Below are 136,660 nucleotides of genomic sequence, written 5' to 3' on the forward strand. Positions count from 1 at the left end.
AAGGACTGCCTTTCCTCTCTCTGCCCCAGACAATCTCAAGAGCTTATGAAAAATGACATATGTGTGAAGCGGCGTGCCCTCCAGGTGCATGCTTAAGCACATGCCAATTTAGTATCTATATCTGCTGTCTACATCCTGCCAACCTTCCACAGAGTTTCCTGATTCCTCACTAAGATTCAGCTTGTGTTTCCAATGCATACACTTAATTTCAGTAAATACCAAACTCCCTTTTATTACAAATTCCGCAAGCAAAACCCATACAAAATACTCTTGTACAAAACTGCATTTATACAGGAATAGACAAAAGTTTTTTTTTTTTAATAATTACCTATATATAAACACTTCCCTTGGACAATGTGCTACATCTAAAAGGAGAAGAGCAAAATGAATGAGTGTTTCTTTGTAGACTTGTAAAAAAGAAGTCCCCTCTCCACCCCCACCCCCCCAAAACCAGAAGCTGCTCTGCAACCTTCATGTGCTAGAAGTTAAGATACATCACACCACCTTAGCAGCAGATTAATAAATAAAGATTAAATAGTCTATTTTACAAACCCACAGAGAACAGTTGTGTTAAAAAACAAAAATAAAAACACTTCATCCTGGGAACGTCTCCTGCTGATTAACTCTTGAAATGGGACATTTGTGGGCCCTGGACAAAACTACAAGGGCCTTGCGCAGGAGGAGATCCCAATGGGTCATGCCCCGAAGATATTCTTCTTCCCCACCCACCCTGTTTCTGCTTTCGACTTCAGCCACCTGCACTCAAAAGAAGGCATTGCCAGAAGTGTGGAGGAAACAGCAGCCCGGACTTCTTAACCTGAGCACTAAGAAGTACATGTCCAAAACCGTTTGGCACCATGACTGCATCTGGGGTTTTCAATGGCCATGTTTCCGTAGGCCCAACGAACAAAAGGGACTAAGTATCTCATAGCTTTTATTAAGCAAACTTGACATAACCAACCACATAGTGGCAAGTGACAAAACAGCTGCTTCCAGCTGCAAGATGCACACAACATTTGGCTCTTGATCCTAAAAACTGGGTCTGTTCAGATATCAACATGGTAAAGTGAAGGGTGGGGACTGGGAAGAGAGAGCAAGAGAGGGGGCTGGCCTGCGCGACTTGGACAGTTTCCTTAAAGGGCTGCTTCCTTAGGCTCACACTTCAAGTCGGTTTACAGTTGCCTAGTAACTGTTTTCATGGCCTGCCAAAATATAAAGATTGCTGTGTGCGGTTGGGTTATCAGTCGGCCTGCTTTCCAACACCACCACCCTGCGAGGGAAACACAAACGGGCAAGTCAGCAGGTGCGGCAAGCATCGTGGGACCCTGCTCTTTGAGGGCTTTTGCCACGGGACCACTCCTGGCCAGCCAACGCCAGCCCCCCCCCCCCATCCTGGCACCCGCGTCTTCTCACGACATTGCTCATGCACGTGCACACGTGCTGATATCCTATGGATCTTTTACGCTTGAACCCGGGGTGGGGCTGGCAGCTGCAGAGAGCAGCAGGAGCATGTAAGGATCCTCAGGCTGACCCAGCCCCACAGGTGGCGCCGAGTCGCACTGTCCTTGGCGTTCGCACCAGTTCCCTCCCAGTACTCTCAGAGCCAGACCGCCTGCAAGGAGCCCTTGAATGACCAGGACTTGGAGGGGAAAGAGGGGTCGCGGGAGTGCTCAGGGGGCACTGTGGCAGCTCGTCAGGAAGGGCTTAAGCCCGCCTTCCCCATCCTTGGCCGAGGCATGCTGGGAGCTGGAGTCCAACACATATGGAGGGCACCAGGTTGGGGAAGCCAGGCTTGAAACACCTTTGCCTGAACCTGTAGTTCTTCTCTCCTTTGCTTAGGATTGTGAGCTCCTTTAGGTACAGGGACTGACCCATCCATTAATGGACAACTCATGTCGCCTACTCTTAGCCCTTTGCTAAGAGTAGGTGGCAGCTTACTCTTAGTCTAGGGCCAAAGTACTCCAGACATGCCCAAAGACACTCTTCTGAGGATCCCTTCACGTTTTCCAGGGCTTGGAGCCAGTTCATACAGTCAGAGCTGAATCAATTCCTAACTATGGTCTTGGTTTGTACCACTTCTGGCTGGCAGTGTGGGATTTTGTGTTTCATATGAATGCTCAGAGATATCAAAAAGTCCTTGCATGTAGAAAACTTGCATGTCGGGGAGCAGGGTCCCACCTGGCCTTTCTCCCTGACATGCTATCATTCTGTGGGCAGTGAGTGTGTCACCACCACCACCGGCCCCCCATGGGGGAGCTTTCAAACACGCTACTGATCTTGGCCTACCTGGAGAGGAGCCCTGGGCACGTCAGAGTGCGTTCAGCACAGGCCCAAAAGGCTCGGCCCATGCACCACGTGAGCCATGTGCAGGGCTGCGTGAAGCGCCTCTTTGCCCCAATGAGGCTTGCGTCAGAGAACATCCTGGCATCTGAGCCCCGTGGGTCGGGCCTGTCTGTATCAGGGCACCCGAAGCCTGCTCCCCGCACCCTTCCCCGTGCCTCAAGGTAGGGCTGCCTCAGACCGGCTCCTGGGAAGGATGCCAGCTTCTCCTACTTGGATGGCGGGGGCCTCGACTGTGCCTGTCACAGAGGTTTACTGGGATGCTCTGGGGACCAAGGCTACCGGAAAACCTTTGTGCGCCACGCAAAGGCAGGCGGCTGCCTTAGCCACATAGCAGCCACAGCCAAATGTGCGCGTGTGCGCTGGTCATGAGGGCAGGACAACTCCACGGCAAAAGAGCCTCCTTGCAAGGGGGGGGGGGGACGGTCCAGGGCCCCTTCCCTAAATGTCCGGTCTCCATTTTGAAGAATCAAAGACTGACATTACCTGTCAGAGCCCAATAAGCGGAACACCCTTGTTTCATCCGAGATCTCCTGGGTTACCTGCAAAACAGAGAAAGGGGCAGAGAACATGAAGAAGCGAGGGATGACAGAGAGGCGGCATTCTTGCCCACCCTGAAAAAGGAACAAAGCCAGGCACGACTGCAAACGCCAGCCGACTCAAACAGGCGGGGGCTTTTAATAATAACGTATACACCAGGAGTCGGTTCAGACAGAACGTTCCCACCCTGCTAAGCTGGAGTGTCGGGTCTGTGCACTTCTTCCTCGCCTCCTCCCAGGGATTGCACACTTGCTTCATAAGGGTTGTTGCAGAGAGCCAGTGTGGTGTAGTAGTTGGTCTGGGCCTGGGACAACGTGGGTTCGAGTCCCCACTCGGCCATGAAGATCAGTGAGTGGCTTCTGGCCAATTGCTGACTCAGCCTAACTCACCTCACAGGGTTGTTGTGAGGATAAAACTGACAGCAGGGGGATCATGTATGCTCCTTGGAGGAAAGGCGGGATATAGATATGACATATAAATAATAAGCAAAGAAATACTTTAGTCTTGAAGGAACGGAGCGCGACTGCATTCAGCACTGGAGGCCAAACTAGGACTCCCTCGTGTGCATTTAGTAGGTGGACCCAGCGAAGGAAGCCCAGTTCTCAAGCAGGGAAGGGACCTGGCCAGCAGCTGCTCCCCCAGGATGCTTTTTGACTGGAGATGCTCCAGGAATCAGACCTTCTGCATGCAAATGATGGGTTCTACCACTGGCAATGGTTGTGTCCCAAATCAACTGGGAGAATAAGCGCATTACTTACACAGTCATGGCAGGCCTGACACCAGAGCTGCTGAGAACTTGTTCAACAAGAGGAGCGAGTTGTGCGCAATAATAAATACTACAAACTTATCCAGCACCTTGCATAATCTCAGTGGGCCTTACAACAACTTTGTATGGCTGGTCAGAATTATAACCCCCATGATGCAGATGGGGGGGGGGGGGCTGAGGCTGAGGGAATACCAGCCAGTTAGTGACTTTGTGGCTGAGGTGTGATTTGAACTGGGGACTCCACGGCTAACAGCTGGCCCTCTTAGTCACAATGCCAGGGAACAGGTCAGACCATTTGTCTGCCTAGTTCAGTTTTGTCTTCTCCGGCTGGCCTTCCCTTACACCAGAGTGGAACACACCCCACTTCCCTCTTTGGCCACTCCAAGGCACCGATATTTCTGTGTGTGTCAAGAGTGCCGATGGCTCGACAGCGGGATAGAAATGCCTTGAATAAGGAAAGGCGAAGGGCCTCCTTCAGGATAAGGCCCGCAGGAGTCCTTTGCGCGGGGGTGGGGAACCTCTTTCATCCCCAGGGCCAAGTTCCATTTCAGAGAAGCTCTCAGGGGCCACATTCCTGTGGTGGGCAGGGCTGAAAGCAAAAGGGGCGGGGCCCAAACCACCGCCATGTTGTAGCTTGCAGTTCTTCCTGCCGGTAATGAAGCTTCAGGAGAGGCATCTCACCCTTTTAAAACAACGTGCTCAGAAGCTGGGAAACCACCAATCAGTGGCTGGGGGAAGGGGTGGGGCCAGAGGAAGGGGGCCCTCTGGGGACTGGAGGTTGCCCGCTCCGGCCTCTGCACAATCCCCTCTTTGTCTCTGAAGGGCACAGTCGTAAACAAAGGCAAGGCAGGAAACAGCGACCAGGCCCCCCCCACACTTACTTCATCAGACTTAAAGCTCTTGCCTTGCATACCGTGCTTCCAGAAGGCCAGCACGCTGTCCTGAAGGCACACTGCAAGAAGAGACACAGGACAAGGCTGACTCACCCAAAATGTCTGGGATGGACTCACTGAGCACGGGGAGGGCTGGAACTGCAGGGAGTACCCCTGTGGCACTCCTACACCAGGGAGAGGTCCACTAAGTGGTGGGAAGGAGAAGGGAAACAGGCCTTCAAGATGAGCGAGTCTTTGGTGACGTCCCAGAAGCTCCCAAGGGGCTGTGCTGAACTTCTGTTTAATGAAGTTTAGTGCCTGGTGTAGCAGCCCTAGTTCCTTGATAACACTCACGTTCCACATTTCCCTGCAGCTCTGACTAGGGAACTCGGTCTACAGAATCCACTGCAAGCCCCCAAAATCAATGGATCCAGACAACCGACGGGCCACCCTCGTCAACTCTCACCTGCCACCTCCAGTCAATGAGCCGCTTGGATGACAAACTACCCCCCTCGGATATCGGAGGGATCCCACAGGGGTCTCAAGGATTTAGGCAGGAGGAACTACGACTCTGGTTGTAAAGGGTACTTTTCACGCAGGAGAGCCCCTTGGCATTCGAACGGTGCCGGCTTCCTCTCCAGCTCCTCCCCCCTTATGTGTCCTGGACTGTGAGCCCGTGGTGTGTTTTACTTCCATACACTAGCAGAGGGCTGGGGAACCTCACGCAGCACAAGGCCAGATTCAAACCTGGGAAGGGTCTCAGGCAAGGTAAGAGGGGCGTGGATGCAGACAGCAAGGGGGGTGCCTAGGGCTGGGGGCCACGGCTGACCTAGCCCATTATCACAAGCAAATCAGACCCAATAAGTGACAGTGGAGAAAGCGCTTGCTCACCGACAGATTCAATGCAGAAATCAAAGCTCAGCTCCGAGGCCAGCTTCTTGCTCGACTTCAGCTTACCGTGCAGATTCACAATTTTCACGAACCCTTGAGAGAAAAGGAAGGAACCACCTCAATGTCAAGCGAAATTCCTGGAAGGGCCCAGAGGGTGCCTCCCCACAAGGAGAAGGGAGCCAGGAACAATGAAAACGCCCCAAACGGGTTTCCGTGTGAGTGCTCCATCAGCGCCCCCCCCCCCCCCCCCCCCAGCCCTGGATTTGCTAAAAGTTTCCAAATAGGACAGCTGGAAACCATAGAGACTTACAAGGACACACGGGTCAAATTCCCCTGCTGTTTTCAAACAAATTCCCAATTTTAGATTGCATTGCTTTTACATTTATATTTTTGTAATGGGAAGTATTTTGTGTTCATTGGACTCTATCTTTATGTTGACGTTCATAAAAAACACTAGGATATACTAAGGATATATATATAGGCTACCACTTAGCCAAAGGCAAACACTTTGAAGTTCTGTTGAGTTCAATGCAGAATTATTATGGGTGTCTCTAAGTCGATTCTACGGAACTCAAAGTGATTCACTTCACCTTGGGGAAGTGGGGGTGGGGGGCAGGGAAACTGCACAAAAGCTGGGAAACCACAAAACAATCAGTGGTCGGGGAAAGAGGCCAGGCCAGGGAAGGGGACAAGGTCTTCTGGGGAAGCCTAGAAGGCCAGACTGGGACCCCTAAAGGGCCAAATTTGGGTCCCTGGTCCTGGGGTTCTACACCTCTGCTCGACAGTCCGTAGGGCTCAAAAACATTACTGTATGTAATGAATCTGCCCCTTATTCTGCTAAGGGCACAACTAAATATGACAGAGGAGTGTGATCAGGACCTCCTGGAATTTCAAACAATAGATAATAGCAGGCACAGGTCGCCCAAATCCTGTCCAGGACTGTGTTTTTTTTAAAACCCTTCCCCCAATTAAATCCCTATCCTCAATCCACTATCAGTGGTATGTTTTCTCTCGCGGGGCAAGCAGCAGCTTCAGAGGAGGGAGAATCAAGCCCTGTCCCACCACCGCATCCCAACCCCAGGGCAGACGGCACTTCACGTCTAGCTCGGCCCCGAAGAGACTCCGCAATTCCTGCAGGCCAACTTCTTAACAGTAACTCTTCTTTGGCCACTAGGGGGCACTCTCAGAAGAAATTCACCACTACAAGCACATTCGGGCAAAGCATTTGATCGTGATGGTTTCACCACATCAAACCCAAAATGTGAGGATAGGGCCCACTTTACCACAGATTCTGCAGGGCTTCAAAGAACAACAAAAACAATACTCCGTGTTGATGTGGGACTGCGGAGAGGCTTTAAGCCACCGTTCCCCAACCTGGAGCTCTCCAGCATGGCTGCCTAGGGGATAGTGGGAGCTGTAGTCCAGCACAGCTGGAGGGCACTAGGCTGGGAAACACCGGCGTGAAGGCTGGTTCAAAGCGTCTCATGTCGTGTGCTGCATTTCAAGGAGTCAAAGCACAGCACATGCAGCGTCTCAGAAATGCTTAACAACCCTCCATGTGGATCAGTATTAGCATGATTGTGGGCCATGGGGCGGGGGCACTGAGGCTGAGCAACAGGGGCTTACATGAGCTCACCTGGCAAATCTGTGGGTAAGATCAGAAATCCCAGCCAGGGGCCTTCCCAGCGGCCCTTCCATGCCCTGAGCCCTGCACCAAGCAGTGCTTAAATGGTAAAGGTGTCCCCAGCCAGTCGTGTCCAACTCTAGGGTGTGGTGCTCATCTCCATTTATAAGCCGAAGAGCCAGCGCTGTCCGAAGACGCTTCCGTGGCCATGTGGCCGGCATGACTGAACACCGAGGGGCACGGAACGCTGTTACCTTTCCCGCCAAAGCGGTACCTGTTTATCTACTTGCAATTTCTTGCTTTCAAACTGCTAGGGTGGCAGGAGCTGGGACTGAAGACGGGAGCTCACTCCGTCACGCGGCACTTGGGTCTCGAAGTGCTGTCCTGCCAACCTTCCAGTCTGCAGTTCAGCGTCTTAACCACTAAGCCACTGCGGTCCCCAAACAGTGCTTACCCCACAGGAACTGTTCCAAGGCTGGCTGCTTGCACCACGGGCTCCCCAGAGGGCAGGCACCCCACTTCTCTCACAGATCGCACTGCCTGGCAATCAGGACTTTTGAAGGACAGGAGCCTCCGCTTTCTGAGGTGACACGGGTGGCTACCAGAGAGAGGCCTTCTCAGTGGTGACACCTAAACTCTGGAATTCCTTCCTGACACCTGTCTTGATACTTTTTCAGTGCCAGGCTGTTTTCTCAGGCATTCAATGGCATTTGATCTGCCTCTTGGGGGTGTTTATTCCTCCTGTTTTTATGTTTTAACTGGCTACTGGTTTGTTTACCAATTTTATGCTGTATGCTTTTATTGTTATTTTTCAGATAATAAAGGTTCGCCACACCTTAAAATGCAAAAAAGCAAGATATAAACCCCACTACTTACTGTCCAAGCACACGAGGACCGTGTCTCTCTCCAGCTGGGTGACATGGATGGCATCAAGCTGTTGGCAACCTGAAGGGGGAAGAGTGCAACGGCGGGGATGCAGAACTGCTGCCGTGTGTCCTCGCTCACACCACACATATGAGCTTCTGTGCGTACACATGCAAAGACCAATGCAGTCTAAGGGGGTCTAAGGGGGTGTGATGCACGCACAGGAGATGTATGCACTATACTCTTACCAAAGCAGAGAACAGCTACTTCTAAAGTGAGGAAATTAGCTCAAACGCTCATTAAAGCCCCAAATCAGAGACTTTATTTTTACAGATTTTTGTTCCCAAAGCACATGTATGCCGACTTGTTACAGAACAGAGAGAAACGGCTGGGTTAGTGTACCCACCGCCCGAGCACAGGGCTGTGGAACGTGCAGGCCTCCAGATGTGGTCGGACTGCAACTCCTATCATCCTTCGCCATCGGTTGGGCTGGCGAGGGCTGATGGGAGTTGCAGCCTAACCAGACAGGAGGGGCACCCATTCCCTGCCCTTGCCCTGGCACGTGGGCCGGTAGATTAGTTCCAAAGGCCTAACTGAAAGAAAAAGACACTTTTTAAAAATAAAAGAAGTGAAAACGAAGTATCTACTATCAGGGCTACTTGGATTAGGGTCACTTCTTACAACTTGGCCTGTAAGAGTGCCTGTAAAAGGCTTCTCCTCCCCACCTTTCACTGAAGACCAGCAGAACCAAACCTCGCCCCACAAGCCCGCATTGCAGGAAGGGGGCTGTTTGCTGCAAGAAGGCCCAGAGTGCGCTCAGCGCTCTCCCTCTGCACCTCTCTGGATCACAGCCAAGGGCTCTGCTCCGCAGTTGAGCATGTCTCCAAGGGAACCTGCCAGGATGGGAGGGCTGCAGAAGCAACCAGCGCATCTTATCTTTCAGACCAGGATGACGGGGGCCAAAGAAGCGAGCTGACCTCTTGCAACCCTTGGCAAGCCTTTACACCTGGCCGCTCTCATTACTGTCCATGAGCAGGGCCACACGCGCTCTGGCCTTACAGGCAGGACACCTCAGAAACCCACATTCGGGGACTTCAGTACCTAGACAAAACTTGTGTTTGGTTTACATGCAGAGGGGTAGCCGTGCTTGTTCTCTTTGCTGCAACAGACGGAGGAGGACTAGCACAGGTGCGTCATCAGACGCATTGGACTCTTGTGCCACAATAGATATATTAGTCTTCACGGTGCCACTGGCCTCTTGGTTGCTTGAATTTATTTTAGTTCTGATAAGATATGGGGAGGGACTAAGATCACTGAAGGTTTTCCAGGGCTGTGGAATTTGTGGGCATTCATCCGAACAATGGAAGGAGGGGAAAACATGGAAACAGGAGAGCAGGGATGTTGAACCTCAGGCCTGTGGCCTGGCTGGGGCCCAATCCAGCCCTCTGGGGTTCCGTGCTACCTTCCCCTGGCCCCACTCCCCTTCCCTGCTGATTCTCCAAAAATGAATTTGGCCCCCGGGCTGGAAGAGGTTGGACACCCCTGCTGTAGAGGTGCATACCTGAGGCACTCAAGCCCTACCTCCCTGAGCCCTGCAAGCCTTGCTCAGCTTCACCCTCCACCCAAAGTGTCTGCAGTTTCACCAGGCACTGCCCACATGTTTTCAAGCTTATATCCATCCCCATAAGAACTGGAAACTTGACTTTTTGTAAAAAGGAAATGAAAATGGAGATCCTTGGGATGCTTGTCCCCAAAATAAAATGCCTGTCACGCCCTGTCATTTTTATTCAGACAGCTTTTAATGCAGTCTTCCCCAAATCTAGTGGACTACCAATCCCATCACCACATCAGCCATACAGCTGGGGATGATGGATTTTTAGTCCAACACATCTGGAGGGCACCAGATTGTGGAGGGCTGTTTTAATGTATGATCTGCTGTTTTAAACTTTAAACACCATCTGCTGGGGTCCTTTATTTTTAGACTCCTATTTATTAATACCTTAACTGCTGGTATTTGATTGTCAATATTGATTTATAGTTTAAAAACTTTTGTCCTATCGTATTTTCCCATTTTTGCTGAAAGGCACTTTGTTTTTAAGGAAGGGAGGAATATAAATATTAAACGAAACAAAGGAAACCCAGAGCCTCACCTGCACCCATCTCTGTAAACCACGAAGAAGCAGAGTTCAAGTTGATCGTCTCAAACTGAACGACTTGGTTTGGTTCGGTCCCCTTGCTAATTGCGACACACACCATGGGGTATTCCTGTTCTGGGATCACCAGCATTTCAAACACGTTCAAGGGGGTTGGCAAAGGGAAATCAAAGTGCTGGGAGATGGGGGGCAAAGAAAATTAAACAAAGATCAGATTGAAAAAAACCAACGGGCCCATCTTAACAGTTGCCTCCTTATAGCGTAGACATCTAATGTGTTCCATTCACCCCATTTATTTCACACGGACCTGGTTCGCATGACACAAAAGCCCGCCGTGGCTTAATTTACCCCTGGGAGCTGTTGCGTCATGCCGAGCACCCCGGACGTCATCTTTGCATGGCTTGTTGTGTCATGCGATCTCAGGTGGCAGGAGTGGTTTGAGGGTTAGACAAGCCTCAGATAACCCTTAAAAATGCCATGGGTTATTTGAGGGCTGTTTAACCCTCAAACAAGCTCTCCACCTGAGTTTTCACAAGATGACAAGCCCCGCTTGGGGCTTGCATATTCAAAATGGTGGCTGGCACATGCTGCAGTGCCCCAAGGGTTAATTAACCCACGGTGGCTTGTCGTGATGTGCGAATTGGCCCACTGAAATCCCACCCTATGGCCACTCAAGGCAGTTCTCAACAGCAATAAATAATCTCATAGAAAATCACTGTAACCTATTTCAACATCACAATAAAAATATAAAAGTATACAAGAGACAGGATCACTTTAAAAAGGTCCTCCTGGAAAGGCAGAATTGTGTTAGTCTGTTGCAGCAAGCACCCCAAAGAGCCTTGTGGCATCTTAAAGGCTTACACATTTAGTAAGACAAAAGCTGGGGGCAAGCAACATGGTGCCCACCAAGGTGTCCTACCCCTCAATACTTAAAGAAAACCCCAAACAAATTTTCTTACTGGTGGGTGGCTGCAGGCCTATGCTTTCCTCTGCAGTATGCAGAGGAGAAAAAGAAGCGGAAAAAGAAAAAGGGACTCCTGTCACTTTTGTCTGGTAAGCGGGGCGGGGGGGCTGGGAAGGGTTGTGTGCTGGTATGTCTGAATGGATGGGGGCTGCATGTGTGTGAGAAAGAAGGAAATGGTGTAGGGGGGATTTTGGAGGGATCTTGAAAAACACGGAGTGTGGATTTTCACGTTTAGAGTGAGGAAAAGGGAGGGATGTGTGTGTATGCATGCATAGATGCATGCAGGATGAATACACGGGGCAGTTGCATGTGTGACTGGATGCATGACAGAGAGAGAGAGAGAGCAAGCGTGCGAGAGAGAGCGCACAAGCGCAATCATGCATCTATGGGTGGTGAGCCAAGGTGAGAGTGAGTGTATAGGTGATGGTTCAGAGAGAGAAGAGAAATGATTCAGCATGTGGAGTGGGGAGGATGAGTTGGCTGGCAGGGGGGGAGAGAAAGAGTTTGCCTTCCATGAAACAGGTTTCTGTTGGTGGTAAAAGCTGCCAGTTCAAAGGAGTTTAGTGTCGACCTTGAATTCAGTCTTTTGGGGCAGGGAGCCATGCCTTCCACGGCAGTCATTTTATGATGGTCCCCGGGATGGTTTCTCTAATTGCTAGATGTGCCCACAGGACCCACAAGGTTGCCTTCCCCGAGCATCAGCTATGATGATCAACAGCCCACTTTGTCAGATGCATGAACTGTGATCCTGAGGTCTTCACTGGCCTCTTAAATGCCCAAAAGGGAGTTTATGTGGTGAGCGTTGTGGGGGAGGGGCTTCCCCCCACCCCCACCCCCCATTCTTCTGTCTCCCAAAGGACCTGGTGTCTGAGCAAGGCCATCTCTGCCCTTCTTAGGACCTTGCGGTAAGCACCAGCAGCTTGAACTGGGTCTGGAAACTAACTGGCCATTGATGCAATTTCCATTTCAAATCTGAAATGGCTTCTGTATTGTACCAGTGCCATTTAGTTTCCCCCTATAGCAGACAAATTTGTACAAGAAACTACTAAGAAGCTGCACAAAAAGGTAAAACATACCTTTATTAACATGAATTTCTGCATCGGTTCATACCACTGAAGCAAAACAATCCCCAACTGTAATGCTCCACAGAGGTATTTATGGCCTGTGTAGGGATTTCTTACTAAAGAAGTAAAAAGACAAGAAATCCAAAGAATGATGACCAATTCATTTCAACCGGGCAGCTGTTCAGATGGCTCTTAAAGTCATCAAGCTGCGCATACAGCTCGGTGTTATACCACCCAGGTTACTGTTTTTTAAAGTTAAGTTCAAATTCAAAAGATGCCGCCACAGGGTCTCTTGCTCCCTGACTTGACACTGCCCTCACTTCCTTACACCTGGAACTCCTGCAGCCACGCAGCGCCGCCTCCCTTTCCTCCTTCACACCCACCAGTTCCGCGAAGCCTTTGGCTCAGTGCACATTTCTTATGGAAAAATAAGCCTAAGCAAGCGCAACCAGGCAGGATTGTTTCTCCCATCACACTGGCCTCTATCTTCTTCCTCTCCCTGTGTTGAACTTTAAATTGTAAGCTTCCTGGGACAGGCTCCCTTTCCATGTCAACCTGTGAAGTGCCACGCACACCAACAGTGCAATGTAAATCGTAAGTAATGATGATGATCATTTCTGCTAAAACGCTCATGTTTCCTTGGGCGGGAGGGTAGCCACTACAAAGTTATGATGACAATTTTGTGCACCCTCAAACGACAAGCGTGGATCTGTAGCCACAGCAGGGTAAAAAAGCCCCCTTTACACTTAACAACCGAATCTTGGTTTAGAGATCAGGCCATGGGACTGTGCACACGTACACCCCTTTCACGTGACTTCCCCCTGCTTCCTCAAAAGTAAACAGAGTATCTGCCTAACCTCAGTCTGGCAACCCTGATTAACCCCAGGCTCTTAAGAGTGGGTTGGTGACTAGACTAGGGGGGTACTGGTCACACATAAAGCCAGGAGTGGGTTGAGGGGTGGGTGGAAATTGTTTTTGAGAGGGGAGGATGCGCAGGGCCTGTGGCCCTCTCCTCTCCTGACTCCTAACACTGATTCAGTGGTGGGAGTCAGCTGGGGCTCAGACTGCCTTTAATCTCTCTTGGGGAACTTACAAATGTTTGGAAGTGTAGTAAATTATGCACCAGAAATTCATTTTTGGAATCTGATCCAAAATCTGCAAATTTGGAATCTGCAAAGGTAAATCTGAGTGGATTTACCTTTGCAGGACAATTTCATCATTTAGCTATGAGCAGTAAGAACACCAAAGAACGTTCAAATTTGAGCCATTAAATTAGCTCATGGTTTTCTAGCTGCCAGTGCAAATAAGGATATGTTCAAGGTAACTTACTTTTCATTATCCAAAAACATACAAAACTCACAAGGTGTATCAAAATTCTTCCTAAGCTTCAACGGAGACAGGTATTTTTCATGTGAATTTTTATGAAGATGGCACTGAGTAACCATGAATAATATGCCCAACCACAATGCTGCAAAACAGACAACCACATTGCTCCAGTGGTAATTTCTTCTGAATGACCCCCTCAAAGGTTTATGCTTGCATCCAACGCCCAGCACGCTTCCTTGGTCACTAGTGGAAATGAGAATCAAATGCTCTTCGCAAAAGACAAGAAAGGATCTAGCCAGGACAAAGGGCCTCCTTCCGGAACTCTTCCAGTCAGACACTGAGCACCAGGAAAGACCTGGGGGAGCATGACAGCCACCAAGTGGCAGCTGGGAGCCTGGAGCAGCTTCTAGTCTGTAGGACAGGTTGAGGCTCCATAAGAGCTGGGACAGATCCGGGTGGACTGTGCCCAGAAGCCGAGGGCAGAAGCTCAAGCCAAAGACTTACCTATACAGCATTTATGGCACCCTTTTGTATCAGGGATCTTTGTCGTTAAGGCAAATTTCCTGAAATGAGAGAGTCAACTGTTAACAAGCGACCAAGGGGCTGGCACAAAAGTCATTTCCACCCGGACTGTTTCTTGAGCACTTTGGTATTTAGCCTGTGGAATACTAAAGAGGAACAGGAGCAAAACGTCTGTCCACGGCTATTGCCCAGGACTGCAAAATGGAAACTCTGGGGGAAGAGGCAGCTGCTAAGAGGGGCGGGGCAAACAGAAGGGGAGGACTACTGGCCTTAGGCCCTTCTGGTGGGCTTCGCAGAAGCATGGACCCTTGGTCTGACCCATCAGGGATCTTCTTAGGTTCTCTCCCTTTAATTACCAGAACCAGGGCATTCATGTTTTACATAACTTCTAATATATAAGTATACAACAGCCTTCCCCAACCTGGTGCCCCCCACCAATGTTTTGGACCATGACTTCCATCAGTCCCAGTTAGCATGGTAATTGGTGGGGGATGATGGGCGTTGTAGTCCAAACTATCTGGAGGGCACCAAGTTGGGGAGGGCTACAGTAGATAAAAACACAGATAAAGCAACAGGTGCAGAGTAACACAAATGCAGCATTTGCAGGAAATCTCAGGGAACTAAAAAGGTCTTTCCCTGGTGCATGAAACTTAGTAATGGGAACAACATATAGACCCCTCTGGGGAGGGCATTCCATGAAATGGGTGTGCCACCACCAAGATGTTCCTCTCTCTGGTAACCACCTGTTTCACCTTGGAAGGTGAGAGAAGGAACATGGAAGGCCCCAGCCCCAAACCGTACTGTTTGGCTTCATGTTTTCCTTTCCATTTTCTGAAATGTGCAGTCCTGCTTGGCTATTATTATTATTATTTTAAATCTTTCCCTACTTTGTCAGACTTGGAAACCCACAACATCGCTCAGTGAACACTGATGAGAAAGGGCAGACAGTTATGGGAAGTATCATGTTCATGATCAGCAGTGGTGAAGCAACTTTGACAACCCCCCCGAGGCAGCATACGAGGAAGCCATACAAGGAAGAAACAGCGCATGACAGGAAATAAGGCTGGCTGCTGAATGATGAAACGCACCACAACCCTTAAGGGTGCCCTCTCTCCTCTTGCAAGAATTCATTGGGTGCATCTGATGGCAGATGAGTTTGCAAAGAGTATTGAAGCCCAACCAAATGTGATAAGAGGTTTGGCTAACACTAGACAAAGCTATTCTGCATGGCGTGGGAAAAATGAAGCGGGGGGTTCTCCCTCTCTCTCGGCACTAGAAATTGTGGGGCATTCAATGAAACTGATTCATAGTAGATTAGAAGTGACAAAACAAAGTAGTTCTTCACACAATGCATAATTAATGTGTGGGACTCACACTGTCACAGTTTGTGATCTTGGCCAATAGCTTAGATGGCTTTAAAAGGGGATTACACAGATTCATGGATGAGGAGGAAGAGAAACCTATCAATGGCTAATGTTGACCCTGAACCCCAGCTGCTATGGAGCTCCAGCAGGAGAGGGCTGGCCCTTCACATCCCGCTTGAGGGGTTCCCTGAGGCCTTTGGTTGGCCACCGGTGGACATGGGACGCTGGATTTGGTAGGCCTTTGGTATGATCCTGGCTGGGCTCTTCTGATGTTGGACTCAATAGACTTATAGGCCCCTTCCAACCCTACTACTCCATGATTCTATGATGTTCTTAGATGTGGACTTCCCAGGGTGAAACAAACACAAACAGGCAATTGTTCCAAGATTGTCCAATCTGTCTCAACTAAAAAATAGCAAGGGATGGGCCTCTTATTGCAGAAGCGGGGAACCTTTTAGAGCTGAATTGGTTCCAGGCAAGCCCGGGGTGTGTGTGTGTCTGCATGCCCACAGTGGGTGGGGCTACCCCACTGCTAGCATGCGGCTCCAACATGATTGCCCAGACCCTACTTATTCACTCAGTCACTCACACTATCGGATGTCACCGATTCCCCGCTGCAATGAGGCTTCTGAAAAGCCTCACTGCAGCGGAGCAGAGGCAATTGGGGGGGGGGGGGGAGTCTGCGGTGTTGCTGTGGGTCCCTCCCCAGCAGCAACACCACCCTTCCAAAATGCCCCCCCACACTGCAATGAGGCTTTAAAAAGCCTCCATTGGCACCAAGCCTCATTGCAGTGTGGAAGAGAGGAGAAATCCCATATCCCCAATCACTGTTCTTACATAAGCCAGCAGGGAAGCTGGTGGGACCGGTAGGGACTTTCTGTGGGATGGAGGTTCCTCATCCCTAGCTGATTGGAATACCACCATTTTCTCCATCATAGAGTACAAGAAGCAGGATGGTGTCTGCTTACCTTGGTAATATTTTATCCGGGAATCGGTGGGTCTGAATATGAGCAGCTAGTCCTGTTTTTTTGGCTTGTTCAAACAAAGCTATTAGGTTATGGGAGTACAGCTGGAATGTTTTCCCTGGAATACAGACAAACATGACCCATCTCAAACTCTGGTGTATTATAATGATAATGCAAAAACTGAGTGAAAACAAAAGACAAAAAATTAGAGTGGAACAACTTACCTTCTAAAAAGGACAGCCCCGAAATATCCAGAGGTCCAAGGAAAATTGCACAGAGCAAAAGACAAAAAAAGATGAAAAAATGATTTTCATGACACTAACAAGCCAAGCTAAATTCAGCACACCAAATAAAAGGTTTCCTAAAAGAGAATGTCTTGGGTATCCCCCCCCATTTAAGTTTTATGGCACATTTCTTCAGCAATTCACATACCTGAGAGTGACATTAAGGTATTGTTGATCACATAGAGCCATGTACATCTCCGTGGAAAAAGCTAGGAAGGAAAGAAGCAGTAGAGAGGCCCGTGGGTGTAAGAAACAAAAAATGGGGATCATTCGTTCCTAAAGCTGAGTGAATTCCAGGCAAGCACGGTGTGTCATGGAAGCATGGAATGTGGTCTCTGGCACCTTGAAATGCCCCTTTGATTTCTTTGGCTGAGCAATATTCCCTTATGGCTGTCAAGAACAATGTGAAAACACAAGGAGAACTTCTTAGGCAGAGCTGAGTAGGGGGCTCTGTTTCGTATCCCCCTACTCTAACGCCAACACCATTCACATTGTAATCCTAGGCACGTTTACTCAGGAGTAAGTCCCACTGTGTTCAATGGGACTTATTCCCAGGTAAATGTGCATAAGAGTGTGTCATTATTACTACTATTAAGGTTTTGGGAGTTTCACTCTATTTTCATTTATTTTATTTTAACAACAGCAACAACATCTTTCTCCTGTTCTTCAATATTTTAACTCTCAGGGCGGCTCACAGAGGATACTGAACAGTTTAAAAAACAACAAACTAACATCTTAACAGCAAACAGCAGAAAAAAAACAAAGGCAGCACAGCTGCAGAAGAAAACTGGTTCAGACAATATTTTACAAGGAAGGTCAGGTAAAATCCATCAAACAAGAACACTCTCTAGATGCACCATGAGCGATAGTCATATAGTGGGGGATACCAGTCGGAGTTAACTTGAGAACCTGTGATGGCTGACCTTTCCTTCAGTGGGCAACTTCTCCTCCTGCCCCTGCCCACAAAGAGAGCAGCCAGATCCACAGCAGCTCAGCCTGGTATGCACCAAACAGTTCTCTCTTACCTGCTCCATGGTGGCTTCATGCAGCTCGTTGAGGTTCAGCGTGTAAATGCCCTCTTCAGTTCCAAAGATGATATACTGATCTATAACATGGTGGAGGGGAAACTTGCTTAGCATGTTCATAAACACGGGAAGAAAAATGGATTCCAAGCTCACAAATGGACAACAACCTCACCTTTGGTGTCCGGATGTATCCACGACGTGGCACAGTTGATCTTCAATGGGCAGCCATCAAACACTTTGGAGAAGCACGCTCCCATCTGAAATGGCAAAAGCGAAGTACGTTAAATCCTACTGGGCGAGAGATTTTAAAGCATTAGAAGTTTCTAGTCCTTCTGACCATTTAAACAAAATAAATACTTAAAAGGGAAGTGGGCAATAACCAGTGGAAGTCTCAGAAGCCAGAGAAAGGGCTAACTGGTAGGCTGCTAAAGGACAGGACTCTCAGTGCCAAATTCAGAACTTTGGTCCCCTCAACCCGCCCCCCTGCCCTGACTTCCCAATGACTGGTGGAAGGAATCACACTAACAATCAGATTTGCATAATCTGGACAGAAAACTATTAGGATTTATTATTACTGTTTTAGTTAGCCACGTTTTTTAAACCACTGCTCGCTCGCAGGGCAACAGCCCTTTAGCAGTGACACCAAATGGGCTAATGCTCGGCCCTGGCTCGCAGGTGGGCACTTCTAGGCAACCACAGGATCCGCCCCCACCCTAAGCATTCCACTGCATAGCCACAGGCCACCCATGCCTACCTCTGGGATTAAGAGATGGGGCTTTTCTATTCAGGACTTCCGGGTGGGGACCAGGCTCTCTTAACTTTCAGTTTAAAAATTACCCTGCTTCCCAGCTAGTTAGTAAAGGAGAGGCACTGGCACAGATCCCACTGAAAACCCCAATCTTTATTAGAAGGAACAGAGATGGGGGCTTGGATCAAAAGCAAGAGGCAAAATGAACTGGTTGCATTAGGGGAGAAAGGCTGCAAATGGTCCAGTATTTAATCCCTTGCTCTTGGAGCTAAGCAAGTTATCATTATAAGGGCAAGGCCATTTCAACGTGTTTGGTATTGCTCTTCACAATCAAAAAGATCTCTTACCAGCACCTTTGGCGTTGGGGGCAGGCCATTAATTGCTGGCCTCTGTGGACAAAAGAAAACAGTTTCACATAGGTCAATTAAAACAGGTCAATTACGTTTACTTCTTGGGAATGAAGCCTTAAAAGGAAGGGGTCAAAATATAAAATATTCTAGGGTTGCTTAGAAAGTGGCATGAATGTATAGTTGTCACAAGTGGATCAGGCTGCTCTATCCTTGTTACCTACACATTCTGGTACATATCCCCAAGTCCTGGCACATGATCAACATCTCTCCTGTTCTGTTAGAACGGTACAGAATGTTGAGAATGGTCACTTGCAGTCCAGCGTCAAGGTAAGAGTGAGAGATGCCAAGATACTAGTAGATGCTGACTGGATGTGGACCCAAATATATCACAAGCACATGTTTATAGGACTGCTGTAATCATTAAACTTGTCAGTGATCTCTTGCAAAACAGACTGGGTGCTTTTTTTTTCAGGATTCAGGGGCACCTGGGATGTTCAAATTACTTTCAGGCAAAAATTTCTGGACTTCCACAATGAACTCAAAAATGCCACAAAGGACTCGGGCTGCCCTAGGGCCTCCCTGACAGCATCACTGGAGGCATGCTCAGACACAGCAGCCCCTCGAGCGAGAGGCCCATTCCATAGTTAACAGAGTTTACGCCTCTCCCAAGCATCTCATCACGCACATCATTCTTAAGGTTGGAAACCTCTGAAAGAAGCACTGAGTGAAAGATCTGGGGCTCTCCACACTATTTCTCCGCTGTGGGACTGTCACTGATCACGTGGCTCATTTCATCAACTGGAGCAGGGTCCCCAAGATCGGACCCTAGCATGGAGTGAGGGCTGAGGATGGGAACCAAGGAACTCACTGCTGGTGACATATCACCATTTTGTATTTTTTGTTTCTATCATTCCCTGGTGGGCCTTGGAGCCTATCAGTTTGGAAGTAAAATGAGGCCACCCACAAAAAAAACTTAGCAGCTTTTGCATACTCAGGGTACTCCTTAGCTACATATACATTTTTGCTGGTACAGTCAGGTTTATGCATATTACACCAGTTCTGGAAGAGCGTCACTGGCTATTTCCCTCCAGACCCCACTGAAGGTGCTGGTTGTTGTTGCTGTTGTTGTTCAGTCGTGTCCGACTCTTCGTGACCCCATGGACCATAGCACGCTAGGCCTTCCTGTCCTGCACAATCTCCTGGAGCGTGCTCAAGTTCATATTCATTGCATCGGTGATGCTATCTGGCCATCTCATCCTCTGCCGTCCACTTCTCCTTTTGCCTTCAGTCTTTCCCAGCATCAGGGTCTTTTCCAGAGAGTTTTCTCTTCGCATTAGGTGGCCAAAATATTTGAGCTTCAGCCTTGGGACCCAAATACTTGCAGAAGCACCCTTTCTATGCTAGTCTGCCCATGTGCCAAGATCGTCTGCTGAGGCCTTTACCAGGGGGGCTGCAATGCCAAAGGAAAGGGCTTTCTTGGCAGTGGTCCTTCCCCAACCAGGCACCCTACAACTCCCATCATTCCTGCTAGCAGCATGCTGACCAAAGATGATGGGAGCTGCAGACCGATGCAGCTGGTCTACAATGGTTGTCCTGCAAGCCATGGACAGGAGTACTCTTTAGGTGTAGAGGTCCCCACCTGGGTAAGCAACCAGGCAATCACAGATTCTGACCATCTGGCTACATCACGGAACAAAATGCAAAAAACCCCACCCACCGGAAATTCCCGCTTGTCCTTTTTCCGTGGCAGCTGCGGCACGTGGCCCAACCCATCGGCATTTTCCTCGAGGAGTTTTGGCACATTGTCTCCGTTGCCTAAAGAAGCAAGCAATTTAAATGGATGTAAACAGTACATGAAGGAAAAATGTGTTAATCCAGGGGGCGGGGGCAGGACAGAGAGAGAGGTACTAGGTTGGTTCAAGCTTGCTTACCCCCTCCTCCCCGCCAGAAAGAACCCTCGGCTCCACGTGACAGTGGCCCTGGGACTGCAGAGCTGAAGGGAGGCACTCCCTGGCCTCTGCCATTAGACACGCGAGGTTGCCTCCCGCTGCCTCCCTGGAGGAATGTCATGGTGAGAGGGAGACCGGCCTGGCCACATCCATCAGGCAGGGCAGGAGCAGCTGCTCCCATGCTTGTTTTCCTCTTCCCTCCCCGTTCCTTTTTCCTTTTGTGTCGTGTCTATTAGACTGTGAGCCTGTGGGCAGGGCCTGCCTTTATTTTTCAATATCTGTAAGGTGCTTAGAACATGTTAGGCACTTTATAAGGATCACACAACAACAACTACTAAGAGACACAACTTGGCTATTAATTAATTTGCAACCAGCTCAATGCTGAACTTGCAAAATTTCAGAGAGGTGCTCTAATGCAGAGAACATGAGAATCTAGCTTCTGTGCTGAAGCGGGCTGGCCGGCTGGCTTGGGGAAAGTCACTCTTGCTCAGCGCCATGATTTTAGACAGCGCTGTGTTGTGAACAGCCTGTCTGCTTTGACTGGTGAGCGGCACACTGGCTTACACAACAGCCCCCCCCTCCACCCCTCTCAATTAAAACTCGACTCCTTCTTCTGCACACTCTGGTCCAAAGAACAAACCCTGTGGGGTGCAGTGAAGAGGCCCCGAGTGCCTTGGGATGCCTCCCATCTCCCTTCCTGCAGCACATCCCTGGCACAGCTGTAGCAGAGCATGAAGGGGGCGAGTTTTAATTCAGCGCGTCACCGCCTTCAGAGGTTTCCTCCGACACTTCCACTGCAGCCTTAGACCTGCGGTGACAGTGCATAGCAGTGAGCTATGGCCCCAAAAGCCCTTTTGCCTGCCGCCCAAAGCGGCGGAGCTGATCACAGCGCCAGTAGCAATGGCGTTTTACCCAGGTCGCCGTATCTGGCTGTGAGCAAGCCAGGGCTGCTGCTGCTGCTGGTCATGCCAACCGGAGAAAGCTCCATCTGAGGTCCACACACCGGGATGCTTTGCCTCCGATGAGCCGGCGGGGCTGGACTGTGAGGGTCAGGGCAGTATTTGATCGTCTGAGACTTCTCATCGTCAGCGAGGCTTTCCTCCTGATAAATGCCAAGCCGAGGCTGGAGTAGGAACAGAAAGAGGTGGCACACGCCTTTCGAGCGGAGCGCCATTCCCCAACGGTCCCCCCACAGCCAGTGTCAGGCCCAGCTTCTTCCTCCGACATCCCAGCACTGCCCCCTTTGCTGCTCCGTTTGCTCTGACACAGCCTCTCTTCCCGCTCAGCCACCACTGGGCTGCCCCTCTCTCTGGGCAAGCCAGTCTCTCCCTCCCCCCCACCCCGCCCCGCCCAACACACATGCTTTGCGTGCTCCAGCCTGGAGAGGGAGTGTGCAGCTGCCACCACACAGCACTGCCCTCCCCCACGTACAGTGAGATCTAGCAGCTGGCTGGCACAGCAGCACACGCGTGGGGAGCTACCCAGCTGGGGAAAGGCAGCCTTGGGAAGGAGGAATTGGTAAGGCTGTAGAAGTAGGCAGAGAACGTAGAACAGCCTTCCCCAACCTGGTGCCCTCCAGATGTGTTGGACCACAACTCACAGCCCCCCCCCCCCCCAGCAGATGGAAGGATGGAAGAGGGATGGAAGCTGCGGAGGCTGTCTCTTAAAAAAATAATAATCCACCATTTCTGCACAGCTGGCAATCAAAAGGAGTCCCAAGAAGTTTCCTTAACAGGGCCAAGTGTGACTCCACTGACACATCTTTCAGGCACCATGCCGACTCACCTTTGGAGGTAGAGGAGGGGGTCCTACCCGTTTCAGCGTTGACCTAAAAGAAAAAGACATATCCAACAAAAAAGATCTTATTTCCAACCTAGTGATGTGCACACATGCAGAGGTCATTCTTTCTCACAAGAATTTCAAAGAGCATTTGGTTAGTTGTTTTACTTGGCTGTTCTTTTTAATCAAAGTCTCTTGTTCCAAAAGGTAACTTAAAAGGAGCCACCTAAGCAAAGAAAATTAGAAGGATAAAAAAACATGGCGGAAGACAGCACTTCTGTTTGTCACACACCAGAAAATGCTGCATTTCTGCCTCCTCCAGCAAGCCGCCAAAGATGGGATGGCCTCTCAAGTGCACATCCAACGGCCTGGCAGGGCGCCCTGGGCAGCAAGAGCCTGGGAAGGCACAGGAGAAGCCCAGAAGGTGGCAATGGGGCACAACGTTCAGCAGGGAAAGGCGAAAGTGGACGCCTGGCTCTTATGGCCCTTATGGCCAGGACAGCTAGACTGGTGGGGACGAGGGAGAGGGCCTTTTCTGTGGTGGCCCCCACTCTGTGGAACTCCCTCCCTAGGGAACTCCGTCATGCCCCCTCTTTAATGAGCTTCCGTCGTGCATTAAAAACGTGGCTGTTCAGGCAGGCATTTGGGGTGGGTTAGGGTATTTTAGAAAATGTTTTTATTGTAGAATTTTATTGTTTTAAACTGTTTTTATTGTATGTTGTACATCGCCCAGAGTGGCTGGGTGACCAGCCAGATGGGCGATTAATAAATTTAATAATAAATAAATAAAAATGGCTATGGAAATACACTTGGACGAGAATGTGAGCAATGCCTCTCCGAAGACAGAGGGCTTGGTGGCTAAGATCTCAGGGGATGGAGAATCAATGTCTTTGCCCAATTAACAGTAGCTGAAGAAATTATGCAAAGCAGACAGATTTGCTTGATTTATTCAAGGTTTTCATTAGCACAGAAAGCCCTATGCAGACATTTGGGGCCACTGTATGGGGATGGGATCAGGTTTGAGCACACCTCCCCAATCTGTGCGTCGGCCTGCCACGTTTCCATAGGGGCTTACACATGTACAATCACAGAGTTAGAAGGCCCTCAAAGGGCACTTAGTCTAGAGGTGGGCAATTTGTCGCCTCAAGATGTTTTGGCCTACAGCTCCCATCAGCCCTAGCCAATGGCAAGGGATCACGGGAGTTGTAGGGCAAAACATCTGGAAGACCACAAGTTGCCCACCCTTGATCCAGTCCAACCTGCTGACAATGCAGGAAATCCACCGCTACAGCACTCCAGGTGGGTGGCCATGCTGCCTTTGCTTAGAAGTCTCCAAAGAAAGGGAGTCCACCATCTTTCAAGGCTTTGTGGCGAGTTGACAGAGCCCAATATGTGCTAGTCTCCAACCGTGTGATTGATAGATTCCGATTTTGTGGGATTGGGCGGGGGAGCACAATTCTGACACAGCCTCAGACATCTGCATAGGGCTGGACTGAAATTAATTTAGTGCAGATTTTGATAAAAAAAATTAAAAAATCAAAGCACAAAGTATACACATCCTCCATTTACTCTAGTCTGGCCATGCCTCCATTTTCCAGAATTATTCTGCCAGATGGTAATTAAAAATAAAAGCCATCTGAAGCAGCCCAAGCTCTGGGGCAGTGTATGAATGGCTTTGCAGATGGCGCTGTGCCCTTGTGTAACGTGATAGACACTGAAGAACTGTGCATGGAATCTTAGGGGATGCTGCACAGACATTGCAGAGCAGGGGGGTAGGAGTGGGAAAGACACCAAAGCTTCCTTGCCAGAGCCAAAGGCTCCTCCGCGTATCTCTGTGCTGTACGTCTGGGCATGAGAAGGGCAAGGCGACTGTGCTTACAGGGTGCCCAGTAGGACCGCTCTGGGCTTGGGCTCTCTACTGGGAAGAAACACAAGCCCCTTTGGGGTGATGAACCCAAGGGTCACATGATCATTTCTTAAAAGAAAAGGTAATTTTGTTATTAGACAGCAAAGAAGAAAGACAGTCAAAGCTCAAGAAGAAGTCACTCACTCCTCAGCGTCTTCGTGGCCGTCACCAAATTTGGTAAGAAGTCCCCTAGATAAAATGTTTATAAAATTAAAAATGAAGAAAAACATCCAGGCTGGGTGGGATGGTCAAAGAGCATCCGTTTCTCTGCCCGAGGAGGCGCCGCTGTCAAGACACCAGAATTCTGTCCAGTCCCACAGTGATGGGGGGAAGAAATAACCGGTGGCGCGCCCCCCATGGGTCGGAGGTTCTCTGCCTCAGCCTCCCTCAGCCTGGCGTCTCCGCATGTGCCACTCTACGTCCGCCATAACCCCAGCTGTGTAGCCACTGGCGCTGTGGTGCGACACATCTGGAGGGTGCCAGGTTGAAGAAGGCGCCTGCCTCTGCATCATCATCAATAGTTCGCATTGAAAGGAAAGGGCCTCACACATATTTTCAAAGTCTCCCTTACAAAAGCCCCGCAAGTTAGGCCCAGGATCTTCATGCTCCCACACTGCAGGTTGGGGTGGGACGGGGGCAGAGGCGGAGAGCGCGCGGATCGCCTGGACTGCTGCAGATCATTCACTTGCTCGCTATGCAACGTCCGCCCCTTAATTCTGCCCCAGCTTTTTTTAGGAGATTTTAAGGACGGATAATGCTTCAGTTATCCACCAGTGCAACATTCTCAAGGCAGGTAGAGAGACAGGGTGGGAGTGTGTGTGCGCGCGTGTGTCTGTGGAACTACACACCTGCAAAGCTGGGAAATCACGGGAGTGACCCTGCACGCTGACAAGGGAGGATGGAGAAAGCCTGCTGTAATCCGCTCATCTGAACTAAGGAGCAGAGCTCAAGGAGAGGCAGAACTTGGCTATTAAAAGCGCTGGAGACAGGGACATGAGCTACAATTTGGCTGCCATTTCTGGTGTCATGGGCAGTTTTCCAGGTTGCTGGCTGGGCAGGTGGGTCAGCAATCCCAGCTTAGGAGGAAAGATGATTACAAGAGGTGTTACAGCCCCATTTCTCCCTGCCTCCCCAATAAGATTACAAGGCACAGCGCATGTAACTGCTGACAGAGGGGGGGAAAGAAGTGTTGTGGAATCAACATGTTTTGCCATTTATTTATCCCCCTGCCTGCCCCCACCCTGGGAGCTCGGAGCCAGCCCAGGCACTGCGGAAATGGGTTCCAGGCCTTAAGAAACGAGCTAGCACGCCTCGTACAGGCACTCACTGCTGACAGGCAATTGCACGGTGCATAGACCCTTCTCAAACTGGGTGCTGCGATGGCAGGAGGAAATGAAGGGCTATCCCAAAAGCACATTGCTGCAAAGAACTCTCTGCCCTGAACAGTTATATGGAAATGATTTGTTACGATTTAAGAAATGAATGATAAGCTGACTAAGCACTCCCGTCTCCCCCCACAGCCACATTCCTGGATTACTTTTGCACTGAAGTGCAAAAACGAAAGAACTTTAATGTAAACTGCTTAAGACCACTTGCATTTAGGTCTATGCTGTTTCTCCACCAACTTAGAATGATCCCAAAGTGCTCTAGGCTCTCCCAGGACCACAGCATTTCTGGATACTGGCCCAGGTCAGACAATGAGTAAGAGTCATGGGGATGGAGCTCTTGCCCAGAAAGCCCTAAATGGCTTGAGGCCAGGAGATCTGAAAAAATGCCCCCGCCCATGGAAACCTGCCTATAATGTACAATCTTCCTCAGGGGCTCTGCTGGATGTCCCACCACCAAGAGAGATTAGGTTGGTGGGGACAGGAAATGAGGCCTTTTCTGGGACAGCACCCTGATTATGGAACTCCCTCCCTAAGCAGGTCAGAGAGGCCCCATCTCTGCCTACCTTTAGGTGGGTCATAAAGACTGCTTTGTTTAGGCTAGCTTTTGACGGGTTTAAAACCATTTTACACTGCTCTCTGGATGTTTTAAAGATGGCTTGCACTGTTCTTAATTTGATTGTTTTGATTTGAGGTTTTTTAAAAAAAAATCTGTATTTTGCCATTTATAAATGTTTTAATAAATACATAAAATAACATAAATATAATAAAATGGTACTAGGCTAGAAGGATCAAGGGACTGACTCATTATAGGGCAGCTTCATATGTTCAACACTGAAAAGATTTGGAGAGCACTGAATCTGAGATTGCACAAGGGGCTCAGTCCGAGAAAGAGAGACAGAGACAGAGAGAGAGAGCGAGATGCTTGCATGCAAGTTTACCCAGATTCAACGCAAACCTCCTTCTGGCAGAAGCTTGGCTGGCGCTATGGCCCTTTCACACAGAGCTGACCCCTGACGTAGGCCATAAATCAGTAATGTGTTATTTCTGGCTGAGTCCGAGAGCACGGAAAGCAGCCCAGAAGCCACAGCTCAAGCAACTCCTTTCTTTCTGTATGGTGGTGACATTAGCATGGATTCCAGGCCTCCCCAAACCCAAGCATTTCCTGTTTATGCTGCCGAGCAGAATGTGATCTCCAAGGGAGTGGCAGATACACTCGCTCTCGTCAGGCATTTGGGGCCGTCACATCCCTCACTTCAACAGCGCAGGTGACTGATGCGTTAGAAGCCAGCCTTCGGCTCCTCCATACCTCTCTCAATGGCAACTGTGCCCAAGCGATCCTCCACTGCAGCCAAAGCCACTAAGAGCACCAGAAGCCCACATTTCCTGCGTGTGCCTTCCTTATTAGCTGCCCAGTCTGGGAAGGCATTGCAGAACACGCCAGGCCGTACGTAAGCAAGGCTTTGCAACTTTGGCCACAAAGAAAAGCACAACAGAAACACAAAGCAAAGAAAAGGGGGTGGGGGAAGAGGGAGAAAGGCAAAATCTCTTGTGCTAGTCAGGAGAAAGCTGTCCAGACCTACAAAAGCATCAGAAATATTTACAACCCAAGAAGAGACACTGAGGAAACAGAATGCAGATCAATCCACCCACATTATTGTCCGTCCGTCCCCGACTCCAAAGTCTTTGGCTTAACCCCCTCTCTTTCACTGCAAATGAAAACAAGTCAAAGTATGGAGGATCCTATTTATCCCTTCTTACCTCCTTCCTACCCCAGCCTTTTCCATCTTCCTTTTGTTGTCTCCCTCATGGTCAAAATTTAAATTGTAAACTCCTTGTGGCAGGAACCTGCTTCCCAACCCCCGCAACTGTGTAGAGCTGCCTTCCCTAACCTGGAGCCCTCCAGATGCACTGAACTATATCTCCCACCATCCCCAGACAGTGGCCATGCAGGCTGGGGACGACGGGAGTTGTAGTCCAACACATCTGGCTGGTATAAAGTACCACTGTATACTAGTGGTGCTTTATGAATAATAATGAAGAAACAACGACAGCACCAACGACGGGCTGGACGATGGAGAGCAGGAAGAGCTCATTCAGAAAAAGCATCTGGGGCTACACAGGTTGTGTTGCAAGGCCCAGGAAGCCAGACTGGAGGCCTTTTAAGGCAAAAGTTATTTCGCTGGGATGGGCTGCTTCCCTCACACCGCTATGAATTTTCTGCTCACATTCTGGGACGACTGACTTGTGGTCCTCAAAGGCTCTTCACTGTAGCCCGTGGGATCCTGGAAATCCCAGCGTGCAAATATTAAGAAAAACACCACACCACACTTTCTGGGCCGGCCCTTGAAGCTGCAGAGAAACACCGGAATGCAATGCCACAAACGCCTTGGATTGTTTTTGCAGGGCCAGAGTGTTCTGAGGGATTTCAAGTTCCTGCTGCATGTAGATGTCCATACAGATGTCCAAAAAAGCACATCAGAAAGGCAATAAAGAGCTTCAATAAAGTGACCAGCTGTACTATAGGCTCCGATGCATGAGCTAGACACTCAGAAGCAAAGGCATTAATCACATCTGCGGCAGAAAATGCACCCACTCCCCACAATTAACAGAGGGGCTCAATCCACACTGAGACGGGGCTTGTGCAGCAGAACCTCCCAGTGGATCTTGCCACATTACTCCCCCTGGTACTGCAGCCACACGTAACGGCGCCCCAATCCTACCACCTCACATTGACAGAGGCACCCTTACAAGGAGCCCTGGTTTGGCGATGTGCAGGTAGCAGCCACAGCTCTAGCAAGCAGCCATGCAGCCATTCCAGCAGGCTGCACAGGGAGAGATGAGAGGGGAAGCAGGGCCATTCCACCAGCCCTCCTGAAAGATGTCTGAACTTTTTCCTCTTCCCTTCCCATCCCTTTTCCTTGCGTGTCGTGCCTTTCTTGATGGTAAGCCTGTGGGCAGGAGCCGTCTTGTTTTTACTGACTGAATGCAAGCTGCTCTGAAGGCCTTTTAGGCTGAGCAGCAGGATAAAAATACTTTACATAAAATAAAATAAAAAATAAACAAGGGGTGCTCTCTACATAACCCTCAGAGCACGAGGAGACACAGAATGAGAGAAGCTTTCCAGAAACGGGCCCAGCAGCAAAGCCACCGTTGGGCTGCCCTGCGACTGGAGCGGCTTGGCTGCCAGTTTGCAGCAAGGGTTGCCGCTGCTCACGCTGGCCTCACAGCGGGCCTACGGGCAAGTCGAGCAATAGGGTCAAAGGGTCCCTCTGCCATGCTACCAGCTTCAGGGAGAACATATTCCGCTCACCCACATCCCAGCATGCCCGCAAACTATGCTGGACATGTCAGCTCTGCAGCACTTGTTCAAGACAGGATGGTCTGAAGCAGAAGTCTTTAGCTTCTTTCTGCCTGGGGGCCAAATTCCATTTCAAAGAGGTTCTCGGGGGCCACATTCCGGGGGGGGGGAGGCCAAAGGCAAAGGGGCAGAGCCAAAAACAGCAGCGTATTTTAGTTTAAAGCTCTTACTGGCAGTAACTGAGAGGCATTTCAACCTTTTAGAATGCAAAACCCACGGAACCACCCAATGACTGGCAAGCGGGGGGAGCAGGGGAAGGAGGTATGACTACCTCAGGAACCCCGCAGGGCCAGATTGGAACCCCAGGTGGGCTGGATTTGGCCTCCAGACCTGAGGTTCTACACCCCTGGTCTAAAGCCTCAAAGGTCTGACTTGGTTGCTTCCCCCCCCCTTCCCTCCCAAATGGGTGGTTACCTTGAAACACAAGAGTTGTTTATTCAGGATGGGTCCACATAAATACTTACTTGGCACAACTTCCGCCGTCAACGAAAGGACTCCAGTGTGACGCAAAGTGCGCGCCTCCTGCTACCACCTGCGGAGGCATAAAACTTCAGCTGAACACCTTCAAGGGTGTCAGACAATCACCCAAAGCATCAAACTCTTCTGCAGTTGGAATGCAGGCCTAATTCCACAGTTCCCGTTGAGACAGAGTAATTTCTGGATTAGACATAGGACCAGCGTAGTTCTGGTCTGGAAAATGCAAGTGAGGCAAGGCCTAACACAGCCTGGAGAACCTCCCCAGGCCGGGCCATGTCTCACCCTCGCATGCCCAGAGGGCACTGCTGTCATGGGAGGTTGATGATGTCATCAGCGCTTGCCTCAAACGCCTAGATGTGGTGGATGCCCACACATTTCAGCAACAAGACCTCCAACTGGAGCTCAGGCGCAACTGTGGAATGGATTCTAGATCCTCCTCTCTTCTCCACCCAGCGTTTTGGCAATCTGAAATCAGCTTATTCCAGGATCTGAGTATGTTTGGTGTGGACCCAGTAGGGCTCTCACCCCACATCACTGTAAGCCATCTCTAGTTCTAGAAGCCTCTCCAGTGTGGAAAGCATGCTGGACTTGGGGGCTGGGACATCTGGGTTCAAACCTCCATCTTGAAGGCACCAAGTGTTCAACTCAACTCCTCATCTGAAAAAATGGGAGGACCAGCGCCCTGCCTCACGGGGTTGTTTTGAAGCCAAGATAGAAATGTTAACAAATTTGTGGATTAAAAACCACTAAAAAAAACAACTGTTATCTAATAAATCCTAGCACCATCTCTGCTGCCTTTCTTTGACTCTACTGAATCTTATTAGGGTACATTACTTACTAGAATCAAAGCATAAACTCGAAGAGCCACCACAGTTATAATCAAAGTGCGTGAAGGGTGGCAGGCCAAGGGGACATCAGGGCCTTGCTCCATTGGGATTCCTCCGCCCCAGGAGAGAAGAGGCAAAGCAGGGCCATTTCACCAGCCCTACTGAAAATCCAATGTTTCCCTTTTCCCTCCCCATATCTTTTGCTTGTGTTATGTCTTTTTTGATTGTAAACCTGCAGGTAAGACTGTCTTATTTTACTGATTGATTGTAAGCCTTTTGGGGGCTGAAGAGCGGCATAAAAATACTTTAGATAATACTAATACTATATTAATAATACCATTTCATCCCGGGCTTCTGTCTCTTTCCTTAAAGGTGGTTCAAATTGCAACTTGTCGACTGTAAAACATGAACATTTGCAACTTTAAATGAACTTTACATTGTTCCAAAGTAGATTTTAAAACATTCTCTCTATCATGTCCTCTGTCGAGGTCAAACACTCCAATTTATTACTATAAGCAGTTTAGAGGAACCTACTGCAAACTCATATCTATTCAGACTGTTAAACAGTGCTACATTTTAATATGCCTGTAAAATGAGAGTATCCATTTTTGCTTCAAGACCCTCTCCCTCAAATCACCGCCAGTCACGTGGTTCGCGATTCCAGAGTGTCTCCTTCTCGCGTTATACACAAAGAGAACAATCCACATTAAAAAATAAAAAAGAAACTGAGGGAAACTAACAACAAGGCTGTCTGATTAAAGTAATATAAAAGACCAGCTCTTTAATCTGCAACAACACACTTTAAGATACATAAGACAAGCGGGTGAAGGAACGAAAAAAGGATTTTAATAGTCAGCTCCTCCGAAAACATGAAAGACACATTTCCTTTGGAGACAATATAATCTGAGATTATTGTGGGCAGTTAGCCAAGACACACAGCAAGGCTGCCCCTACTTTATGGAACATTTTCCATGGAGGTGGTTCTTTGTTCTGATTCAACAAACCATGCATCCGTGTTATGGGAATCCAAAGCAGGTGGCTATTCTTCTAGCTCAGGAGTGGACAACACATGGCCTGCGGGACGGACACACACACGACTTTGTATGCCTCCCCCCTGCCACTTCTGAATAGGCCGTGGTAGCGGCAAAAAACAGTGATTTTGCTTTAAAGCAAGGCGCATGGGGAGCTTCTCGGAAGTGGAATTGTGTTTCCGGAAACCTCCCAGGAGCACAATTTTGCTTTCCAGCAAAGCACATGCTTCTCACATGCTCTATTTTAAAGCAAAACTGCCAAATTTTGGCAGCAAATTCAGCAGCAGCAGGGGTGAGCCCCCCCACGGGATCTGGACACACACACACACACACACACAACAATGCAGCCCCCCAAGCCACAAAAGTTGCCTACCCCGTTCTAGGTTTCAGCTGAGGCTGTGGATGTGCAAGCCACAGCACAAAACCTTCTGGAAAGCCCAGAATGACTGAGGAAATGCGTGCAACTCCAGCACAAGTCGAGAGGCAGAGTTAGCACCTACCTGCCTAGCTCCTCCCAAGGTACTCCAGAGGCAGTCCAAGGAACCATTCTGGGAGGTTTTCTCAGGTCAGTGAAGAAGGTTAAACGATTTTACTCTATCATTCAGAGGATGACTTTAAATGCTTTACTTGGCTCTTAACTAGGTGAAAGATAATTTCTTTAAAAAATATACAAGAAACTCACAGTTTATTTCAGATGCTGTCCTTTCTGCTCTAACATTCCGGTTGGTGGAGCGAATGGTGTGGCGAATAACAGGGTGAGGCTGTAGGAGTCAGAAAGGGAGACATCAGCGTCTGTGAAACCCAAGATCTATCCCCATGCAAGGTAAATGCAAGATACTGCTAGCCAACCCGCTTCAGCATCCACATGTTTTCCCAGCTGGGAATGCCTTTCCTGACATCTGGTCTGTATGTATTTTCACAGAGCCTGTTGTTGTCCCTGGTTTTATTTTATTTAGATTTTATTTATAAAATAAATGTTAAAAAGGCTTGAAGTAATGCCCTTTAAAATGTTTTGCAAGAAAGAGGAAGTTCACATAACTGCATTCGCTCACATTCATCCTTTGCTATCCTTGCCTCTACCAAGTCTCCCCATGATCATATTTTATACTACATATTTTGTAGGCTCCTTGGGGCAGGAGCCTGTGGTTGGATTTTTTGTTGGTAGGGTCACCCACCCCACCCTTATACAGTGAAGTGCTGTGTACACTGACAGCTCATGATGATGATGATCGTCATCAAATAACATGAACTGAAATTTCTACTGAAAACCAACAGTGCTTTTTACTATGGTGTGTAAATTGAATTTTTGTTCCATTTACTCCTTTAGAGGCTGAACATTCCCCACAATAGTGCTCAAGTACAGGAGAGCTCTCTTAACCTTTTAAAGGTATTTGGGTGCATATGCATGTGTATGTGAGACACAGACACCCCCCCCCCCCAGGCTATCACTTCGCCTTACAACAAAGGGCCTCTGTTTCATAGACTTAATTTCAGTTATTTTCTTCTTCTCCATTTTTAATGTTTGTTTTGTTCTTTGCTGTGTTCTCCCACTCCACAAACGTAGCGTGCAGGCCTCCCCTGATCCACTTGCTCCTAAGCAAGAGTGTCCCCTGCCCCAGCAGCAATGTTACACAATCCCCATTATGTGGGGCTGAGCTAGCACAAGAACCCAGGCTGTGGGTTGCGCAGTGGGGGTGGGGTGAGTGAGATCTGGAAAGGCCCTCAGAGGTCTCCTCCACAGAGTTACAAATTTCACTGCTTTCCCTGTCCAAAATGCTGAATTTGCAGAACAGGCACAAGACAAAATGTATCCCCATCCAGCTGACCTATTTTTGCCACGTGAAAGAAAAATGTTGAAACTCCCAAAGGTGCTCTAGTGGTGTTTTACCTGGTTGAGGTAGATGTTTGGCCTATCTGAAGCCTAAAACTAAGGCAGCCTTCCCCAGCCTGGGCTCCCCCACCTATGTTGGACTGCAACTCCCAGCACCCCCCAGCCAGTGGGGCAATGCTGGAAGTTTTAGCCCAACATAGCTGGAGGAGCCCAGGCTGGGGAAGGCTGAACTAAGGTATCAAATCATTTTATCAGCAAGCAAAAAATCAGGCAAATACCTTAAACAGTCAGGCGTTATGCATCAAGGTCTGGACCTCAATAAGGTGGTAAAGCTAACCATGGGCTATAAATACCACTTTAGGCTGAAGGAGAGGATTATGACTGCTCCTCCACACAAGATATTCCCTCCACACACACAAACAATCTACCCAGGAGAAAGGTTCTAAGCCTAGCCTTCCTCCTGACACACCTGCTTCCTAGGTGTAGGCATGTTTTTTTTATGAGGCTGCATTCCCTCATATCAGTGCCTGCCTTCTGCTTACAGGATGAAGAAGTCCAACTGACACACAGGTTCGCCACTTCAATGAGAACTAAGCCCAAGATGAGGAGACTGCCAGGGGAGAATCTCACCTCAAAATCGTCATCATCCGCCTCGCTGTAATGGGCGTGGTTATCGGGATTGTTCACCTTGTCCAATAGTTCAATGGCCAGAGAACGAGAAAGACCAGGCTGCCCGACAAAGCTATGCTACAAGCAAAGTTACAAATAAGTCCACAGGTTCCAGGCTTTCAGAACTGTACACAGAAACAGGGACAGAGAGAGACCAGCTTTTCTGCTGGGCAAGGCTCACCATGACCTAAGGCTCGTGGAGACACCATTCCATGCTCAGCACAGCCCACCCCCACACAAACAGTTCATTCAGACCAGCACAGTGGCTTCTAAATTGTGGTCTGGGAACCTTTAGAAGCCAGAGTTAGAAGAAATTAAACACCGTCCAAGCCCCTTAATATTAGGCTACGTACTGAACTTCACAAGGGCATTACCAAGGCATCAACTACTCCCCTAAGGCCAGGAATTCTATTTGCCCCCATTTGAATGATAGCCAGCTTCCATACAATGGATAGTTCAATGGTATCCACGCCTTCTATTTCCGATGTTCTGGAAACAAGTGCTGTTCCTTAAGTGGACGGGGGGGGGGGGGGCACACCTACAATTTATATTGCCCCAAAAATGGACCATTTGTTTTAATGGCCCAATCTGGATCAGGATCACAGGAGGGAGCAAAGGGATAAAGACCCTACCTCTCACATCGGGGTCTCTATCCAGACGTAGCCTCTTGCATTTACGTTAGAAGAAAAAAGATGTAGCTGCTAGGTATGTCTTTAAAGGAATGCGTAGTTTGGCCCTGAGTTCAGATATAGTGGAGAACTGCAGAGGCTATCAGTCTCCTCATGTGTGAAAGAGGAGGGGGAGCATGCAAAGTCAAGGCTCAATGCAGCAGCTTGTTCACAATCATCTAAACCAAGGATGCAAAACCCACCAAGCCTTGTGTGGTGGCCCCAAGAGCCCCCAGCATCTCCTGCCCTGAAAAGGGGGGAAGGGGGAAATATGCTCTAGAAACAGGGTCTATAGTTCCTGCCATAGAAGCCTTGTTCCTAGAGTGACCCAGGAAGCAGTGTTGAAGGTTCCTTCTGGCTTCCTAGGATCCTCCAGGGACACTCTAGGAACAACGCTCCTATGGCAGGAACCACAGACCCTGTTCTTAGAGCATTTCCCCCCTTTTTTTGCAGGGAGAGGGGCACTGAGTTGGGGTGGGTGGAGAAAGCAGGAGAGACTTCAACTCCTAGATGCAGTTACATGGAACAGATGCTGCTCATGCAAGACTAAGATCTCTTGCTGTTGGGGACAGAGAGAGAGAGAGAGAGAGAATGTGTGTGAATGGTGTATACATGTGCATACATACATGTGCGGCCCCCGCCACCCCAGCAGATACCTGATGCAGCCCTCTGGCCTGGCACACCCCTACTATAAACTGTGGTTTAGGTGTTCGGTTGCACCCACCAGAGAGAGAGAGAGAAAGACTGACAGAGAATGAATTGTCCTCATTCAATGGCCTCATTTGGACGTAATGCTAAATCACAGTTTGAAGTTGGCTTGTTTCAGGAAACCATAGCTCAGACTAACCCCCGTTTGTCTGGATTCAGGCATAACGCTAAACTACAGTTAGTTAGAAATGAAAGCAAAAACTTCTAATCTCTTCCTTGTGGCCACACTAGAGGGGGAGAGGGGAGCACACAAGCCAGAGGCTCATTCACATAACACTAATCTATAGTTTAGTCTTATGTCTGAACAAAGCCAATGCCTAATTCTTCACTTTACTTCTGGCTGCTTCTGCATGAGAGGTCAATTTAGATATCATTCACTTTCCATGATTCCTAGTTTTGTTTCTGTTTTTTTTTTTAAAGGCAGCCCTTGGACACTTATGATGATTCATTCAGTAGGGTAGGCAATTATCTTAGCAAAATCTTAGCCCAACAGTATCTGTTGAATTCTACATGCCTGAAATGTCTTCAATATGCATCATACTTTGCTGTACTTAACAAACAAATGTATGAGTGGCCTCCTGATGCACTGAAAGCCTGAACATTTACGTCATTAAGAGTGATGATGGGAACATAGGAAGAGCCATGCTGGATCAAACCAAAGGCCCATCTAGACCAGCATTCTGTTCCCACAGTGGCCAAACTACACGTTCCCCCCTCCTGCTCATGTTCCCCAGCAACTGGCACTGAGAGGCATACTGCTTCCAATACTGAAGGCAATATACAGGCATCCTAACTAGTAGCCACTGATGGCCTTATCCTCTGACTTTCTAAAGAAAAAGAAACATACTTACTGTAAGAAGTCTTTCTGCTGTTGGCCTCTTCTTTGGATTTTTTGTAAGTGCTACTTTGACAAAATTATGGAAGGTCGATGACCTTTAAAGAAAATGAAAAATGCAGCTGTGATCATACATGATGGAACTACATGATGATTAAAGATATTCAAGCTCTGTATTATTAAAATAAAACACATAGGACATTTGGTCAAACCAGTTAACTGAGCCAAAGGTAGTATCCAATGGTAGTCCTACTTAAAGCAGACCCATTGAAATGAATGAGAATTAAGTTAGTCACGACTCAGTGAAGTCCCATTCATTTCAATGAGTCTACTCTACATAGGACTAACACTGGCTACTATCCCAAGTCTCAGACCAGTCTACAAAAATGTTAATATCTAGTAGATAGAAAAATGGAACCATGAATGGTTATCTAAGATGTTGGACTATCAAGAAGATCGTTCAAATTTACAGAGCGCATAGGTATGAGAGAAAGTAGGCAATGGACCAAGGCACACATTAAAATGAACTGATACTACTTCCTTTATGTAACAGTTCATTTGAACACGTGAAACAGCCTTATCTGATTACTGGTTCTTCCAGCCCAGGACTTTGTACTCTAACTGCAGCTCTCCTACCAGAAAACCTTTAAGGCCTTCGACATTGGCCCTAGTGGCTGGGGATGATGGGAGCTGTAGTCCAACACATCTGGAGGGCGTCAGGTTGGGGAAAGCTGCTTTAAGTGAAGGTGCTGAATGAACCTTTTGCATGTAGTGTATATTTTCTTCCACTGAGACATATGGGCCTTCAGCCTCTCATCAGCAGCCTTGTATTATCTTTTAAGTTCAACATTAGGGGGAAAAAGTCCAAGTTCCAAAATTATTTCAATTTTTTCACTTCTTTTCCGAAAAGGAGAAACAGATGGTCAATGCAAATATTATGCAAAGGGCAAAAACATATGTAGAGAAAGAATGTGGCTCAACTATCTGGGCACTGGAAAATGTGGCTAAGACTGCAATCACAACAAAACTGCTACTGAGCAGCGTATTAGAAAAATGCACAGAGAGGGAGAGCAACCCCACTGTGTCAGGGAAAACCCTGGAACTCACACAACTGGGAGAGAAATAAAATGCGGAAAGGAGTAATACCCAAAGGAAGGGCAGTCTAGCTTCAGATATTGTTTTCATTCTGATTTTATACAATTATCCTTTCCTGAAATGAGAGTGGCCAAGGCTGCTTGAAACCAGCTCCTACTGGCCTATAAATCTTTCCCCTACTTAAGCACTCTTACAGACACTGAAGAACACTTACACTCATGTCTACCCCACTGCCTGGTCAGCCATAAGAAAAGTGAACATGACCATTCTTAAGGGGCTTTTGCATGCATCTTTAGAAGGGAGGGGGCGGGAAGAGCGACCACATCCAAGAGGCTGACTTAAAACCAAGGGAGCTCAATCGGAGAGATGACTGCCAGCCAAAGATTAGCAAGTAAAATTGCCTTCTGCTCTTGCTGCATCCTTAGCCCTGTTCATTCCACTCAGGGCATCCTGCCCTCCCTTTGCCCAGTGCATTGTGGGTAATGGCAATGCTTCTGGAGATACCCAGATGCTGGTCAGCTGTAGTGTGGGCTGCATGAAGGAACCCTGCTGTATCTTTCCTCCCTCCTTGGCATGTCACTGCCCATATACTGGTGGGGTGTGCAAGGCGGTAGGGGTGGGAGATCCACAGATGTTCCAAAAGGCATCCCTACTCCAGTGCTGGATGCACCCAGGGCAGTGGCTTAATTTTTTAAGGCACACATCTGCCCCTTTCGTGGGACCCTAAGGTGGCCTGGTACACTGCATCAAGATCCCTAAGTTTGTGCCTATGAAGGAGTCTATAGCACAGGGTTGGGGAACTCGATTTTGGAGAAGCTCTGAGGACTTGCATTCTAGCGGTGGGTGGGGCTGAATGCAAAGGGGGCAAGGCCAAAGGCCAAAGGAATGGGGTCAAAGCTGTCAAGGGCCTTTTCTAAGGCTCTTCCAGCCGTCCCAAGCATTTGGCACGCCTCAGGGACATGAACACTGTGAAAAGGAGGCCACGCTCAGACTTACCATTTTGTCTTTTCCTTTAGCTTTGGAGGTTGAAAGTTGCTTTTGGACATTAGAAAGAGGGCCCTGAAATACAAGGAAATGGCCCAACCAGTTTAGAGACCACCACTTTCCCTTGCCAAAACACCTGCAGTGAAGGGGGAGACGGGACAGGAAACCTTCCTGCCTACAGACCTCATGGGATGAAGTTCAAACATGGGTGGCTGCAGCTCTCCGAGCTCGATGGCCGTTATGCCCACAGCCCAGATGTCACAGAGTTGGTTGTAGCCGCCATTCTTTTCGACAGCAGCAACCTCTGGGGCCATCCTTAGTGGAGGAAACATGGCATCATCAGAAGGCAAGCTTAGCCATGGCTTTCTAGACCACCTGCTGCCCATCCAGCAGTACTTTTGGAGCCTGCTGGATCTATTAAACTAAATCAGGCCTGCATGACTTATGACTCATCAAGTTGAATACAGTCCACTAGCCACGTAGAGACCCGGTTCGCTCATAATGCTAACCCATTGTTTATTTAACCCATGGAACTCGTGGTTTGTTGCCTTACGCAGGGTTTGTCTAGTGGACAACTGAACAAACCATGGGTTGTGTTCTCAATCCCTTGGTTGGTTGTTTCTCATCTGCTTTGCCCGCTCCCTGCCTGTATCCCAAATGCCTGTAGTACTGGCATGTAGAGCATCTGGGGGTTTGTTTTGTTTTTACTACCCTTGCCCACTGCCTCTGTAGCCTGGAGAAACACCCCGTGAACAACTCATAGTTCGGTTCACACATAACAACCCATATTTAAACAACCCAGAATTCACAACCCATCAAGAAACGATGGGTTCCCTTTCTGGGTTGATTAACAAACCATGGTTTGTTAGCACAGTTGTGTTCACACATGACAACAACCCAGAATTTAGCGAGCTATGGGTTAAATAAACCATGGGTTAGTGTTATGTGCAAAACAGGTCATACTGTTTGCCTGCCAGGTGACCCCTGATTTTTTAAACTCAGGCAGACAGCACAAGCAGGAAGTTTATTAAGTTCCTGGTGAGCTGCTGTTTATGGCTGGTGGTTCACAAGCTGTACAGCCTGAACTCAACTCACTTTCTATTGACTCAACTGTCGCTGCTTTCCCCGTGGAAGACTGTGGGCTGCAGTTCAGAAGCAGCACTGAACATTTTGACTCATGAAGCCTCTTCTCTGAATAATTACCAGGGTTCCTTGAGGGAAGGCTCAACAATTAAGCCAGTTCAAATGAGCACGGCACACACGTCCCCAATTTGTGCGCATCAGAATTAGGGATGTTGGAGAAATCCGCAACTAAATCAAATGAGTTCGGATTTCTATGAATCCAACCCACAGTTTCTGCAGCAGACCAGCTTTTCCCAAGTTGCACAGATTCCGTGGACTTGCAAACTGTTTTTTTCGTACTTTCCTGAATTTTATGGAAAGTTTAGAAAAATAAGTCAAATTAAAAAATGCCATCCAAAAATGTGCATTTCCCCATAGCCTAAGGCATGAAAATGCGCATTTTGGGGGGATTTGCACATTTTCACAAATGCAAATTTGCACACATTCGGGAAATTGGGAAAAATCCAATTCCGTCAATGAGTGGATGATGGAATGAAAGGTACCTGACAATCTGCAAGACACAGATGGAACAGATTATCCGTACATCCCTAATAGGAATACAAAATCAGGGGTGATCAGCTGAACAGAGGGCTCATGTGCAAACTTTGCAAATTGAAACTCTGTGATGGTGCGGACAAAAAATGGTGGAATTCTTAAAAAGAGAGTGAAGTGGAAAATAGTCTTTGAGGCTATATGTCACAAGCAGCCCATCAGAAGGGCAGTCTGCTGGTCGCTTTCAGCTGCTTCCTTTGCTTGCAACAGCTATCTAAAAATGTGAACAGTCTAAGATGTGAGCCAGGAACACAAGGATGTTTGCCACAGCAAAATATACCTTCCAGATCGTGAAAGTTGTTGCACCTGAGATCCATGAGCTCCTGGTCACACATTACCTTGCTCACCTGAGTAGAGACATCCTGTGAGGCATTTAAGGGAACAACGAATGGGCTCATAAGAACATAGTCAACACCTACTGACTAGGTAATACCCGGTAGGATGTTAAGCTGAGAAAGACAGAGAAGGATTCAATAGCCTTAAGTCTGCTGCTGTCAACTCATTGGATCCTTAGCTGAATGCTTCTGCTTTATGGCCTGGAAACTCTAGCCCAGAGTCACAGGCCCTTGCTGAAATAACTGCAAGGAACTTATTACCAGTAAGGGGTGCCAATAAACGACTTCCTCTTTGCAATGGTGGCTGTTATTTTTGCTGCTACGCCGAAGTCAGCTGTGAAAGAAAGAATTGAAGATGTTTCTAGAACCTGACCTTCCATTTCACATGGAAACCAAAGAAAATATTATTAGAGCCTTGATCCTCAGCCAGGGCAGGAAAGTGATGGGAGTTGCAGACCCTGCATATCTGAAGGGCACCAGGTTGGGGAAGGCCGGCTTTGAGAAAGTCATGACCTCTTCCAAGGCCACACTGAGCCAGAAAGTAGCTCTATTCCTCACTGCTTTCAACCAAGATTGTCATCTCAGGCCCTGCTCCTCCTCTCCCTTGGAATAAGACTTGACTGGCGAGTACCATAGATGGCGCCTTTTCTGCAGTGATACCCAGACTGTGGAATTCCCTCTCTGGAGAAAATCCAACAAGCTCACTCGGAAAACAGTTTTATTCAGGGACCTTTTGTGAGCGATCTTAATCTGGATGTGCTGGGTTGTTTTTGGCTGTGCTATTATTTATTAGTTGCCTTTCTGACTTGCCTCATATATTCCTGAATGACTCCATATATTACTTATCATTTGGGTTGTCTTATTGTCACTAATTTTTCTTCTTTATTAGTTTATTTTTTTATGTTTCTATAAGGCACCACGCCAGGCATTTCTGAAAGAGTGGGGGATAAATACAATAAATAATTATAAACCCACTGACTCTCTCCCGGACCCAGATCTGGGGAGAGCCTAGGGGATCACCCCACCCTCAGCACAGTGATGTTGATCCCCCATCCCCTTTTAAGCACCACACATGCAGTTATCTGTTTGGGTGTTGATCTTTCAACTTAATTTTTACAAAACATTTTTTTAAAACATAGTAAAACTTCTCTAAGGACTGGGAAAGGTGCTGCCTTGGTGATGTCGTAGGCACTAGCCAATCAGCACCATCCACATCCAGCTTTTGCTGCACACAGCATTCGGCCTGGAGAAGAAAAGGTACATTTGCACTGAACACAGCAAGGATGCTACCAAACCAGCCCCGTTGTCCTACAAGTGTTACATCTGTCTTCACTCTTAAGGAAGCTAAAGGAGAGCCAGCACAATTACCTAACTTGATGTCCCCATGGTCTGTCAGCAGAATATTTGCACCCTAAAAAACAAAAAGATTCCAAAGGCTCATGGTTAGGGATGCATGAATGAGTCTATATGTCATATTCACATGTATTCAATCATTTGTCATTCTGTTCAATTTCTGTATCGTTCTGTGGGTGATTTTTTAAAATAAAAACAGCATGAAAATTCGTGTTCGTATGCCACTTTCCCTAAAATGCACATTTTTGTATGCCACTTTCCTTAATATATGTTTTCATACACAAGTTTTGAGCTGAGAACTGCATAACAAAATTTAGAGAACTGCAGAATTCAAAGGATAACTGTATTCCAATCCACAGAGTAGTCCGGGAAGTATGAATTATGTCAGTTTGCTTAAAAATGTGGAACAAAGCACCCCAGTATTGCAACTCACAGTCGCTTGCTTACCCCATGGAAACTGTTTTTTTACAGGACAAAAAAAAAATTCTGGCAGGATCACCTACCTTAATATCCCGATGCATTTTGCCTTTCATGTGCAAATAAGCAAGCCCCTAAAAAAAAAGGGGAGGGGGAGAGAAGAAGCAAAAATGAGGATGTAACTTTTCAGGTGACCTGTCAAATTAAAGGCAAGCATGGCGGTTCCTACTACAATCAGCCTTAGGAGGTAGACTTTGGCTGCCATTAAAGGAGGGCAAATGGTAAGATGTTTTTTGAAATGTATGATTGCGTGTTTTGGCATGAGGAAAGCATCATTCTTCTGTTTCACTGACAAACTGCTGCTAAGGAAAAGGTGAGATTATTCCTGCTGATCTTAAGAAAACATATGGATTAACCATACAGTCAATGCAGACTTGCTCCCAGATAAGTGTGTACAGGATTGTAGCCTGAGGCATAGTTTACGTGGGAGATACTGATCACACAGCATAATCTGTATTGTATTTTAATGTTTTTTATTGTTTTAATCTATCTTAAATGATTTGTGTAAGACATTTTGAGTGCCATCTTTTCGTAGAAAGGATGGGTATAAATCAAATAAATAAATAATTTAAATCTATCTGGTGGGACCGCGGTCAAATTAAGCCATTCTGGAAGGCAGTGGAAAAAGCAACACAAAATGTTCTGGGAAAAGGGGTGACTTTAATTGCTAAATTGGAAGGGCACTTGTGGTAATAAAGAGAGGAACTTCATGTTGGATAGGATTGTAATGGCAAGAGTGTTAATGCCCCAAAGCTGGAAATCTGTCAGAACTCCTTTGTTGAAGGAACGGCTGTACAAAAATCTGGCATGTTATGATTGTAGGAACAAGTTGTTGTTAGCCACTATGCATTGTCAAGCAGGAAGAACAAACGAAATCCAAATATTTGTGAAAGAGTGACCTCTATTCAGTCGTTACTGGACTGAGAGATTTCTACAAGGTCACATTAAAAGCTCATGTTTTACATTTCTTATAGGTAATTTAAGGCTGAGACACTTCTTACATCAAGTATCATCACACTAAGGGCTAACTTTCATGTTAAGTACTGTCTTCCCCCACCTGCAGCCAGAAGTGGTACAGTCCAGAATTCTACCATCTCCTTCCACGGAGCACACAGGCCAGCTTTTCTCAACATGGTGCCCTCCAGATGTGCTGGACTACAACTCCCATAACCCCCCAGCCAGGCTTGGCTGGGGGGTTATGGGGATTGTAATCCAACACATCTGGAGAGCACCAGCAGGTTGGGAAAGGCTGGCAGAGGCTGCATCTCACGTGCAGTGAGGTTCCAAAATACTAATGATATCACACAGCAGAATTCCCCTTTACCAACAGGCAGGCTTCCCTGTCAGAAATTAATGCCTGGCTGTAAAGTGTGGATCTATCCAAGCTGATTTTCCCTGCCTTTATTATTAAGACTTTCTGAAGCTGTTGTGTATCACCACTGCTTGAATTAGTATGTCACATGCTCTGAAAGGACATTGAGCAGGGGGTTGGACCCGATGGTCTTCTAGGCCCCATCCAACCCTACTATTCTCTGATTCTATGAAAGAAAGCTACCGCCAGGAGAGGAACTGCCAGAGGCAGCCTTCCACCCACCTGGGTGCAGTGGGGTCTCTGCCACAACAAAGCCCCACTGGCCGTCTTGGTCTCTGCTGGTGGGGAGATGGGGACCACTGCACCTTCCTAACCCCCACCAGCCATCAGCATCTTTGGGGGGAGGACTATGTTCCAAAGGTGTAACCCTTTACCCACTAACCTGGGAGTAAGTCCCGCCCAGTTCAATGGGAATTACTTCTGCGTAGACATGTATAGGATTGTACTGTAATAGCCATTGATAGCCCTGTCTCCTCCTCCATGAATCTGAATCTCTTGGATCCCTTTTTAAAGCTACCTGAGCTATTGGCTACCACCACACATCCTGGTAGCAAATTCCACAAAGCAGCTATACGCATGGTGTAAAGAATGTCCCTTTATCTATCCTGAATTTCCTGACCTACCTCACAAGGATTGCTGAGATAATGCCTGTGAAACACTTGGAATAGTAAAAAACAAACAAACCCCACTATATAAACAGAGGGCGATGATGATGATTACATGGCCCTGACTCAGTAAATCACTGAGGAGACAGTATGGCGACTTTGACTCAGAGAGGTCTGTACCACTGGCCACAATGGTTGACTATAGAGGTCCCCATGTGCCAGTCCTGCATCTCCGCCTCAGCGCTGTGGAGGGAGCAAAGGCCATCTACTTAATGTAGGCCTATCACAGAATACTGACAGCCCTTCACTTAGACCAGGGGTGCAAAAGGTGCAACCCCCAAGCTTTATCTGGCAGCCCCCAAACTCCCAGTATATGCCGCTACAGAAAAAAGAGGGGAAAGGAAGAAAGCACTCTAGAAACAGGCTCTATGGTCTCTGCCATACCTCATTACTAGAGTGTCCTAGGAAGCTGGCAGGTACCTTCAAGCACCACTTCCTAGGATGCTACAGGGACACTCTAGGAATGCTTTTTCCTCTGCTGCAGCCTTCAGGACTGAAAGTGTTGTATACCCTTGGCTTAGACCAACCTTCCCCAACCTGACGCCCTCCAGATGCGCTAGACTACAACTCCCATCAGCCCCAGCCAGCATGACTACTGGCACTGTGTCATGGCTAAATAGATGACCATGAACTTTCTGGATAGCCTCAAGGTCTCAGTCTAAGCCTCCCAGCCTCCACCTGCAAGAAGGGGAGACGAAACAATGACCCACTGCTTTAGAACACTCAAAAATGCTCTATGGATTCTAAGTATATTTAACAACCAACAGTATCCATGCAAGCTGAAATCAAAGCAGTGGATTAACAAAGCAAAAGCAAGACCATTTAATTGGCCAGCTCATTTATATTTCACAGTTTATTAGCCAAAGGTTATTCTTGGTTTTCTGGCATGGTATTTTAAATGTGGTCACCACGTACTTAAGGAGTTGCGGTTCTCATGCCAACTGTAACCCAGGAATACACATGATACCTTACCTGCAACGTCTCCCTGCAAACGTACGCAATCTGTAACTCTGACAGCGGCCCCGTTACTGAAAGAAAAAGCAAGCTTACAAAGCTGAAGTATGCAGGGGCACCCCCTGGATGCAAAGCATGCAACAAGCCCAAGGTGAAAGTTCTGTCCATGTTACAGCAGATTTTTGCATGTTACAAGCTTGGGATGTGGCAAACTGAACCAGCCCAAAGGTCCATCTAGTCCAGGCCTCAGTTTCTCACAGTAGCCAGCCAGATACCTCTGGATACTCATTCAGATGATGGCCATCCCCTATTCTTTGCCCCCGTCATCTGGTTCTTACAATTATACTGCCTCTGTCCATGGAAGTTTCATTCTGGAGGACTATCTTCTCCCATATGTGCCTGCCCATCCAGAGGTCAAAATCGGAGGCCCTACTCTAGGCACCCTCACCTTCCGAGGTCACGCAGGAGACAGGGCCTTCTTTGCAGTCGTGCCCCAGTTATGTATGTCATCTTCAGAGACACATGCTTGGCACCTATCCCAAGTTAGAACTATTTTGGCAAGCCCTAGCAAGATCTTTTTTTGTCATTTTTTGCCTGCCCATTTTGCTGCTGGTGGTTCTCCTTAGTCTTGAACTGGGGATCCCAGCAGACAGACTCCTGCGCCTTGCTGTCTGTGTCACTAGGCTGTTTCTACTGCTAGCCCGGCAAACTGAGCTCTGTGGTTCGGGTGCAGCAACAAAACTGTGGTACTAGCCTGCCTTCAAAACAACTGAAGAGCAGCTGGGTTACCTTCAATGTAAGACAGAAGATTTTTTTTTTTTTTGCACCTGCTCAAGAACATTTTTTTCTGCTTCTGAAAGGCAACTAGCAAGAGGGCAAATTGCACCTCCTGCAGGAGAGCATTTGCACATTATCAGGGCAACTACTGAAAAGGCCCTGCTCTGGGGGGGAGGGTCACGTGGGAGAAGATGCTCCCCATGATATTCCAGATCCAGATCTTTTAGGGCTTTATAGATCAAAACCAGCCCCTTGAATTGTGCTCGAAAATTTACAGGCAGGGCAGTTGTAAACCAGATGTTTGTCAGCTTGTCCTATTAAAAGACAGCCAGCAGAAGTATAAAAAGAAGAAGAAAATGATGGGCAGCAGTATTTTGAACTAACCAAAGCTTCTGGATAGTCTTCAATGGCAGCCCCACATAGACTACATTACAGTAGTGTAATCTGGAAGGAACAAAGGCTTTCCCACAAATTTCAATAAGGTTTGAATAGGAGCACTTCACAATAAATTGGACCCCAAACTGCCTCTGCTTGAAAATGGCTACGTTTAAAAACATACAAGGTGTAAGCAAACATTAGATAAGCTGAGACAAGTTGGCGCAGCAGACAGAACATTGGACTAAGAGCAGGGAGACTTGGGTTCAAATATGTTCCCAGGTACCATGGTATATGTCTTGAAGGGATCCTCCTCCACAGTATTCCATACAAATCCACAGCTTCTCACGGCTGTGAAATGAAGCAGAAATTATCTGAATTAATTTATGATATCGACAGCAAATTAAGAGCCATTTGTTTGTATTGTGCTGTCATTCCTAGACCATCCTATATGTAAAGCTTAAAGCAGAGAATATTTCCTTAGTTATCATGTTTTGTGACAATTGAGTACCCCCTAGTCACCATTTTTCCCATTTTACAGGCAGGAGAAATGAGGCCAGTTCAAACCCCACGGCTGGCTCAAGCCCTGACATCTTTGCAGACGTTAACTATCACATAAGCCGAGACAGGCCATGTGGCGCCTGCGGGCACCTTTCTTGGAGTCTGCCAAGGTGCTGTACCTTAATCGCCAAATGTGCCCGTTGGCCCAAAGAGGTTTATTTATTTATTAAATTTATTAATCGCCCATCTGACTGGTCACCCAGCCACTCTGGGCGATGTACAACCCACCATAAAACAATTTAAAACAATAAAATTTTACCATAAACTTTTTTTTTTTAAATACCCTAACCCACCCCAAATGCCTGCCTGAACAGCCACGTTTTTAATGCACGACGGAAGCTCATTAAAGAGGGGGCATGACGGAGTTCCCTAGGGAGGGAGTTCCACAGAGTGGGGGCCACCACAGAGAAGGCCCTCTCCCTCGTCCCCACCAGTCTAGCTGTCCTGGCTGATGGGACAGAGAGAAGGCCATCTGAGGCTGATCTTGTTAAGCGGCCTGTCTGGTGTTGCTGGAGGCGCTCCTTAAGATAGGCTGGGCCGGAACCATATAGGGTTTTAAAGGTCAAAACCAACACCTTGAATTTGGCCCGGAAAACAACTGGTAACCAGTGCAACTCCTTCAGCACTGGAGTGATGTGATCTCGCCGGCGGCTGCCTTTAATCAGGCGAGCCGCCGCATTCTGTACCAGCTGCAGCTTCCGAACCGTCTTCAAGGATAACCCCACGTAGAGCGCATCACAGTAGTCTAAACGAGAGGAGACCAGGGCATGTACTACAGATGGGAGCAGATGGTCGGGAAGGAAGGGGCACAGCCGCCATATCAGATGGAGTTGATACAGCGCTGTCCGGCTCACAGCTGACACCTGAGCCTCCATGGACAGCTGGGAGTCCAAAATGACCCCCAGGCTGCGGACCTGGTCTTTCAAGGGTAGCCGTACCCCATTCAACACCAGGTCAACATCCCCCAGCCTCCTCTTGTCTCCCACCAAAAGTACCTCGGTCTTGTCAGGGTTCAGCTTCAGCTTATTCCTCCCCATCCAGCCACTCACCGTCTCCAGACATTTGGACAGGGATTCTACGGCCAACCTTGGTGAAGATTTGAATGAGAGGTAGAGCTACGTGTCATCCGCATATTGATGACACTGCACCCCAAACCTCCTGATGATAGCCCCCAGTGGCTTCACATAGATGTTAAATAGCATCGGGGAGAGGATGGAACCCTGTGGCACCCCACAAGTAAGTGGCCACGGGTCCGAAACCTCCTCTCCCAGTGCTACCCTCTGGTACCTGCCGGAGAGGAAGGACCAGAACCACCGCAATACAGTGTCTCCAATGCCCAACCCCTCCAGGCGGTCCAGGAGGATACCGTGGTCAACAGTATCAAAAGCTGCTGAGAGGTCGAGGAGAACAAGGAAGGAGCATTCACCCCTATCCAGAGCCCTCCTCATATCATCCACCAAGGCGACCAAGGCCGTTTCTGTCCCATGCCCAGGCCTGAAGCCCGACTGAAATGGGTCTAGATAATCAGTTTCTTCCAAGTGTGCCTTCAACTGCACCGCCACCACCCGCTCAATCACCTTGCCCCAAAATGGCAGATTTGAGACTGGGCAAAAGTTGTTCAGAACTTGACGATCCAAGGAGGGCTTCTTTAAGAGCGGTCTTATCACTGCCTCCTTGAGGGCTGATGGCATCACTCCCTCCTCAAGGGAGGCGTTCACCACCGCCTTGATCCCCTCACCCAGTCTCTCTCTGCAGCTCATAATGAGCCAAGATGGGCAAGGATCAAGTAAGCAGGTGGTCGGCCTTACAGATGAAAGCACCTTGTCCACTTCATCAGGAGGAAGAAGCTGGAACCGATCCCACAAAACCGGTTTGCCACAGGCGCCTCTTGCTCACTAATTGTATCCACAGTGTGCAGAGTAACACACCTAATCCGATCAATTTTATCTGCAAAGTGCCTTGCCAAAGCCTCACAGGAGGCCTTAGAATGCTCCAGTGGTTCCGGAGCCACAGGACCGACCAGGCTCCGGACCACTTGGAACAGCCTCCTGGGGCAGCACTCTGCAGACGCGATGGAGGCAGCATAATATTCCTTTTTTGCTGCCTTCACCGCCACGTGATAGGCTGAAGATACAGCTCTAGCCCGTGTCTGATCGTCTTTGGAGCGAGACTTCCGCCACCGGCGCTCTAGCCGTCTCACCTCCTGTTTCAGAGCTCGTAACCGTGGATTGAACCATGGTGCAGTCCGAGCCCTGTTCAGGCGGAGAGGGCGTTTCGGAGCCACCCGATCTAATGCCCCAGCGATTGCGGCATTCCAGCCACCCACCAGGGTCTCGACCGAGTGGCCGTTGGCATGCCCCAGAGAATCCCCAAGCGCGTTCAGGAATCCATTTGGATCCATAAGACGCCTGGGGCGGACCATTTTAATGGGTCCTCCACCCCTGCGGAGGGGTTGTGGAACCGAGAAGTCCAACATCACCAGATAGTGATCTGACCATGACAAGGGGGTGGTGGATATACCCCCGACTTCCAGATCACTCCCCGCTTCTCCAGAAACAAACACAAGGTCTAGTGCATGACCGGCTACATGGGTGGGCCCAGTTAGAATATGGTGCAGCTCCCAGGAGGCCATGGTCTCCATGAAGTCCCGAGGTGCTCCTGTGAGGATGGCCTCCGAATGTACGTTGAAGTCCCCCAACACCAGTAAGTTAGGGGACTGTACACACACATCAGAGACCACCTCAAGCACCTCGGCCAGGGAGTCAGTCGTGCAGTGGGGTGGACAGTACACGAGCAGAATCCCCAGACTGCCCTTCGGGCCCAACCTCCAGTACATGCACTCAGCAACCTTGGTCTCCCGGAGAGGGGGTCTGGTGAAGACCAAGGACTCTCGGTAGATAACAGCCACTCCCCCTCCCCGATCCCCAGCCCTCGGCTGCTGTGCATACAAAAATCCAGCTGGACACATGGCTGCAAGGGTTGGAGCAGCAGCCTCGGCCAGCCAGGTCTCCGTAATACATGCCAGGTCTGCACCCTCATCCAGGATCATGTCATGGATGAGGGAGGTTTTCTGGGTAACAGACCTGGCATTGCAGAGCAGCAAACGAAGGCCAGAAGATGGGGTCACGCCTCCCCCAGCCATCCTTCGGCTCTGGACAGGCCCGGAGCAGGGGACAGATACTACACATCTCTCCCTTGTTCCCCTTACCTGGCATGGCCTGCCCCTATCGCTCCGCCAGCGCCTGCCGCCCAGCCTCGATATGTTCTAGCCCCCAACACTCCCCCCACTGCCTCCATCAGGTGGACACATGCCCCCTCGCTTCCGCCTATCAGGCAGGCTACCCACCCCTAAAAACACAACAAAATCCCCCCCAACAAAATAAAACAAACAAACAAAACAATTAAAATCCCCTTAAAAATGCCAGGCAGGAGTCCACAGGGAAGGCCTGGTGGTGGCGGTGGTGGTGGCGGCGGCGGCGGCGGCAGCAGGCCCAGCAGCAGCAAGCACGCCTCTTCCCCAGTGGTGGTGGTGGTGGCTTCTCCTGCAGGCCCTGGCTCTCCCAGGCCACCTCAGCCAGCCAGCTTATGTAGCCCCTCCAGGGAGGGGCAGGTGGAGCAGCACAGCTGGCTCGGTACCTGGGGGCCTGGTCCTGCAAGGACTGGCGGTCTGCCAGGCAGAAGTCCACAGGGAAGGCCTGGTGGTGGTGGCAGCGGCGGCAGCAGCAGGCCCAGTGGCGGCGGCAGCAGGCCCAGCGGCGGCGGCAGCAGGCCCAGCGGCGGCGGCAGCAGGCCCAGCAGCGGCAAGCATGCCTCTTCCCCGGTGGTGGTGGTGGTGGCTTCTCCTGCAGGCCCTGGCTCTCCCAGGCCACCTCAGCCAGCCAGCTTATGTAGCCCCTCCAGGGAGGGGCAGGTGGAGCAGCACAGCTGGCTCGGTACCTGGGGGCCTGGTCCTGCAAAGACTGGCGGTCTGCCAGGCAGAAGTCCACAGGGAAGGCCTGGTGGTGGTGGCAGCGGCGGCGGCAGCAGGCCCAGCGGCGGCGGCAGCAGGCCCAGCGGCGGCGGCAGCAGGCCCAGCGGCGGCAAGCACGCCTCTTCCCCAGTGGTGGTGGTGGTGGCTTCTCCTGCAGGCCCTGGCTCTCCCAGGCCACCTCAGCCAGCCAGCTTATGTAGCCCCTCCAGGGAGGGGCAGGTGGAGCAGCACAGCTGGCTCGGTACCTGGCGGCCTGGTCCTGCAGGGACTGGCGGTCTGCCAGGCAGAAGTCCACAGGAAAGGCCTGGTGGTGGTGGCAGCGGCAGCAGCAGCAGGCCCAGCGGCGGCAAGCACGCCTCTTCCCCGGTGGTGGTGGCTTCTTCTGCAGGCCAGTGCATGTACTGGAGGTTGGGCCCGAAGGGCAGTCTGGGGATTCTGCTCTTTGCATGCCCCTGATATAAGCGCACAGATCCCTTGATTTTCCTTGGTGCGCTGTCCAGTTTGGCACCAACTGCACGGACACTTACAGAAAGTTGTCCTCTTCTGAGTGCTCAGAATATCAGATGCCCTGAAAACACGCACACTGAGCAAGAGATCAAATTCAATGAGGACTATCCCCAGAGATCTGGCCAATACAATTCAGAATTCCAGAAGAATGGAAACTATGCTGCCTCAAGTTTAGTGAGAAAACGTACTTCGCTGCTGTCACATAACAGCCAAGAAAATGCTTCCACTGCCAGCATTAAACCTTCATGGCCATGCATCTTGCAACAGAAAGCGAACTCAAACACATGGGGTTGCTACACACTTTCCAGGTGCATTTGCAGAAAACTTTCAATCTCTCCAGGAAGCTGGCAAAGAAAATAGATTAATATATTAAAAAAAAAGAATGCAAGTCTTACCTGAGGTAGCTCCCAAAGTACGCTACAATGTTACAGTGTTTGCATTCCTTAACCATATAGATTTCTTGCTGTATCAACGAGAAATCATCTCCTGAAAAATAGATTATAAATCACCATGAGGGATCTTGCCCCGTTACAGAAATCTTAGTTGGTTAATCTCCTTAATTTAATTGATTAAATCTGCATGAATAAATATGCATGAACATACGAGGGAAAAAAAACAGCTTGAAGTGGGGACAATGCGACTTTCGTTGCTTCAGATGAAGCACAGCACATGTAGAAGCAGTAGCAGCCATCTTAAAAGAAGGACACCCCCTTCTCACTTTTAAAAAAACCTTAAAGGCTGCTGCAACTATTTGTCTGAAATTTGGCAAGCATCATACACTCAAAAGGGCTTACTCTGCCTGCAAACTTCATCCAATTCTACCAAAGGAAAAAAAAAATTGTAGTCAATGGGGAAGGCATGAAAGCTTCAGAAAATGAGGCAAGCCTTGCCTCAGATCTGAAGTGAAACATGATGCCAAACCGAGTCCCAAGCCGAGGCAGTCCCTATCTGAGCCAAGGAGACGAGTTCGGAGGCAAATATTAAATCCACAGCCCCTTGTAGCACAGTAATTGAGTCCTGAATTGTTCCAAGTTTCTTTGACTGCTCTAGTAGCTGAGAAGACACAGTTTTTATCAAAGCAAGCAACTCCTCTTCACCTCTGGCATTTCTAGAAACCTTTGCCGAGGGAGCAATTGGAGGGGTAGATGGCGTTTTCAAGCCTTTCCTTTTTTCCTTTGGTACTGCCATCCTCCACTTTCCAAAGCACAACAAGCAAGTATAATTGTAGAAACAAAACAAACAAACATTTAACGCAGATTTAATTCCAGGTCCTCAGATATTGCTGGTAGTTTAAATTCAGAAATGTTATTTGGAGCCGTTTGTCCTTGTGTCTCCTAATTGCTTAGGAGTTTCAAACAGCGTTCAGTAGATGTCACTCTGGCGTCTATTCTTAGATTTCAGCCCCTCTGTTTCTTCACAGAAGCAGCTGTTCTTCCAAGATTTCATCCGGATGGTACTGTAAGCTTCCCCTTTTAATTCCAGGGGAAGATAAAAAGGTTTCTCAACCTTTTCCCAGCTGTTTGAGATAAGCAATCTGCGGAGCTCCGCAAGTCACTGCCAGACGCCATGGCTCCAACCGGATATCTGGAGGCAAATTTTTTTTCAGCGCACAGCCCTATTTAACACTAAAGCCCTAGCCCTCTTGATGGCTAAAAGACTTATCTTATAGCACCGGAAAGAGCAATGTCCCCCTTCTATTATGGCATAAGCTTTCGTGGACTACAGTCCACTTATGCCTGAATAAACATGTTAGTCTTTAAGGTGCCACAACACTGCGTCGGTTTTGCTGCAACAGACTAACACAAAGGCCGCCCCTCTGAAAAGGGGTGAACAAGCCTCATGCTCACGTATCGATCTGAAGTAGCCAGCCAGCAGGGAAGCGACTCGCGCAAGCTCACCCGGAGTTTTTGTGAATGAACAGCGGCTTGAACCCAGGGTTCCACCATCCAAAAGCAATGGCTACTCATCTGGTCTAGGGGTGGCGTGGTGGCAGGGGAGAATGGTCACTCCAGTCCAGGTGTAGACCGGTTTGTGAAAATGCGGGAGAAGGAGGGAGCATAGAACAAGAAGAGCCTGAAAATATGTGCACAATTATTAACAAAAAAAAAAACAGCCAGAGCTGTGGCACTTAGCAGAAGTGAACTCCCTTCCATTTCTGTTTTCCCCGCTCCCAAAAACACCTAATCCACTCTGTGCATCACTCTACTGGTTTGCCGCTCTGCTATTCTTCCTTCTCTGGCTGAAAACGAAAAGGGCCACAGAAAGGGAGAAAGACAGAGAGGGCCCCAGCGACCTCGAGCCCCGCAGCGGCTCTGGGAAGAATGCGCTCGGGCCCCAGCAGGCTGGGAACAGCTTAGGATGTCCATCGGCTCCAGCTCCTCCTACTCTGTTCACGAGGGAGTGGCCTGGCCCTGCAAGGAGCTGCTCCAAGCTTCCAGCCGGCCGCAGGGGAACTGCGCATCACCAGAAGAGGCTAAACGGGGCTGGGGGTCAGAGCTTGGGGCAAGGTCCCTGAGGGCACACGCGGAGCTTCAAGGCGGGCAGCTACCTCGCTCTGCAGCTCAGCACGAACAGGAGACCTCCAGCTCTCTTTCCTCGAAGCCTCCAGCACACACAGAAGGTGGCAGGGAGGACCTCTCGTGCTGCACGCTGAGCCTTGGACCGGGCAGAAGTCGCCCAAGGGACTTGCGCAAGGCAAGCGGCCTAGTGCAGCGGTAGAGCCCAGGCTTCGCAGGAGGAAGGTCCCGGCCTCAACCCCAGCCATCTCCAGCTGAAAGGATCAGCATAGCTGAACTATGGAATCTGCTTCCACAGGACGTGGTGACGACCAAGAGCTTAGATGGCTTTAAAAGGGGATTAGGCCAGTTCATGAGAGATAAAGCTACCAGCAGCTACTAAGTCACGATGGCTATAGATTGCCTCCAGTATTGGAGCAGCGTGCCTCAGAATACCAGTCACTGGGAAACAACAGGAGAGAGGGGAGTGGAGGCTTCCCAGAGACATCTGCTTGTCCACTGATGGAAACGGGCCTTTGGCTGCGCTGATGCCCTTCTGATGAGGTAATGGGAAAGTCCTCTGTCTGAGACTCTGGGGAGCCACTGTTTGTCAGAGCAGACTCAATGGGGCTAGATGGGCAAATGGTCATACCTGGTGCATTTTATTTAATTTATTTATTTTAAATATTTCTAAGCACCTTTTAGGGCAGGACCCTTCTCAAGCCAGCCAGCAAAAAAAAAAAGGGGGGGGGAGAATAAAAACAACAAACACCAGCAATAAAACATCTGGCCTAGATGTACCTCCCCATGTTCTTGGGCACACAGAGGGGGTTTGAATAAGGGGATGCGGGATTATGGGAGTTGTAGTCTTACCCCATCTGGAGGGCACCAGATTGGGGAAGGCTGGGATAGGGGGCTGGAGAAGGGTCCGCAAATTTCCTTCCTTTCTGCCCACCCTGTACATCAGGGATGTTGAAGCACCTTCAGCCCCATGGCCAAATTCCCCTTCAGAGACACTGGCTCTTGGGGGCTGCACTCCAGGGGATGGCCCTGTCAAAGGCAAAAGGGAACGGGTCAAAAAGAGCAGAATCTTCTAGCTCCAAGCTCTTCCTGCCAGTCTCTAAGCCTTCAGAGAGGCATTTCAACCTTTTTAAAAAAGGAAAAAACTGCTCAAAGGCTGGGAAACCACCAAACAATTGGTGGTCAGAGGAAAGGGGCGTGGCCTGGGAAAGGGACGTGGCCCCTGGGGAACCCTGGAAGGCTGGATTGGGACCCCAAGTGGGCCATATTTGGCCCACAGGCTTGAGGTTCAACACCCCTGCTCTGCACCATGGGACCACAGGCAGGTTGTGCCATCTGCCTAGCCACGGCCTCCCACCATTCCTGGCTGTGCTCAGCCTTGAAGATGCAAGGCCTCTTCCACCCAGTTGGCTCCCCACCACCAACCTAGCAACTACAGGAAGCCAGTTCCCCGACTTCTGTTTTTCAGCAATTAGAAATGCCATCTGAAGCAAAATACCAGGACAAGATCAACAGTCAACAAGTATGGAAAGGGAAAATTGAAAACAGCTTTTGGGCCCGTGCCAGGGCAGAGCCTGGAAGTCTTTGACTAGGTTGTGGCCACCATCCTCCCCCACCCTCAAACGGGGACAAAATGATGGGGTGCAAAAAGCCCCCCCGGCAAGCAGAATGCCACACAGATTGCGACCTTGCAAGAACCTCATCATCGATCAGGAGGGGGGGTCTCTAAGGGCCACTGCTGATCTGCAACTTTTAAACAGAACATCTGCATGTCATTTTTAGGCAGGCAGCGGATGACAAACTCCTGTCAGCACACACACACTGCGTTTTCATGTACAATGGCCCTATTCAAAATCCTGTTGCTCTGAAATGCAAAAAACAACAACCAAAAAACACCCTCAGCCAAACCCTGAAAAATGAATTGGAGCTTTGCACTTCTTGCCTCCTTGCTTCTGATCTTTTGATGTCTCCTGCCATGTTTTTGGTTTTTTTAAAACGATGAGGGCTAGCCTCAAATAGTTACGTTTTTGTCCTGTTTCCAGATAATTAAGAGTTAATATGGGAACTTAAACATTTTCGTGCTGGATCAGCCCAACAGTTCATCAAGCCCACTGCTGTTAGCCAGCTAAGTAACCCCTGGAAAGATGGAGGCAAGCTAGCCAGATTCCCTGTTTGCCTGCATCTGGTAATCAGAGGTGTACTGTCCTGAACAAGGATGTTTCATTTTTAGCTATCATGCCTAAGAGGTTGGGATAGAGGTATCATTCATGGATTTATTTATTTCTTACATTTATATCCTGCTTTCCTCCAAGGAGCCCAAGGTGGCATACATGATCCTCCTTTCCATTTTATCCTCACAACCCTGTGAGTTGTTAGGCTGAGTGTCAGTGACTAACCCAAAGTTATGCCGTGAGCTTCATGGCCGAGTGGGGGCTAGAACCCGGATCTCCGGAGTCCCAGTCCAACACTAACCACTATACCACATAGCTGTCTTTTGTTGAATCCTTTTATCAAGGCACAGTGTAAAAATTCCCTGTAGTCTTAATTTCTTAATTTTTACCCACTCCAGTATTCTTGCCAAGAAAACCCCATGGAACGTATCACAAGGCTAAAAGAGATGACGCCGGAAGATGAGCCCCTCAGGTCGGAAGGTGTCCAATATGCTACTGGGGAAGAGCAGAGGGTATTTCCAAGTAGCGCCAGAAAGAGTGAAGCGGCTGGGCCAAACCCGAAAGGACACTCAGCTGTGGATGTGTCTGGCGGTGAAAAGAAAATCCGATGCTGTAAAGAACAATATTGTTTAGGAACCTGGAATGTCAGATCAATGAATCAAGGTAAGCTGGAGGTGGTCAAACAGGAGATGGCAAGACTGAACATCGACATCTTGGGAATCAGCGAACTAAAATGGACAGGCATGGGCGAATTTAATTCAGGTGACCATCATATCTACTATTGTGGGCAAGAATCCCTTAGAAGAAATGGAGTAGCACTCATAGTCAACAAAAGGGTGGGAAAAGCAGTACTGGGGTACAATCTTAAAAATGATAGAATGATCTCAGTACGAATCCAAGGCAAACCATTCAACATCACAGTAATTCAAGTCTATGCCCCAACCACTGAGGCCGAAGAAGCTGAGGTTGATCGGTTCTATGAAGACCTACAACACCTTCTAGAACTAACACCCAAAAAAGATGTCCTCTTCATCATCGGGGATTGGAATGCTAAAGTAGGAAGTCAAGAAATCACCGGGATAACAGGCAGGCATGGCCTTGGTGTACAAAATGAAGCAGGACAAAAGCTAATAGAGTTTTGCCAAGAGAACACGCTGATCATAGCAAACACTCTTTTCCAACAGCACAAGAGGCGACTCTACACATGGACGTCACCAGATGGTCAATATCGAAATCAGATTGATTATGTCCTTTGCAGCCAAAGATGGAGAAGCTCCATACAGTCAGTCAAAACAAGACCTGGAGCTGACTGTGGCTCAGATCATGAGCTGCTTCTTGCAAAATTTCGGCTTAAATTGAAGAACGTCGGGAAAACCACTAAACCGTTCAGGTATGACCTAAATCATATCCCTGATGAATATACAGTGGAGGTGAGGAATAGATTTCAGGGATTAGACCTGATAGACAGAGTGCCTGAGGAACTATGGACGGAGGTCCGTAACATTGTTCAGGAGGCAGCAACGAAATCCGTCCCAAAGAAAAAGAAATGCAAGAAAGCAAAGTGGCTGTCTGATGAGGCTTTACAAGTAGCTCACGAAAGAAGGGAAGCGAAAAGCAAGGGAGAAAGGGGAAGATATACCCAACTGAATGCAGAGTTCCAGAGAATAGCAAGGAGAGACAAGAAGGCCTTCTTAAATGAACAATGCAAAGAAATCGAGGAAAACAACAGAATGGGAAAGACTAGAGATCTCTTCAAGAAAATTGGAGATCTCAAGGGAACGTTTTGTGCAAAGACGGGCATGATAAAGGACAAAGAAGGCAGGGACCTAACAGAAGCAGATGAGATTAAGAAGAGGTGGCAAGAATACACAGAAGAACTATACAGGAAAGATTTGAATGTCCCTGATAGCCATGATAGTGCGGTCACTGAACTTGAGCCGGACATCCTCGAGAGTGAAGTCAAGTGGGCCTTAGGAAGCATTAGTAACAACAAAGCTTGCGGAGATGACAGTATTCCAGCCGAGCTATTTAAAATCCTAAAAGATGATGCTGTTAAAGTGCTGCATTCAATATGCCAACAAATCTGGAACACTCAACAGTGGCCACAAGACTGGAAAAGGTCAGTTTACATTCCAATTCCAAAGAAGGGCAACGCCAAAGAGTGTTCAAACTACCGCACAATTGCGCTCATTTCACATGCCAGCAAGGTGATGCTCAAAATCCTACAAGCTAGGCTTCAGCAGTATGCGAACCGAGAACTACCGGAAGTACAAGCTGGGTTTCGAAGAGGTAGAGGAACTAGAGATCAAATCGCCAACATTTGCTGCATCATGGAGAAAGCAAGAGAATTCCAGAAAAACGTCTATTTCTGCTTCATTGACTACGCTAAAGCCTTTGATTGTGTAGATCACAACAAACTGTGGCAAATTCTTAAAGTGATGGGAGTACCAGACCACCTTACCTGTCTCCTGAGAAACCTGTACGAGGGTCAAGAAGCAACAGTAAGAACCAGAGATGGAACAACCGATTGGTTCCAAATTGGGAAAGGAGTACGACAAGGCTGCATATTGTCACCCTGCTTATTTAACTTATATGCAGAGTACATCATGAGAAATGCTGGGTTGGATGAATCAGAGATCGGAATTAAGATTGCCGGGAGAATTATCAACAACCTCCGATATGCAGACGATACCACCCTAATGGCAGAAAGCGAAGAGGATCTCAAGAGCCTCTTGTTGAGGGTGAAAGAGGAGAGTGCAAAAGCTGGTTTGAAACTCAACATTAAAAAAACGAAGATCATGGCATCTGGCCCTATCACTTCCTGGCATATAGAAGGGGAAGAAATGGAAGCAGTGACAGATTTTACTTTCTTGGGCTCCAAGATCACCGCAGACGGTGACTGTAGCCATGAAATTAAAAGACGCTTGCTCCTTGGGAGGAAAGCTATGGCAAACCTAGACAGCATAGTAAGAAGCAGAGACATCACCTTGCCGACAAAGGTCCGTCTAATCAAAGCTATGGTTTTCCCAGTAGTAATGTATGGCTGTGAGAGCTGGACTATAAGGAAGGCTGAGCGCCGAAGAATTGATGCTTTCGAACTGTGGTGCTGGAGAAGACTCTTACGAGTCCCCTGGACTGCAAGGAGGTCAAATCAGTCCATCCTAAAGGAAATCAACCCTGACTGCTCATTGGAAGGACAGATACTGAAGCTGAAGCTCCAATATTTTGGCCACCTAATGCGAAGAGAAAACTCCCTGGAAAAGACCCTGATGCTGGGAAAGACTGAAGGCAAAAGGAGAAGGGGACGGCAGAGGATGAGATGGCTAGATAGCATCACGGATGCAATGAATATGAACTTGAGCACGCTCCGGGAGAGAGCGCAGGACAGGAAGGCCTGGCGTGCTATGGTCCATGGGGTCACGAAGAGTCGGACACGACTGAACGACTGAACAACAACAAGTCTTAATTTCAGATTAGCATTAACAATTGTCAACCTTCATATTCAGATCCACCACCTTTATGTCCTGGGCCCCCAGCTTAGCTAAGGAAAAAATGCAACATCTCTGCCCAACTCTTTATGAACTGAATATCAGCCAACACCCAGATAATTCAGGACACATGTAAAAGGGATTCAGACAGAGCACTACCAGTTGTGTTAGCTACATAGACAAAAACAGATCCCTGGACTTGCTGTGCTTAGACTCTTACAATGTTTAAAATACTAATAAAATACTGTTGTTGTTGTTGATTTTTATTTATTGTGCATTCATATTATTATCATTATACTACTACTACTGCTACTACTAGTACAGAAGAGGCCCCTCAGCTAAAACACCGGCTCATGCTCTGCTCATTTCATACCTCACCTGTGCCAAACTTCTCCATTCCGGCCTTCCTCTATCACCCGCCCGCCCTCCATCCATCTCGCCCCTCTCCAAACCAGTCCTCTCTCCCATCACTCAGACCAGGTCCTCGCTCGCCTCAGATCCCTTTGCTGGCTTCCTATCACCCCTTCTGAGTCCAGTGCAAGCTGCTGGTCCGCCTTATCTTTGAAAGCTGCTCAAGGCCAGGCCCCAATTTATCTTTAGGCCTTGCTGCTCCTTACATCCCTGTCTGGAGCCCCCGCTCCTCCTCCAGTTCTACCACCCTCTGCTGCCCAAAGGTTCCTACTCCCTTAAACTACCCCGCCCTTTCTCCCTTCTTGCCCTCTCCATGTGGAATTCCCGACCAGTGCCACCTCTCCCCCTTCCTTCAAAGCCAGCCTCTTCTGTGTAGCCTCTGGCTTTTCACTTTAATCCTCCAACTGCAACCAAGCTGTATCTTAGGAACATTGGCAGCTGCCTTACACCAGGTAAGGCTATTTCTCCATCTAGCCTACTACTCTCTACACCAGGGGTGCAGAACCTCAGGCCCAGGGGCCAAATCTGCCCCCTGGGGTTTCCCAGTGGCCCCACCCCTTTCCCCAACTACCAATCGCTGGACAGTTTCCCAGCTTTGGTGCAGTTTTTCCCCATTCTAGGGCCCCTTTGGACTGTGGCCCCACCCACCACTGGAATGCAGCCCCTGAGAGCTTCTCTGAAATGGAATTCGGCCCTCGGGTGAAAGAACACCCCTAGTCTACTCTGACTGGTAGCAACTCTGCAAGGCTTGATAGGTAGCATGTGACGAGCAAGGCCCCTCTCCACAAGACCTTCTGACACCTTCTGCATGCAAAGCAAATGAGTTCTATCCGCTCCCACATTCACTCCCTTCCCTCCCTCTGTTGTTTCTCCCATTGTCTATTTTGGACTGCAAGCTCCTGGGGGCAGGGACCCATCTACTTCTGCCTATGGAAGTCTGTACAATTCTGTCTACCACTGATGGCGCTCTGTAAAATAATAAACTGGATGGGGAGGACAGAACACATTCTTGTCAGATTTGCTTGTATTCCTGCTTTCTAAAATCTGAGGTGCTGGGGAGAAGAGGATGTTCAGTCTGCTTAGAAGCAGCCACAAGCCTGGAAACGGAAGTTCTGAATCCCACACGTGAGAGAAAAAGAGAGCTCTGTAGATGTGCATCGGTGCAGATAAGGCCTTCTGACTGCAAGCGAAGCCTCCAATCTCACCCTCCCGTCCCTTTCTATATTATCCCCACAGCTAAGCTCCGCAGCAAGATACAAGCCCTTCAGCTCGTGAATGAGCGTCTGGCTTAGATTCAGGCCTGGAAACTGTAAATAGCAGCTACGGCTCTAAAACGGAACAGAGGCTAAATGCAACCCTCAAATGCCAGGTGGAACATTGAGTTTAGCAGAGGGGGGACCCAGACAAGGCAACACGCCTCTCCTCAGGCTTTGCTTTTATTTCATCCTTTCATTATCACAGAAACATCACTAGACTTTCCTGCCGTAAAAACAGTTTTCTTCCCCTGGAATCCAGCTTAGACGCTGGGAATGTCCAAGCAGGAGTGAAGAAATACAACAGATGGGGAGGGCTAAGAACATAAGAAGAGTCCTGATGCTGGATCAGACCAAGGACCATCTAGTCCAGCACTCTGTTCACACAGTGGCCAACCAGATGCCCATGGGAAACCCAGAAGTGGGACGTGAGTACAACAGCACACATCCCTGCCCATGTTCCCCAGCAACTGGTGTATACAGGCATACTCCAGCTCTAGACACTTTTGAATGCGACCGATTATCTGGATCCATTTCAGTTGGGGTTCAGGCCAGGTTTTGGCACAGAAACAACCTTGGTCGCCCTGTATGATGACCTATGTTGGAAGACAGACAGTGGGAGTGTAACCCTGTTGATTCTCCTTGATCTCTCAGCAGCTTTCAGCACCATTGACCATGGTATCCTTCTGGGACAATTGTCTTGAGTTGGGAGTGGGAGGCACTGCATTGCAGTCGTTTCGCTCCTATTTGGAGGGCCGGCTCCAGAAGGTGGTGCTTGTGGAACACTGCTTGGCCCAGTAGATTCTCCAGTATGGGGTTCCACAGGAGTCATTTTTGTCCCCCATGCTATTTAACATCTACATGAAACCATTGAGTGAAGTCATCTGGAGTTAGGGAGTGGGTTGCCATCAGAATGCTGATGACAAGCAGCTCTACTTCTCCTTTTATCCTCATCAGGTGAGGCTGTGGATGTGCTAGATCAGTGCCTGGCTGCAACAATAGACTGGATGAGGGGTAATAAACTGAAACTCAATCTAGACAAGATTAAGATGCTGTTAGTGGGTGGTTCTTCTGACCGGATGAAGGGAGATCAACCTGTGAAGGAGCAGGTTTGTAGTTTGAGGGTCCTCCTGGAGCCCTCTTTGTCACTTGAAGCTCAAGTAGTCTCAGTGGCACGGAGTGCCTTCTACCAACGTGGCCCAGCTACACTCCTATCTGAACAGGGATAACCTGGCTTCAGTTGTCTCTGCTCTGGTAACCTCCAAGTTATATTATTGCAATGCACTCAACATGGGGCTGGCTTTGAAGACAGTTCGGAAGCTGCAGCCCATGCAGCAGCCAGACTGATCACAGGGACCAGAAAGTCTGAACATATAAGACCAACTCTGGCCCACTTGCACTGGCTGCCTGTATGCGTCCGAGCCTGCTTCAAGGGGCTAGTTTTAACCTATAAAGCCTTACGTGGCTTGGGGCTGCAATACCTGATGGAGCGCTCCCCCAACATGAACCTACCTGGACACTACACTCTGCATCTAAGGTCCTCCACCGGGTGTCTCTTCCGAGAGAGGCTTGGAAGACGGCAACAAAGGAGGGGGCTTTCTTAGTAGGGGCCTCTCAATTATGGAATAATCTCCGCAATGAGGCTAACCTGGCACCAACATTGTTATCTTCTTGGCAGCTAATATGGGGCAGTATACAAACCTTCTCCTCCAGGAATTTGTCCAATCCCCTTTTAAAGCCATCCAAATTGGTGGCCATCACTACAACTTGTGGAAGTGAACTCCATAGTTTAATTATGTGCTGTGTGAAGAATTCCTTCCATTTATCTGCCCTGAATTTCCTACCAATCAGCTTGATGGGATAACCCCATTGGGTTCTACTATTATGAGAGGGAGAAAAATGTCACCCTATCCACTTTCTCCACACCATGCACAGTTCTGTACACCTCTATCATGTCTCCCCTTACTTGCTTTTTTTCTAAGCTAAACAGTCCCAGATATTGTAACTTTTCCTCATAGGTTCTACACTTTCTGCACTTTTTCCAACTGTACAATATTTCTTTTTTACGTGCAGTGACCAGAAATGTGCACAGTATTCCAGGTGTGGTTGCGCCCGAGATTTGTAAAAGGCCAGTATGATATTGGCAGTTTTATTTTCAATTCCTTTCCTAATTATGCCTAACGTGGAATTTGTCTTTTTCACAGCTGCCACATACTGAGTCGACATTTTCATGAGCTGCCCACCACAGCCCCACATCTCTTTCTTGGCTAGTCACCACTAGCTCAGATCCCATCAGCATCTATGTGAAGTTGGGATGTCTTGCCCCAACATGCATCCCTTTAGACTTGCTTACACTGACCTGCATTTGCCATTTTGATGCCCATTTTCCCAGTTTGGAGAGATCTTTTCGGAGATCTTTGTAATCCCTTTTTGTTTTAACTACCTTAAATAATTTGGGGTTATCAGCAAACTTGGCCACCTCACTGCTCACTGCTAATTCCAGATCATTTATGAACAAGATGAAAAGCATTGGTCCCAATACAGATCCCCCACTGTGGGATCGCATTGCTTACATCTCTCTCAGGGTTAATGTCTCTCAACTCTGCCCTCCACGGTTCTCTGTCCAGCAGCAGGCAAGGCCTGGGGGGAGAGGAGGTGGAGTGGCAGTGGTCTATCAGGATTCGATTCCCCTGACCAGATGGCCTATCCCACAGTTTGCTGGGTTCAAGTGTGTGTATTTGAAGGTGGGTGCCCAGGACAGAATAGGGATCCTGTTGGTGTACCATCCACCCCGCTGCTCTACAGTCTCCCTTCCTGAGCCAGCCGGGGTAGTCTCGGGGTTGGTGTTGGAGACCCCTCAGCTTGTTGTGCTGGTGAGGCTGCCCTGTCGGGAGCGGCTCAGGACTTCATGTCCGCCATGACAACCATGGGTCTTTCCCAAAAGGTATCTGGCCCCAGCCATGCTGCTCGGCACACTCTGGACCTCGTTTTCTGTGCTGGATGGGATGACAGTGATCTGAGAGCGGAGGAACTCTATATTTCCGTTGTCATGAACAGATAACTACCTCGTGGGGTTTAGACTTGCTGGCACTTGGAACCTCTGCAGGGGTGGAGGGCCGATTAAGATGGTCCACCCCAGGAGGCTGATGGATCCAAATGGTTTCCTGATGGCTCTTGGGGATTTTCCTGTGGCCTCAGCAGGTGATTCTGTCGAAGTCCTGGCCAGTCTCTGAAATGGAGAAATGACCAGGGCTGTGGACACAATCGCCCCTGAGCGTCCTCTCTCACAAAATGGAGCCACACCAGCATCCTTGTTTTCTAGGGAGCTGGTGGCGATGAAGCGAATGAGAAGACGACTAGAGCGATGTTGGCAGAAAGCTCAGAGTGAATCCGATCGAACACAGGCTACAGCCTATTTGAAGGCCTACTTTGTGGCAGTACGGGCAGGAAAGAAAATATTATTTTCTGCCACTACTGCATCTGCAAAGAGCTGTCCAGGGGAGCTGTTTGGTCAGGGGTCTTTTATACACTAGCCCATAAGAGAATAATTTAAACCTCTCGACAGCCTGCTGTGAACAATTTGCTCAGCATTTGCAGACAAAGTTGCTCAGATCCACTCTGACTTGGATGTTATAGTTGATACAGACCCAGTGGATGTAACTTTGGCCCCTGCTTGTCCAGTGTGGTTGGCTACTTTTCAATTTGTACAACCTGAGGATGTGGGCAGGATCCTGGAAGAGATGAGAGCCACCATGTCTGTTCTAGATCCTTGCCCTTCCTGGCTCATAAAAGCAGCCAGAGGTGGATTGGCCAAGAGGGTAAGTGAAGTGATTAATGCCTCCCTTGGTCAAGGCAGAGTTCTGGCCTGCCTGAAGGAGGTGGTGGTGAGACCTCTGTTAAAAAAGCCCTCCTTGAACCCCACTATATTGGATAATTATTGGCCAGTCTCCAATATTCCATTTCTGGGCAAGATATTGGAGCGCGTGGTGGCCTCCGAACTCCAGGGAGTCCTGGATGAGACAGATTATCTAGACCATTTCAATCTGGCTTCAGACCCAGTTATGGGACAGAAACAGCTTTGGTCACCTTGGTGGATGACCTACGCTGGGAACTAGACAGGGGAAGTTTGTCCCTGTTGGTTCTGCTGGACCTTTCAGCAGCTTTTGATACCATCGACCATGGTATTCTTCTGGGCCGCCTCGCTGGGATGGGACTTGGAGGCACTGTTTTACAGTGGCTCCATTCCTTCTTGGAGGGGTGGACCCAGAAGGTGGTGCTGGGGGACTTCTGTTCGACTCCCTGGCCATTGGCTTGTGGAGTTCCTCAGGGTTCTGTTTTGTCCTCCATGCTACTTAACATATACATGAAACCATTGGCAGAAGTTTTCTGGAGTTTTGTGGTTCGGTGTCACCAGTATGCTGATGACACCCAACTCTACTTTTCCTTTCCATCTAATTCCATGGAAGCTGTTGGGGTGCTGAACCGGTGTTTGTTAGCAGTAATAGACTGGATGAGGGCAAACAAACTGAAGCTTAATCCAGACAAGACTGCTCTTGGTCAGTCAAAAGGTAGATCAGGGAATAGTGATTCAGCCTGTGCTGGATGAGGTTAGGCTCCCCCTGAAGACACAGGTTCGCAGCTTGAGTGTACTTCTGGATTCAGCCGTGAGCCTGGATGCCCTGGTTTCAGTGGTGGCCAGGAATGCGTTTGCACAGTTAAAGCGAGTGCGCCAGCTGCGCCCATTCCTTGAGATGTCTGACTTAGCCACAGTAACACATGCCTTAGTTGCATCCTGTTTGGATTACTGTAACGCGCTCTGTGTGGGGCTGCCTCTGAAGAGTGTTCAGAAACTGCAACTGCTTCAAAGAGCTGCTGCTGACTGAGGCTGGCTACAGGGAGCATACAACTCCCCAGCTAAAACAGCTTCACTGGCTCCCAGTCTGTTTCCAGGCACAATTCAAAGTGCTGGTCATCTCCTATAAAGCCCTATATGGCTCGGGTCCAAGTTATCTGAACAACCGTATTCTCCCCTATGAGCCTGCTCGTGGCCTGAGATCTTCAGAGGAGGCCCTTCTCATGGTCCCGCCATCATCACAAGCTTGCCTGGTGGGAACGTGGGAGAGGGCTTCTCGGTGGCTGCCCCAAGGCTCTGGAATTCCCTTCCCAGGGAGGCAAAAGTGGCACTCTCCTTCGTATGTTCCTGTAGGCAGGCAATAACTTTTTTATTCCAGCAGGCCTTTGGGATAGATAATCTGGACCTGTGAGAATATGATGAATTGGTATTATTGTTTATATTGTTGTTTTTTAAATTCTGATATTTTATACAATTTTAATATTATTGATGATTTAGTTTTGTTTCTAACTTTTGTATATTTCTATTTATATATTTTAACTTTACAATATTTTAAAGTTGTAAGGCAGCCTTGAGTCCCAGTATCAGGAGAAAAGGCAGGATATAAATAAACAATACATCCCTCCATTGTGAGAATTTACCATTTATTCCTGTTCTCTGCTTTCAGTTCTTTATCCATTTGCTGATCCATAACAGGAGCTCTCCTCTTACTCCATGACTGTTAAGTTTGCTCAGGAGTCTTTGGTGAGGGACTTTATCAAAAGCCTTTTGGAAGTCCAAGTAAACAATGTCTACCAGATCACCCCTGTCCACATGTTTATCGACATTTTCAAAGAACTCTAAAAGGTTAGTGAGACAGGACTTATCTTGCAGAAGCCATGTTCATTCTTTTTCAGTAGGGCTTGTCCTTCTATATGCCTACTAATTTTATCTTTAATAATGCTTTCAACCAATTAACCGGAATAGACATTAAGTTAACTAGCCTGTAATTTTGCAGATCCCTTTTAAAAAATTGGTGTTACATTAACCATTCTCCAGTGATAGAATCATAGAATAGTAGGGTTGGAAGGGGCCTATAAGACCATCGAGTCCACCCCCTGCTCAATGCAGGAAGCTAAGTCAAGGCATTCCTGACAGATGGCTGTCCAGCTTCATCCTGAATGCCTCCAGTGTGGGAGAGCCCACTACCTCCCATAAAAAATGTTACATATTTTTGTTAGAAGAGCAGCAATTTCATATTTGAGTTAAGAACTCTAGGATGGATACCATCTGGGCCTGGTGATTTATTAACTTTCAATTTGTCAATATGATTGAGAACTTCATCTTTTGTCACCATTATTCATTTTAGTTCCTCAGACTCCCTTCCAGAAAACATCCATTCCAGCACAGGTATCTGTCCTACATCTTCTGCAGTGAGGACAAATGAAAATAATTTTTTCAGTTTGCTCGCAGTCTCATCTTCCTTTAACTCGGTTGTCATCCAATAGGCCAACTGTCTCCCTAGTTGGTTGCCTGTTCTGATATATTTAAAGAATTCTTTATTGTTGACCTTGATGTTTTTGCAATATCCTCCTCAAAATGTCTGTTTGCATCTTCTTTGTGCAAGTTTGTGCTCCTTTTTGTTCTCCTCATTTGGGTAAGACTTTCATTTTCTGAAGGAAGCCGTCTTTTCTCTAATAGCTTCCTTGACTTCTTGTTAACCATGCTGGTGGCCTCTTCGACTTGGTGCCACCTTTCTTAACCTGTGGTATTCTAGCTGAGCTTCTATTATTGTGGTTTTGAGTAACCTCCAAGCATTCTGAAGGGATTTATCCCTCTTGAATCCCCCTTTCAACTTCCTTTTTTCAGTTTCCTCATTTTAGAGAAGTTTCCTTTTCTGACGTCAAAGTGACTGTGTTGGATTTCCTTGGCAATTTCCCCCCAGTATATTAAATCTGATAGCACTGTGGTAGACTGACCATATTTCCTTGAGACAAAAACGGGATATTGGAATGACAAAAACGGGACGGGGTTATGTAATATTCTGTATTCATGAAAAAGTAAGACGATAACAAAAGTTTTATTACAGAAAGGCTCTCTATGGGCAGAATGATGGTAGAAATAACAGTAAGACTCACCCTCCTGGCTCCCACACTCTGAATGGGGCTTAGCGACCGCCTCTTGAATTCCCCGCCACTGCAGACAAGCAAAGGGGCGGCGTCTGATCGTCGCTAGCACAAGAAGCCTAGCCCTGACTGGATAAAGTAAATGGAACTTCCTCTTTCATCACACTAGTAGTTTTACTGCACACATTGATTAGCATAGAGCCTTATGATAAACGCGTTCAGTTTTTTACAAAAAATTAAAAACGGGACAAAATTGACATTTATATTAAAACAACGGGACGGTCGGGAAATATGAAAAAAACGGTACTGTCCCATTTAAAACGGTACGTATGGTCAGCCTGCACTGTGGTCACTATTTCGAATTGCTTTGACAACACTCACACCTTGTACTAGGTCCTGGGTGGCCTCATTTAGGATTAATCTAAGGTCGACTCCCTTCTGGTCGGTTCCATGGTCTGCCTGTTTCTGGCTCAGGGAGAAACTGACCACTATATCCAGGGGGGTAGGAAGGGTGAGAATTGCTCAAGTCAGAGACTGCACCACTTGCAAAGCCTTAGAGGGTGGAGCCATATTGTGCATGCACTATCTTTTCCTCTCTGCCACGTCATGTTTGCTCACGCATCCCCATGAACACAGAGGACAGTTGTTTTCAAATGAGGAGCCCTGGGAATCCTGGCTCTTCAGTGATAGGACTGTTAATGGAAGACAAGGTGCCTAGAAAGCAGCTAGGCCCAGCTCTACTGCAGTGTGCAGATGCAGAGGTGTGGTCTAAGGGACAGTCCCATGTTATTGGCATTGGTAGGACAACTCCCCCTGGCCCCATTATGTGGGGGATTTCCTCCTCATGCAAATAGCTGCTTTGGAGGAGCAATTTTCTTCAGGATCGCAGGAGAGAAGGAAAGGGTTAAACTCCCCCTCCCCACCCGCTACTATTTATGTGTTTAAAAATGTGCATGTTAAAGCACAAAGACACCTGATATAATTTATTTGAAGTATTTTTTTATCTGCCTCCTCAGCCAAAAAGGCTCCCTGAGCAGCTTACATGCAGTCATTAAAACAAGGAAATCCCTGCCTGCAGGCTTACAATGTAAAAAGACAAGACACACAAGGAAAGAGAGATGGGTAAGGAAAAGAAAAAATTAAGTAGCCTTTCAGCAAGGCTGGTAGAATGGCCCCACTTCCCCCTCATCTCCCTCTGTACTGCCTTTAATGTCACATCTACTTTGGTCCCTACGTGGCTTGTCCCAGGCCTCTCACCAAGTGCTGAGGGTTTCTCGGCTCAAGTTCTTTTACAACTCCATCAGCTCTGCAAGCCTGAGAGTTGGGCTGCAGCCTAGCAAGGCCCTCTGGCATGCTTTTAAGGATGATTTGCTGCAAATGTTTACAACAGTACTCTTATACCCAAGCAGGCCCCATTCATCTCCAACTGCTGTGAATGGTGCACTACTTCACTATGCAGCACAGGCAAAACCTTGGAGGGAGAGTTAAAGGTTTAACAATACAGAAAGACGTCAAAGGAGCATGGCGAAAGGCTTTTAAAAACAGTTATTACGTGCTGCGGCAGGGAACTTTGGCCTGCCCGCAGCCACATGAACAGAAGCCTGAAGCATCAGGAGCTGCACCTTGGAGGACAACATCACCTGGCACTGCAGAGAGGGAGCGCTCCAACAGTCTTTTAAAAAATATCCCCCAAAGATGTTGGTTAGCAGGTTGGCTGCTGCGGAAGGAACAATTTTAACCTGACAAAGTTGTTTGATCGTATGGAAAGACCGAAGGGAAAAAAACCTCTATGGGGAATAGCAAACTCATTAGCCATCAAATTAACTTCAGGAGGAATCACTGCCTTATGAAGACCAGAAGCTGCCTCATACAGAGTTAGGCCCATGGATGGGCAGAACATTGATCTCCAGAGGTTTTGGACTTCAACTCCCAGCATTCCTGGCAATTGGCCATGCTGGCAGGGGCTTCTGGGAGCTGAAGCCCCAAACATCTGGAGATCTACCTTCTGCCCACCCCTGAGTTAGGTTGCTGGTCCATCTAACATAGTACTGTCTCCTGTGACTAGCAGTAGTGCTCCTGGGTTTCAAGGCTGCCTGAAGTTGCCCACCCCTGTTCTAGCTGGTCATTATAAGACCTTGGTAATGTCATGAACTGGTGCCTGAATTTGCTTGCTTTTCTCCACCCTCCTCATCCAGTTTTTCTTTTGTGCCAATTGTTAAGTATGACAGGAGGGATTGTTTCTGTTCTGTCTCTTTCTGTTGATCTTATGCAAGCCATTCTGGGAGCCTTTTCAGCTTTAAATATTTCTTTATTTAAACCACCCAAGAACTGAACTTCTCTGGGTGACATACTAATTAAAAACATAAAATACAAAGTAACAATAAAATGATAATAAAACAAGTCAGATAAAAACAAACACAGCACATGATAAAACTCAAAAAATAAAAGCAGGAACAGAGATAAAACAGTACAAAGATCTAAAAGCACTAAAAAAAACCTTCCTAAAATGGCCAGGAAAATTTTAAAAAGGTTTTCACCTGGTGACAGAAACACTGCAACATAGGTGCCAGGGCAGCCTCTCTGGGGAGAGCATTCCACAGACATGGTGCCACCACTGAAAAGGCCCCCTCCTTAACAGCCACCCATCTTACCTCATTTGGCAGGGGCACCTGGAGAACAGCCTCAGGTAAGAACCTTAAGATCCGGGTAGGGAAATATGGGCAAAGATGCTCCTTCAGGCAACCTGGCCATTTAGGGCTCTAACAGGTTAAAACCAGCACTCTGAATTGGGCCCGGAAACAGACTGGCAGCCAGTGCAGATGGAAGAGTACTGGCATAATGAGATCATATCAGCCAGTCCCCATTAACAATCTAGCCACCCAGTTCTGGACTGGCTGAAGTTTCCAAACCATTGTCAAAGACAGCCCCACATATAACACAGTGCAATAATCCAAATGGGAGGTAACCAGATCCACTTAACACGTTGAAGACAAATGTACAGTTCCCTGCTACACCGATCAGTCCTGGACTGGGCATGGTGGGAGACAATGGGCCAACTGCAACTCCCCATACAGTGGAAGAGAAAAACAATGACACCTCCCCCCATCTTCAGGGGAACATCGTAGGTACATGAAGCATACAGGTGCAGACAGCGTGTATGTTTAAGTTCTAAAATTAGATCTGCCAGGACTTATGCCTGCCTGAAATTCATGTTCTCCATTCACAAATCCAAGATGTGTGTAATTTGGCTGGGGTTGCTCAAGGGGGGGACAGAAGCACCCCGAGGTACTCTTGTTCTTTCAGCTGCATCAGACTCCAGAGTACCAACTCAAATGAAGCTGCACTTATGTAGTGGAAAATGAACGGAAGTTGTTGACTATTCTCTGAATAAGCACTGGAAGACTTCTGAGCACCTGATCTCTTTAACCTTTTTTCATAGGAATACAAGGGACTGCAACTAGAAAGCCTTGTTGTTTCAGAAAAAAAAACCCAATCTGATTGCAATAGAAAGCCAGAGTGAGAAAGCAAACAGATAGAGGGGGGAGCAGCAGGTACAGAAATCAGGTTTAGCTTCCTGCTCAGGCAAGGCCCCTTCAAATGGCCTTAGCCAAGACCCTACCTCTCAGCCTAAACAACTCGCAAGGAGTGGCACAATGCACAGAATGCTGGAACTCGGAAGGGAAAGGTAACTTCAAATCACCTTTCAGCCTTGAATCTTGCTGTGAGACTTTTGCTGTGAGACTTTTGGCTAGTCACTGCTAGGAATGTACGGATAATGTAAAATGCCTTCTGTCTGCATTTCACGGATTTTCAGGTGTCTTTCATTCCACTGTCTGCTCATTGGTGGAAATGGATTTTTTGTTTTTTTCACACATGAAAATGTGCAAATCCCCCAAAATGCATAAATCCCCGCAAAATGTGCATTTTCACACTTTGGCCTATGGGGAAAATGTGCATTTTTGGCTATTTTTCTATTACCAAATTTGTGCTAAATTCAGGAAAGTTTTAAAAAGGTCTGCAAGTCCACAAAATCTGCCTGACCGGGGAAAAAATGGTCCACTGCGGATCCACGGGTCGGAGTCATAAAAATCCAAACTCATGTGATTCCACTGTGGATTTCTCTGACATCCCTAATCCCTGCCTGTCATCAACCTGGCCTACTTCACAAGGTTGTTGTGGGGATAAAATGGGGGTAAAGGGAAAACAGCCTGGAGCTCTTTGGAATAAGTGTGCGATGAGCAGGTTGTTATGGGCACAAATCCATCACAAGCACATATATGAGGTAGAGGAGTGCTTACCTGGTTCTAGCTTGATAATTTTCACTGCAGCCAGCTCTCCAGTGTGCACATTTCTGGCCTAAAGAAACAAAATGACAATAGACTTAAGCTAAATGCATGCAAACATAGAGCAGTGTGCTAAACAACGGGTCTTGCAAGCATCATGTATCGGAATGCACAGCATTTGGAGGGATTGTCATTCTGAAGCAGTCCTACAGAAGAGCAATGCAGAAACTGTAATCTGTAGGCCACCAGCAATCTGAAGCAGATTTCGAGACAGTCTCTGGGATCACAATGAAAGCAGTGGGAAACATATATGTATAGTTACTTACTCATTCATTCATCCATTCATTCATTCATTTATTTATTTCATTTCTATACCACCCAATAGCCGAAGCTCTCTGGGCGGTTCACAAAAATTAACTGCAAAAGCCTTTTCCACCACAAACAATAATGAATGTAAAATTAAAAAACAATTCCTTCTGCATACTGACGGAGCTGTACCAGAAATGCTGGCCTCAGAGAAAGGCAAAGCACTACTAGGCTTCAGGTAAGCATTAGTGGGTATCCACACATCCCCTGTCACTGAAACTGTTGGCAGTCAAGTCACAACTACTCAGAACAGAGCCTTAGAGTATGGTGTCCATGCAGGAGGCTGCTCAAATAGCTTCCATGTGGTGGATGGTCTGTGCAGTGGCTGCAATATGCATGTACATTACACTCTCACCACACAGACCACCAGCTATTTGTGGAGAGTCCCCATACGACAGGTGTTGGTGTCCGTACTGTACGAAAATATGGTTTCCCACAAAACAAGCAAGCGACAGAAGAAATAAGACAGTCTTTCCTGTAGTGACGTCCTGTCAGTGGAACTCCCTGCTGCTGGAGATCCTGTCATCTCCCACTTTGCAGGTCTTCCACAATTGCTTGAAACCATTCTTGTTCCAGCAAGCTTTTTGGAGTTTTGACCTTTCTGCTGCAAAGATGTCTTTTGGACCGATGTCAGCTTTTTAATTCAGTCTGGCTCTCTGTTGGTTATTCATTTGTGGCTGAGTTTATCTGCTGCTCAGATTTTTCTGTTTTTAACAGGATTGCTCATGTTTTATTGTTCACTGATTGTTTTAAATGGCCGCTTTGGACACCTCCATAAAGAAAGAAAGCAAAGCTAGCTGTCTGCAATACCTCTGCTGTGAACTGATATTCTTAATATATTTATGGCAAATATTAAAAACTGCTGCTACAGACTTTTTCTGTTTACAGAGCACTTTAGAATTCCTTCTCTCGTTTACTTCATAACTAACCTTGGGCTGGTGAAGACACAACAGGGCAATGTTTTAACTGCAGTTACGAGATGGAGAGTAGGCCGCAGGTTCACACTCCCTTCCCGTGGCCCCTGCCGTTTCTGGTGTGAATCCCCCCCCCCCCCCGCCGCGTGCTAGTCTTAACCAGAGTTGGGCATTACATCAGCATCAGCGGTGATGGTGGTCAAGGCTAGGTAGGTGTCCTGTTAACCAGAGCTTGCTAACCAGATACAAATTTATGATGCAACCACACTTAGAAGACTGTGTTCAGTTCTTGCCACTGCACCTCAAAAAGGAGATTGTAGAGTTGGAAAAGGTGCAGAAAAGGGCAACTAAAGCACCGCCCGCAGGAGGAGAGATGGTGATGTGTGGGACTGTTTTAACTTAGAAAAAAGGCAAGTAAGGGGAGACATAATACAGGTATAGAAAATTATGCATGGCATGGAGAAAGAGGAAAGGGAGACATTTTTCTCCCTCTCATAACACTAGAACCCAGTGAGGTCATCCCACAAAGCTGATTGGGAGGCGATTCGGGACAGATAAAAGGGAAGGACTCCTTCACACAGCGCAAAGTAAAACTACAGAATTGGCTACCACAAGATGTAATAATGACCAACAATCTGAATGGCTTTAAAAGTGGATTAGACAAACTCATGGAGAATAAGGCTATCAATGGCTTCTAGTCAGGATGGTTATACACTAGCTCAGTATCAGAGGCAGTGAGCCTATGTGCACCAGTTGCTGGGGAACATGAGCGTGAGGGTTCTGTTGCGCTCATGTCCCACCTGTGGGCTTCCTGCAGGCAGCTGGTTCTCAAATCCCTGTGTTTAAAATAATGCACCACACAACGGAGGCATAGTTCCCATGAGGGGCACATGGCTCAACATGCAGAGCAATACCTGAACATTTAAAACAAAGTCAGAGTCAGCTCTTTCACTGTGCAGAGTTTTGAAGATAGAGCACTGATGGGGGCTTTATTTTCAGCATGCAAATGGTTCTGTTCAAAATAATTCCCCCATTTGAATTGATATTGTAAACACTTCCAAAACTGCATACCCTGGTGGGTTTATCACCACTCTCACTGCAATGTTACTGTTGAAAAATCACTGCAGAAGAAGCTTTTCCCACCTTCTGGCTCTTCTGCCCTTTTCCACATTTCAGCCTGGCCTTCTGGGTACCCCCACCCCACCCCAATCCTACGTGCCTGCCTGACAGCTCAACAGGGTGAAAGGACCACTAGGGTCACCCTAAAATCCAGGAAGACAGCTGCTTCCTTCCCTGCCTGCAGGAAGCACATAACAGCTGTGCCAAAGCAGGGTACATTCAGTCCTCTGCAAGTGATAAAGCAGATTTCTTTTTTTTCTCTTTTTTAAAATAAAAACATAACCATAAAAAAATTCTAAAAAAAGAGAAAGGGATTGCAAGGAAGCTGATCTAGAGCGATGGATAATTTGTAGAGCTGCAAGCTTTGGCTGATAGAATAAGCCATTGGCTTTCAAATAACCTACCTCCAAGGAGCTATTTCCCCATTGACTCATCTGCCTCTAATGTCTGGTGCAGAATACAAAACATATTGTAGAGGGTTCCCAGTGAGTGAATGATTTATTAGTACAGTCTACGACCAGCTCATCTGTATAAACCATCTAAAAATGTCACAATAAACTAAAATATTCCCAAACAATAAATAAATGAACAATATAAACAATAAATGAACAATGAAAAATTATTTAAAATTACCTATTACAGATTAAAATTAATATTATAAGGATTTTAAAGCATTATATACAATATCCCCACGAATCTTACAGGCAGCTGAAAAAAACCTTGCACAGGAATCTGTTAACTGCACCTAAAGAGAGCCAGTGTAGTGTAGTGGTGAGAGTGACGGACTGGGAGCCGGGAGATCCGGGTTCTAGTCCCCACTTGGCCATGGAAGCTCACTGGGTGACTTTGGGCCAGTCACAGACTCTCAGCCCTACCTACCTCACAGGGTTGTTGTTGTGAGGATACAACGGTGAGGAGGAGGATAATGTAAGCCGCCTTGAGTTCCTTGCGAGAGGGAGAAAGGTGGGGTATAAATGCAATAAATAAATAAATAAATAAAAGAAGCTGCCTGGCAACCTCAACATCAGATCTGCCCGGAAACGTTCTAAGCAGAGGAGAAATAAACTTTACATGAATTCCTTGATAAAACCAACAAGAAAAGATAACATGTTTGGTTGTTTCAACCACTCCACCACCTCAAGGGCAAATCCTCTCTGCCATTGGAGTCTTACTATATCTCCCTTCCAGCACCGCTGAGGGGAGTACTCACCATCTGGCTAAAGAGAAAGCCCTGCGAAGAGTAGGAGACTCCAAGAACAATACATAGGCTGCCATTTTTACAGTGTATCTGATATCCTCCAGTGCCAGAAAATCTGGTATTCTGCTAATATCACACTGCCGTTCAATATCTAACTCTCTCTGTTTGGTAGTTACCATCGCCCTATCCAATCCCATTGTTAGGAGAGACTGTGGAGAGAATCCCAACAATGTAATCTTTTGCTGGACTGCAGTTAGCCAAGAAGAACGAAAGCTGTCCCGAAGAATTAAAGATGTTAATCCTTGCGGGCAATAATTTAATCTCAGCCAAAAGTTAATAGAGGCAAGGCTTACCCTAGCCTCTATTTTAATCAGGCCTGATTCTAAACGCATACTAGCATTAGAAACACAACTGGGCATACGGAAAATTGCCCTTATAAATTTGGATTGAACACTTTCTAATGGGCCAAAACAAGAGGATGTTGGGCCAAGAGTTGTCTCATAAAGAAGCTGAGCTAGTGTTTTGGCCTGATATAATTTAAGGGCAGCAGCTATATACTGCCCTCCATCAGTGTGAAAAATTTTTAATATAGCCTAAGCAGATCTTTGGCCAATCCTGGCCACATACTCATGATAAACATTAGTTGCCCCTGAAGACTGTAACATCACCCCCAGATACTTAAAGTGCGTCACCTGCTCTACTCTATGTCCATTAATATTCCATATCCTAATTTTAGGACGCTTCCCAAAATACATAGTCTCTGTTTTTTGGTACTTAATCTCCAACTGACTCATATTACAATAGAGACTAAATGCCCATAGGGCTCTTCTGAGACCCACAGGAGTTCTGGAGAGTAATGCCGTCTCATCGGCATATAAGAGTGCAGGAATCTTTCTATCGGCTAAGGGGGGGGGGGGAATATATCAGGGTATTCAGACAACTGATCACATCATTAATATAAAAAGTGAATAATAAGGGTGCCAAAGCACATCCTTGTTTCACTCCTTTTGATGTTATAATGGAGTCGGTGAGATGTCCAATCCTATTGCATCTGACTTTCAATGATGTATTAGAATATAGGGCTTGCATTAAATATAAAAGCCTTCAATCGATGGATGTGGCCTTAAGTTTCTCCCATAGTCTTTCTCTAGATATAGAGTCAAATGCAGTCTTTAGATCGATGAATGCTGCATATATTGAAACCGTGGTTTTAGCCGCATACTCCTCTATTAAATGTTGCAGAATTAAGCTGTGACCCAGAATTGATCTACCCTCCCTAAATCCAACCTGCTCCTCAGCCAGTGGATTTTCCTGTTCAATCCATAATTTAATTTATCTAACAAGTGGCTTGCATAAAGTTTGCCAATTACACTGAGCAGGCTAATTGGTCTGTAATTGGCTGGATCATTCCTCCTCCCTCTCTTAAAAATTGGAATTATTATCACCTGTCTCCATTCCTTTGGGATATGCCCTGAATAATTAATATAAGTAAATAATGACATCAAGGGGGGAGCCCACCAATCCATGTTGTTTTTCAAAAGTTCAGGAGGGATATTATCAATACCAGGGGCTTTCCCTCTCTTAAGCTGATTAATCATCACCCAGAATGGCTGGGTGACCAGCCAGATGGGCGATTAATAAATTTAATAAATTAAATAAATAAATAATCAGTGACTTAATTTCTTTATCAGAAACTGGAGACCATTCAGGGAGATCAGCCATCTTCTCTGTACAAAATTCATAAGCAGCCTCAACATGTATCTTCCGGAAGTATGCTTCCCAAATATTGGGTGTAATTAAAGAATCAAAAGGGGAGGCATCCTTAGGTGAAAATGTTGATGTCAGTTTCCAGAAGACTAAAGAGTTCTTGTCTCTGGCTGCCTGTATACGCCGCACCCCTGTTGCTTTGGTGTCATCTTTCTTCTTCTGGGCCACTATCTGTTTATAAGCTCTCTTTTTCTCTAATAGTTGATTAAGAAGGCTTGAGACATCTAACCTTGCTGCAGCCTTATAAGAGTAATATGCAGAATTAAGCGCCTTTTTTGCTTCCCGGCATTGCATATCAAACCACCGCTTTGAATGCCTACTTACTCTTTTCTTTTGTAAATCAGCATCGTGAGTCAGTATTGGATTCAATAACCGCAATAAGTTATTGTAGGTGGTTATTGGCTCTTGCCCCACTGGCCTTTCCACTATCGCTGCGCGGTACTCTAACATGCCTTCATCCTCTAAATCTGCCTTCAACTTCTGCTTGAGTAGGGGTGACCATTTAGCACAACACCCCAGTTGCTGGGTAGGTGTTGTATAAGCCCCGGACTGAATCTTAAGGTAGGACTGGCATTCTAAAGCAGCCATACGGAGCAGAAGTGGTAAGTGGTCTCCCATAAATACAGGTAGCACCTGAAGGTTCTTAACAAAAGGGAGTAAACTTTCATTGGTTAACATGTAGTCGATAGTACTACGTCTTGTTCCAGCCATGAATGTGAAATCCCCGGATAATCCCCTAAGGCAGATCCATTCAAAATAGCAAAATTCAGTCTTTCAGCCATTCTAGCAAGGCATATACCAGCATAGTTTGCCATGCCATCTTTAGAGTAGCGAGGATAATGGGTACAGAGATGTTCTTCCTTGCTGTCAGCAATAGGCACCTTATATTTAGCATAAAGAAAATTATCATTTGGGCCCAGTCTGGCATTAAAATCCCCCCTAAAAGGACCTTATCTACAACATTGTCTGCTATTAGATCTTCAAGGTAATGTTCCAGATCATTCCAGAACATTGTGGTGATCATCTTTCTTTGTTGTGGCGGGAGATATATATTTACCACCAGTATAGCAACAGAGCCTAATTTAATAAGTATTGCCATAGCCTGTTGATTCAATGACTGTAATAAGATGCACTTAGCCCTCAATACGGTAGATACTAAAATTCCTAACCCCCCCACCCCCACCCCTTTAAGCCTCCCTGGGCCCACTCCTGGCATTGCCCCACTACTATAGGAGTGGTAGCCATCAATCAGCAGGTCCTCATCTGTCCAGGTCTCTTGTATTAATATTATATCGTATTTCTGCTGAAAGAGGGGGGAAAGGAAAGGTTCCTCCTGTAAAAGCACCGGGTCATTACTGACCCCTAGAGGGATGCCTGCTTACACTGGCGTTTTCATGGCAGACTATAGCGGGGTAGTTTGCCATTGCCTTCCCCAGTGCTCCTGATTTTTACAGCGAGCCCACCCTGCTACATTCCATGAGATGATTTCCAAAGGTTTTATTATATCCTGCATATGCTGGTCTGAGGCTCATCATGCTTTGGCCCCCTCAGTAAAACGCTGTTCAGAAAAGTTACTCTCCTTATTCGTTAGGGGATCCTCAAATATCATACAAAATTCGGGGTCATCTGAGGGAATAATCAAATTTGAAAAATTTGAAATAGGGGCTCTCTTCCTTACTACTATGTTGGGTTCCAGTGGGGGTTCAATTTTGTCTTCATCCAATGTCTTCCTTGATGGACTACTAATGAGAAGTTGATCATTCTCTATCTTCTCCTTAGAGTAAGAGGCCCACTTTAAGTCTTTCAGAGTAGCCACCAAACATTCAATGCGGTTTATCAAGGTAAATTGCTCACGCATTGGTAGATTGCCAAAAGAGGAAAGAAGAGTAGTTTCCACCGCTACTTCTGACCAATTAAAATCAGGGTTGATCCTATCTGTTACATGGACATTACCCTTTATATTCCATGTAAGACAACCATGACCAATTTGGCTTTCTATCAACGGATCTTCCAGGGTTGCCTCCATATTAATAAGGTCTTCTTGGATAGGTTTCTCATTAATAAGGACCGAAATACTCCTATCTGTCCCTCTTGGGCATACACTTAACAGAGGCATAGGATATGCCAAATTTTTAAAATATCGGGTAACTATTATGCCCCTTAGGGATATCTCCTTACTCTTCTTGTAAATCCTATTAGTTCTTATGCTATCTTTAAAAGTTACCAACGCCCGGGCATGTGTATAATTATAGAACAGGTATTCCACTTTCATGATTTTAGTTGTAGAGGATAATTCATTGATTGTTGATTGCAAAGTTCTAATTAAATGCCATTTACGTTCATTCTGGGAAAGCATTCCTTTTCGTTTTGGATATCCACAAAATACTAACATATTAGCCATTAGTCTTAATTTCCATGTGGCATTATGCCTAAGCTGTACTGATTGTGCTGTTGTTTGATTGCCCTTCTTGATGGTGATGTTCAAAGCATCATCCCATGGATCACTTCCCACCAATTCTTTAGTATCCTCTATAGTGAAGGGGGTAGTGGTATGATGGGTATCTATAGAGACCCTACCACTACATAGCTTTTTTGGCTCTCTTTTAGATCTAGATTTTTTCCCTTTTTGGTTTGTTCTCAAGGAGTTTGAATAAGTTATAGTAATTCATCTTATGAGTTGGTTTTCCTATCTTTTTTGTGTTCTTGATATTTTTACTCTTTTTAATTTTTGTTAACGTAACTCTTATTTTTCCTAAAATTTAATCTTTTTTTATCTGAATATCTATGAAGGGTCTCCTTTTGAGTCATGCTCTTAGTTTTCTCTTCAGGAGTTTTTTCCTCACCACAGGAAACATACTGGGGGTTTACAGTGCCAGGGTCAGTTTGTTCATTACTCTTCTTGGGAAATTTACCTTGGCTTTCAAATAACCTACCTCCAAGGAGCTATTTCCCCATTGACTCATCTGCCTCTAATGTCTGGTGCAGAATACAAAACATATTGTAGAGGGTTCTTTGGAAACGACAATAGTGGCCTGCCAGGAAGGAGGTTGACAACCAACTTTTTGCCACAGGATCCCATTTCAGCAATCAGAAGTATTTGCACTCTCCCCTAATAATTATCTCTCTCTCTGTCTAAAATACTTAGAGATATCAATCCACCTTCATCCTCCCGAAGAAATTAGGCCAACTTTCCCCAACCTGATACCCTCCATTTGTGATGGACTACAATTCCCATACTCCCCCAGCCAGGACACCAGGTTGGGGAAGGCTGAATTAGGCTCATTAGCATCTGTCAATTTTGCATAATTCTGCTAGCCACAAGGTGGGGCAAAGCCCTGAAGTACCAACTCCTGGCCTGTGGCTACTGACATTTCTGAGGATTTGCCCACATGCCTTTATGTTCATCTTCACAGTTATACTGACTGAAAAGAAAAGCTTGGATTCTCAAAAAGCTGGATTCTACATACGATCCCAAATCTTGCACTGCAGTAGCATGAACGCAGAAGTGCAAGAAATAAGCGAATAAAATACGTCATTTATGTCATGCGCATGCCATGCAGTAACGTAAAAGTTCTCTGGGAAGCTTACAAAAATAAACACAAAAACAAATTATAAACAACGATTAAGATCATAAAATCAAAAGCATAAATACAACCATAAAAAAAACTCACAGCAAACCAAGAATTAAGACCCAGATTTTAAAACTGAGAAGCCTGGACTACATACACTATTTAAAGCAGTTAAGGTGGACACAGAAAGGGCTTCACCTGGCACCGAAAAGAGCACAAGTGAACCTCTCTGGCAAAGCTGTTCCGTAAAAGGTGTCTGACCCCGTGGAGGTTGAACATGGCTGCACCCTCGCTGCACACTTTCCCTGTCAGAAAGGCAAGGTCAATCTAGGCAAGGTCAGGGGTGACACATCCCTGCCTGCCCTCCACACTTATACTTCTGTAACATCTGAATTGAGGTAGCTGGCACAGTTCCTTTTGTTTTCAAAATTTTCCTTTACTTGACAGAGATTCTAGTTTAGTTGGCAAAGTTCAGGCCCTGACCAGAAAAATCCATGTCAAGTTCGCTGTTGCTCACCCATCTCCTGACTTCCTCACAGAACCGTTAAGGCTACTGTCATGACAGCAGGCAGCCATTCCAGCACCAGCCCTGCAGGGTAGCTTGCTGACCACGCACCATCTGCCTCTAGATCTCTCTCTTCTATGCCACCGCCCACTCCTAGTTAACCCAAGTCAGAAGATGAGCGGGTTTCCTTCCTTACTTGGGAGCAGGAAGACAGCCAGCTAGGCTCCCAGACTCCGCTGTCCAAACAACAAGCCCATCCTTCCTTTCCTCTCTCCGGGACTTACTCAACAAAAGCAACCTTCCCTAACCTAGTGATTTCCCAGGTGTTTTGGACTACAGCTCCCAGCATTCCTGACATCGGCCATGCTGGCTGGAGCTGATGAGAGTTGAAGTCCCAAACATCTGGAGGGCACCAGGTTGGGGAAGGTGTGATGAAATGTAACCCAAACAGTTTAGGCAGCAGGGAGCGGGTGACAAATCAGCCCTTCAAAGTATAATTAGGAATCCAGACTAATCCAATACTCCAATTATGTGAAGTTTATTAACAGGATAGTGAAGAGAAGCAGCAAATATGCACCATATAAGAAAAGCAAAACTGACAGCAGTCTATCTACCTACATTTATACCATGTAATCTACCAGAGCAGAGACCTACATCAGGGTCCTTTTTGGCAATCAAAAGAGCATACTGTGCTGGCTGAACATGGATGACGGGGGACAACTCAAAATTAGCATTCTGCCATGTTTTATGCTGTTAAGACTGGGCTGACCTTAATTGACAGCAGCAAGCCAACTGACCAATGGACAGAGGTACACATACACAGGGGTGCCCAAGGAAAAAGGCAATCAAGGCCAAGGTTTGCCATGGGAAGGTGAGCATTTGCAAGGGCGTGGCTAATCCTTTCCTGCCAGACCGCCTTGTGTATCTATGGGAACGGAAGGGCTGCACCCAATGGAAGCTGGACTGGAAGGCTTACATCCAATGGAGGCTGCTATTCCAGCCACTCTATGGAAGGTTAGAAAGGTCAGCCTTGTCCAGTTCAGACTTCTGGACAATTGCAAACTGGCCTTTTTTTTCCTTTCTAAGTTACAAGAGATGAAAAAACAGGGCTGCTTTTTTCCCACAGTGCACTGGGTCTTGGGCCCCATTGTGAAGGAAGAAAGCACTGTGCTGTCACTCTCCCCGCCCCACCCCCCAACAGCCCATTGGTTCCTTGGCCATGCCAGCTGGAGGATGCTGGGAGTTGAACTCCAAGGGCACCTGGTTGAGGAAGGATGCTATAAATGCCTCTGGAGCTTTGCCTAGACCAGGGGTAGCCCAACTTCAGCTTGTGGGATCAATGTTGTTTTTTACTAGAAGCTCAGATCCAAGTTCAGCACGCTGGTAGGAGGGCAGCAATGTAAGCCAGTGCCTCAGAGAGTGGAGCTAATTAATACTATTACACCCCATAAGCCAGGAGTGAGTAACTTGTGGCCCTCCAGATGTTTTGGCCTACAACTCCCATCAGTCCTAGCCAGCACAGCCAATGGGGAGGGCTGATGAGAGTTTTAGGCCAAAACATCTGGAGGACCACAAGTTGCCTCCCCCTGCCAGGAGCCATACTCCAGCATAGCCAGCACAGACAAATCTACAGCTCAGTCCTCAAGGATTCTAATAGCCTAATTTTGGGGGTGGATGTGGATTTTTGTTGTTGCTTTTGCTCAATAACCGAGTGTCAGAAAGCCTTACTGATCAAATAAATGAACATTGCAAGTTATGCTACTCATAGATCCCTATCTAACCTCTGTCCATCCCTGGCCTAAAAAGCAACCATATCTGGCTTGTTTGTGTGGCTCGCCAGCCTTGCTCCAGCTGTTGCCGCCTGGAAGCTGTTGCTTCCAGGCTGCCTGCCTCCTTACCTGTTCGCCAGCTGCTTCTCTACGGCCTCATTCTAACCCCCCTTTAGTCGGACTACTTGGCTCAAAGCCTCACTTACAAACCAACTCTGCTTCTAATCCAATCTTGACGTACCGCAACATGGATCCCACAACATGGATCCCACCCGAGGCCCTGCCTAGGCCTGCCCAGGCTGTGCTCGCACTTTACCCCAGTCCCAATCCTGCTAGGACTTTCAGTTCTTTCACCACTGCAGCTGATGAATCCTGTGCCCATGCAGGATCATTAAAGACACACAGAACATACACATCAGGCCACCCTTGGGATGATTTGCAATCCCAAGTATTGGTGAAGTATTGGTGGTGTTCATTCATAATGAATGAATACATAAGTATTCATTCATAATGAATGAATACTTCATTGGTGGTGAAGTATTGTATACGATTTACAATACTTCACCACCCACCAGTACTCCCTTACTCATTGGGCGTTTGGTCCCACAAGTCATTAAAGCAAAGACGAAACCAGCTCTAATTGCAAGGAAAAAAAGGGGTGGGGGCAACCCAGCCGCCTTTTGCAGCATTCAGAGTCTTTTTATTTTTAAAGTGGCCATAGGCAATTGTGGATTCTATGCACTTACCCAGCTGGTGCTCAGGGAGAGAAAGCGGTGGCAGGCTCCATTATCATGACAGGTGTTTGGGCTTCTCAAAAAACATTGCCTAAACAGAGACTTTACAGACTCCAACCATTAACAGGGATCTCTCTCTCTCTCTCTCTGAACTGGCATTCATGCAGCTTTTCAAGGAAAGAAAAACCATGCCCTTGCAGAGAGTGGGGAAAAGACACACAGAAATAAAAATAAACCTGTGCTTCTACAGTTCCCCCACTAGCCATAAATGTAGCTTTCAGTATTATGATGTGGTAGGGGGAGAGATCTAATAGATACATAAAGATGTGTGAGCCTCACTTATTGGGAGGGGGGATCAAAATAGTTACAGGTACATCCCCAAAAGACAGAAAGCTAAAAATTTGCTGTTCATGTGCACAGGAACATTGGAAGCTGCCTTATACTGAGTCAGACCCTTGGTCCATCTAAGTCAGTACTGTCTACACTGACTGGCAGCATCTGTCCAGGGTTTCAGGCAGGATTCTTTATTAGCCCTTTCCTGGAGATACCAGGGATCAAACCTGGACCTTCTGCATGCAAAGCAGAGGTTCTACTATTGAGCTACAGACCCTCATGTAGTCTAACACCACCACCATGTACTCAGATGGCCAGGAAACCACCAAATGATCAGGTGGGTCCAAATGATCAGGCCAGATTTGGTCCATGGGCCTACCACTGGAAGCTGCCTTCTACTGAGTCAAACCCCCCTCTGTCCATCTAACCCAATATTGTCTACACTGACTGGCAGCAGCTGTCTAGCGTTTCAAGCAGGACTCTTTTGTAGCCCTGTCCTGGAGATACCAGGGAGTGAATCTGGGACCTTCTGCATGCAAAGCAGGGGCTCTACCACTGAGCTACGGTCACTCTCCAAGCAGCCTGAGGTTCTAAACCTCTAGAATAAGGATAGGAAGCAAGGCCTCAATGGATATGGAGCACATTCAGTTGGCACAAGGTCAGAAGCTGATGACCACATGGGCTTCTGGAGTCATCCCCTCAAGAGACATGTTTGCACTTGGATTTGGCTTTCCAGAACACACCCAAGACGACAAATTAATAACACATGTACAGAATCCATTCATCACTTCTCTTCCTTACAAGTGAAATTGTGTGCAACATGTGGGTGTTGCTGTTTTTTACCACACTATGGTTAAAATCTGGTAAGGCTACCAGGAAACAGAAAGTCGCTTTGGAGGCCCAAGGGAAGCTCATGGGCTGCCAGCTGGTTGTCCCCAATGGGGGGTCAAGAAGCAGTTTTATGTGGAATGCAATTTTAACTGGGGGGAGGGATGTCATTGGTGCCTCTGCGGCCAATAAGGGTTGCGGTCCAGTGTTTACGTAGTATAGGGAAACAGGAACCAAATTCTTGAACTTCTGTCAGATTCACACTCTCCCCTAACAGGTTTGTCTTCTTGAGCTAAGGAGAGCAAACAAGAAAAAAACCAAAACCATAAGAGACTCTCAGGGTGGTGCAAATTCCAGTAGAAGATTTTTTATTTTTTTTAAGCCTCATATCCTGCCTTTTAGCTTAAGAAATGGCTCTCGAGATGGCTTAGAAAACAGGTAAAACTGACATAAAAATGCCAATCAAGAAGAATAACAAAACTCATTTAAATCAATAAAAAAACTTGAAGTCAATTTAAAATGTACTAAGCAGCAATACACCCCCCCCCAAAAAAAAACAGCAAATGTAGTCCCAAAGTTCGGCAAAACTGAACAAAGTCAGCCACATCGGAAAAGGCTTAGGAACGGAACATGCTCTGCTTCCAGGGACGATCAACAACTGATTTGGCCGTTCCAGGAGTTCAGAACTCCAGTGGAATAAAGCCAGCTGGTTAAACATGTCTAGACTAGATGCATCTCTCCTCCACAAAAGGATTCCTTTTCTATACATTCCTTTTCTGTTTTCCATATTACTTTTCAAACACTGTTTCTTGCACATTAATGGAAAGGCACAGAAGTACTGGGAACAGCATGAGTCCAGTGCATATAAGCGCATACTGAACCTGGCCATTGGACCATCTAACACAGTTTTGACTATTCTGACCGTTACTGGCTTTTCAGGATTTCAGACAGAAAATCTTCTCAATGAAGTTGCCAAGAATTGAAACTGGGGCCTTCTACATGTGAATAGTGTGCTCTACCACTGTGCAGAAATGGGTTTTACCAACTTGCAGAATGTGGACTTTCAAGATTTTTTATTTTTTGTTACTGTTGCCAACATGCAATTCCAACACTTGCAAGAAAACCAGCCAAAAACAGCACAACACACTAGGCCAGAGAGAGAGAGACAGAGAGAGAGAGAACACACACCTCCTAGACTGAACTGGGAATCAGGTCAGGAAGTCAAAAGAAAACAGCAAAGTTGCATAAATATCAACTGGCTCCAGGCAGGACCCTTTGCAGTGACAGAAATCAGGAAGGTACAGCAGGTGTTGTCGAAAGAGAGGACACACAACTCCTGTCTCAGGTTGGGAACCTCACAATTTGAGTTCTGGACAACTAAGCCTGGTAACCTACCCCAAAGTATGGGCAGGAACAACAGGTGATATTTCTGATTCTCCAAACCACATTCAATCAGTTACCAAACCAGAGATCACCATTAACATTTGAACCAGCAATCTAGCAGAATTGCAAGCCCCAGTTTGATCTTGGTTTCCAATTCTGGTTTCAGGGCAAAAGCAAACCAGGCTATCCGAAAGACCGCCTTCTCCCATAAGGGCTGGCCAAGGTTTTAAGATCTTCAGTGGAGGTCCTTCACTTGGTATCACTGCCATCAGTGGCACATATCGTAGGGACAAAGACAGGGCCTTCTCAGCTGAGAAAGGCTAGGTTGGACCCTTTTCTGCTGTCCCTCTGCCAGCAGGCAAGTACAGTTTTATTAAAGCAGGCCTATGGCATGTAAGGTGGTCTACTTGCCTGGGTGCCAGTTTTATACTTTTACAGTTGTGTTTTTTATGTAGCTTTTTATGATTGTTTTAATTATGTCTTTAGCTAAAACAACAACAGGGAGGCACTCCGATCATGAAAAGAAAAACGAATAGTCACCAATGCCTATTTATTGTGTGCTCTGCCAAGCCGCAAAGCATACAATGAATCTGAGCATGCATGGGAAGGAGGAAGAGAAGTCTGCAATCCTGGGGACAGTTGATTTATATACACACCAGTAGATTTATATACACATAGCAGGGGATGAGAATATAAACCGTGTGGTAAGAGGGAACTGAAATACAAAAAGTACAGACAGTGATAATTACCTTAATGGTTGCCATTCACAAAGCGTTGTTGGACATCACTGAAACGATGAGCCAATTAATATAAGCAGTGTGATTTTAAAAAAAAAAACAACCTTTGCCCATATTCAAACCACAGGAAACACAGTAGAATCTCTTGATGAGTTCCACTTCAGCAATTTCACATCGATATCTGTTTTGAAAATTCTTTTGTTCAAGAATGGTCACTGACCATGTCTGGGGATGGGACTGAAATCCCTTGGTTTCTGAACAGTGCCACCCCTGATGTCAGATTACTGTTGCTTCTGGTTCCAAGGCAGCAGGACTGGAACCTTACCCAAGAAGACCTGTTGCACAACATCCAGAAAGCTACTTCAGGGGTACCTAGCATGATTTCATGCTGGTTTTGTTAGTCATGTTGATACTGTATTAGAACTGTTAAAAAAATTATTTTGTCATGTTATTGGATTGAATTTTGTATCTGGAGGGCACAATACTATCAGGATAGGCAGCCGCTTCTGAACTCAGAGGTGACTGCCTATCCAGTGCACGGCAGGAGCAGTGCAGGGGGGATCTTCCCTTCTGCGCTTCAGCCGTCCTGCATTCGCAGCTAGACAGCTGATTTCGGCTGTCTAGCCACTGGAAGTCACAGCGGGGCATCGGACGGACACCAGACGACGCATAGGAAGCATCTGAAAGGCACTTCCTCCCTCCCCGCCCTGGCCCACTCCCAGAAACACCCCGTTTTCGCTGCTCCGCACTACTCTTACGAGCTCAGGGCCAATCCATGCTGCCTACGAGGCCGTGCTGCCTTTCTCTGGGAACTGACCTATCCTATGGCCATCTGACTAGCGGCCATAAGATTGAACCTTAAGTGACTTACATGTTTTGTTAACTGCCCAGAGATCTTGGCTAGCAAGTAGCATATCACCAACAAAATGAAAAAAATGATAAATCATTTAAAAGGACAACGGCAGGAGTCTCATCGTAAAAGAACACATCTCAGTGGTTCCCAAACACCAACCTGGTGGATCCGCCACCAAAATTGAGGGTGGAGCCACTTGAACACGCTCCGGGAGAGAGCGGAGGACAGGAAGGCCTGGCGTGCTATGGTCCATGGGGTCATGAAGAGTCGGACACGAATGAACAACAACAACAACAACATCCTAGTGCCATCCATCTGAAAAGATGTCAAATGGTTTGACTCCAAAACAACCCATGGAGGAGTGTCAAATGAAAAAGTATCTTTCAATCTGCTAAGAGATAATAGATAAGCCTTATGATATGAACCAAGATCTCGGAAATTAAATCCTCCTTCCCTAATTGACAACTAACGGCATCCTCTTAAGCAAAAACTGGGGAGGAGAACCCCGCAAATAAACTCCCAAAATACTGCATAGAGTTTTTGAAAATATGTTTGGGGAATATGTAGAGGAATACTACGCAATACATAAATTACCTGTGGTTATTAAATATATTTTAAATATATTACCCTTAAATATATTAACCTTGGCCCAAATAGTTAAATTAAGTGATGCCCATCTTTCCCAACCCCTTCATGGATCACTGCCTTGTTGTGGCGAAGGGACTTGCGTAACTCAGTGAAGCCATAAGCTATGCCGTGCAGGGCCACCCAAGACGGACAGGTCATGGCAGAGAGTTCTGACAAAATGTGGTCCACTGGAGAAGGAAATGGCAACCCACTCCAGTATTCTTGCCAAGAAAACCCCATGGAACGTATCACAAGGCTAAAAGAGATGACGCCGGAAGATGAGCCCCTCAGGTCGGAAGGTGTCCAATATGCTACTGGGGAAGAGCAGAGGGTATTTCCAAGTAGCGCCAGAAAGAGTGAAGCGGCTGGGCCAAACCCGAAAGGACACTCAGCTGTGGATGTGTCTGGTGGTGAAAAGAAAATCCGATGCTGTAAAGAACAATATTGTTTAGGAACCTGGAATGTCAGATCAATGAATCAAGGTAAGCTGGAGGTGGTCAAACATGAGATGGCAAGATTGAACATCGACATCTTGGGAATCAGCAAACTAAAATGGACAGGGATGGGCGAATTTAATTCAGGTGACCATCATATCTACTATTGTGGGCAAGAATCCCTTAGAAGAAATGGAGTAGCACTCATAGTCAACAAAAGGGTGGGAAAAGCAGTACTGGGGTACAATCTTAAAAATGATAGAATGATCTCAGTACGAATCCAAGGCAAACCATTCAACATCACAGTAATTCAAGTCTATGCCCCAACCACTGAGGCCGAAGAAGCTGAGGTTGATCGGTTCTATGAAGACCTACAACACCTTCTAGAACTAACATACAAAAAAGATGTCCTCTTCATCATAGGGGATTGGAATGCTAAAGTAGGAAGTCAAGAAATCACCGGGATAACAGGCAGACATGGCCTTGGTGTACAAAATGAAGCAGGACAAAGGCTAATAGAGTTTTGCCAAGAGAACATGCTGATAATAGCAAACACTCTTTTCCAACAGCACAAGAGGCGACTCTACACATGGACGTCACCAGATGGTCAATATCGAAATCAGATTGATTATGTCCTTTGCAGCCAAAGATGGAGAAGCTCCATACAGTCAGTCAAAACAAGACCTGGAGCTGACTGTGGCTCAGATCATGAGCTGCTTCTTGCAAAATTTCGGCTTAAATTGAAGAACATTGGGAAAACCACTAAACCGTTCAGGTATGACCTAAATCATATCCCTGATGAATATACAGTGGAGGTGAGGAATAGATTTCAGGGATTAGACCTGATAGACAGAGTGCCTGAGGAACTATGGACGGAGGTCCGTAACATTGTTCAGGAGGCAGCAACGAAATCCGTCCCAAAGAAAAAGAAATGCAAGAAAGCAAAGTGGCTGTCTGATGAGGCTTTACAAGTAGCTCACGAAAGAAGGGAAGCGAAAAGCAAGGGAGAAAGGGGAAGATATATCCAACTGAATGCAGAGTTCCGGAGAATAGCAAGGAGAGACAAGAAGGCCTTCTTAAATGAACAATGCAAAGAAATCGAGGAAAACAACAGAATGGGAAAGACTAGAGATCTCTTCAAGAAAATTGGAGATCTCAAGGGAACATTTTGTGCAAAGACGGGCATGATCAAGGACAAAGAAGGCAGGGACCTAACAGAAGCAGATGAGATTAAGAAGAGGTGGCAAGAATACACAGAAGAACTATACAGGAAAGATCTGAATGTCCCTGATAGCCATGATAGTGCGGTCACTGAACTTGAGCCGGACATCCTAGAGAGTGAAGTCAAGTGGGCCTTAGGAAGCATTACTAACAACAAAGCTAGCGGAGATGACAGTATTCCAGCTGAGCTATTTAAAATCCTAAAAGATGATGCTGTTAAAGTGCTGCATTCAATATGCCAACAAATCTGGAACACTCAACAGTGGCCACAAGACTGGAAAAGGTCAGTTTACATTCCAATTCCAAAGAAGGGCAATGCCAAAGAGTGTTCAAACTACCGCACCATTGCGCTCATTTCACATGCCAGCAAGGTGATGCTCAAAATCCTACAAGCTAGGCTTCAGCAGTATGCGAACCGAGAACTACCGGAAGTACAAGCTGGGTTTCGAAGAGGCAGAGGAACTAGAGATCAAATCGCCAACATTCGCTGCATCATGGAGAAAGCAAGAGAATTCCAGAAAAACGTCTATTTCTGCTTCATTGACTACGCTAAAGCCTTTGATTGTGTGGATCACAACAAACTGTGGCAAATTCTTAAAGTGATGGGAGTACCAGACCACCTTACCTGTCTCCTGAGAAACCTGTACGAGGGTCAAGAAGCAACAGTAAGAACCACACATGGAACAACCGAGTGGTTCAAAATTGGGAAAGGAGTACGACAAGGCTGCATATTGTCACCCTGCTTATTTAACTTATATGCAGAGTACATCATGAGAAATGCCGGGTTGGATGAATCAGAGGTCGGAATTAAGATTGCTGGGAGAATTATCAACAACCTCCGATATGCAGACGATACCACCCTAATGGCAGAAAGCGAAGAGGATCTCAAGAGCCTCTTGTTGAGTGTGAAAGAGGAGAGTGCAAAAGCTGGTTTGAAACTCAACATTAAAAAAACTAAGATCATGGCATCTGGCCCCATCACTTCCTGGCATATAGAAGGGGAAGAAATGGAAGCAGTGACAGATTTTACTTTCTTGGGCTCCAAGATCACCTCAGACGGTGACTGTAGCCATGAAATTAAAAGACGCTTGCTCCTGGGGAGGAAAGCTATGGCCAACCTAGACAGCATAGTAAGAAGCAGAGACATCACCTTGTCGACAAAGGTCCGTCTAATCAAAGCTATGGTTTTCCCAGTAGTAATGTATGGCTGTGAGAGCTGGACTATAAGGAAGGCTGAGCGCCGAAGAATTGATGCTTTCGAACTGTGGTGCTGGAGAAGATTCTTACGAGTCCCCTGGACTGCAAGGAGGTCAAATCAGTCCATCCTAAAGGAAATCAACCCTGAGTGCTCATTGGAAGGACAGATAATGAAGCTGAAGCTCCAATATTTTGGCCACCTAATGCGAAGAGAAAACTCCCTGGAAAAGACCCTGATGCTGGGAAAGACTGAAGGCAAAAGGAGAAGGGGACGGCAGAGGATGAGATGGCTAGATAGCATCACGGATGCAATGAATATGAACTTGAGCACGCTCCGGGAGACAGCGCAGGACAGGAAGGCCTGGCGTGCTATGGTCCATGGGGTCACGAAGAGTCGGACACGACTGAACGACTGAACAACAACAAATCTTTCCCAATCCAAAAATATTTGTCAGCAATCCATTTAAATTCAGTTTAAACGTTTGAGGAATATCTCTAGGCAACTGTATTCCAAGATATGTTTTAAGTTCTGAACACCAGGGGAATTTCCATTTAGTAACTACATTGGGTAACTTAAAACAACCTACTGGCATTAATTCAGATTCTGACCAATTAATAGTGCAGCCCAAACGGTGTCAATTAATCTTATTAATGTTAGCATAGAAGGCTCTAACCTATTGATAAATAACAAATTATCTGCATGTAGAGCTGTTTTATATTCAACCTGCTCATGCACAAACCCATGCATTTCTCTGTTCTGCCTAATTGCACATGCCACAGATTCCAGACACGTATCAAGTGAGAAAAACGGCAGCCCTGCCTTACACCCCCCTGTAGACAAAAAGTTGAAAGAATTCCATTTGTCATCACTCGCGACTTAGAAGAGAGATATAAAATTCTAATCAGACTAAGAAGAGAGATATAAAATTCTAATCAATCTTGACAATTCTTGGGAAAAGCCTAATTTTTCTAAAGTCACAAACATACACTACCAATGTAATTTGTCAAATGCTTTTTCAGCATCAAGTGAAACAACCACTGCCAAATCAGGTCTTTTGTTATTCAAGGCAATTAAATAGATTTGGTATCTTTGCCGAATCCACTTGATCGGGATGCACTAATGTATATATCACCCACTGAAGTCTATTAGCAGGAATTGCTGTTAATATTTTAGTGTCCACATTGATTAAAGAAATTGGCCTGTAATTTACGCGGTGGGTATGGTCGTTACCAGGTTTAGGAATAACAGAAGTATAAGCAACATTTAATGGTGAGGTCTGACCAGTGCAGAATAGAGTATCTCTGCTACACCAGTTCTTGCCCAACACAGAAGGGGATGGAGCACATACCAGCTTCACGCAGGCCTCAAGCCTGTCTGACTCAAGCCATGTGGATTCCTCCTCCTCCTCTGCTTAAACCTTGTCAGGGCCGAGTATCACTTTCAATTAACAACCCAGGAACGCCCTGTTCCTGGGTTGTTGTCATTACCTATCTGTTCAGTCGTTCAGTCGTGTCTGATTCTTCGTGACCCCATGGACCATAGCACGCCAGGCCTTCCTGTCCTCCGCTCTCTCCCGGAGCATGCTCAAGTTCATACTCATTGCATCAGTGATGCTATCTAGCCATCTCATCCTCTGCCGTCCCCTTCTCCTTTTGCCTTCAGTCTTTCCCAGCATCAGGGTCTTTTCCAGAGAGTTTTCTCTTTGCATTAGGTAGCCACTGGACCAATTAGAAGGTTTTCGTTGAAATCATATCCTTTCTCCAAGGGGTTCAAGGAAAGTCAACTCTTTGAATATATTACTCTGCCTCATTTGGAATGAGAACAATAGTTCATCTAGGACAGAATTGTCACCCAGTCCCAGTCTGCCATATCCAAGCCCAGCATATTCTAACTCATTCACCATACTGCACTGCTGCTAGGTTTTATTGTGGTTGCATTGTTATATTGTGGTTTTAATGTTCTATATATTTTATATTGTTTTATTGTGTGCTGTTTGGTTTTAATTTCTGTGAACCGCCCAGAGAGCTTTGGCTATTGGGCAGTATAGAAATGAAATGAAATTAAATGAATAAATAAATAAATAAATAAATAAAATACTGGCACTTTCACCAAACAGTAACTTCTTTAAAAGTAATTAGTGTCACTTTGCAAATGCCCTTGATGGGAATCTTAGTCCACCCTCTAACAAAAAAATCAGGTAACTCCTGACCCAGTTACAACCTGGTAAGCTGCAGGCTCCAACAGGCACTTGGGTGACGTCAAGAACCGAGCAGAGTAAAGGCCTCCTCTCTCTGCGAAGGAGCCGTGAAGGCCAACGGCCAAAGCCAGCAATCTGAGAGCCATTTGAATCCAGAGCCATTACGTAAGTGCCTGCTGGGCACACTTCCTGCAAGAGGAACAAGCTCCACAGTAAAGCTTATTGGGAAACAGGTATAACATGATTGAGAGGGCTGAATTCTCACACCCCCTAGAACGCAGCTGTGTAGCAATGCTACAACAAGGTGGTCACCTCTGGCGAGAAAGAATTTCCTTCAGGCGATCCACAAGGGAAGCTTTTTTTAGGGTTTGTTCTCCTTTCCCACCACCCCACCCCAGTCTAAAGTCACATATGATTAATACAGGTCTGTGCAGGCTGGTGGGGCAATCTGTTTTTTGTGGGCTAGTATCATTTCTGAACTTATCTGTAACACTGAGCCTATGCTTGCAAGAAGCACTCACATATTTCGTCCACTCTACAACTCAGTCAGGAAGGTACATGTCAGGAACGTATATGCACAAGAACCAACTTGCACACAAACTGATGTGTGTGTGTTTTTAATCACCAAGTGCTTTTAACTCCAATACATTACAATTCATAATAAGAACCAAAATATGTTGTTAATGGCATCACTTCCTGAAAAATGCACCCTGGATTTCTCTATGCTCATAGCCTATCATAAGAACATACGAAGAGACATGCTGGATCAGACCAAAGGTCCATCCAGTCCAGCATTCTGTTCACACAGTGGCCAACCAGCTGCCTCTGGGAAAGCTACACATAGTATGTGAGTATGTGCAATAGCACCCTCCTACTCATGTTCCCAACAACCAGGGTACATAGGCATACTGTCTCTGATACAGAAGGTAACATACAGTCATCAGGACTAGTAGCCACTGACAGCCTTTTCCTCCATATCAGCCTTCCAAGAGATTACAGAGGTAGATATCAAGGGGTGAACCATAAACTGAGGACTAAATTAGACATATACACCTCTAGGGAGGTGGTGGGCTCTCCCACACTGGAGGCATTCAAGATGAAGCTGGACAGCTACCTGTCAGGGATGCTTTGACTTAGATTCCTGCACTGAGCAGGGGGTTGGACTCGATGGTCTTATATGCCCCTTCCAGCCCTACTGTTCTATGATTCTGTGCTTTACTGCTGCAGTGTGGAGAAGGAATTTTCATCAGGATCACAGGCAGGTAGGGAAAGGTTAAACCTCCCCTCTGCTCACCCTGAAATCCCGGTAAGAATTGTTCCCCCACATCCATGCCTATGTATTCATTTTTAAAACCCAGACAAAGTTGCTAACCATGCTATTAAAGTGATGTCTGGTTTGCCCTTAAGCATTCATCACTCTCATTGTCTTTTCCTTTCACCTCTCTCTCTGACACATCTGACCCTTTGTTTTCATGGTTTAAATCAGCCTTTCCCAAACTGTTGCCCTCCAGCTTCAACACTCATCAGCTCCAGCCAGCATGGCCAATGGTCAGGGATGCTGGGAACTGTAGTACAAAACATCTAGAGGGCACCAGGTTGGAGAAAGCTGAGTTATATGGCCTCTCCTGAGCTGGAGTAGTGGAAAGACCTGAATGGGGGTAGGGAAGGGTGGTTTCCCACCCTGTAAGCTCTGGGGTAGGGATTACAATTGCACAATGACCCACAAAAATATTTCCAGGCGACAGTTAAGTTTAAAAGTTGCAAAATGTGCATATACAATGCCATCACCACGTGCAGACCGCAGAGAAATTACTTGGAACAATCTGAAACCATTACGCAACTGATATTTAGTCAAACACAATGAATCGGGCATGACTGCTGCACACGCTTCAATCAACAGGTCTTTTGCACCAAACCTTTTAACACACACCCTTCCCATTCTTCTAGGGTAACAACAGAGATCCTCACCATCTAATGCGAAATAAATTAAATTGCAGTTCTTTATTATCCATCTGGGGAACCCCAGAGGGCCAGATTTGGCCCACAGGCCAGATGTTCAACACCCCTGACCTAGAAGACAGTGCGAATTGCAAATAACTTGGAGCAGGCAAGACAATGGAACTTTACAAAAGGTGTTGATACCCACCCCTTTTGAGGACACAAAACCATTTAACACAGATATGGGGCAAAGATAAACCTTTGTGGACTAGTAACTTTTGTATACATATTTGCAAGGCTGACCTGGCAAATAACTCTTCAGAATTCTCTCCCTGCTGTAGTGTGACAGGCTCCATCCTTGAGAGTGTTTAGGTGCCCGCTGAAAACACTTCTGTACACCCAGCCATTTGCTAATTTTAATACCTAGCTTGGCACATTTTCCCTGCTGTTTTTTTATTTTTGTATTTTATTTTAAGTGTTGTTTTAATGCATTTTATATATCGCCCTGCAATTTGATAATGAAGGACAGTATAGAAATATTTTAAATAAAATAAAATCAGATGGAAGTGGTGAATATACTCAGCCATATCTGAGCAAGCGGTGTAAAAACAAGGAAAAGAAATCACATGCATAGCTTTGAAACACACACACACACACAAACACAGAAGAGGAATGTTTCTTCTAGCTTTTCCATATCAATGCCTTTATGGTGTCATAACCCTGCAATGCAGCCTCTTGCCTTCCCTCTGAGCCGTGGGGAGTGAAAAGCTAGGTCTCTGGCTCAGCCATCCAGAAATGAATTGAAAAGTGCTAACAGCTGAGCCAAAATGTACACTGAAAGGGAGATCCCTTCTGATTTTAACACTAAAAACCATCAACCCTCTGGATCCAGCAAGCAAGCAAGCAGGACTTTTGAGAGGTCTGTGCAGCAATCATTAAGGTTTCTTGGGACTGGTGCCCACATAACACTCCAGATTGCTTAACCTTGGATAAGCAAGTGAGAGGGGCTGCAGAAGCATGTACTCCCTCTACCCCTCCTCCACCCCTGCCCCTTCCTTCCCTTGTGGAGCATGACATCCCCTGCAAGTCTATCCCCACGGTTAAGCATGACATAGGCACCAGCGTTAACCGCACTTAAAGCTAAATAGACTCCTTCTTATCCAGTTCGCTCACCAGCTTCACACCTTGGTTAAGAGCAATAGCCTGGTTATTTGGAGGAAGCTTATGGTTTTGGCTAAACAGTGGGGCTAGTCACATGGAACGACAACCCATTGGTTTAAAAATGGACAGGCTGCTGTGCCCAAGTGGGTAGACTGCCTAAAGCACACCCACCTCTTCCACTTTAGCACACAACACACAAGCAGCTCCTTTGCAGGTTGTGCAGTGTAATGTGTGAACGCAGACCACTGGGTTGTATAAGGACTAAACCACCCAGCGGTTAACCCAACAAACCATGGGCTGTCCACTGGTTGTTTGGCCCCTAAACAACCCAGCAATCCAGGTTCGCACATCACACTGCACAACCTATGAAGAAGCTGATTGTGGTTGTGCAGTAAGCATGGAAGAGGCGGATGCACTACCATGCACAACAACCTACTGGTTTTTAAACAATGGATTGTCGTTACATAAGAACCAGGTCAGAGGCAACTGAAAGCTGAATTAATTATGCAACATTAAAACAACACCTTTAGAGACGGAAAAGTATTTTATTGTCACATATTACAGGAAACTTTTTTTTTAAATCTGAGGCAAAAAAGAAATTGGCCAAACCAAATGTATTCCTGCATTTACAACAATCCAAGTACCCCATCCTGACTTTTACAGATTTAATGTCCCAGATTGGGACATTAGGCAGACGGCCTATCACCAGGCCCTAGATCAGGGGTAGGCAACATTTTTGGGTCAGAGACACATTTTGAATATGTCCATGGGCATCATAAAAAATTACTGTTGGTGTGGGGATGTGGTGGGCATAGCTTCCTCTTCCTCCTCCTCCTCTCCCCCTCACTCTTTCCTTCCTCCCCCTTGCTATTTTCTTCCTCCTCTTCCCCCCCCCACCTCTCATGATTCCTTTCTATTCCCCCCATCTCCTGCCATGCTCACCTTAAATCCCAATCTGTGGGAGCATGGCAAGAGGGAAGGAAAGGCAGGGCCGGAGTGGAGGCAGGACGAGGAAGAAGGTAGGAAAGGCCAGTGGCGAGGAGAAAAGGTAAGGCAGCAGGATGAAGGAAAGGCCACAGCAGCAGTGAGAGGAAGGACGGACAGACGGATCACAGTGGCGGTGAGGGGAAAGGCCACAGAGGCAAGGAAGGTTCTGGAGCGTGGTGGGGAGCGGGGGAGAGAAAGGAGGAGGCTGGGGTCCGGTGGGTGCACTTGGGGGTCTTGGAGGGTGCCAATCCATATAAGATGAAATCTGAATGCCTGATCATAAAACTTTGGAAGGGGGAATTTCACATGGAAGTAGGCAACCCAGTGCTGACAGCGACTGTGAATGACCCAAGATGGTCAGCAAAGGGGCACGACCAACACAGCCTGGATTTCTGGCTCCTGCAGAACCACCTAGAGACAATCACCTCCGACTCTCAATTGTTGAACAAGCTCAAACCAGCCCCTCAAGGTGCTCCACCCAGTCACCTAACAGAGGGCTCATGCTATGAAAAAAAAGTCGTTGAGAGGAAGCACGTGAGATGGTTTCCCAGAAGACAGCCTCTCTAATCACAGAGGACAGCTTGGCCAGGGGGCCTAGGGGGAAACCCAATTAACTGTGACAGCTCCTGTCAAGTTAGATTTTGGGTGGGAAAGAGTTCTCCCATCTTTGAACACCTACACAATCACTTTTGTATCTAGAGGAGGAGGGGAAACATTTTACTTTGTACCATTGCCAGCAAAAGTGAATGCTTCTAACATAGCAAGCACCTCTCCACTTGCAGTAAAAATAAAACCGGAAACAACCCAGGCCAGAAGTAAGTGGAGCCTTCTGTGCAACTGCAGCTGCCCACTCTTGCCCCACTCACTGGCACCACTCCTTCCATTCCATCCTCCAATTGCTACCAGGTCCCCTTCCTGTTTCCCTGCTCCTTTGAGGAATATCCCAGGCACCTTTCCAGGAATGGCAGCAGAGAGACAAGAGACTTCGAAGCCCTACGCTAAACATTAGCCCTCACCGGACCATACTGAATGCCTGCATAGGACTAGCATCAGCCCCTGGAGGAGATTAAACCAGGTGACCTTTGCTCCCTTCCAAGTCAATATCCTATGGATTTAAAAGCAGGGAACAGAATCAGCCGAGATGACCCCACGCAACTGAATGTCTACCATCAAATCCAGCAGCAAAAAAAGCATTCAGAGGGCCTGCTGAATGACACACTTTGAGGCTCCTTTCAGACTTTCGCACTTCGAGAGCATAACAGCTCAGGAGTACCAAGACACCTGCACTAGAAATAACTTCGCACAGAAGCTAACACTTCCAAAGCCTCAGTCCAACTTGATTCTCTGAAAATACTGGGGGAAGGTTTAGGATATGGGGACATCTAGGGTAAAACATATGGAGAGTGAGGGAGAGACCGAGGGAGGGACCAACCCTCCTTCCAGCCATAAACTGCATCACCACCTCAGCCTACAATTGCATACAGAGAGCAGGGCCATTAAATAAATCCATACTTAGCATTTCTAGAGGACCTTCTGAATATTCCCAGGAAGACATACAGGAGCACTGCAAGCAGGTCACTGTTGTTATTATATCCATATTGCACATGTAGGGAAGAAACACTGAGGCAAAGAAAGTAGCCATTGGCTTTGAGGCCACCTCATGAGTTTACAGCCAAGGTGAGACTTGGACAAAGGGCTTCACAGCCTTGAGCCACTACAGCAGCTCTCACCACTTGCAAGCTGCCTTATTTATTTACTTCAGGCATTTATACCACACTCTTCAAAGACACTGCCCCAGGGCCGCTTTACCATGCTAATAAAAATACAATCAAGAGTTCCCTCCAGACATCCTTGCTCGCATCTCCTTCTTCTGCCCACCCAATGACTGCAACGTTCTGCAGCGAAGAGAGGATTCTGCACTTCATGCTGTTCAGACGAACAGCGTGCCATGCTTCCCTGTAGGGAAAGAGGTCTCTCTCCTGAGACTTTGGAGAGTGGCTGTAACAGAAGATGGCACAGGGCTAGCTGTAGCAGGGCCCTGGCTTGGGAGGAGAAGGCAGCATCTTACACTCCAACCAGAGCACCAAATCCACAACCAGGATGGCCATATGAGCAATCCTGAGTGAAGATGGAGAAGGTTTCAGGACTAAAACAAACATCTGCAGAACTGAACACATCCAATACCAACCACGCTGCAAACAGAGTATTTGCCTTAATCTGATTTTGCTTCTTGCAAGCTAGTCTTAACTCGGAGGACTTGTGTCCTTTTAATCAGGCCCTATAAATGCCACATTCCCACAAGAGGCAGACAAATATACCTCCACCTGCATTAAGAGGGTCAGGAATATAGGAGGCAGCAGTCTTTTAGCCAAGAAATCAGACACTTTGCTAATGTTCATGATACTGGGGAGAACCAGGAGAAGGGATTGGGAAGATGCTTCATCCCAAGCACTGCTTGGCTGCAAAGCAGCTCAGAAAATGAGATTTCTGATATACATAAAAAATTGTTGTGAACTGCCCAGAGAGCAAGGGGGGAGACATGATAGAGGTCTACAAAATATGCATGGCACAGAGAATGTGGAAAGGGAGACATTTTCCTCCCTCTCTCAAAATACTAGAACCTGGGGTCCTCCTATGAAGCTGACTGGTGAGAGATTCAGGACAGATCAAAGGAAGGACTTCTTCACACAGCGCAGAGTTAAACTATGGAATTCGCATCCACAGCATGTGGTGATAGTCACCAATTTCGATGGCTTTAAAGGGGGTCGGACAAATTCCTGGAGGAAAAGTCTCTCAATGGCTAGTAGTCTTGATGTCTGTGTGCTACCCCCAGTACCAGAAGCAATGAGCCTATGTACACCAGTTGCTGGGGAACATGGGAGGGAAGGTGCTGTTGCACTCATGTCCTGCGTGTGGGTTCCTGGTCAACAGCTGGCTGGTCACTGTGTGAACAGAACGTTGGACTAGATGGACCCTTGGTCTGATCCAGCATGGCTCTTCTTATGCTCTTATGGCTATTGGGCAGTACAGAAATATAATATATAAATAAGCACACCAACTTAAAATCAAATCAAGTTCATAGTAACTTCGGCCCAAAGAAAAGGACACAGGGACCTTTATGTGCCAAAGCAAAAATGCAGCCATTAAGATCACTGGAGCAATGTGTTTGATTAAGAAGATCATTGGAGCAAAACTCCAGAGAGTTGTTGCCGGTCAGTGTCAACAACACTGGGCTAGAGTGACCAAGGATCTGACTCAGAATAAGACAGCTTCCTAAGTACCAAACAAGATCAAAAGGGCGAAAAAGGTGCAGTAATGTCAATTATAATGCTATTTGCGTTTGTGCAGAGCAGACCATAAACGTGGAATACACAAAATATGTTCCAAGGTTTATATGCAAATTCAAAAATTGATTCCAAGAATTACTTGTGTATCATGCTGTCTCAAGTTAATAATTTCTGACAAGGATAAAGGCAATCATGCCTAGTAAAGTCAATACAATTAAAGGTTCAACCAAAACTGTATAAAGTACATTTGGACAATTAGAGAGCAATTATACTTGGAAAATACAATTATCTTTTAAACCAAAATGGTCTTAGGTGAATACACGGTTTCAAAACAATGGTATTTAACAATATTTATACACCATGCTATCTCAAAGTAATATCAGACAGTGATAAAGGTGGTGATACATAATAAATAAAGTCAACACAATTGTTTATACAAGGACGACAACTCCAGAATGTGGTGTTGTTTCTACACTTAACTTCTAATTGACATGATTGCAGCTTTTTGGTCCTTTTGATCTTGTTTGACACTTCAATTGAGGGTTCCCCTCCCTTTTTCTTATCTAGCTTCCTAAGTGCCTACACCTGCTTGCTGCAGGGGCTGTGCTGAAGACCAGTCGCTTATGTTGCAGGCAGTGCTGACACAGAAGGAAAACACATCGCTGGGTCTTCCAATGTACTCCCTCCATTTCCAACACTAATGTAGCAACAGAGGAAAGGCCCAGCAAAAATGGCAATCACACAGCTACAGTATCATTAAGAATCAGGCTTAAGTCCTGCTTAGCTTCCCTCAGCCTTCCAACACTTCACTAGTCACTCATGGTTAACCGCCTTGGTGCCCTCTGAGCCAAAAGACAGGTTATAAAATGACTTTTAAAAAAAGAAGCTGTGTTTCAGAGAGTATGGAATTCTGCACCAGAGATCACATTTGACAGTGCACCTACAACAGCGATTCAATCCACATATCCCTAAGGACTGTTTCCTTACTAGCTTAAGAGTCTGAGGCACATAAGCACAGCTTCAAGTGCTGAATCTTTTCACTGCCTTAACTGAATTGACTAGTAGGGCAAGTTCATTAAAAGTGTGCAGACCAACCATTTCAAGAAGTGGAGCCCAGAACACACTCCTGCTGCAGACTCCAAGTCGTAAGCGAGAGCTACTGTGGGCCCTGCACAGAGACCACGGAAGCGCAATTGCAGTCGATTTCCCAGCTTAGATGTGTATCAATGCACAGCCAAAGCGTAGCCAAGCTGAAACACGTTGCTGATCGCACAGGTCCTTGAGGATCAGCTGATGTTCCACCAACCCACATGCAAAGACAGACAGACAGACAAAGCGCTCATCTTTCTCAGGAACAGCATTTGTCTTTTCCATGTATCTGAAGGCAACTAGCAGGAACACAATGTTAGAAAGGCAACATGTCCACCAACTATAATATCTCCAGTGCCCTCTTAATGCACAGCTACATGACAGTTCCAACAGAGGATTGGAACAACATTCCTAGGAGCCCAGACAACCAAGTCCCTTGGGATTTTTCCAGCTCCCAGAAGGTAGATGCAGACTCAAGAACACCGCCCCCCTCCAGTTATATATGACTGCAGCCCAAGTGTGGGCCATGATATTTGTGGCCAGAAAATCCTGCTGGCACCTCCTCCCACTCATTCACATGGAGCATAATTTGCTGGAAGGTTCCCTTGTAAAGGCCTTACCAAAATGAATGACTGGGCTTATGTGCAGCTTCTGTTCAATTTCAGTGGGTTTTGTACAGAAGAACTTGCCAGGAGATTGTGCCAAACAAATTGGGTCAGATCTGTTTGTCTTCACACTGCTGCCTCTTTGAATGCAACCTCTAATTCACCACTTCAGAAACCTACCACTTCACCTCATGGTTAAAGGCTGTCTTGAAACATCACATTTAACCGGGGGGGGGGGGGGGGAGGATACTTAAGTCACATGTAATCAAGTCAAATGTCTGAATGGGTATATTCCCAAAGGACTGAGATGTACAAAGAGAAGACAAAACAGAGGTCAGTCACTTACACTGCAATGATAGAAGGTGACCGGATTTTGTCAGAAAGGTTGAGTCATGTTGTACATTTCTTAGATGAGCACAGATGATCTTGGCCCCCACAATTTGGCCCCTCCAATTCCAAATCCAGTTGTTAAAAGAAGGAATTATCTCCTTCCCCACAAGCTGCTTGGTCCACCAGACTAACCCTGACTGATTACCCTCTTTCCTCAGGCAGCCAATCCAGCATTTTTAAAATAAACATCCTGAGGGTATTCTCCTTTCTCCCCTAATCAGACCGGAGAACCCCGGCCAACTATTAGAAGCCACATTTGTCAGAGTTGAGTCAAAAAGATGGAATCGCAGCTGTCCCAAGTTTTCAAAATTAATTCTGAACAGGTGGGGGTTTTTGAACCCCAAAGGATAGAATATTGCCTCTGCAGGCTCACCCTGCTCCCCTTTCTTCTAGTTCTAGCACTGTTTTACAGCTATGATGTAAGAGGACAACAACAAAAGGTGCATTAAGAAATGTCAACCAATCTAACGGCAAACCCGAGAGAATAATATGTAATGATTCATCATTTAAGAAGACTTTCTGGATTTACCTGTTTGTACTGCACCTACAGCATGTGACAGTATATTGCCTTGCAAGAAAGAGGACCCCCCAGTGGCCCTCAAGAAGTGAGGCACAGTGACTGGACGTCTGCTCCACAGCTCTCCCTCCCACCACCAATGAAGCTGCTGCCCTTCCCAAACTATATGTGGGGGCAGGCTCGGGGTGAGTGGGAAGAGTGATCCCAATTTGTAGTGGAAATGCAACAGGCAGAAGGCGCTGCCATTCTGGCTCTCACCTTGTAGACGTCGCCATACGTGCCGCTCCCCACTCGCTGGACGAGTTCATAGTCGTGCTGTGGATTCCGCCGCAGAATATCCCCACTTGGTCGGGTCAGAGCATCCATTGTCAGTCAATATACTCCCCCTGCCCCCCCCCAAGAGGGGGAACAGGAGAGATACGCAGCTGCCTTGGTCTTCCCCACTGCTGGGTTTCCAATACCAAGAAAGCGATGCCCTCAGGGTCCTAGCGAGGCGATCCACAGGTGGCACACATGGCTTTGGTCCACTTTTCTTTGGGCCTAAAACATTAAGAAGGAGATTCTAAGTGGGTTTGATTTCTACACAAGAACAGAGGTGGCCCAGGACACTTTGGTGCCTGAGACAGAAAAAACAAATGGACCCACTCTTCCCATTAACTGTCACGGAGTACAACTGCTGTACTCTTGCACAGATCCCATTCACTTCAATGGGCCTGTACAGGAAGAACATCCCAGTAGATTGTGCCCCCGGAGGATGGTCAGATCGGTCTATCTTCTACTCTGTTGCTCTTAATAATGCCGGGGGGGCGGGGGGCTCACCTTGGGAACAGTTGCCTCCTCATCAGGCCAGAAAGAACAGCCTCCCCAAGCCAGACTAGGTTGGCCTCATATTCCATCTCCAAAGGAGCCACTGGTTCAGAGTATTAATAACACTTACTTCAACAACCATGAAGTAGGGCTGAGGCTGAGAGAAAAAAGCTTGCCACAGATCAGACCATTCACACTCTGGATCACCTTACAGGACAATTAAGTCAAAGACATTACATTGGCCAATGCATGTTCCCAATGCCACACTCACAGAGATAATGGAGAACATTGGGGGTGGGGGTGGGCAAAAGGGATGTGTACGGGGAGCGAGCAGTGCTTAACCCTGCTGATTTCCTAATGAAAATGCTCCCCCGCTGCCCTGCTCCCCCCCCGGGGGGGGTGCTTTTCCAAAAGCCTTGGGCCATTTTCATCAGAATATATAGCACTAGATATACTACAGTTTTGCAACCTTGTTTAACATATAGTTAATTTTGTGTAACCATGCTAGACCTGTAGTGGGGAAGCTACCATGTAAATGGGAATCACAGTATGTTGTTCCTTCAACATTTTGTGGAAGATAAAATGTACCAACTGAGAGAAGGGAAAAGGCCAGTCCTGGGGTATCTGCAGGGGAGAGTAGGTGGGCACGGTACACCCTTCTGGCTGCTCCTCCCCCCTAAATGCACCTCTCCACTCCCATATTAGCATTACAAGGGAAAGATGAGTTTGGGAACCCCGTATTCTGTCGTAACATCTCTCTGGCCCCAAAGAAACAGACATACACACTAAAGAGCACCCAAAACTTTGTATCACATAAAACAAAGTCTGTGCTAATATAAACTGAACTCTGCGCGCTGTGTAGCTTGTGACATATATATGTGCACAGACTTGTTGCTGCTTGCATAACTTACTCCCCTTCTACTAGTTCCAAGAAAAAAACAAAGAGCTACAGAGGGCACCTTGGAAATCATATGGGCCCCCCAACCAAACCCACTTCCAAGTCCTCCAGCCATTGATCAAATACTTTCAAAGTCCTAACAATAGTAGGAAACATGATAAAATGCAGTGGAGCCAAGAAGATAGAAACTGGCAGAAGTGAAAGACTACAAACAGCTCTACTGAAGCAAGAAAAAGCCAGCACTTCGTGGACATCCCCCATTATATAGGCACAGTAACAGCCAAGTGAAACATTTGGGACCAACATTTCTCTGCTTAACAAGACCTAGTGCCTGCATCCATTCAGGTCTTTTTGATTTAAAATACTTCCAAGCCCATCATCATAGTATTAAGGGCTAGCAGTTTGACTCTTTCTTAATGGAACCAAAGATTCTCAGCCTGGTGGATGCTGTCCCCAGTACCACTGTCTGTCCAGACACCCAACAAAATTGTAAATATGGACATCCCTAGCAGATGGCCACTTCTAAGATTATTTTATACTGGAAAGAACTATTACAACTGCATCAGATTGCCCTTCAGAAGGCCTACGCACATCAGTTGTATCCAGCCTCAATGAAGCCACACTGACAAAGCTGTTGGATCTTTCCTAACTGGGAGAAAGGGCATTAAAATGCCAAATGCAATTCAATGAAAGCTAGTGTAAAGTGATGAACGTTGGGGCAAAAAGTCCCAACTTCACATATACACTGATGGGATTTGAGCTGACAATGACTGACCAAGAAAGAGATCTTGGGGCTGTGGTGGACAGCTCACTGAAAATGTTGACTCATTGCGCGGCTGCTGTGAAAAGGCAAATTCCATGTTGGGCATAATTAGAAAAGGAACTGAAATAAAACTGCCGATAACATCCTCCCTGGCTGCCAAAGGGGTTACACCTAAATTAATCAAAGATGAGGCTATCAAGGACTACTAGTAATAAAGGCTATATTCTGCCTCCAGTATTGGAGGCAGTACGCCTCTATATACCAGTTGCTGGGAACACAAGCCAGAGGGTGGTGCTGGACTCATGGCCTGCTTGTGGGCTTCCCACAGGCAGCTGGTTGGCCACTGTGTGAACAGAAAGCTGGACTAGACAGACCCTTGGTCGGATTCTTATGGTGGTCAGTTTGGAAGTACTCTAACTGTAGTGTGCAAAATGCACAAGTCTACTCTGGGCCACAGCAATCTTTTGTTCTTCTAGTGACATCTGTTTTCAGCGAGGAAGTGTGCAAAGGGGAAATGAGGCAATGGCAGTGAAGCTGCCTACAGCACGTCTACGCAGTTTGGAGTCTTAACATACACAGAAGCACAAGAAGTGATACATACCAGCCAGAGGTGTCCAGTGCCCAGGGCTGATACCAGAAAGTTCCAGCCCCCAATGGCTGGAATGTCAGGGTTCAGACCTGCTCAGACCTGGAACTCAAAGTTTCCTTGGAGGAGGAGCAGGGAGAACAGGATCCTCCAGCAGACCCACACATTGCCAGCAACCCTGTGGAGCTGTCAGAGCCAGGTCTCCATGCCCTAGGACTGGAGGACCCAAGATCAGTTGCCTGGGTTCTTGCCTGGCTCTCAAAGCCCCACGCATCATCTCCAGGGCCACAAGAGCCAAGCAGGCACTTCAGGGCCACTGGCAAAGTGCCTGGCTAGCTGCCCACGATACTCCTCAGGAGGAAGGGGAAGTGTGTATAAGCACCTGCCCAGATTAGGACCTGGTTGAGAGCCAGGAAGGGGTGGAACCTCTGATATACATTGTCAGTCTGAGTTGAAGCAACAGTAACAGAGCAAGCTCCAAGCCTTTCTGAACCAGGGAAAGACCAGGACAGATAGCAAGCACCCAGAGCAGTGAGGGAAAGCCTTCAAGGCACAGATAACAAGACTGAAAACATGCCTCAGACTGCTGGCTTATATAGCAGACAACTGCACAGGATTGGCTTTGCATGGTCACCTGATCCCAAGATCTGGAAGATTCTAGTCTATGATGTTTGCGTCCTGACTTTACCCACCTGCAATTTTTTCTTCCAAATAGCAGTATCACAGGAAGTTGGCAATTGGCACCTGACCCTCTGGGTCCTGGTTCAAGCCCCTCAGCAACTGACAGGAATATCATACAGCATGCATTGCTACATACCCACATCATCTCTTCTTTCATATATTTTATTAATGGTGTTTTATCTCCTGTTTTTATCATTTTCTGATTTTTATGTTAGGTTTCATTGTACTGTTACTTTATATAGTGAGCCACCCAAAGAACACTAATGTTATTTGGAGACTTCCACGCTGCTCTCGTCGCTGCAAATGCCATCCCTTCTCCAAGAGCGCCTCCGTGTACTGTGCGAGGTGGCCACGTCCCCCCCTCAGCACCTTCCCCACAGTTTTCAGAAGGTTATTCCCCTCAACACGAGGGGTGTGTTCAGTACTAATGTACTGAAGATACAGGATAAAATGCAAAAAGTAAACTACACACTATTGTCCAGAACACACAGCTGGAGTAAGAAGCTCAGAGTTGCTGACCCAGCAAAGGCCTGGGAAAAGACTGAGAGCTTATATATTGGCTGTCCCTTACATACCAGTGGCAGTTGGGTCTGCTTCTTCAGTGGCTACAGCTGGGTCCTCCTCCTCCTGAGTAGACCCTGGGGAAAAGGGTCTTCTGGCAGCTAGGTGGCCATGCTGGCTCTGACGGTCCCTCCGGGTCCATCACCACCAGTGCTCTGGTGAGCCGTGGAATGAGAGATACGAGTCAGGAACCATAGCAGGGCTTGGATGGACTCGAAGGGGCTCTTTAAGACCTCAGGTGAGGCATCCCTGCAATCAGATCGCTCAGGGTGCCTCATGTCTTCATGAGAAGTGGGGTTTGGTGAGGAATCCCAATCCTCCTCCTCCTCCAAAAAGGTCTTCCCTGGGCTTGGGCTGGCCAGGAGCCTGACAGGCACTCAGTGTCCCTGCAGCGGAGACTAGCGAAAGGAGGGAACTAACTGAACACAAAGCGTCTGTACACACACATACACGATGTCTCCCATGGCTATGCCTTTAGTTTCCTCCATATTCCAAGCACGACCTTTAGCTGCTGCTATCCTAGATGCTCTACCACAAACCTACACAAAACAGTGAGGAAAAGAGACAGGCCAGGCTGGCAGGGCAGACACAGATGAGGATCTCTGTGGATTCTCCAGCTGAAAAAGGCCCACATTTGGCAGAGGGAAATTTCATACAGTGATGCTTCTGCAAGAGAAACTGTTTGGCTGCTCCTCCTCCGTTTAAAGAATGTTTTTCTCATAAATATAATACCCAAAGAGGCAAACACTCTTTACGTAATGGTGTGAGCTGCAGAGGATGTGGTTTGGCCCTTAAGAGTGTTTGATACCATAGAAAAAGGGAACTCCTCAGATCCCTGCTGGAACAAAAGATGGAATATAGTTAAGGTGCCAAGTAAGCTACAGTGGCACTGCGTAAGTGCAGAACTGATCCTGAACACAGAACAGCAACCTGAGAATCGCGGCTCTTTTAAAGGCGTGCCAAGCTTCTGGCTATCAAGGCTGCAAAGATGGATTTATATGTACCAGGCTTGGTGAAATATTGAACGTGGAGGTGCCTAACAAGTTGAACCATTTTTATTTGATTAATGACATTCTTTCAAAATTAATCTGCATATTACAAAAGCTCAACATGGACTCCTTTTTGACATACTAAAGGAAGTACAAGAAGTCAAAAGGATTCAAGAAACAGCTGCAGTGGGTCAGAAAGGCCACAATGCACCAAAGCTGCAATTGTTTCCAAAAAGCCCCCCACCCAAATGTGTGCCCTCAACTTTCAGGCCCCTCCCTCTCTATTAAGGTTTGCCACCACTGATGAGGCAACTTACAACTCTAGCTAATGAATCTACCAATTAAAGCTTGCCAAAGTGTGGCCAGAGCAGAATTTCAAGCAATCCATAGGCAGAGTCACTGCAGAAACAGAACTGATATGATACGGAAATGTATGCAAACTTGTTTGCTTGGCACATTTGCACAGGCTGCAGCATCCAACTTTTCTTGGCACAGCAGATGCAGAATTTGGATTCAGAATCAGTTAGCACAAAGTTTATCCAGCTCCTGTTATGGCGTTTGCAACAAGCAGAGAAATCCCAGCAACCCCAACGACTAATTATTTTAGCATGAATCCCTTACGAAACATATGAACAGGAGCCTACGGTAAAACCCTGGCTAGCAAGAATACGGGCATGTGATCCAAGAAAATTCCATAAGGGGGAAGGAGTCCAATCTTCTCAAGCCCCTGCAAGACGAGACCAAGAGCAGTGGATGCTGTGAATGCATCACAAGGCGTCAAAGGAGTTTCAGGCCCTGTCTGTGCTGCAGATGGACAAACAGGTTTCTGATTTTTATTTTTTACTTGCTAAAGTTAGCACTGGAAGGAACCCATTGATCTGCCCCGCTGTTTCTCCTCAGGGAAAAAAAACCTCAGGAACCATCACGTCTTGCTGACAACTGGGGTCGTTCAAATCCGGCGGCACAGATGGTTTCCTTCATTCCTCACAACCTGTACTTGCCTGGTCATCAGTGGTTACAGAGGAGGAGAAGCACCAAAGGCTCCTTGGCACACATTCGAGGGGCCCAAGGAACAAGAGGATGTTGCAAACCCACCCAACACGCTCCGCGGTTCAGCCCTAACTCCAAGGCTGGGGAGCGGGGCTCCCCTCTCCTTCATCCTAGGCAGGAGCGGGAACACCTTGCCCCAAACCAGCGCCGCTTCCCACCACCGCGCAAGGAGGCAACACTTCGGCTCGTCACCCAGAGGCCGCACGGGAGCTTCCAGGCGGAGGCGTCCCAGCCCTGACTAACGTAAGGCCTCGTCGTCGTGCTGTGTGCAGCAATTCCAAAGAAAAACGGACGACGGAAAGCGCGGCGGCAAAAACGCAGGAGGCTTCCAAGGGGAGGGCGGCGGCGGCGGCGGCCGGACCCCCGTGCGCGGGGCAGCGCAACGGCGGCCGCCCCGCGGAGGAGCCCGCCCCCGGTCAGCGTCCGTGACCAAGAAACACGCACGTGCGCGCGCGCAAGGGCCACGGCCCGCATACCCGCCGCCACGGGCGCGCCAGGCGCAGCCGAGCCTTGCGCGCGCGACGGAGCAGCGGGGGCTGCAGCCGCCCACACGGCCCAAGTGTGGGAGGAAGGAAGGTAGACTGCGAGTCGGAGGGAGGCTCCCCGAGTATACTAGGCGGGGGTTGGGGAGAGGCGGAGAGTCCGTGCGTGCCGCACGGACTCTCCGCCTCTCCCCAACCCCCGCCTAGTATACTCGGGGAGCCTCCCTCCGACTCGCAGTCTACCTTCCTTCCACCCCCCCTCCAATCTCGAGCCGCCGCCCCCGCCCGCCCCGACGGCGAGGAGCGCTGCCCTCTTCGGCCTCCCCCGCCGCCCGCATTCCGCTTCGCTTCTGTCGGGCGTGAGCCCCCCCTTAGCCCCCACTGGCGGGGGGGGCCGTCCTGCTGCCGCCCCTCCTACTCCAACGGGCCCAGGCCGAAGGGGGGGTCTCCGCTCGCTCACTTCGCCCCCTGCAGGCCCCGACCCCGCCGGGCGCCTTACCTCTGCCGCGCCGGGCCGCGCCGCCTCCCTCGGCCGGAGCCGCGCAGGAGGCGGCGGCGGAGGAGGCCGCTCTTTGTCCAGGCGCGGGTCGGTGCGAGGGCCTGTGTGGCTGCGAGCGCCGCGCCGGTGCGGCCTGGTCGGCTCCGCTGCGGCCGGGCTGGGCCTCGCCCGCCTTCCAGAACGCCGCTCGAACCCGCGCCGGGCCACGCCAGACCAGAAGAGCCGCCGCTGCCGCTCCTGCCGCGGCCGCCTCCCTCTCGCCCGCTCCCCGCCTCAGGCCCGCCCTCGGCCCGGCCTCCTCCTCCGCGTCGGCGCCACGAGAGGCCCGAGCCGGGCTGAGGCAGTGCCACAGCGCCCCGAAGTGGGCCTTCCGAAGCCGCCCCGCTCCCAGAGCGCAAGGCCGCCGTCGGCCGCCCCGACGTACCGCGGGCCCGCGCGAGACACGGCCGCGGCACGCGTTTCTCCTCGCTCGGGATTAAGTAATCCGGATTGACTGTCCCGCTCCTCAAAGGAGGTCCGAGCTGTTGAGGTGGAGAGTAATCCACAGGGAATAGCAGCCGCTGTTCCCCCCCCCCCCCCCCACACACACACACACACACACACCGCAAAGTAGCAGAAACTCGCTGTACGCAAGAACCCCGCACCGGATTAATCCAGATCTATTGCCGCCGACCTGCAGCCGCGCAAAGGACTGGGCTAATTAATTCCAGACTAACGCATAAGGATTAGCAGCTAATCACTTGCATTCTCTCATGCGCTCAGTCTCCAGCATGTAAACAGGCAATTCGATTTTGAATTTATTGAACCAGAATTGATGCCATCCCTGGCCTTAATCATGCTCACACCTCTTAGTTTTGCATTAATCAATCCAGAATAATTTCCACCAGCAGACACACAGGCAGCAGCATACAACACATGTATTTTTTGGCATTAAAAGATCTGGAGTAACTCATAGAATCATAGAATAGTAGGGTTGGAAGGGGCCTATAAGACCACTGAGTCCAACCCCCTGCTCAATGCAGGAATCCAAGTCAGAGCATCCCTGACAGATGGCTGTCCAGCCTCGTCTTTAATGCCTCCAGTGTGGGAGAGCCCACCACCTCCCTAGCTCATTGGTTCCATTGTATTGCTCTCACAGTCAGGAGGTTTTTCCTGATGTTCAGCCGGAATCTGGCCTCCTGTCACTTGAGCCCATTATTCCGTGTCCTGCACTCTGGAATGATCGAGAATAGATCCTGGCCTTCCTCTCTGTGACAGCCTTTCAAGTACTTGAAGAGCGCTATCCTATCTCCCCTCAGTCTTCTCTTCTCAAGGCTAAACATGCCCAGTTCTTCCAGTCTCTCTTCATAGGGCTTTGTTTCCAGTCCCCTGATCATCTTCGTTGCCCTCCTCTGAACCCTCTCCAGCCTGTCTGCATCCTTCTTAAAGTGTGGTGCCCAGAACTGGACACAGTACTCCAGATGAGGCCTAACCAGTGCTGAGTAGAGGGGAACTAGTACTTCCCGGGATTTGGAAGCGATGCTTCTATGAATGCAGCCCAAAATAGCCACTCCCCTGGTTCTGTATTCACAATCACTTGGATTAGAATCCCCATTTGCTCTCCATCCTGGTTGTGAGTTCATTTCCATTCGTAAATACTCCTCAACAGTGAAATGGAAGGAGAAAGCCAATTCTGTTGCTACTGTTAACCACTTACAATGTGAATAAAGTAAAGTGGCTAGCAGTGTGATCCTATGAGCATCTGCTGGGAAATAAGTCCCATGGAGTTCAATGGGACTTACTCCCAGTAAATGTGCATAGGATTACAACCTTAAGGGTGCAATCCTATGCATGTTTAGACAGAAAAACATCCTATAACTCCCAGCATTCCAAGTTGTGGGATTTGTTTTCTGTCTAAACATGCATAGGATTATGCATGTCATTAATCTAAACCTAAATCATTAATCTGCATCATCATCTTGAACAGCTACCACAGGATTCCTCCATCTGCATTCCATCATAAGAAGAACACTCAAGAGAATTTTCCCTCAAACAACAGTCTTCTTCAGGCAATTTAAAAAGTAACTTTTATTTTAGCCTAATCTTTTGTGATTTAAAGCTCACTCTGTCAGATTCATGAAGTGTTCTCTTCACTTGGCAAGTATCTGTCAAATACAGATAAATGCCAAGTTCTGCACCTGGGAAAAAGAAAGCAAATGCACAGTTACAAGATGGGCGATATGTGGCACAACAATACTACAAGTGAGAAGGATCTTGGAATTGTTGTAGATCACAAGCTGAATATGAGCCAACAATGTCATGTGGCTACAAAAAAGGCAAATGCTCTTTTGGGCTGCATTAATAGCACAGCTTTCAAATCCCAGGAAGTACTAGTTCCCCTCTACTCTGCACTGGTTAGGCCTCATCTGGAGTATTGTGTCCAGTTCTGGGCACTGCACTTTAAGAAGGATGCAGACAGGCTGGAGAGGGTTCAGAGGGGGGCAACCAAGATGATCAGGGGACTGGAAACAAAGCCCTATGAGGAGAGACTGAAAGGACTGGGCATGTTTAGCCTTGAGAAGAAAAGACTGAGGGGAGATAGGATAGTGCTCTTCAAGCACTTGAAAGGATATCACAGAGAGGAAGGCCAGGATCTTTTCTCGATCATCCCAGAGTGCAGGACACGGAATCATGGGCTCAAGTGACAGGAAGCCAGATTCCGGCTGAACATCAGGAAAAACCCTCTTGACTGTTACAGCAATTCAACAATGGAACCGATTCCCTAGGGAGGTGGTGGGCTCTCCCACACTGGAAGCATTCAAGATGAAGCTTGGCAGCCATCTGTCAGGGATGCTTTGACTTAGATTCCTGCACTGAGCAGGGGGTTGGACTCAATGGTCTTATAGGCCCCTTCCAACCCTACTATTCTATTATTCTACATTCAATCTATCCCCATGGGTGTAGACAGAAAAATAAATTGTAAACAGTGGAGCCAAATGGCTTATGAAATGCAAAAGATTCTGTCTATGATCATTCTGTGTACTGCTGAAGATGAGCAAAGGGACAATGCACAACAGAATTTATTTGCTGATAGCATAGTCATCCAACCATTGCTAATTAATGCCTGTAGTAGCTGTTATCTCAATTCAAGTCTAAATGAATAGAATTAACCTTCATACATTATAATTCAAGCTGGGGTCTCAGTTTGAAAGTCCTTTGTAGGAGAAGGGCAACATTCGGGTCAGCTGTCGAGTACCCTGGGGGATTGAAATGATCTCCCACTGGTTTCAGAATGTTGCTATTTCTGATGTTGGATTTGGGGAGTAATCCTATACTTATATACTGGGAGGCCAGCTGGAGGGCCTTAGGAAGAAGCAACGGTGCACTTCTGACAGTTATGCTGCTGGAGGTCCCCTGTTACGCACATGGAAAACCAGGCATGTTGAGGGTAGCTGCAGATAGATATGATTGAGAAATTAGCTCCATGGGGGGGGGGGTGTTACAGATTTACCCAATTTGCACGTCCCAGTGGAACCGAACACAAGTTGTGGTCAGAAATCCGACATTTCTGGGCTTGTGATGTATTCCACGAAATAAACAAATGTGTTTGACAGCATTCACACATTTCACATGTGCATTTTTCAATCATGTTCAGTTCCATGCTCATTTCTGGGAGATGCGAATCGGGTAAATCTGTAAAAACAAGAAACCCAATGCAAAAAAAAACCTGTATACATTTCTAAGATGTCCACAAGCATGCTTTGGTCAGTGGGTGCATCTGTAAAAAATTGCATACATTTGAAAAATGCATATAAAAATATGTACAGATTTTTGTGCAGGGTGGGTGGGTGGTGGGCTTGTATAGAACCGGGATGGAACGAGCTTGGTGGAGGAAAAGGCAAGAACCTCGACAACTTTTGAGATTAACATATCCACTGATCCCTAGCTGTGGATCCACCAGGTCCAACAGGCTCATAGGAAGAGACCAATTATGCCTCCAGCTGGCAAAACAAATTCTTCCTATGGGGAGAAGAAGAAAATGCCACCATCTGAGTTGTTCAGATCATCAGAGGTGGAAACAATGCAGTGCTGGCTGTTTCCTCCATGTGCTGGTTGCACAACTGGGATTACTCTAATTACTGGTGCCGTGTCATGGCTTGCTGTGTTGTCCAAGCCCACCACAAAGTACAGGCATAGTGCATTTTCACCCACCCTACAGCCCCTACTGCAAGACATGGGTTGGAGGGTGGGTGAAAATGCACTACACCCACACCGTGCATCAGGTTTGGATGACACAGCAACCCATGGCACAGGTAATTAGGTTAATCCCAGCAGTGTGAAGGGCGGGGCGGAGGGGAACAAACGACATTCCCTTGTTTCCTCTGCTGATCGTCTGAATCCAGACTGTAAGTGAAAGAGAGTGCAATCTCACAATGCATATATATGCATGATGTAGTAGTAATAGGGGACTTCAATTTCCCAGATATTTGTTGGGAGACATATTCTGCAAAACATAGCCTCTCCAGGAAATTCCTGACTTGTGTTGTGGATAACTTCCTCCTACAGAAAGTAGAGGAAGGAACTAGAGGATTGGCTATCCTGGACTTGATCCTAACCAACAGAGATGACTTAGTGGATAAAGTAGCAGTTACAGGAACTCTGGGGGAAAGCGACCATGTTATACTTCAGTTCTTGGTTCTAAAGGAAGCAAAAGCCAAGTGTAGCCAAACGCGTACCCTAGATTTTTGGAAAGCCAATTTTAATAAACTCAGAACAATGATAACTAAAGTCCTATGGCAAGAAGCTCTAACAAGAAAAGGAGTCCAAGATGGGTGGGAGTTTTTTAAAAAGAAAATAATAAAGGCACAATTACAAACAATTCCAACAAGAAAAAAAGGCGGAAGACAACAGAAGAAGCCAATGTGGCTTCACAAAAACCTTAGAGATGACCTGAAAACAAAAAAGGACACATATAGGAAGTGGAAGGAAGGACAAGCAGGGATGGCGTCACGAAGGCTAAAGCTGAGAATGAGCCATGCTAAAAGCAACAAAAAAAGCCTTCTTCAGCTACGTGCATCGTAAAAGACAAAGGAAATAAATGGTGGTTCAGCTATTAAACAAGGATGGCAAAATGATGATAACAAAGAAAAGGCAGAAGTGCTCAATTCCTACTTTGGCTCAGTCTTCTCCCAAAAAAGGGTCTATGACCCCCCTGGCAAAGGTGAAGTACAGGCTGAAGGGGCAGCTTGAGATCGATAGGCATATGGTCAAGGAACACGTAATTACTTTGAATGAGTTCAGATCTCCATGGCCACATGAGCTGCACCCTAGAGTAATAAAGAAACTGGCAGAAGAGCTCTCAGAACCACTATTTATCTTTCAGCAATCATGGAGGACGGGTGAAGTGCCAGATGCCTGGAGGAGGGCTAATGTCCCTATCTTCAAAAAGGGTAAAAAGGAGGAACCTGGGAACTATAGACCACTCAGTCTGACATCAATCCCTGGGAAAATTCTAGACCAGATGATAAAGCAATCCATCTGTAAGCACGTTGACAGCAATGCAGTGATTACTCGAAGCCAACATGGATTTGTCAAGAACAAATCCTGCCAGATGAATCTGATCTCATTTTTGGATCAGGTCACCTCCCTTGTGGACTGTGGGAATGTTGTGGACATAATATACCTCGATTTCAGCATAGTTTTCGACAAAGTGCTCCATGATATTCTGATGAGCAAACTAGCTCAAAGTGGGCTAGATGAAACAATGATCAGGTGGATCCACACTTGGCTATAGAATCGGACTCAAAGAGTGCTTATCCATGGGATCTTCTCAAGCTGGGTTACAAGATGGGGGATACTTAGCTCAACAACACTACAAGCGAGAAGGATCTTGGAATTGTTGTAGATCACAAGCTGAATACGAGTCAACAATGTCATGTGGCTACAAAAAAGGCAAATACTCTTTTGGGCTGCATTAATAGAAGCATAGCTTCCAAATCCCAGGAAGTACTAGTTCCCCTCTACTCAGCGCTGGTTAGGCTTCATCTGGAGTACTGTGTCCAGTTCTGGGCACCGCACTTTCAGAAGGATACAGACAGGCTGGAGAGGGTCAGAGGAGGGCAACCAAGATGATCAGGGGACTGGAAACAAAGCCCTATGAGGAGAAACTGAAAGAACTGGGCATGTTTAGTCTTGAGAAGAGAAGACTGAGGGGAGAGATGATAGCGCTCTTCAAATACTTGAAAGGTTGTCACAGAGAGGAAGGCCAGGATCCAGGTATAACTGAGACTTGGTAGGATGACTCTCATGAATAGAATACAGCAATTGAAGGATATAACTTGTTCAAAACTTGTCAACCCTCCGGGGAATAAGAGAACACGAAGAGTTCTTGGACAGAATGGGGGAACTACAGCAGCAAAGGAAAGACCAGAAGCTTGAAGAGCAACAGCAAGATGAGGCAGTGGGAAATGCTGAGGTGAAGAAAAATGGAGTAGAGGATACTCCTTGGAAAACAGTGACAGTTAGGAGAAGAAGAACTAGACGCCACTCTGCACCAGTGGAAGCGGTGGAGCTGTGGAACCGATTCCAGGTACTTGCAGATGAGACTGGAGGACAGCCTGCAGAGGAAGAATCACAGGGGAACCTGCATGAGAGTGAGCAAGAGGCTAAAGGTCAGTCAAACAGAGGCGATGAAACCCAGGCCTACAAGAAGAAGAAGAGAAGAGTGGTAGTAGTGGGAGACTCCTTGCTGCGTGGGATCGAGACCCAAGTATGTCGCGAAGACCCGTGGACTCGCCAGGTATGTTGTCTCCCGGGAGGACAGATTAGAGACGTGACTGAAAGGTTGCCTGCACTCATAAAGCCCACTGACAGGTATCCCTTTCTTCTCATCCATGTGGGAACAAATGATACCGCCAAGCGGAGCTACGAAGAGATCACGTCAGACTTTGAAGCTTTGGGAAGGAAACTCAAGAACTTTGGGGCCCAGATAGTTTTCTCATCCATCCTTCCAGTAGTTAGAAGAGGGATAGAAAGGGAACGAAAAATACTCCGGGTGAATGACTGGCTACGAAGGTGGTGCCGACGAGAGAGATTTGGATTCTGGGACCACGGGCTATACTTCCTGGAAGATGGGCTGTTGGCTAGGGATGGGTTGCACCTCACAAAGGCTGGGAAGAATGTGTTTGGCCACAGCATGAAGAACTTCATCAGGAGGGCTTTAAACTGAATCCTACGGGGAAGGGAGATGTAATGTTGGGGGTAACAATGGACGTAGGCGCATGCACTGCAATGGAAAGAACAGCTCTGATAGCGCCCAATAATAGTCTTCAGACACAGGTAGGAAGAAAGCCACACTATGAAGCACATGGTCTTCGATGTCTATATACTAATGCCCAGAGTATGGGAAACAAACAGAACGAACTTGAACTCTTAATACAGGAGGGAAATTATGACTTGATAGGTATAACTGAGACTTGGTGGGATGACTCTCATGACTGGAATACAGCAGTTGAAGGATATAACTTGTTCAAAAAGAACAGGAGGAACAGAAAGGGAGGCGGGGTTGCACTGTATGTGAAAAATACATATCTCTGCACAGAAATACAGGAGGAGGAGCTTGGTAGCCCCATCGAGAGCATCTGGGTTGAAATAAATGGAGCAAAGAATAAAAGGAACCTGGTGGTCGGAGTCTACTACCGGCCACCCAATCAAGGAGAAGACAAGGATGAAACTTTTGAAAAGCAAATAGCCAATGTTTTAAGGAAGCATGATGTAGTAGTAATGGGGGACTTCAATTTCCCCGATATTTGTTGGGAGACAAATTCTGCAAAACATGGCCCCTCCAGGAAATTCCTGACTTGTGTGGCGGATAACTTCCTCCTACAGAAAGTAGAGGAAGGAACTAGAGGATCGGCTATCCTTGACTTGATCCTAACCAACAGAGATGACTTAGTGGATCAAGTAGCAGTTACAGGAACTCTGGGGGAAAGCGACCATGTTGTACTTGAGTTCTTGGTTCTAAGGGAAGCAAAAGCCGAGTGTACTCAAACGCGTACCCTGGATTTTAGGAAAGCTGATTTTAATAAACTCAGAACAATGATTAGTAAGGTCCCATGGCAAGCAATGCTAGCGAGAAAAGGAGTCCAAGATGGGTGGGAGCTTTTAAAAAAGGAAATTCTCAAGGCACAATCACAAACAATTCCAACAAGAAGAAAAGGTGGAAGACAACAGAAGAAGCCAAAGTGGCTTCACAAAAAGCTTAGGGATGACCTGAAAACAAAAAAGGACACATATAGGAAGTGGAAAGAAGGCCAAGTAACAAAGGAAGAGTACAGGCAGGTAGCACAGAATTGCAGGGATGGCGTCAGGAAGGCTAAAGCGGAGAACGAGGTGAGGTTAGCGAGGGATGCTAAAAACAACAAAAAGGCTTTCTTCAGCTACGTGCATAGTAAAAGGCAGAGGAAAGAAATGGTTGTTCAGCTATTAAATAAGGATGGCAAAATGATAACAGAGGACAAAGAAAAGGCAGAGGTGCTCAATTCCTACTTTGGCTCAGTCTTCTCCCAAAAGAGGGTCTATGACCCCCCTGGCAAAGGCGAAGTACAGGCTGAAGGAGCAGGATTGCAGCTTGAGATCGACAGGCATATGGTCAAGGAACACCTCATTACCTTGAATGAGTTCAAATCTCCAGGGCCAGATGAACTGCATCCTAGAGTCATAAAGGAACTGGCAGAAGAACTCTCAGAACCGCTGTCTATTCTCTTTGAGAAATCATGGAGGACCGGGGAAGTGCCAGATGACTGGAGGAGGGCTAACGTTGTCTCTATCTTCAAAAAGGGTAAAAAGGAGGAACCTGGGAACTACAGACCAGTCAGTCTGACATCAATCCCTGGGAAAATTCTGGAGCAGATCATAAAGCAATCCATCTGGGAGCACCTTGACAACAATGCCGTGATTACTCGAAGCCAACATGGATTTGTCAAAAACAAGTCCTGCCAGACGAATCTGATCTCATTTTTTGATCAAGTCACCTCCCTTGTAGACCGTGGGAATGCTGTAGACATCATATACCTCGACTTCAGCAAAGCTTTCGACAAAGTGCCCCATGATATCCTGATGAGCAAACTAGCTCGAAGTGGGCTAGATGAAACAACGATCATGTGGATCCACAGTTGGCTACAGAATCGGACTCAAAGAGTGCTTATCAATGGGACCTTCTCAAGCTGGGGAGAGGTAACGAGTGGGGTACCGCAGGGCTCAGTCCTGGGCCCAGTGCTCTTCAACATTTTTATTAATGACTTGGAGGAGGAGGTGCAGGGAATGCTGATCAAATTTGCAGATGACACAAAATTGGGAGGGATAGCTAATACTTTGGAAGACAGAAACAAAATTCAAAGTGATCTGGATAGACTAGAGTGCTGGGCAGAAAACAACAGAATGGCATTTAATAGGGACAAATGCCAAGTTCTGCACCTAGGAAAAAGAAACCAAATGCACAGTTACAAGATGGGGGATACGTGGCTCAACCACACTACGAGCGAGAAGGATCTTGGAATTGTCGTCGATCACAAGCTGAATATGAGGCAACAATGTGATGTGGCTGCAAAAAAGGCCAATGCTATTTTGGGCTGCATTCATAGAAGCATCGCTTCCAAATCCCGGGAAGTACTAGTTCCCCTCTACTCAGCACTGGTTAGGCCTCATCTGGAGTACTGTGTCCAGTTCTGGGCACCACACTTTAAGAAGGATGCAGACAAGCTGGAGAGGGTTCAAAGGAGGGCAACAAAGATGATCAGGGGACTGGAAACAAAGCCCTATGAAGAGAGACTGAAAGAACTGGGCATGTTTATCCTTGAGAAGAGAAGACTGAGGGGAGATATGATAGCACTCTTCAAGTACTTGAAAGGTTGTCACAGAGAAGAAGGCCAGGATCTCTTCTTCATCATCCCAGAGTGCAGGACACGGAATAATGGGCTCAAGTTACAGGAAGCCAGATTCCGACTGAACATCAGGAAAAACTTCCTGAGTGTCAGAGCAATACGGCAATGGAACCAATTACCTGGGGAGGTGGTGGGCTCTCCCACACTGGAGGCCTTCAAGACGAGGCTGGACAGCCATTTGTCAGGGATGCTCTGACTTGGATTCCTGCATTGAGCAGGGGGTTGGACTCGATGGCCTTGTAGGCCCCTTCCAACCCTACTATTCTATGATTCTATGATTCTATGAAAAAGAACAGGAGAAACAGAAAGGGAGGTGGGGTTGCACTGTATGTGAAAAATACATATCTCTGCACAGAAATACAGGAGGAGGAGCTTGGTAGCCCCATCGAGAGCATCTGGATCAAAATAAATGGAGCAAAGAATAAAAGTAACCTGGTGGTCGGAGTCTACTACCGGTCACCCAATCAAGGAGAAGACGAGGATGAAACTTTTGAAAAGCAAATAGCCAAGGTTTCAAGGAAGCATAATGTAGTAGTAATGGGGGACTTCAATTTCCCCGATATTTGTTGGGAGACAACTTCTGCAAAACATGGCCTCTCCAGGAAATTCCTGACTTGTGTGGCGGATAACTTCCTCCTACAGAAAGTAGAGGAAGGAACTAGAGGATCGGCTATCCTTGACTTGATCCTAACCAACAGAGATGACTTAGTGGATCAAGTAGCAGTTACAGGAACTCTGGGGGAAAGCGACCATGTTGTACTTGAGTTCTTGTTTCTAAGGGAAGCAGAAGCCGAGTGTAGTCAAACGCATACCCTGGATTTTAGGAAAGCTGATTTTCATAAACTCAGAACAATGATCAGTATGGTCCCATGGCAAGCGATGCTAGCGAGAAAGGAGTCCAAGATGGGTGGGAGCTTTTAAAAAAGGAAATTCTCAAGGCACAATCACAAACAATTCCAACAAGAAGAAAAGGTGGAGTACAACAGAAGAGCCAATGTGGCTTCACAAAAAGCTTAGGGATGACCTGAAAACAAAAAAGGACACATATAGGAAGTGGAAAGAAGCCCAAGTAACAAAGGAAGATTACAGGCAGGTTCACAGAATTGCAGGGATGGCATCAGGAAGGCTAAAGCTGAGAACGAGGTGAGGTTAGCGAGGGATGCTAAAAACAACAAAAAGTCTTTCTTCAGCTACATGCATAGTAAAAGGCAGAGGAAAGAAATGGTGGTTCAGCTATTAAATAAGGATGGCAAAACGATAACAGATGACAAAGAAAAGGCAGAGGTGCTCAATTCCTACTTTGGCTCAGTCTTCTCCCAAAAGAGGGTCTATGACCCCACTGGCAAAGGCGAAGTACAGGCTGAAGGGGCAGGATTGCAGCTTGAGATCAATAGGCATATGGTCAAGGAACACCTAATTACTTTGAATGAGTTCAGATCTCCAGGGCCAGATGAACTGCACCCTAGAGTAATAAAGGAACTGGCAGAAGAGCTCTCAGAACCGCTGTCTATTCTCTTTGAGAAATCATGGAGGACAGGAGAAGTGCCAGATGACTGGAGGAGGGCTAATGTTGTCCCTATCTTCCAAAAGGGTAAAAAGGAGGAACCTGGGAACTACAGACCAGTCAGTCTGACATCAATCCCTGGGAAAATTCTGGAGCAGATGATAAAGCAATCCATCTGTAAGCACTTTGAAAACAATGCAGTGATTACTCGAAGCCAACATGGATTTGTCAAAAACAAGTCCTGCCAGACGAATCTGATCTCATTTTTGGATCAAGTAACCTCCCTTGTAGACCCTGGGAATGCTGTAGACATCATATACCTCGACTTCAGCAAAGCTTTCGACAAAGTGCCCCATGATATCCTGATGAGCAAACTAGCTCAAAGTGGGCTAGATGAAACAATGATCCGGTGGATCCACAGCTGGCTACAGAATCGGACTCAAAGAGTGCTTATCAATGGGACCTTCTCAAACTGGGGAGAGGTAACGAGTGGGGTACCGCAGGGCTCAGTCCTGGGCCCAGTGCTCTTCAATATTTTTATTAATGACTTGGAGGAGGAGGTGCAGGGAATGCTGATCAGATTTGCAGATGACACAAAATTGGGAGGGATAGCTAATACTTTGGAAGACAGAAACAAAATTCAAAGTGATCTGGATAGACTGGAGCGCTGAGCAGAAAACAACAGAATAACATTTAATAGGGATAAATGCCAAGTTCTGCACTGAGGAAAAAGAAACCAAATGCACAGCTACAAGATGGGGGATACGTGGCTCAACAACACTACAAGCGAGAAGGATCTTGGAATTGTTGTCGATCACAAGCTGAATATGAGGCAACAATGTGATGTGGCTGCAAAAAAGGCCAATGCTATTTTGGGCTGCATTCATAGAAGCATCGCTTCCAAATCCCGGGAAGTACTAGTTCCCCTCTACTCAGCACTGGTTAGGCCTCATCTGGAGTACTGTGTCCAGTTCTGGGCACCACACTTTAAGAAGAATGCAGACAAACTGGCGAGGGTTCAGAGGAGGGCAACAAAGATGACCAGGGGACTGGAAACAAAGCCCTGTGAGGAGAGACTGCAAGAACTGGGCATGTTTAGCCTTGAGAAGAGGAGATAGGATAGCGCTCTTCAAGTACTTGAAAGGTTGTCACAAAGAAGGCTAGGATCTCTTCTTGATCATCCCAGAGTGCAGGACACAGAATAATGGGCTCAAGTTACAGGAAGCCAGATTCCGGCTGAATATCACTAAAAACTTCCTGACTGTTAGAGCAATACAACAATGGAACCAATTCCCTAGGGAGGTGGTGGGCTCTGCCACACTGGAGGCCTTCAAGATGAGGCTGGACGGCCATCTGTCAGGGATGCTCTGACTCGGATTCCTGCATTGAGCAGGGGGTTGGACTCGATGGCCTTGTAGGCCCCTTCCAACCTTACTATTCTATGATTCTATGATCTCTTCTCGATCATCCCAGAGTGCAGGACATGGAATAATGGACTCAAATTACAAGAAGTCAGATTCTGGATGAACATCAGGAAAAACGTCCTATCAGAGCAATACGACAATATAACCAATGACCTAGGGAGGTGGTGGGCTCTCCCATGCTGGAGGCATTCAAGACGAGGCTGGACAGCCACCTGTCAGGGATGCTCTGACTTGGATTCCTGCATTGAGCAGGGGGTTGGGCTCGGCCTCGTAGGCCCCTTCCAACCCTACTATTCTATGATTCTATATATTGCAAGGCGCCCCAGGTTCCTTGCTGCACAAACTGATCCGCCTGTGGTATCCCTGCCAGTGACTGCCAGGCCATTCTGCATTGCGGCTGGAGGGGGCCCTATAGAGTGCAGGGAGATAATTGTTTGTTTACTTCCTGGCTATGCTTTTATTAAGACGGGACCACAACAACATAAGCAGGCAGCACTGATGGAATTAAGGTAACTTGGGAATGCGCTTCTTGCCAATGCATCTGAGTTTCTCCTTTGTGGAACAGAAGACAAGTATCTAGGAGACATTGTGCCTGCTCTGGATTGATCAGAGGCCTGAGCTGCTGACCTTGAAGAAATGGCGCAAGTCACAAGAAGAATTGCTAATGTCATCTCCTGTTTTTAAGTAGCTCGATTTGATCAGTTTAACTTTGAATTGAATTGAATTTTTATATATTTTAACCATTCTGGGGGCCTGTAGGTCAAAAAGCAGGAAATAAATCAACTTAATATTTCTCCACCTTAGCCATCTGTTTTTCCCTGTCGTCTTGCAGATTGTAGATTTGAGGGCAGGGACTCTTGGTTTTCTTTATTGATCCATAAACTGCTCCAGGAGCCTTTCTGACTGAGGAAATGATTTAAATAAGAAGAAAATCCATGAAAATCCTAATGGGACTGTCCTCTCTGGGTAACCTCCACATATGCCTCCTTGAACAACAGAGCTATTCTCTACTCCTGTGCGTCCTTTCAATGCACTCATAGATTTATGCTTCGTAGGCATCTCCCTCACACCCTAGCAAGGGCTGTGGGAAGGCCAGGCCAACACTAAGCTTCTCAAGTTCAAGCCAGCACTTCAGCTGCAGTCAGATGCATCACTGTGGAACCACTCAGTCGAGACCCCGGTGGGTGGCTGGAATACTGCAATCACTGGGGCATTAGATCGGGTGGCTCCGAAACGCCCTCTCCCCCTGAACAGGGCTCGGACTGCACCATGGTTCAATCCGCGGTTACAAGCTCTGAAACAGGAGGTGAGACGGCTAGAGCGCCGGTGGCAGAAGTCTCGCTCCAAAGATGATCGGACATGGACTGGAGCTGTATCTTCAGCCTGTCACATGGCGGTGAAGGCAGCAAAAAAGGAATATTATGCTGCCTCTATTGCGTCTGCAGAGTGCTGTCCCAGGAGGCTGTTCCAAGTGGTCTGGAGCCTGGTTGGTCCAGTTGCTCCAGAACCGCTGGAGCATTCTAAGGCCTCCTGTGAGGTTTTGGCAGGGCACTTTGTGGATAAAATTGATCAGATCAGGAGTGTTATCCCATGCGCTGTGGATACAGTTAGTGAGCAAGAGGCAGTCTGTGGCAAACCTGTTTTGTGGGATCGGTTCCAGCTTCTTCCTTCTAATTAAGTGGACAAGGTGCTTTCATCTGTAAGGCCGACCACCTGCTTACTTGATCCTTCCCCATCATGGCTCATTATGAGCTGCAGGGAGAGACTGGGTGAGGGGATCAGGGTGGTGGTAAATGCCTCCCTTGAGGAGGGAGTGATGCCATCAGCTCTCAAGGAGGCAGTGATAAGACCACTTTTTAAAAAGCCCTCCTTGGATCCCCAAGTTCTGAACAACTTTCACCCAGTCTCGGATCTGCCATTTTTGGGCAAGGTGATTGAGCGGGTGGTGGCGATGCAGTTGAAGGCACACTTGGAAGAAGCCGATTATCTAGATCCATTTCAGTCAGGCTTCAGGCCTGGGCATGGGACAGAAACGGCCTTGGTCGCCTTGGTGGATGATATGAGGAGGGCTCTGGATAGGGGTGAATGCTCCTTCCTTGTTCTCCTCGACCTCTCAGCGGCTTTTGATACCGTTGACCACGGTATCCTCCTGGACCGCCTGGAGGGGTTGGGCATTGGAGACACCGTATTGCGGTGGTTCCGGTCCTTCCTCTCCGGCAGGTACTGGAGGGTAGCACTGGGAGAGGAGGTTTCAGACCCATGGCTGCTCACTTGTGGGGTGCCACAGGGTTCCATCCTCTCCCTGATGCTATTTAATATCTATGTGAAGCTGCTGGGGGCTATCATCAGGAGGTTTGGGGTGCGGTGTCATCAATGTGCGGATGACACGCAGCTCTACCTCTCGTTCAAATCTTCACCAAGGTTGGCCATAGAATCCCTGTCTAAATGTCTGGAGACGGTGAGTGGCTGGATAGGGAGGAATAAGCTGAAGCTGAACCCTGACAAGACTGAGGTACTTTTGGTGGGAGACAAGAGGAGTGTGGGGGATGTTGACCTGGTGGTGAATGGGGTACAGCTACCTTTGAAAGACCAGGTCCGCAGCCTGAGGGTCGTTTTAGACTCCCAGCTGTCCATGGAGGCTCAGGTGTCAGCTGTGAGCCGGACAGCACTGTAGCAACTCTATCTGATATGGCGGCTGTGCCCCTAGTTTCCCATCTGTTCCCATCTGTAGTACATGCCCTGGTCGCCTCTCGTTTAGACTACTGTGATGCGCTCTACGTGGGGTTACCCTTGAAGACGGTTCGGAAGCTGCAGCTGGTGTAGAACATGGCGGCTCACCTGATTAAAGGCAGCCGTTAGCAAGATCACATCACTCCAGTGCTGAAGGAGTTGCACTGGTTACCAGTTGTTTTCCAGGCCAAATTCAAGGTGTTGGTTTTGACCTTTAAAACCCTATATAGTTCTGGCCCAGCCTATCTTAAGGAGTGCCTCCAGCAACACCAGACAGGCCGCTCAACAAGATCAGCCTCAGGTGGCCTTCTCTCTGTCCCATTAGCCAGGACAGCTAGGCTAGTGAGGATGGAGGATGGAGGATGAAGGAGAGGGCCTTCTCTGTGGTGGCCCCCACTTTGTGGAACTCCCGCCCCAGGGAACTCCACCATGCCCCCTCTTTAATGAGCTTCCACCACCCATTAAAAACATGGTTGTTCAGGCAGGCATTTGGGGTGGGTTAGAGTATTTTTTGAAATATGTTTTAATGTAGAATTTTATTGTTTTGAACTGTTTCTATTATTGTACATCACCCAGAGTGGCTGGGTGACCAGCCAGATGGGCGATTAATAAATTTAATAAATAAAGGAAGTCATCCTGGCTCAGTTAAGGATTGGCGCAGAGGGCCCACGAGTCATTATCTATTGAAGGAGGAAGCCTCACCCATGTGCCTGCCTTGTAGCGTTCCCGCAGCATCTTGCTGGAGTGTCCATAATCCACAAGTGCTCAACAGGCCTTTCTGCATAACCGGTTCCCTGCTCCCAACTTAGCCTAATTTCTGAGTGGCAACGTTGATCTACAACAGCCTTCCCCAACCTGGTGTCCTCCAGATGTGACAGGCTGTAAGCAATGGCCATGCTGACTAGCAATTATGGGACTTGCAGTCTGACACATCTGGAAGACACTGGGGGGGGGAGGCTTTTTTTTTTAATTTTGTGGAACAGCAAATTCCTGACAAAATAATCCTCCTGCATTTACAAGAAAGACTATCATGTAGAGCAGTATGGCTTAGCTGCTGCTGTGTCATGAAGTTCAAAACACACACACCTGCAGAGAGTCTACTTACCTGTCCACTGTGAACTGTTTTGCCAGAGTTGGTGGGACAAGTGCCATCAGAAAGCTGAGAGGATGTGTTCTGAGGAACATGCTTGCTTTCAGTTGGGAGAGAGACCACTGTACCCACTCTCCCTAGGACCTAAATAGGGAAGCATTATTGTTCTCCTGGTACTAGGAAGGTATCTGCCCCTTTGTGACTTCATTAGCCAGGACACCAGTTCCCACCCTCACCTCAGGCCTATTTGCATGGCTACCAGTCAACACTTTATTTGATTGATTTATATACCACTGATCATATTTAAACATATGTACTAAGTGGTTTACAAGAAAAATAAGTACATTATGATATACATTAAAATACAATTCAAATGCATCATACTTGCTAAAACATTCATATAAAACATCAAAACCAATATAGTACCATAATTACAAACAGACTGGGCAGCACACTCACTTAGGGAAGGCATAGGTGAAGAGGCAGGTCTTTAACTGGCGCCTAAAGCACTCCGTCTTCAGCAAAGGAGATTGTTACCTTGTCGTGGTGCTTGAGCACCTCAATGACGTCATGAGCTAAACCGTGAAGGGTCACCCAAGACGGGAAGGTCATGGCAGAGAGGTCAGACTAAATATGATCCCTGGGGAAGGAAATGGCAACCCACCCCAGTATTCTTGCCATGAAAACTAAATGGATCAGTACAACCAGAGATATGTCGGTATACCATCAGAAGATGGGACTCCCAGGTCGGAAGATGGTCAAAATGCTGCTGGGGAGGAACAGAGGATAAGTTCAACTAGCCCCAGATGTGATGACGCAGCTAGCTCAAAGCCGAAAGGACGGCTAGCAGCCGATGGTGCTGGTGGTGAACGACGAATCCGAAGTTCTAAAGATCAACACACCATACAAACTTGGAATGTAAGATCTATGAGCCAGGGCAAATTGGATGTGGTTATTGGGAAGATGTCAAGATTAAATATAGACATTTTGGGTGTCAGTGAACTGAAATGGACTGGAATGGGCCACTTCACATCAAATGACCACCAGATCTACTACTGTGGACAAGAGGACCACAGAAGAAATGGAGTAGCCTTCATAATTAATAATAAAGTGGCTAAAGCAGTGCTTGGATACAATCCAAAAAATGACAGAATGATCTCAGTTCGAATTCAGGGTAAGCCATTTAACATCACAGTGATCCAAATATACGCCCCAACCACAGATGCTGAAAAAGCAGAAGTAGATAAGTTCTATGAGGATCTGCAGTACCTACTGGATAGTACGCCAAAAAAATATGTTATTTTCATTACAGGAGACTGGAATGCTAAGATGGGTAGTCAAACGACACCTGGAATTACAGGCAAGCATGGTCTGGGAGAACAAAATGAAGCAGGACATAGGCTGATAGAATTTTGCCAAGACAACTCACTGTGCATAACAAACACTCTCTTCCAACAACCTAAGGAACGACTTTATACATGGACTTCACCAGACGGTCGACACCGAAATCTGATTGACTATATCCTTTGTAGCCAAAGGTGGCGGACATCTATGCAGTCGGTAAAAACAAGACCTGGAGCTGATTGTAGTTCAGATCACGAACTTCTTATTGCACAATTTAGAATCAGACTAAAGAGAATAGGGAAGACCCACAGATCAGTTAGATATGGGCTCACGAATATTCCTCATGAATATGCAGTGGAGGTGAAGAGTAGATTTAAGGGACTAGATTTAGTAGATCCCCTTCATGGATCACTGCCTTGTTGTGGCGAAGGGGCTTGCGTAACTCAGTGAAGCCATAAGCTATGCCGTGCAGGGCCACCCAAGACGGACAGGTCATGGCAGAGAGTTCTGACAAAATGTGGTCCACTGGAGAAGGAAATGGCAACCCACTCCAGTATTCTTGCCAAGAAAACCCCATGGAACGTATCACAAGGCTAAAAGAGATGACGCCGGAAGATGAGCCCCTCAGGTCGGAAGGTGTCCAATATGCTACTGGGGAAGAGCAGAGGGTATTTCCAAGTAGCGCCAGAAAGAGTGAAGCGGCTGGGCCAAAGCCAAAAGGACACTCAGCTGTGGATGTGTCTGGCGGTGAAAAGAAAATCCGATGCTGTAAAGAACAATATTGTTTAGGAACATGGAATGTCAGATCAATGAATCAAGGTAAGCTGGAGGTGGTCAAACATGAGATGGCAAGATTGAACATCGACATCTTGGGAATCAGCGAACTAAAATGGACAGGCATGGGCGAATTTAATTCAGGTGACCATCATATCTACTATTGTGGGCAAGAATCCCTTAGAAGAAATGGAGTAGCACTCATAGTCAACAAAAGGGTGGGAAAAGCAGTACTGGGGTACAATCTTAAAAATGATAGAATGATCTCAGTACGAATCCAAGGCAAACCATTCAACATCACAGTAATTCAAGTCTATGCCCCAACCACTGAGGCCGAAGAAGCTGAGGTTGATCGGTTCTATGAAGACCTACAACACCTTCTAGAACTAACACCAAAAAAAGATGTCCTCTTCATCATAGGGGATTGGAATGCTAAAGTAGGAAGTCAAGAAATCACCGGGATAACAGGCAGGCATGGCCTTGGTGTACAAAATGAAGCAGGACAAAAGCTAATAGAGTTTTGCCAAGAGAACACGCTGATCATAGCAAACACTCTTTTCCAACAGCACAAGAGGCGACTCTACACATGGACGTCACCAGATGGCCAATATCGAAATCAGATGGATTATGTCCTTTGCAGCCAAAGATGGAGAAGCTCCATACTGTCAGTAAAAACAAGACCTGGAGCTGACTGTGGCTCAGATCATGAGCTGCTTCTTGCAAAATTTCGGCTTAAATTGAAGAACATAGGGAAAACCACTAAACCGTTCAGGTATGACCTAAATCATATCCCTGATGAATATACAGTGGAGGTGAGGAATAGATTTCAGGGATTAGACCTGATAGACAGAGTGCCTGAGGAACTATGGACGGAGGTCCGTAACATTGTTCAGGAGGCAGCAACGAAATCCGTCCCAAAGAAAAAGAAATGCAAGAAAGCCAAGTGGCTGTCTGATGAGGCTTTACAAGTAGCTCACAAAAGAAGGGAAGCGAAAAGCAAGGGAGAAAGGGGAAGATATACCCAACTGAATGCAGAGTTCCAGAGAATAGCAAGGAGAGACAAGAAGGCCTTCTTAAATGAACAATGCAAAGAAATAGAGGAAAACAACAGAATGGGAAAGACTAGAGATCTCTTCAAGAAAATTGGAGATCTCAAGGGAACGTTTTGTGCAAAGACGGGCATGATGAAGGACAAAGAAGGCAGGGACCTAACAGAAGCAGATGAGATTAAGAAGAGGTGGCAAGAATACACAGAAGAACTATACAGGAAAGATCTGAATGTCCCTGATAGCCATGATAGTGCGGTCACTGAACTTGAGCCGGACATCCTAGAGAGTGAAGTCAAGTGGGCCTTAGGAAGCATTACTAACAACAAAGCTAGCGGAGATGACAGTATTCCAGCTGAGCTATTTAAAATCCTAAAAGATGATGCTGTTAAAGTGCTGCATTCAATATGCCAACAAATCTGGAACACTCAACAGTGGCCACAAGACTGGAAAAGGTCAGTTTACATTCCAATTCCAAAGAAGGGCAACGCCAAAGAGTGTTCAAACTACCGCACAATTGCGCTCATTTCACATGCCAGCAAGGTGATGCTCAAAATCCTACAAGCTAGGCTTCAGCAGTATGCGAACCGAGAACTACCGGAAGTACAAGCTGGGTTTCGAAGAGGCAGAGGAACTAGAGATCAAATCGCCAACATTCGCTGCATCATGGAGAAAGCAAGAGAATTCCAGAAAAACGTCTATTTCTGCTTCATTGACTACGCTAAAGCCTTTGATTGTGTGGATCACAACAAACTGTGGCAAATTCTGAAAGTGATGGGAGTACCAGACCACCTTACCTGTCTCCTGAGAAACCTGTACGAGGGTCAAGAAGCAACAGTAAGAACCAGACATGGAACAACCGATTGGTTCAAAATTGGGAAAGGAGTACGACAAGGCTGCATATTGTCACCCTGCTTATTTAACTTATATGCAGAGTACATCATGAGAAATGCCGGGTTGGATGAATCAGAGGTCGGAATTAAGATTGCCGGGAGAATTATCAACAACCTCCGATATGCAGACGATACCACCCTAATGGCAGAAAGCGAAGAGGATCTCAAGAGCCTCTTGTTGAGGGTGAAAGAGGAGAGTGCAAAAGCTGGTTTGAAACTCAACATTAAAAAAACTAAGATCATGTCATCTGGCCCTATCACTTCCTGGCATATAGAAGGGGAAGAAATGGAAGCAGTGACAGATTTTACTTTCTTGGGCTCCAAGATCACCACAGACGGTGACTGTAGCCAAGAAATTAAAAGACGCTTGCTCCTTGGGAGGAAAGCTATGGCAAACCTAGACAGCATAGTAAGAAGCAGAGACATCACCTTGCCGACAAAGGTCCGTCTAATCAAAGCTATGGTTTTCCCAGTAGTAATGTATGGCTGTGAGAGCTGGACTATAAGGAAGGCTGAGCGCCGAAGAATTGATGCTTTCGAACTGTGGTGCTGGAGAAGACTCTTACGAGTCCCCTGGACTGCAAGGAGGTCAAATCAGTCCATCCTAAAGGAAATCAACCCTGAGTGCTCATTGGAAGGACAGATAATGAAGCTGAAGCTCCAATATTTTGGCCACCTAATGCGAAGAGAAAACTCCCTGGAAAAGACCCTGATGCTGGGAAAGACTGAAGGCAAAAGGAGAAGGGGACGGCAGAGGATGAGATGGCTAGATAGCATCACGGATGCAATGAATATGAACTTGAGCACGCTCCGGGAGAGAGCGCAGGACAGGAAGGCCTGGCGTGCTATGGTCCATGGGGTCACGAAGAGTCGGACACGACTGAACGACTGAACAACAACAACAATTTAGTAGATAGGGTCCCGGAAGAACTATGGACAGAAGTTCGCGACATTGTTCAGGAGGCGGCAACAAAAAAGTCCCAAAGAAAAAGAAAACCAAGAAGGCAAGATGGCTGTCTGCTGAGACACTGGAAGCAGCCCAAGAAAGAAGGAAAGCAAAAGGCAACAGTGGTAGGGGGTGATATGCCCAGTTAAATGCCAAATTCCAGAAGTTAGCCAGAAGAGATAAGGAATTATTTTTAAACGAGCACTGCGCGGAAGCAGAAGAAGATAATAGAATAGGAAGGACAAGAGACCTCTTCCAGAAAATTAGAAACATCGGAGGTAAATTCCAGGCAAAAATGGGTATGATCAAAAACAAAGATGGCAAGGACATAACAGAAGCAGAAGAGATCAAGAAAAGTTGGCAAGAATATACAGAAGATCTGTATAGGAAGGATAATAATATTGGGGATGGATTTGACGGTGTGGTCAGGGAGCTAGAGCCAGACATCCTGAAGAGTGAGGTGGAATGGGCCTTAAGAAGCATTGCTAATAACAAGGCAGCAGGAGATGACGGTATCCCAGCTGAACTGTTTAAAATCTTGCAAGATGATGCTGTCAAGGTGATGCATGCCATATGCTAGCAAATTTGGAAAACACAAGAATGGCCAACAGATTGGAAAAAATCAACCTATATCCCCATACCAAAAAAGGGAAGCACCAAAGAATGTTCCAACTATCGAACAGTGGCACTTATTTCACATGCCAGTAAGGTAATGCTCAAGATCTTGCAAGGTAGACTCCAGCAATTCATGGAACGAGAATTGCCAGATGTACAAGCTGGGTTTAGAAAAGGCAGAGGAACTAGAGACCAAATTGCCAATATCCACTGGATAATGGAGAAAGCCAGGGAGTTTCAGAAAAACATCTATTTCTGTTTTATTGACTATTCTAAAGCCTTTGACTGTGTGGATCGTAACAAACTGTGGCAAGTTCTTGGTGGTATGGGGATACCAAGTCATCTTGTCTGCCTCCTGAGGAATCTGTACAACGACCAAGTAGCAACGGTAAGAACAGACCATGGAACAACGGACTGGTTTAAGATTGGGAAAGGAGTACGGCAGGGTTGTATACTCTCACCCTACTTATTCAACCTGTACGCAGAACACATCATGCGACGTGCCGGGCTTGATAAAGCCAAGGCTGGAGTTAAAATTGCTGGAAGAAACATTAACAATCTCCAATATGCAGATGATACCACTTTGATGGCTGAAAGCAAGGAGGAGCTGAGGAACCTCATGACGAAGGTGAAGGAAGAAAGTGCAAAAGCTGCGTTGCAGTTAAACCTCAAAAAAACCAAGATTATGGCAACCAGCTTGATTGATAACTGGCAAATAGAGGGAGAAAACGTGGAGGCAGTGACAGACTTTGTCTTTCTAGACGCAAAGATTACTGCAGATGCTGACTGCAGCCAGGAAATCAGAAGACGTTTACTTCTTGGGAGGAGAGCAATGACAAATCTTGATAAAATAGTGAAGAGCAGAGACATCACACTGACAACAAAGGTCCGCATAGTGAAAGCAATGGTATTCCCCATAGTAACCTATGGCTGCGAGAGCTGGACCATAAGGAAGGCTGAGCAAAGGAAGAGAGATGCTTTTGAACTGTGGTGCTGGAGGAAAATTCTGAGAGTGCCTTGGACTGCAAGAAGATCAAACCAGTCCATACTAAGAAATAAAGCCAGACTGCTCACTTGAGGGAATGATATTAAAGGCAAAACTGAAGTACTTTGACCACATCATGAGAAGACAGGATACCCTGGAGAAGATGCTGATGCTAGGGAAAGTGGAAGGCAAAAGGAAGAGGGGCCGACCAAGGGCAAGATGGATGGATGATATTCTGGAGGTGACGGACTTGACCTTGGGGGAGCTGGGGGTGGCGGCGGCCAACAGGAAGCTCTGGCATGGGCTGGTCCATGAAGTCACGAAGAGTCGGAAGCAACTGACCAAATAAACAACAAAAGCACTCCGTGGTTGGCGCCTCCCAAATACCGGGGAGGGGAGGGTCATTCCATAAGGTGGCTGCTGCCACAGAGAGAGGCCAGTTCCTGGCTGCTGCGAGATGGCAATCTGCAGGTTGTGGTAGAACCCAGCAAGGCTGGTTGTTTCTGCGAAGGAAAGGGTTAAAGGCCGCCAAGCTAAACAAGCCATGAAACAAGGATCAAGAATTAATGCGGGCACAGGAAATTGAGCAGCAGCCACAGCTCCTCTGGAGAAAACACAACAGAGTGGCAATACAGGGCTGGCTGAAGCTGGGAGGCATTCTCAAGGCCTGGGGCAAGCCCCATGCTGTTCTTTATTCAAGGACTCACCCAGCTCTAGGCCACTTTCCCATACAGGCATTTGGCGAGTGCCCTGTTAACATATCCCCCCAGGGGTGGACTACAGCTGAACATAACCCGAGAGAAGAGTGAAAGGAACCAGCTAAAGCAGGCTCCCTCAATCTGGTGCCCTCCTGATGTTTTGGACTACAACTCCCAGAATTCCTCACCATTGTCCATGCTGGCTGGGGCTGGTGGGAGTTGAAGTTGAAAACACCTGGAGGGCACCGAGCTGGGGAAGGTGGAGCTAAAGTGAAGGTGCAAAAGGGATGGGAAGTTCAGGCAAAAATTGGCTGGATCTGTCAATAACCACCCACTGGGTCACAGCCCTTCCTGATAGCCATACTTCTATGCTCATTCCCACTATTTGGTTGCTATCTCACTAGGCTGTGTCATAAGGCCTGTTGGGGGAGCATCAAATATGGAGATAGGAAGGACACTGGAATCAGGTAAAAGGTTTGCAGACTTTCTAGTTGATTGCATCAAAATTCAGAAGATGTGGATGGTGCAATAGATTATTTATTTAAAGTACTTTTAGCTTCACTAATGCAATGCATATGGACTTGAGCACGCTCCGGGAGAGAGTGCAGGACAGGAAGGCTTGGCGTGCTATGGTACATGGGGTCACGAAGAGTCGGACACGACTGAACGACTGAACAACAACTTTTAGCCTGCCCTTTGTCCTAGGATATCAGAGAGATATACAAGAGGCATAAAAAAATCAACATATGCCACAATACTATAAAACCATAAAATATCATAATAAAAGCAGAGTAAACTAAACAAACCAGCTTAATACTTTATTTATTTATTTATTTATTTCATTTCTATACCGCCCAATAGCCGAAGCTCTCGCTCTCTCTCTTCATCTTTAAAGAATGCTGTGCAAATAAATAAGTTTTAACATGGCACTGAAAGGATAGCAGTGTCTCCATCAGACTGAGCTTCAATGGGGATGGTATTCCAGAGATGGGGTGCTGCCACCAAGAAGGCCATACACAAAGAGCTTCCCTTGGCAAAGGAAGTCGGAGAAGAACCTCTGCTGGAGCTTAAGAATCATAGAATTCTTAAGTATTTGCTCCACTTATTTTGATCCATAAGCTCTCGATGGGGCTACCAAGCTCATCCTCCTGTATTTCTGTGCAGAGATATGTATTTTTCAGTGCAACCCCACCTCCCTTTCTGTTCCTCTTGTTCTTTTTGAACAAGTTATATCCTTCAATTGCTGTATCCCATTCATGAGAGTCATCCCACCAAGTCTCAGTTATACCTATCAAGTCATAATTTTCCTCTTGTATTAAGAGTTCAAGTTTATAGAATCATAGAATAGTAGGGTTGGAAGGGGCCTACAAGGCCATTGAGTCC

At 47.1% G+C, this 136,660-nt stretch overlaps 1 protein-coding gene across 7 annotated transcripts; it reads right to left on the reverse strand.

Annotated features, from left to right (window-relative positions):
- Positions 1–209: 209 nt before the first annotated feature.
- Positions 210–111,745, reverse strand: MAP4K5 (mitogen-activated protein kinase kinase kinase kinase 5). 7 transcript variants are annotated; one of them, XM_084834331.1, is made up of 33 exons: positions 111,309–111,745; positions 104,251–104,532; positions 72,282–72,339; positions 51,583–51,673; positions 46,436–46,500; positions 45,016–45,071; positions 42,033–42,080; positions 41,545–41,587; positions 40,438–40,510; positions 38,351–38,482; positions 38,180–38,242; positions 36,105–36,186; positions 33,839–33,955; positions 32,060–32,138; positions 30,684–30,742; positions 29,507–29,574; positions 24,441–24,485; positions 22,397–22,439; positions 21,524–21,734; positions 20,380–20,477; positions 18,660–18,701; positions 17,737–17,821; positions 17,565–17,644; positions 16,688–16,748; positions 16,259–16,373; positions 13,909–13,967; positions 12,091–12,194; positions 10,048–10,225; positions 7,910–7,978; positions 5,410–5,502; positions 4,528–4,598; positions 2,827–2,882; positions 210–1,270 (listed from the first exon to the last, which is right to left on the reverse strand). In XM_084834331.1, exons 2-33 carry the CDS (start codon positions 104,356–104,358, stop codon positions 1,183–1,185), a joined length of 2,640 nt encoding a protein of 879 aa, XP_084690457.1. In that variant the 5' UTR covers positions 104,359–104,532; positions 111,309–111,745; the 3' UTR covers positions 210–1,182. The 7 variants fall into 7 exon arrangements, with proteins under 7 accessions (XP_084690457.1, XP_084690467.1, XP_084690497.1 ...); XM_084834341.1 differs by having other exon boundaries at positions 21,524–21,713; positions 111,309–111,604; XM_084834361.1 differs by having other exon boundaries at positions 320–1,270; positions 4,560–4,598; positions 111,309–111,661.
- Positions 111,746–136,660: the final 24,915 nt, after the last annotated feature.

The sequence above is a fragment of the Heloderma suspectum genome, chromosome 1 (assembly GCF_057233095.1).
Source record: "Heloderma suspectum isolate Gila_16-S chromosome 1, 16-S_ref, whole genome shotgun sequence".
Classification (NCBI taxonomy): Eukaryota; Metazoa; Chordata; class Lepidosauria; order Squamata; family Helodermatidae; genus Heloderma; species Heloderma suspectum.

Coding starts and splice junctions, on each gene's coding strand:
- MAP4K5 (XM_084834312.1), bottom strand. CDS start 104,358: ATGGATGCTCTGACCCGACCAAGTGGGGATATTCTGCGGCGGAATCCA. Junction 36,187..38,179: donor CTAAAGGAAAAGACAAAATG/GTAAGTCTGAGC, acceptor TTTTCTTTAAAG/GTCATCGACCTTCCATAATT. Junction 4,599..5,409: donor TTTCTGCATTGAATCTGTCG/GTGAGCAAGCGC, acceptor CTCTTCTTGCAG/TGTGCCTTCAGGACAGCGTG.